This window comes from Molossus molossus, unplaced genomic scaffold, assembly GCF_014108415.1.
Source record: "Molossus molossus isolate mMolMol1 unplaced genomic scaffold, mMolMol1.p scaffold_m16_p_10, whole genome shotgun sequence".
Taxonomy (NCBI): Eukaryota; Metazoa; Chordata; class Mammalia; order Chiroptera; family Molossidae; genus Molossus; species Molossus molossus.
In genome coordinates this window covers 5,726,804-5,844,503 of record NW_023425345.1, presented here as the reverse complement: position 1 = coordinate 5,844,503, position 117,700 = coordinate 5,726,804, and the positions used below count along the sequence as shown (strand labels likewise).

General features: G+C 54.9%; 5 protein-coding genes and 1 non-coding gene across 9 annotated transcripts; 4 read left to right on the top strand and 2 right to left on the bottom strand.

Moving 5' to 3' along the window:
• Nucleotides 1-33,918: 33,918 nt before the first annotated feature.
• Nucleotides 33,919-41,065, top strand: CDC42EP1 (CDC42 effector protein 1). The gene is made up of 3 exons (XM_036252347.1): nucleotides 33,919-33,962; nucleotides 38,125-38,877; nucleotides 39,944-41,065. Exons 2-3 carry the CDS (start codon nucleotides 38,415-38,417, stop codon nucleotides 40,567-40,569), a joined length of 1,089 nt encoding a protein of 362 aa, XP_036108240.1. The 5' UTR covers nucleotides 33,919-33,962; nucleotides 38,125-38,414; the 3' UTR covers nucleotides 40,570-41,065.
• A 635-nt stretch (nucleotides 41,066-41,700) lies between these two features.
• Nucleotides 41,701-45,877, bottom strand: LGALS2 (galectin 2). The gene is given in 6 exon segments (XM_036250786.1): nucleotides 41,701-41,825; nucleotides 41,828-41,843; nucleotides 41,902-41,957; nucleotides 41,960-42,057; nucleotides 43,454-43,536; nucleotides 45,821-45,877. Coding segments are annotated over 6 exon segments (435 nt in total).
• A 15,648-nt stretch (nucleotides 45,878-61,525) lies between these two features.
• GGA1 (golgi associated, gamma adaptin ear containing, ARF binding protein 1) lies at nucleotides 61,526-81,465 on the top strand. 3 transcript variants are annotated; one of them, XM_036251831.1, is made up of 17 exons: nucleotides 61,526-61,940; nucleotides 65,522-65,606; nucleotides 67,007-67,082; nucleotides 68,081-68,179; nucleotides 69,152-69,275; nucleotides 69,702-69,802; nucleotides 70,708-70,788; nucleotides 72,677-72,817; nucleotides 72,893-72,974; nucleotides 74,079-74,186; nucleotides 74,857-75,009; nucleotides 77,873-77,937; nucleotides 78,376-78,542; nucleotides 78,975-79,165; nucleotides 79,940-80,109; nucleotides 80,304-80,414; nucleotides 80,501-81,465. In XM_036251831.1, the coding sequence occupies exons 1-17, from the start codon at nucleotides 61,898-61,900 to the stop codon at nucleotides 80,609-80,611; spliced, it is 1,908 nt and encodes a 635-aa protein (XP_036107724.1). In that variant the 5' UTR covers nucleotides 61,526-61,897; the 3' UTR covers nucleotides 80,612-81,465. The 3 variants fall into 3 exon arrangements, with proteins under 3 accessions (XP_036107724.1, XP_036107725.1, XP_036107726.1); XM_036251832.1 differs by having other exon boundaries at nucleotides 61,872-61,940; nucleotides 74,908-75,009; XM_036251833.1 differs by lacking the exons at nucleotides 61,526-61,940; nucleotides 65,522-65,606; nucleotides 67,007-67,082 and adding an exon at nucleotides 67,113-67,192.
• Nucleotides 81,466-87,170: 5,705 nt separating this feature from the next.
• SH3BP1 (SH3 domain binding protein 1) lies at nucleotides 87,171-101,668 on the top strand. 2 transcript variants are annotated; one of them, XM_036252976.1, is made up of 18 exons: nucleotides 87,171-87,343; nucleotides 88,479-88,521; nucleotides 88,724-88,828; nucleotides 89,936-90,012; nucleotides 90,299-90,410; nucleotides 90,497-90,573; nucleotides 91,062-91,206; nucleotides 91,617-91,685; nucleotides 91,849-91,939; nucleotides 92,902-93,047; nucleotides 93,775-93,886; nucleotides 94,232-94,313; nucleotides 94,401-94,481; nucleotides 96,602-96,718; nucleotides 97,440-97,537; nucleotides 97,858-98,053; nucleotides 99,534-99,628; nucleotides 101,493-101,668. In XM_036252976.1, the coding sequence occupies exons 1-18, from the start codon at nucleotides 87,285-87,287 to the stop codon at nucleotides 101,627-101,629; spliced, it is 1,842 nt and encodes a 613-aa protein (XP_036108869.1). In that variant the 5' UTR covers nucleotides 87,171-87,284; the 3' UTR covers nucleotides 101,630-101,668. The 2 variants fall into 2 exon arrangements, with proteins under 2 accessions (XP_036108869.1, XP_036108868.1); XM_036252975.1 differs by having other exon boundaries at nucleotides 100,837-101,605.
• LOC118624819 lies at nucleotides 94,893-94,996 on the bottom strand. Its single transcript, XR_004958486.1, has one exon. It is a non-coding gene; the product is annotated as a U6 spliceosomal RNA (small nuclear RNA).
• A 1,309-nt stretch (nucleotides 101,669-102,977) lies between the features above and the next one.
• On the top strand, nucleotides 102,978-109,083 carry LOC118624131 (pyridoxal phosphatase). Its single transcript, XM_036252141.1, has 2 exons — nucleotides 102,978-103,566; nucleotides 108,458-109,083. The coding sequence occupies exons 1-2, from the start codon at nucleotides 102,993-102,995 to the stop codon at nucleotides 108,772-108,774; spliced, it is 891 nt and encodes a 296-aa protein (XP_036108034.1). The 5' UTR covers nucleotides 102,978-102,992; the 3' UTR covers nucleotides 108,775-109,083.
• Nucleotides 109,084-117,700: the final 8,617 nt, after the last annotated feature.

Genomic DNA, 117,700 nt, shown 5'->3' with positions numbered 1-117,700 from the left:
TCCCGCGCGCCGCGGCGCACCTTCCCGGGCACACGGCGCCGGCTCCCCACGCCCACAGCACGCCACTCCCCCAACACACACACACACTCACACACACACACACACACGCACACGCACACGCGCGCGCACGACCCCCACCCCACCCCCACCAGAGAGGGTTCTGCTCGCACCTGGCGCGGACCTCCGCACGGAGGCGCACAGGTCGCTCCAGCACCGTGTCCCACCAGCACATGGGGACACACCAGCGCGCAGCGTCACACCCAGAGCTCCCGCAGCACAGTTGTCCCACACAACCTACACATCACACTCACCCTGTACATGTGCCACACACTCACTCACTATTCCGTTTCTTCATTTCCCAGGAAATGACCCTGAAGTGTGTGGTGAGGGTTCCCAGGCTTCAAAGAACTCCCACAAGTCTCTCCCCTCTGGGCACTTCTGTGGCCCCGCTCTGCTGGGGGGCCACTGGGGCCCTCCGTGTGGGAGCACTGCCCCCGAGCGTTGTCCTGATCCTAGCTGGCCCTCTAACGGGCTCCTGACCTGGGCAAGGACTTGCCCTCTTGGGCCTCAGTGTCCCCAAATAGACTCCAGCTCTGGAACCTTCCCTCAAGCTTCAGCACGGCCCACAGCAACGGACAGAGGACAGAAGTCACTGCCACCTTCTCAGGAAAGGGAGTCTGAACTCAGAACTCTGCTAACTCCCTGCCTACACAAAATCTCATTAGAGAGCATAAGGACCAGGGACCCTACATTTCCCAAAGAATATTCCTCCAGAAGCTGGACCCACAGATGCTTGGGAGTGGGTGTGTGGTCAAAGTCAAGTAAGCTTGAGAAATGCTGCATGGGTACTCCTCCCTGCCCCCTTGGGAAACTCGTGGTCCCTTACCATGATGAAGTCCACATCCATATCTGCTGGCGGCGGTGATACCATCTCCCGGGCCCTGGAGACTGCCCGTGGTGCCTGTGAGAGCCAGGGAGGGTCAGAGGGGCCGGAGCTGGTACAGGAGGAGCTGTGAGCTCCCCAAACTCTCCATACCGCCAGACTGAAATGCCACATGCAAGCATGTCTGTTTTGTTTTTAAGTTTTCAGTGAATAAAGGCTCTGAAAAGTCTGCACTAAAGAAATTGGTTTGACTTTGTATATCCTGGTATTGTTTTCCCAAACTTAATTACCCACAGAAGTTTGTGGGTAATTATTTTATTTATTTCAATTTTTTTTTCCTTTATTGATTTTAGAGAGAGAGGAAGTGAGAGGGAGAGAGAGGAAGTGAGAGGGAGAGCGAGATAGAAACATCCATGAGAGAGAACATTGATTGGCCGCCTCCTGCATGCCCCCTCACTGGGGATCGGGCCCACAACCTGGGCATGTGCCCTGACTGGGAATCAAACTGGGATCTCTTGGTGCATGGGTCGATGCTCGACCACTAAGCCACACTGGCTGGGCTTTATTTATTTTTAAAAGGATTATTGTTAATTTTATTTTATTTTTTCTTTATTGATTTTTAGAGGGAGAGACAGATGGAAACAGGGAACATGGATTGGTTGCCTCCTGAATACCACCCCCGCCCCGCCCCAGGGATCGGGCCCACAACCTAGGCATGTGCCCTGACTGGGGATCGCACTGGCAACCTCAGTGCATGGATCAACACTCAACCACTGAGCCACACTGGCCGGACTGTGGGTAATTATTTTTTGTTTGTTTTTGTTTTGGGAATCACCTATGTACAACCAGGCGAAATGCTTTGGAAGTATCTCAGTCTAGTGCAAATTCCTTAATTCACAGAGGGAGAAGCAAAGGCACAGAGGCGCAGCTGGCAAGAACACTGTCCAGATTCACACAGAGACCGCAGTGGGAGGAGGCCAGGGCCTGGGCCCAGCCCCTCTCTCCTCTCCCAAGCTCTGTGCTGGGGCACACACCAGTCCTCCCTCAACACACCCCTTCCTCTCTGTGGCCCGGGTGCCCTCAGCCTCTTGAACTCCTCCCACCCAAAGCCCTGCTCATTGTGAATATTTTTAACTTGGCCAGGAGAATAGGGTGGAAGCCTTGGAAAATGAGCCTGTGGTTAATTATTTTCTCATCAAGAAGCCTAAGTAGGGCCTGGAAAGAAAGCACAGAAACCGAGGGGCCTGCAGATAAGTGGACAAAGAAGTGAGAGGACACGGAGTCCTGGCGGGGGGCAGCTACGTGCCTCTGGGTGCCAGACACTCCTGAAGAAGCCGCAGTTCCCACAGGCACCATGCTGACATGTTTGTTCACATGCACAGCTACATACACTCAAAGACACACACACTCCCCCACAGTGGGCACTGAGCCACACAGGAGGCAGGTGAGGACGTGCCCACTTCCCCACGAAGCAGAGCGTCCTCATCTGCATCCGGTCCCTGGGCATCCACAGCACCGAGGGTGGAAATGTGCAATCAAGCGTCACCTCCATGGTTGTCCTCTTGTGGGTTCTGCTCCAGCCACACCAGGAAGCAGGGACTGTGGCAGGGAGACCAGCGGTCTAGACCTGCACCAGCCCTGGGTCCGATCCCGGACTCACTGCCCGGAGTGCTGTTCTTAGGAGCCTGAACTTCCTTCTGCAAAAGCCAGGTGCTGAGTAATCCCAGCCGCACCTAGAGAGAGAGCCGGCCTAGAAGCAGAGAAAGTGCCCTAGGGACCTACATTTGACCTTTGTTGTCTCCTTGGACAAAGGCCTTCCCTCTCAGTTTCTATGGGCGTAAGAGTCTCCCTAGGCAGGGACTGCCTCTGAGCTGCAGTTTCTTCATCTGTGAAATGGGCCCAGGGACATCAGTCCTCTTCCTCCTTCATAGCAAAGCATGGCCCCAGGTCTTAAACCAGTCCACGTCCCATCACCTCTCACGCGGCTGGTCCAAGCCACACACCACCCAGGGCTCTGGTTTCAGTGCACACTGCAGACAGAGGGATCGCTTTAAAAACATAACAGTTTTGCCCTGGCCGGTTTGGCTCAGCGGTTAGAGCGTCCGCCTGCGGTCCGGAGAGACCCAGGTTCGGTTCCCGCTAAGGGCACGTACTTCGGTTGCAGTTTGTCCCCGGCCCTGGTTGGTCGTGCGGGTGGCAGCCACTCGATGTGTCCCTTTCACATCGATGTTTCCCTCTCTCTCTCTTCCTCTCTCTCCCTCCCACTCTGTCTGTACAAAAAATGGAAAAATGTCCTCGAATGAGGATAAAAAATAAAAATAAAAAAAAATAAAAAATAAAAAAACATAACAGTTTTCTCTCCTGCTGCAAACCCTCCAAAGGCCTCCTACCAAACTGGAACAAAATGCAAATGCTGCCCCGCCCCTCTTCTCCCACCCCTTCCCTTGGGGACCTCATTCTGCTCCTGGAACTGATGGACTTTTCCACCTCAGAGCCTTTGCCCAGCCTGTGCCCTCTGCCTGAAATGCTTGTCCCTCAGTTCCTGGCAAGGAGGGCTCCTTCTAGCTCTTCAGGTCTCACGTTAAGTGTCACCTCCATTGGGTCAGGAGAGCACCCCTGCACGGTTCCCAGGAACCTGCTCAAACCCTTCCATGCTATTTCCTTCCTAGCGCTTGTCTCCAGCAGACATTTCACTTTCTTTACCTGCCCCTTGCTGCTCCCACTCCGTGAGTGGAACGTTCTGTGTCAGCAGGAGTAGGCGGGCGGGCATGTTCCAAGAACAATGAGGATGAGGAATGGAGTAGGGCAGAAGAGGAAGTCAGACTAGGGAGTGGGGGACCGAGCAGAAGGCCCTGCAGGTCACTGTCAAGGTTTTGATTTCCCCTTTTATCAGCCATCATACTGTCACTGCTGTCTTCCTCACATCGACCACAGAGCCACAGAGGCAGGGATCTACTTTTCCATTCCCTCCTTCAAGAGGCCCCTGGCCCCAGCACCTTCTCTCTTCCTCTGTCAGCCTCTGATCACATCCCAGGGACTGGGGCCTTGAATTAGCTCTCCTGCTGGACTGTGAATGTGCATGCGTGGTGAAACTGGGCTCCCCCACCCCAGCCCACAGGCTGACCACACCTTTTCTGGCCAGCTCTTCACCAAGAGCAGGGCCTGGGTCCCACCCATTGAGACGTGGCAGAGCCCAGCACAGGACCTGGCACATAGTAGGTGTTCAACAGAAGACTGGTAAACAGACCCAGAATGGGGAGAATTCCTTTCGATGGGCAGCATACTAAAGCCAGGCGGCCCAGGGTTCAGATCCCAGTACAACGTGTGTTTTGTGATCTTGGGAAAATTCCTAAACTTTCTCACATAGCCTGAGCACAGGCTACAGTCTAAATGAACACATTCAATTGAATTCATCATGTGATGTCTCTTCCCCTCCCCTCTGCTCAGTGTTCCCCTAGGGCACCTGTGTGCAGTAGGTCTCCTCCCTGGGACCTATTCCACGGGGCTGGGGAGGGAGGGGGGCAGGCTGGGGAGTGTGTTGTAACCAATCACAGGAGTGATTGGTCTGGGCTGGAAGGGTCTTCAAGACTACCCATATACATCAGCCAGAGAAGAAGGAAACCCTGCGTTTGTGGCAACATGGATGGACCTTGAGGGCATTATGCTAAGTGAAATAAGTCAGACAGAGAAAAGCAAATACTGTGTGATCTCACTTATGCGTGGAAACTTAAAAAAAAAAAAAAAAGAAAATGAACTCAGAAACAGGTAACAGACTGGTGGCTGCCAGGGGTGGGGAAAATGGGTGAAGGGCATCAAAGGCACAGACTTCCAGCTACAAGAGGAATAAGTTGGGGAACGTAATGTACAGCATGGTGACTGTAGTTAACGAAACTGTGTTGTATATCTGAAAGATACTAAGAGAGTAAATCCTAAAAGTTCTCATCACAAGAAAAAACAATTTGTAACTATGCGAGGTGATAGATGTTAACTAAATTTATTGCCTCCCGTTTTCCCAGATATGCATAAATCAAATCACTATGTTGTACAACTGAAACACACAAAGTTATATATCACTATGTCTCAATAAGATAGTGGGGGAAATACTGCCATTTTATAGAGATTGGAGAGACCGAGGCCCGAGGCTGCAGTAGTCTGAGGGAGCCCTGGGCTCCCCACGGCAGACAGCAGGTCACCACGAAGCAGAGGAAGAAATGGCCAGCAGGAGCTGCCCCCCAGAATCACGTGATGCTGGGGACTCTGCCGGGGCCAGAGGAAGGGAGGGGGTGGCCCTGGTCCCACCTTCCCTTTCCCCCATGGCTACCCACAGCAGCCTTGATATGGGGGAAGGGGCGGGGAGTAGAAATGTTGACTCATCCTCATCCCTGTTGGGATCAGAGAGATTTGTGTCTGCCTGTCCTTGGGCTCCTAGGGGGCTGGGAGCTGAGCTGGACAGGGGGTTGTCCCTGGCTGGTAGGGTCCAGGCTGAGCTGGGGAAAGACTGAGAAAGGAGCCAGAATTGAAGCTGGGCTTCTCTGCCCGGCTTTCTCAGTGTGGCTGTGCCGCCTGGTTACGTCACTGGTCCTGCCTGTGCCTCAGTTTCCCCCTCTGCACCACTCCATCATCAGAGGGAGATGCCCATCCTGGCAAGCTGATGCTCCTCCCGAGAGAAGGTGGTGACTCCAAAGGAAAAGAAAGACACCACCGAGGAATTCCAGAGAAAGGCCCGAGGAATCATCCGGCTGAGTCAGTAGACAAGGGCCGACTGGGGGACCTGCCTGCTGTGAGTCACTGGCCCCACTGGCTTGTGGGCTTGTGTGCCTTCCTCTGCTGCTTGCTGGGACCAATTGTGGAACTGTGCAGACCGTGGTTCAAATCCCCGCCCTGCCCGAGATCGTGACCCTGGGTGGAACTGAGAAGCGGACACAATAGCGGTTGTGTGTGGTTAAATGAACGACTTGATGTGAAGGGCTTGGCACAAAGTTGGTGTTGAGTGACAACAGCAAACAGAGGGCTCATCGTATACAGGACATATTTTGCACAAGTGTTATCTAGAATTAGCTCCTTAAATCTTCTCAGCAAAAATCAGTTAGAGCAGTAAGGAGAGGGAACCTCACGTCTGCCCAGGGACATCAAAAACTGAAGCGGAGGAGGCACGAGAGGGCAGGGTGGGCAGGAAGCAGGAACAGCCCGTGCAAAGGCCCAGGGTTGGCACAGCTCATGTCTGTTCCCAAAGGGCCCCTCATTCCTCTCACTTGCTGGGACTTGCACCGTTCCCAGCCATCTGTCCTGCTCACCATAGTCCCCATGACTCAGACCCCTCCCCAGTGGAGGTGATGAGGTGAGTGGGTGTGTCCTGCCCCAAGGCAAGTGAATAATCATCCCACCTGCTTCACTGAGGGAACTCCAACCCCACGATGAGGGCTGGACTCATTGCATCTCACGCAACCCCAGCAGGCAGGCCTGTCACTACCCCAGGTGCGAGAGCTGCCCAGTCCCGACCAGCAACCTGGAGACATCGACATGCTCTTGAGAGAATAAGCAGCCTCCTGTAGACAAGGAAACTGGGCTTAAATCTCCCCTTTGTTACTGCACTTTGGGGAGCTGGAACCTCCTTTCTGGGCCTCATTTTCCCTACATGTAGTTGGGGGTGGCCTAAATAAAATGAACCTGCAGCCTGGCACAGGCTCTGGAGCCAAACTGCCTGCATGTAAATCCCCCTCTCTTTGGGAGCCTCAGTCTTCTTACCTGTAAAATGGGGAGGCTACTACTACCTATCGGATAGGGCAGTTGTAAGGATGACATGAGACCATCCGCATAAAGGCCCTGCACGTGGTAGGTGTCCAGTGCAGCGTTGGCTGTTGCAATTTATGAGGGCTCTGTCTCCTGGGGAGACCCAGGACTCTAGCAGATTCTGTGCCCGACCTGCCTCCCCCATCTGCCCTCATCCTGCCTAAGTCCCAGCACACCTGGGCCCCACAGGAACCTCAGCACCGGCCCTGCCCCCTCTGTCCGAAAGCTTTCCCCTCCCGGTTCCTCTCCAATGGCTCCTCCATCACCTTTGAATCTCTGCCTAGAGAGGAACCCTGCCCAGAGAGGTTTCCCTGTCTTCCAATGATTTTTCTGCCTCCACTTCCTATTTTTGCCCTTTGAAGCTCTCATGAAGATTCATCAACTCTGATGTACTTGTCTACTTCCATCCCCCAAGAGAATGTAAGCCCCCTCAGGCAAAGATGGTGCCTCCCTCCCTCCCTGCTGCACCACCGGAGCCTAGCCAGTGCCCACTCCAGAGATCTGGGTAAGACAGATAAATGAATGAATAATACGTATTAGGTTTCCAATGTATCTCGCACACTGAGTAAGCTCCCAGAACTCAGAGATGACAGGTCGGGGAATGATAGTCATGGCCGACATTGCAGAGGGCTACTGCATGCAGATGTCATTCGAGTGCTTTCCACGGCACTCAGAATGACCCTTAACCCCCACAACAGACCTGGGAAGTAGCCACTATTATGACCCCATTTTATGGATGAGGAAACTGAGGCTCCGAGTTAACTAACTTGCCAAAGGGAATCCAGCTGGGAAGTGGGAGATCTGGGATTTGAACCCAGACTCTGGTTTTGGAGTCAGCTCGCTTTTTTTTCTTAATAGACGTTTTATTTTAGCCCTGCCTGGGTTGGCTCAGCGGTAGAGTGTCAGCCAGCGGACCAATGAGTCGTGGGTTCAATTCCGGCCAAGGGCACATACCTCGATTTTGGTTCATCCCGGGCCCTGGTCAGGTCATGCGGGAGGCAGCCAGTCAATATCTCTCTCACATTGATGTTTCTCTCTCCTTTTCTCTCCCTCTCTCCCTCCCACTCTATCTGAAGATAAATAGAAAAATATCCTCAGGTGAGGATTCAAAGATAGATGATAGATAGATAGATAGATAGATAGGCAGACAGACAGACAGACAGACGTTTTTATTTTGGAGCAGTTTTAGGTTGAAAGCAAAACTGAACAGAAGGTACAGAGATTCCCCATCTGCATCCTGCCCCCGCACGTGCCCAGCCTTCCTCATTCTCACCATCCCCCACCACTGACTTACTCTTAAATACTGCCTGACACAGCAGATAGGAAGGCTTCCTGGAGGAGGTGGGGAGAAACTGGGCCTGGCAGGGTGAGGCAGGTTCTCACACCACAGACAGGGGAGCCCATTCCCACCTCAGGGAACAGAGTGGACCCGGTACAGCTGGCATGACTGGAGTCGAGGGCCTGGAGCCAGCCCTGGGGAAGTCACCAGGTGTTCTGGTTACCTGCTGGGTGTGTCAATCCGTCCCAGAAAGCATCAAACCACCACCACCATGGATGGAGCCCGTGAATCTGCAGTAGGAGAGCCGGGCTCTGCTCACGTGGCATCAGTTGGCACAGCTCAAAGGGCAGCGAGCAGCCGGAGGGCTGGGACCCCTCGGGCAACTGTCTTTGGTGATCTCACCGTGTGTGATCTCACTGAGGTCTCTACAGCGTCGGCATCAGGACAGCCAGCTTCCTACGTGGTGGTTTCAAAGATGCATGTCACCAGGGAGCTGGAGGAGGCCACCCCCTTCATGAGCTGGCCTTGGAAGTCAGCCCATGTCACCTCTGCCACACTCTGTTAGTCAAAGCAGTCACAAGCTCACCCAGGTGAAGGGGAGGACGACGGCGTATACTGTACCTCTTTGTTGTTTGTTTTTTGTTAATGCTCAACTGAGGATATTTTTTCCATTGATTTTTTATTTTATTTTATTTTATTTTTTTAGGGAGGTTAGAGAGAGAGAGCACGAAACATCGATGTGAGAGACACATCGATTGGCTGCCTCGTGCACCCACAACCAGGGCCGGGGATCGAACATGCAACCCAGGTCCATGCCCTTGCATGAGAATCAAACCCATGACCTTTCTATGGGAGGGCCGACACTCTGACCCCTGAGCCACACCGCCAGAGCTGTGCTGTACCTCTTGGTGGAGGACTGGCCCAGTTCTGGACGAGCATGTGTGGAGTGAAAAATACTGTGCTGATCAAGGTGTCAGCCAGGGAGCCTGCTCTGCCTGTGAATGGCAGATTCAATCTCCAGGTCCTGGGTGGAGGTGACCTTATGCCTCAAACCTTTTTTGAAAGCTTTTAAAACCGTTAAGGTCTGCCCTGGCTGGTTTGGCTCAGCGGTTAGAGCGTCAGCCTGCGGTCCAGAAAGTCCTGGGTTCGGTTCCCGCTAAGGGCACGTGCCTCGGTTGCAGTTTGTCCCCAGCCCTGGTTGGGTCATGCGGTGGCAGCCACTTGATGTGTCCCTTTCATGTCGATGTTTCTCTCTCTCTCCCTCTCTCTCTCTCCCACTGACTCTGAACAAAAAATGGAAATATGTCCTCAACTGAGGATTAAAAAAAAAACTGTTAAGGTCTAAAACACAGTAGGATGCACAGATCGTAAGTGCAAGCTCAGTGGAGTTTCACCCACATAGACACCCAGATGACCACCACCCGGGCCAGCATGATGAATGTGTCTGGCACCCAGTAGGACCACCCAGATGACCACTGCCTGGGTCAGCATGATGAATGTGTCTGGCACCCAGTAGGACCACCCGATGACCACCGCCCGGGTCAGCATGATGAATGTGTCTGGCACCCAGTAGGACCACCCGAAGACCACCGCCCGGGTCAGCATGATGAATGTGTCTGGCACCCAGTAGGACCACCCGAAGACCACCGCCCGGGTCAGCATGATGAATGTGTCTGGCACCCAGTAGGACCACCCGATGACCACCGCCCGGGTCAGCATGATGAATGTGTCTGGCACCCAGTAGGACCTCGTCCAGAGGAACTGCTCTGCTGTCCCCACTGTCCGCGTGGCCGTGGACTGGCTTCACCCGTCTTTGTTCCTCACAAACATGGAAGCACGCAGCGTGCGCTCTTTCATTCGCCACGTGTCAGTGAGCGGCTGCCACGTGGGCACGTGTCCATCCTCATTACTGAATAGTGTCTGCTGTGTGACTACGCTGCTTAATGAGCAGCTGGGCAGTTCCTGGGGTGGGGGGAGCTACGAGTTCCTGTTGGATTCATACCCGGAAGTGAGCCCGCTTGGTCGTAGGGTGCGCATTCGTTCAGCCTCGGTGGTCTGCCGAGCTGGTGTCACCCTCCACCCGAGTTCCACGTGCTCACCAGCGCCTCAGGCGGCCGGTTTAATTTTAGCTGATCTATTGGAGGTGGAGTGGAAACCACGTTTATAAATGAAATCTCACTAAGAGCTACTGTTTCTTTTTTTTTTTTAATTAATTAATTAATTTTTTTTTTATTTTTTTTTTATCCTCACCCGAGGACATTTTTCCATTTTTTGTTCAGGTAGAGTGGGAGGGAAAGAGAGGAACAGAGAGAGAGAGAAACATCAACGTGAAGGGACACATCGAGTGGCTGCCACCCGCACGACCAACCAGGGCCGGGGACAAACTGCAACCGAGGTATGCGCCCTTAGCGGGAACTGAACCCGGGTCTCAGGACCGCAGGCCGACACTCTAACCGTTGAACCAAACCGGCCAGGGCTAAGAGCCACTGTTTCTAAGACAGATCGAAGGAGACATGAAAGGAAAGCAAACGTGACGTCCAAGGGGGAGCCCAGAGGAGTATCTTGCTATTGTCTTGTTTGATTCTGCTTTATTTTATGTTTATGTCTTCATTGAAGTGATTTCATATTGTTAAGTTAAAAGCAATAACATAAAGCATAGGTGAGCCCTTCCTGAAAAACAGCTTGATAATGACAGGTACCCAACGAAGAGACGACTCTGAAATGAACTCGTGGAGCAGCTGTGGGAAAAGGACTGAGGTGAGCATCAAACCCACCTCAACAGAGATTCAAAACTAGCCTTGGGCCCTGGCCGGTTTGGCTCAGCGGTTAGAGCGTCCGCCTGCGGTCCTGAGAGACCCGGGTTCGGTTCCCGCTAAGGGCATGTACCTCGGTTGCAGTTTGTCCCCAGCCCTGGTTGGTCGTGCGGGTGGCAGCCACTCGATGTGTCCCTTTCACATCGATGTTTCCCTCTCTCTCTCTTCCTCTCTCTTCCTCCCACTCTGTCTGTACAAAAAATGGAAAAATGTCCTCGGATGAGGATTAAAAACAAAGAAAAACAAACAAACAAACAAAAAAAACTAGCCTTGGCCCAAAGACCAAAGGGTCTCAGGTTCGGTTCGAGTCCCAGTCAAGGACACGTACCTGGGTTGCAGGTTCGATCCCTGGCTCTAGTCAGGGTCACCCAAGAGGCAATCAATCAATGTGTCTCTCTTTTTTCTTTACTTTTTTTTCCTTTATTAATTTGAGAGAGAGAGAGAGAAACATTGATGAGAGAGAACATCGATTGGCCGCCTCCTGCATGCCCCCCACTGGGGATCAGGCCCACAACCTGGGTATGTGCCCTGACCGGGAATCGAACCAGCGACCTCTTGGAGCATGGTCGGCACTCAACCACTGAGCCACACAGGCCAGACTCAATGTGTCTCTCCTACATAGAGATTTCTCTCTCTCTCTCTCCCTCCCTCCCTCCCACTCTCTAAAAATCAATAGAAAAATATCCTCGGGTGACGGTTAACAAAAAACAAAACGAAACAAGCGAAGCCTCCCAGGACAACATACCTGTCACGAAGGACCTCCTCCCTCCCTCTCCAGAGGAGGAAACGCGAGGGGGGCGCCTGGCAGAGCCCAGCTCCTGCTTCACGGACGCGAGTGCTCAGGATGCAGTCAAACCGCCCAGTCTGGGGCCTGCGCCGCGGGGAGGTCTGTGGAGGCGGCCCTGCGGTCCCCAAGAGCCTGCGCAGGACCAGAAGCAAGCCGCGCAGAAAGCGCCGAATCAAGGTGCGTGGGGAAACATCCCAATGAACACATTTTGGATTTTTTAAAAAAATTAACAAGTGAAGAAGTTATGGTGAAAAAAAAAACAGAATTTAAATATTATAAACTTCAGCCTGGTCAGTATGGCTCAGTGGTTGAGCATTGACCCATGCACCAAGAGGTCACTGGTTCAATTCCCGGTCAGGGCACATGCCCAGGTTGTGGGCCCGATCCCCAGTGAGGGGCATGCAGGAGGCGGCCAATCGATGTTCTCTCTCATTGATATTTCTCTCTCTCTCTCCCTCTCCTTTCCTCTCTCTCTAAAGTCAGTAAAGAAAAAAAATTAATGTTATAAACTTCAACAAAACAAAAATAATATAAGTGGGTCAGGAGGAAGTGGGGGAAAATGGAAACCAGCTAACTCATCATCTATTTCAAAGAGTTGATTCATACTGATTAAATGGAAACATTTGGTTTGTTTTTTTTTTAATTACTCCATCCCTGGCCAGTGTGGCTCAGTTGGGTGGGGGTTGTCTCATGCAATGAAAGGTTGCCAGTTCAATTTTCGGTCAGGGTGCATCCCTGGGTTGTGGACTTGATCCCAGGTAGGGAGCATGCAGGAGGCAGCCAATCGATGTTTCCCTCATATTCTCTCTCCTTCTCCCTTCCTCTCTCTCCAAAAATCAACAAAAATATATTTTTAAAACATTACTCTACCGGCTAGTATGGCTCAGTGGTTGAGCATCAATCCGTGCACCAAGAGTTCACTGGTTCAATTTCTGGTCAGGGCACATGCCCAGGTTGTGGGCCCGATCCCCAGTGGGGAGCATGCAGGAGGCGGCCAATTGATAGTCTCCCTCATCGATGTTTCTTTCTCTCTTTCCCTCTCCCTTCCTCTCTCTAAAATCAATAAAGAAAAAAAAAAAGTATAAAAAGACATATACTTCTTCCTAAAAATAAATAAATAAATTACTCCAAATATTTCAAGTAAAAGATAAGATCATCAGGCTCATCTTAGCAAACCCAACTATATGCTACTTGCAAGAGACATGACCTAATACAAGAAGACAGAAAGGTTGAAAACAGAAGGACACAGAGAGACATACCATACAAACAACTCGCTGTCGCTGTCCCAATGCTACCAAAAGACCAAGAAGCACTACTAGAGTCCTGGCTGGTTTGGCTCAGCGGTTAGAACGTCGGCCTGTGGACCAGAGAGTCCCGGGTTTGGTTCCTGCTAAAGGCACGTACCTCGGTTGCAGTTTGTCCTCGGCCCGGTTGGAGTCATGTGGATGGCAGCCACTCAATGTGTCTCTCTCACGTTGATGTTTCTCTCTCTTTCTTCCTCCCGCTCTATCTGACAATAAATGCAAAAAAAAAATGTCCTCGGGTGAGGATAAAAAAATAAAAATAAGAAAGCACTACTAGAAATAAAAGGGACATTTCAAACAAGAACATCATAATCCCAAATCTGTACACACCCAATCGCAGCTTGTCAAAATATAAACAAAACTTCGTGACACAAACAGGAGGAGCAGACGAACCTGTGGTCGGGGACTGCACCGCACGTCTCTCAACTAATTTATGTGAACTTGGCAAAGTCTCTAGAGCTGGGGGTCAATGTACAAAATCAACTACATTCCATCCACTGGCCACAAAAACAAAACATGTAAAAACTGAAACCATGAAACTAGAAGATAACATAGGAGAAAATCTAGATGACCTTGCATTTGGTGATGGCTTTTTAGATATAACACCCAAGGCCTAATCCATGAAAGAAGAGCTGATGACTGGACTTCACTGACATTTAAAACATATGTTCTGCAAACACTGTCGAGAGAATGAGAAGACAAGCCACAGGCTCGGAAGAAATATTCCAAAAGACATATCTGATAAACAACTATTATCTAAAATACACAAAACTTCAGCCCTGGCCAGGTAGCTCCATTGCTTGGAGTGTCAACCCAATGCGCCAGGGTTTCGGGTTCAATTCCTGGTCAGGGCACATACAAGAGCCAACCAATGACTCTATAAATAGGTGGAACGGCACATTGGTGGTTCTCTCGCTCCTCCCCTTCCTCTCTGAAATCAATGTCTTTTTTATTTTTAAATAATATACAGCCCAGCTGGGGTGGCTCAGTGGATTGAGTGTCGTCCCATGGACTGAGAGGTCCTGCTTGGATTTCCCGTCAGGGCACATGCCCGGGGTTGCAGGCTCGATCCCCAGTAGGAGGCAGCCAGTAAACGTTTCTCTCTCACATCAATGTTCCTCTCTCTTTCTTCCTTCCTCTCTCTCTAAAACAATCAACAAAAACATAATAAATAAATAAATACGCAAAACTTTAAAACTCAACAGATGGCAAATAAACATATAAAAAGATGCTCAACACCATATGTCATTAGAGAATTGCAAATTAAAACAATGAGACATGACTCGTGCCTATTAAAATGGTCAAAATCCAAAAACACTGACAACACCAAATGCTGGCGAGGATGTGGCCACAGGAACACTCATTCACTGCTGGTGGGAAGGCAACATGGAGCAGCCACTTTGGAAGACAGTTTGGCAGTTTCTTGCAGAATTAAACATAATCTCACCATACGATCCAGCAATCACACTCCTTGGTATTTACCCAAATGTGTTGAAAACTTAAGTCCACACAAAAACCTGCACAGGGCTGTTTATAGCAGCTTTATTCATAACCGCCAAAACATGGAAGCAACCGAGATGGTGAATGGATAAATAAACTGTGGTGTATCCAGACGATGAGAAGAAATGAGTTATCAAGCCATGAAAAGACATGGAAGAATCTCAAATGGATATTACTAAGTGAAAGAAGCCAATATGAAAAGGCTACTACTGTATGATTCCAACTATATGACATTCGGAAGAGGCAAAACTATGAGCCAGTAACAAGATCAGTGGTTGCCAAGAGGTTGGGGGGAGGGAGGGATGAATGGATGGAGCACAGAGGATTTTTAGGGCAGTGACAACTATTTTGTATGGTGCCATAATGGTGGATACATGTTATTATCCATTTTCTAAACACAGAGAATGTACAACACCAAAAGGAACCCTAGGTAAACTATGGACTTTGGGCAACTATGTGTCCAGGTAGTTTTAGCGACTGAAGCAATGGCATGTTGATAGTGGGGGACACTGTGCGTGTGTGGCAGCAGGGGACATATGGAAACGCTGTATTTTCCACTCAGTTTTGTTTTAAACCTAATACTACAAACAAAAACAAAAAAAAACCACAATCTATTATTTTTTAATGAAACTATCTATAAGAGTAACAAAAACATCAACTTCCTAGGAATAAACTGAACCAAATGTGGGCAAGTCCCCTACACTGAAAACTATCAAACATTATGTGTAGTAATCATTAGGAAAGTCCAAATAAAAACCACCGTGAGATCCCATTTCACACCCACTAGGATGGCAATAATCAAAATGACAAACAGTAAGTGCTGGCCAGGATGTGGAGAAATTAGAACCTCCTCACCGTAGCTCGTAGGGATGTAAAATGGGGCGGCTGTTTTGGAGAACAGTTTAGCAGTTTCTCACAAAAGATAGCTATAGCCTGACCAGGTGGCTCTGTTGGCTGAGCGTCATCCCCTGTACCAAAAAAGTTACGAGTCTGATTTCCCGTCAGTGCACATACCTAGGTTGCAGTTTCGGTCCCCCGTGGGGGGCATACAGGAGATAACTGATCAATGCTTCTCTCTCATCTCTATCTCTCTCTCTCTCTCCCTCCCTCCCTCCCTTCCTCTCTCTCTCAAATCAATAAACATATCTTTGGGTGAGGATTAAAACAAGTTAACTACAGAGTTACCATATGAACCAGCAATTTCACTCCCAGGTGTAAAATACCCAAGATAGTTAAAAATATATGCCCACACAAGAACTCACACATAATGCTCATAGCAATATTATTCATGCAAGCCCAAAAGTAGAAACAACCCAAATGTCCATCAACTGATGCATAGATGAACAAAATATGTGTTAGGGAACATTATTCAGCCATGAAAAGGAATGCAGTTCGGATACAGGTTACACCATGGGTGAACCTGGAAAGCATTATGCTGAATGCAAGAAGCCAGACACAAAAGGCCATATGTTGTATGATTCCATGTATATGAACTATCTAGAATAGGTAAACATAGAAACAGAAAGTAGATTGTGGGCAGGGGCTGGGGGCCGGGGACTGGGAAATGGCTGCTAAAGACCATGAGGTTTCTTTTGTTTTTGTTTTTTATTTTTAATTTTATTTTTGTTGCAGATGTTTCTCCTTTTTTTCCCCATTGACACTCTCCTCCCATGAAGTTTCTTTTGGGAGTGGCAGAATATTCTGGAATTAGGCAGTGGTGATGATTACACAGCTTTGTAAATATACTAAAACCCACTAAATCGTACACTTTAAACAAGTGAAATTTAGGTATGTGAATTATATCTCAATTAAAAAATTTTAATAACATTATTGTGTGAAATTAAATAAGATCCGAATAAATTGAGGGATGCATCATTTTCATGGACTACAAGACAATATTATAAGCATATTAATTCTCCACAAAGTACTCTACAGATTCAGTGCAGTCCCAATCAAAATCCCAGAAGTGTTTTTTTCCCCTGAAATTGACCAGCTGATTCTAAAATATATATGACAATGTAATGAAAAAATCATTTATATAAAAGACAATAATAAGGAACAAAGCTAGAGAACTCCCTGTACCAGATACAAGACCGACTAAGTACAGGCATGGAGACAGTGTGGTGTTTGTTGGTGAAGGGACAAACGGACTAATGAAGCGGGAGAGAGTCCAGAAACAGGCCCACACCTGACTGTGACCAAGTGTCAGTGCTGGGCAGTGGGAGCCGGACGAGCTTTTCAGTAAATGCTGTTAGCTCAACTGGATAGGTAGTATATTGGTCAACCGGATAGTATATTGTTTCTTGACCCCTGTCATAGCTTCCTGTGCTGCTGTCAAAAAAAAAATCACCACAAATTTGTGGCTGAAAACAGTAGAACTTGATGCCTTTTCAGTTCAGGAGGCCGGACTCCCCAAATCCGTGTCACCAGGCCAAAATCAAGGCGTGAGCAAGGCCAAGCTCCTTCTGGCGGCTGCCGGGGAGAATTGTCGCTTCCCTCTTCCAGCTTCTGGAGCGGCTGGCGTTCCTTGATTAATGGCTGTATCAGTCCAATAGAAAGGCCGCAACTTCCAATCATTCCACCTCTCTCTGCTCCATCTTCATGTGGGCGTGGGCGTGTGGGCGTGTGTGCGTGCGTGTGTGTGTGAAATCTTCCTCCGCCTCCCCTCTCTTAAGGATACAGCTCATTGTATTTAAGGCCCAATCCAGGATAACTACCCCATCTCAAGACCCTTGACTTCATCACAACTGCAAACACTTCGCCACATTGGGTAACATCCACAGGCTGCAGGGATTGGGATGAGCCCGTCTCTGGGAACCGTTTTTCAGCCTACCACGACTCCTGACTCACACCATAAACGGAAATCAATTTCAGACCTAAATGTGAAAGACGAAAACAGTAAAGCCTTAGAAGAAAACACAGAAAAACATCTTCATGATTTTGTAACAGGCAAAGGTTTCTTAAACCAAAACCAAAGCAACAACCTTTTTTTTTTTTAAGAGATGCATTGGGCTATAGTAACATTAAGAACTATGTTTTTAAAAAAACACAACCCACAATGTGGGGAGGATATTTGCAACACAGATATACAGCAGAAAACTTCCACTGGGAATATGTGGAAAACTACTGATCAACACGAAAAGGCAGCACCTCAATAGACAAACAGACAAAACACGTGAACAGATAAAAGAGAATACCCAAAATGAACAATACACATGAAAAATGCCTGCCCGGCCTGTGTGGCTCAGTGACTGAGCATCGACCCATGCACCAAGAGGTCATCGGTTCGATTCCCAGTCAGGACACATCCCAGTAGTGGGCCCAGTCCCCAGTGGGGGCAGGCAGAAGGCGGCCAATCTATGTTCTCTCTCATCAATGTTTCTCTCTCTCTCTCTTCCTCTCCCTTCCTCTCTCTCTAAAAGGAATAAAGAAAAAAAAATTTTTTAAAGAAAAATGCCTTGCTGGGTATGCAGTAGGTTAGAGCATTGTCCTGTTATGCCAAGGTTTCGGGTTCCATGCCCAGTCAGGGCACATACAAGAAACAATAAAAGCATAAATAAATGGAACAACAAATTCTCCCCTCCTCCTTCCTCTTCTCTCTCTCTCTCCCCCCTTCCCCTCTCCTCTCTTTCTCTCAAATCAATCAATCAATAAAGAAAAACACATGAAAAGTTGCTTAGCTTTATTAGTAATCAGGCAAATTAAAATCACATGCAATAATCACGCTCTACACCTGCCAGAATGGCTAAAGTGAAAAAGTCAGACCATACCACGTGTGGATGAGATGTGGCGCATGTAATCAGAACCTGCTACTGGGAATGTCGACTGTTGCCATCCCTTTGGAAGACTTTTTGGCAGCTTCTGCTGCAACAGAACACAGGAAGACCTTTGACCCAGCAATTCTATTTCTAGGTACGTACCCAACAGAAATGTGTGCACGTGTTCACCAAAAGATACATGCCACACTCAAATGTTTGTAGCAACACTATTTGTAATAAGCAAAACCTGGAAGTTACCCAAATGTCTGTTAATAGTAAAAGGGATAGTCCGGTTGGTGTGGTTCAGTGGTTGAGCATCGACCCCTGCACCAAGAGGTCGCCGGTTCGATTCCCAGTCAGAGCACATGCCCAGGTTGTGGGCCTGATCCCCAGTGGGGGGCACGCAGGAGGCGGCTAATCAATGTTCAATGTTGAGAGAAGCTGCATAGAGAAAAGGACCTGAGTCCACAGAGAGCGAAACCAGATCCAAGTCAGAGAGGTCCGGACAGAGGTTTGCTGTGCCCCGAGTTAGAAGGGGGTGCACGGGGAGCTGGCTGTGTTCTGTGTCTTTATCCGCGTGCTAGCTGCATGTTGTGGTCACTCTGTATACACTTAGGTTTTTTGTGTGTAAACATGTTGTGTTTCAATAGAAAATTGTAACCCCCAAAGTACATTACATGTAATCATGTGGAGTCAATGCAAAAACATCATTGACAAAAGCAAGCGCAGAAAGGTGTGTCGCATGCCATCTTTAGTCGTTAGAAACGCAGGGGGGTGTGCGCCTGTGTGGGTGTGCATGCCCACATCCGAGCTCATGCCCACACCCCCCACCCCTGCAAGAGCGCGGAAGAACTGCCATCGCTTGCTGCCTTCCGGAGGGGAACCGGAGGGCTGCGTCAAGTTCTTGCCCAGTAACAATATGTTTTAAATTATCAAATAGTTCACACATATGAAAACGTTTAGGAAAAAAAAAAACAATGAAAACCTAAAAAATTCAGGGGTGGGGGAGCCAATGTTCGAAAGTAATCGAAGCAGTGAGGTCCACAGGGCACCTCAGCAAAAGGCTGAGTTCTGGGTTCTTTGAGTTTCTCTTGGGGTCTAAGAACTGTAAGGGGCCTGGTGGGGGGTTCACGTGCACCCCGCCCCTTCACAGATGGGGAAACCGAGGCCCTGAGCAGCGGCGCGGTGCGGTCCCGCCCCAACGCGGTGCACGCGTTTGGGTTTCGCTGGTGGGTAGTGCGGTGATGTTTGGGGGTCAAATGGGCATGGAAGGTTGTGTGATCTTTGCGTGTCACAGTCTCGCTGAGTGGGGCCTCCTCGTTTGAAAAAATGGAGGTAATAACCCCTTTTCATGCCGAGGCCGTGAGGAGCAGAACCCGACGTGCGTGGAGCGTCCTCGGGCAGCAGGAGCTCTCTAAGTGGCCGGCACCTGCCTCCAGGCGACCAGCCTGGAACCCCCGTCCGCACTGCTCCAACACAGACGCACGGTGGCGCTCGTTCCCCGCACGTCCCGCGAGGTCCCAGTCTCCCAGGGCTTAGTTACTGGAGAGCGGCAGGGAGGAGAGGGAGGGACCTCCTCTGTACACAGGACACGCAGGGGGTGGGCGGAGGGTGGAAGGGTGAACTCGGGGTCCCTGCTCAAGGAGGCAATGATGGAGGGGCTGGGAGGCCCAGAAGGAGGAGAAAGGGGAAGTGCTCTCCATCTGGGATTAGAATTTCAGATCTTGTAGTGTGTTGAATGGTGGCCCAGAAAAAAGAGGTCCACTTGGAACCTTTCTATGTGACCTTATTTGGAAAAAGAGTCTTTGCAGATGTAATTAAGACAAGGCTCTCAAGATAACCCATTCCTGGATTATCCTGGTGGGCCCTAAATCCAATGACAAGTATCTTTATCACTGGCACGGAGAAGGGCAGGGGGAAACGGGGGCAGAGATTGGAGTGATGTGGCCACAGCCACGGAACCGCCGAGCCTCCAGAAGCTGGAACAGACAAGAAAGGCCCCTCCCTCAGAGCCTCCCAAGGGAGCGTGGCCCTGCGACGCACCTTCATGCCTATAGAATGCGACACAGACTTCTGCCTGCAGAATGGAGGAGTAGAAATCTGTTGTGTTCAACCACCCAGTTTGTAGCAATTTGTTATAGCAGCCCCAGGAAACTAACACATGCTCACATTCTCTTCCTGCTGCTCAGCCTGCTGACCCCCCCCCCCCCCGCTAGGAGCCTACAGGATGGCCCCCAAGGCCCCCAATTCCAGACCCCGCCATTTCCTCCCAGCCCCAAACTCTACCACACCCGTTGCTTTTCAAGCACAGACTCTTCCACCCCTCTCAACTTTAGCTTTTGGTGGCCCTCTGTCTGGGCTGCTGTGCCCTCACAGGTCCCCTGGACAACTCCTGTACATTCTTCAAGGCCCTCCTGAAACATCCTCTTCTAGCCCTGGCCGGTTTGGCTCAGCGGTTAGAGCGTCGGCCTGCGGTCCAGAGAGACCCGGGTTCGGTTCCTGCTAAGGGCACGTACCTCGGTTGCAGTTTGTCCCCGGCCCTAGTTGGTCGTGCAGGTGGCAGCCATTCAATGTGTCCCTTTCACGTCGATGTTTCTCTCTCTCTCTTCCTCTCTCTCGCTCCCACTCTACCTGAACAAAAAATGGAAAAATGTCCTTGGGTGAGGATAAAAAATAATAATAATAAACATCCTCTTCTAAGTATATTAGTATATTTTGAATCAGTGGGTCCCAGCACCCCTGGACCCCTCCATCCACTTCAGGCGCTATCTACTCAATCACTGAACCATCACTGTCAGTTCCGCTACGTATCCCCCCACTAGTCCTCATCTCCTGGTGCCCAGTTCAGGCCTCCCGATCTCTCACCAGGACCCTGGTGCTACCTCCTCACCACCGGTCTCCCTGCCCCAGCCTTGCCCCTCCTGCCCCCACACTCAGTAGCCTTGGTGCTCGGACCTCCCGCCTCACTTCTCTGCTCACGAGCCTTCCCCAGCTCCCTGCCGCCCTGAGGAGGGTGCCCAAAAGGAGTGCGTGCTTCAAGTGCCCCCCACCTCTCACCCCACCCCACCCAGGGGCTGCCACTGTGGGCCTTTCGTAGGCAGTGCCCTTCACGGGGATGCCCTCTCCCTTCTGCCAGGCACGCTCCTCCCGGTGTCTCAGGCAGCCCCTCTGCGGTACCCGCCACTCAGCAGTGACAGCAGCTAAAGCACCAGCAGGCTGACAGCCACCGGGTGCTGTTCTAAGTGCTTTACACACGCTGACCCTTTGAATTCTCTCCAGAGTCCCAGGAGAAAGGCACCATCACTGTGTCCAATTCACAGGTGGGAAAACTATGCCCCGGTAGGAGAAGAACCGTCCAGAAGAATCTCGCCAGGCCTCCACTGTCATTCCTCCCGGTGGGGCCTCAGAACTGGGGAACCCAACTGTCGAAGCCTCCCCGTATCCAGGCCACAACCACCCAACCCCAAATTAATCACTGGCTCCTGTGGATGCTGAATTTTGTAAACATGGTTCCATGGTGGTCTCCCCACCAGGAAGCCCCTGGAACACTGTACTTTACTTCCGCAGGCCCATGGAAACGGGCACAACGGAAGGGGTTCAATAAACTAGAACGAATGGGTGGATGGTTTCCAGGGCTCAGTCCCGGGGACTTCTCATCCCCCTCAAAGAAAAGAATAAATTATGACAGTGTTCTCCAGCCAGAACTTTTGCCTTCTCTCTTCCACTCTCCCTCCCCGCCCCTCCCCCAGGTTTCTGGGAGGGCACTGGGCTCTCCAGAAAATGCCCCAGGCTCTCCAGTGGCACATTTCCTGAGTGTAGCTGAAACTAGGGCTTAAAGCTGGTGAATCACTGGCAGCCCAGCCAAGGTGTGTTAGGGTGTCAGGTGGAAAGGGAGAAGCCAGCTTCCGGTCCACCTCCCCTGCTCCTGCCACGCCCAACTTGACCAGCCCTGTGTGACCTCCCCAGCCTCTGGAGTCTCCCTGACACTAGCTGGGAAAGGGCTTAGCCCTGGGCTCAGGTGAGTTGAGCAACAACTAGACTGTCCCCCCTCCCCACGCCCAGGTCCCGAAGAACCCGCCACCTGAACAGTTCCCAGACTCGGGTCTGAGCAACTCATTGATGCCGCTCGGGGAGGTGCTGCATCCCCACTGTAGACTCCGGGAAACCAGCGTAGGAAGCAGGAAGTACCTGAGACGACCTGTGGTTAGTAGGACACAGGAAGTTGAATTTCATTTTTCTGCCTCCCGGGGCTGGGGGAGTGGGGGTTAAAGCAAGACCAGTCATTTTTTGATTCAAGGGTCACAGCCTTAGAGGACAAAGGAGTGGTATGTATGGATTCCCAGCTCCTATCCCCAAGCCACCTGGAGGCATCTGATCAAGCGTCCTTGGGGCTCGAGGAGGTGGAAGCTACACCCCAATGATGAAGGGCCCAAGTCCAGGTTCAAATCCCAAGTTGACTCCTTACAAGTCAGTCACAGCAGTCTTTCGACTTTGGGCGAGTTTCTTAGCTTCCGTAGGCCTCAGTTTCCCCATCAGGAGGATGGGAGCAACTCCAAGTAGCTGCACATCCTAAGACTGCTGTAGGGGTCCTGGGAGCTAACCCAGAAAGGCCTTAGAGCGGCGGCTCAGTAAAGGGCAGTTTTTTCCAAGGGTATTGAAGGAATCGGTTCCCCAGGAGGAAGCATTCGGAGTGAATCCTTGTTGTCATCGGAGAGGAATGTTCCCCACACCTGTGTCTAGATGGCTGGGGCTTCCGTGTAAGTCCCAAGGCCTGTCCCACCCAGACCTGCCAGGACAGAGTGTGGGGGTGGGAAGCTGACAGTTTTAACAGGAGCCCTGGGGGTCCCTTGGATCAGGCAAGTCTGGGAATCCCAGGAGCTGAGTATCAAGCCTTTTTTTTTTTAATACTCTTGTCATAACACACCTTCTACCCACCTGTCAGCATGTCCTTGGAAGAAAACCAACTCTCTCTTTCCCCAATTAGTAATAATGCTTGTTAAGTGGAAGACGCACTCAGGAGCGCCAGGTGCTTTGCTGAATTAACTCCATCCCCCCACAGCCTTGGAGGCAGGTCCTGTCTTTAGCCCCACTTTAAGGTGGAAACAGGCCAGGGAAGCTAATCACTTGCCCAAGGTCACAGAGCTGGGACCTGGCAGAGCCAGGACTCCACCGCCACAGCCCGGCCCTGCCAGCGGCCCCAGCGCCTGGGGAGGTGCCTGGATGCTCCATCCCAGAGCGGGCCCCTCGAGAGCTGGAAAGCCTGCTGCTTGGGAGGCCTCCCATCTCCAGCCCCTTCCCCTCAAGTCCACACAACCACACCAGTCACGTGGTTCCTTTACCTACTCCCCTCCGCCTCCTGGCCCGGGGCAAAAGAGGGCGCTCCAGAGCCACAGAAAGCCCAGGCTCTGAGGACAAATGCGCTTGTCCCCCACTCTCACTCCACCCCATCCCTGCACGCCAATCTCTTCTTGCTTTCTCACCTGCCCCTTTCTCCAGCCCCATCCTGTCACTAGCATTTCCAATTCTAGGCTTCCACGTTGAGGGTGCCCTCCACCAGGAAGCCCTCCCTGACCACCTCCTCTGTGAGCTGACTCCTCACCACCACCGCCCCCTAGGGGATGACTGCCTCAAGCACTGACGTGGGGACCTAAGGGTCTGTCTCCAGGTCCTCTGGGGCGTGGGGTGAGGAGGGGAGACAGCAGACAGGGTCTGCTCGCCTCCTGGGTTAGGTCGGGGAGGAGACCAGGCAGGTCCCCCTCATCCTGGCCTCCTCCAGCGGCCTTGACCCTCGGGCCCTTGGTCAATACCTGTTAGGCAACCATGGGACAGAGTGGCCAGGGCTGCCTGGAGGGCTGTTTGCTTCCTCAGGGGCACCTTTGGCCAGCCCCACCCTCCATCTGCCCCTTTCCCTGCCTGGATCCGGGTTTGAACAGAGGGATTCTTCGAGGTATGAAGGGGCAGCTTGGTCGGAGTGAGGCATGGAGACGAGGGAAACTCAGAACCAAGCGGCCCAGCTCGCTGCAGACCTATCGCCTCTTCCCGCAGATGGGAGACCAAGGCGGCCAGAGCCTGCTGGAGCCAGAGACGAAGCCTGTGGCCCCAGCGGCGGGATGGGATCTGGCCTCCCCCTTCCCGCGGCCTCGGCCTCAGCCCCTCCCCCACCAAGCAGGGCAGGGCGCCCAGACTTGGGGGGGCTGGGCCCTGGAGCCTGGATGCTTCCTGCGGACATTCTGGACATTCGACTCCCACATTCCTGGCCGCTCCGGAGACTCCTCAGTCCTCCCTTCTGCAGGGGGAGGGCAGTGGCCTGGGTCTGAGCTGGCTCTTGGGGCCTGTAGGGCTATATGGGGGCCTCTCTGGGAGGGACTGAGGTCTAGACTACAGGGGGCCTGTCCAAGGCACGGCCCCAGGGGTCCTTGTGATTTTCATAAACAGGAAGTTCCCCCCCCAGGCCCCTGTGTGTGCAGATGCTGGGCTCTGGAGGCCCAGCGGCCCTTGACCTCTCCGGCTGCTTCCTGTTAGCTGGGCCAGAGGAGAGAGAGGGGGACAGGAACAGCCCGAGCTGGGGAGAGGCCCGAGGGGGTGTGAGCGCACAGAGGCCAGGCTTGCCTGGCGCACAGTAGGCACTCAGTGATAATCTGCCCTGAGGCTGGGTAAGGAGAGGGCCCTCTCTGGGGATAGCAGCACCGTGGGGAAAAGAGAGGCTGGAGGTTCCCACCCTGGGATCCTAGGGCCTAGCACACAGTAGGTGCTCAGTAAATATGCGAGGCCTTTGTTAGGCGATGTGGGAGAGCCACACTGTTCCAGGGCGGAGGAGACCAGGGCTCCCCTAGCCTGGCTGCTCCCTGTGGGTAGACAGCCTCCAAGCCGCAGCATCCCATTGTCCCTGTCTGGCCCCTACCCTGCCCCATGGCTGGCTAGGCCAGGCCACTGTCTCAAGGCCCTTTATTTTTAAAATCCCTGCGGTGTTCCCACCCCAAACCCAAGGAGCAATGCCAGCCACAGATCCGCCTTCGGCCTGGGCTCAGAGCCCAGAGGCGCCGGGGGTGGGGCATCCGGCCACCCGGCAGCTGCCGATGCAATTCTGGGAGGGCTACTGGGCCGGCCAGCCTGCCTGAGCAGGGCAAGGAGGCTCCAGGACGCCCCGACGCTGGCCCAAGGTGTTAGCCCAGAGGCCTGCTAGGGTAGCAACCAGACTTTGTGTGTTGGATCCGGGGGCTTATTCTTCTGGAAAGGGAATTTTTGTCTCCTCTCATTCCGACAAACAGATATGGTACGAACACGGCACCTCCGTGTGTAAGGAAGGAGGCAGAGGCTCAACCTTGTGGTGATGACAGGTGGCCCTGCAGAGGACAGGCAGTGCAGTTGTGGGGCAGTCCTGGAAAGAGCACCCAAATGGTTCCATTCCTTCCTGGCTGTGTGGCCTTGGGCAGGTCATTTGCCCTCTTTAAGCCCCAGACTCCTCCCTGTAAGATGGGACGATCATAGCTACCATGGAAGGCTGTGGTCCATCTCCAGACACAGCAGTGAACAGGGCAGTCATGGTCCCTCATGGTTCTGCCATATAAATAAGGTCATGGCAGCTGGCACGGAAGGGAGGGTGCTGGTGGGGTGAAGGGTGGGAGAAGAAGTTAATTTAAGTGGGTGGTCTAGTAGCTTCTCAGAAGGTGACACTTGAACTGATAAGGAGGTAGCCTTTCACTCATCTGGAGGAAAAATGTGCTGGGCAGAAGGAATAGCAGTGCAAAGGCCCTGAGGCAGGAGGTGGTAGACCTGAGATAGTAGGTATAGGAGGTCTTTGTAAACTGTCAAACTTTGTGCACCTGGAAGGTGGTGTTTTCATTGTTATCATTACTGTGTCAAGCCTGGGGAGGAGGCAGTGGTGTCGGCAGGCTCATGCCCCAGCTGAGAGCTGTCCCTGCACCCCTGTCCCTTCACTTGCTCCACCGAGAGAATGCCAGGCTAGCTGGCCAGCCAATGTGTGTGGGCTCGAACTACAAAGTGTGTTCACTCCTACCCAACTCGTTTTTCTCCTTTGATCCTCCCAAAAGCTATGAAGTAGGATGGGACAGGGAAACTGAGGCAGGGAGGGGGCGGACACAAGTTGTAGTGGTAGCTTACGGACATCACTGAGCTCATTAATGGAAAAGCTGAGCCACATGTTTAAGTAGCCTAGTTCCCAGGCTAATCCCTTCGCCCTGCAGTGTCCCCATGGGTAACCCATGTTAATACACCAAAAACATTTCCTAGCCTCACCCCAGCATCTGTCCCAGTACCCACAAACCAGCACATGCACCCCATCAGAAGGTGCCAGCCACCCCAAGGCTTCAGCCAGAGAAGAATGTGGCCTGACCCTCCCATGGGAGCTCTGGGCAGGCAAACCTTGGCAGAAGAGAGGCCGGCTGGGTTCCCCAGAGGCTGGCAGGGGCCCAAGCAGCCCACTGAGGTGGAGTCAGAGACCTGGAGGGGGCTGCCCACCCCCACCCCTCAGTCACCACGAGACCCTCCCTCCTGCTTGTCTGGGCACCAGCCAGCCAGTTAACCCCTGCAGGTCTGAGAGAACAGCCTGGGAAGAGTCGATGGGTCAGTCACCCTGCAGGATGCTGGAGTAGGTCACTCCACCTCTCTGGGATGCTCTCCTCACCTGTGAGGTCTACTTGCCCACGAGGATGTGGTCGGAGTCCTTACGAATAAAGGTTACTCTGCACGTGAAAGGGTACGAGCCACTGCATCCCCCTCTGGGAGCTGGGACTCAAATTCCTGACCCCAGAGGCAATGGCTGTGCTGTGGCCAGCGGCCGAGGAGGTGCTTAGTGAGTGTCTGCTGTGATGTGACAGCTAAGTTCATGCAACAACTTAGAAAAGGATGAGGAGTCCGAACACCCGACCCCCAGCCGGGGTCTGCGGAGCTCCTTCCCAAGCTGTCTTCTTTGATCACAGGCATTATTCCCATGTTACCAGTTTACAGGTGAGGCACTGGGAGGCTGAGAAACTGCCCGAGAACACAGCTGGAACTAGTAGGAGTCAGGGCTTCTGACTCCTGGACAGAAGTTGGGAAAGGGGGGACCGCTGGGGCATCTGTGTGCAGCCCCGGCAGGCGGGAGGTGCAGCCGTGGGCAGAGCTTATGAGTTGATCTCTGCTCCATTTCAGAGAGAAATTCTTGACGGGCAGGGCTGTCCTCTTGGGGTGAGCGCCCCATCACCAAGGAGGTGTAAATCGAGGCAACACCCACCAATCAGGGACGCTTCTGAGCAATTCAGGCCGCAGGAGGATGTTCGCGTAACAGGTGAAGTCCTGCCCATATCCTGACATGGAGATCATGGCCCTTCCTGGCCTCTGAGCCTTTGCCCTCGGGGCAGCAGGACACTGCGGACACCACAGGCCTGGGCTGGAATCCAGGAGGACCACTCCGAGCTGGGAGGAGCTGAGGAACGACTGTAACTTGACCTCCTGGGCCTCGGTTTCCCCATCTGCACGATGCTGTTGGGAAGATTAGAGCAAAAGCAGGTGAGCCCAAGTCCTCGGCTCAAGCCCCGTCGGCCACTTAGGAAATGCTGAATGTTCAAGCATTAGCTCCCCTCGCTTCTGATCGTCTTCCTCTTATCATCGTCCAGGAAGCGGGGGGGGGGGATAGCGGGAGCTGAGAAGTGGTGGGGTGGACCCAGGACTCAGCCAGGAGCACCAAGAACCGACCCAGCCCTGTAAGGAGCGGGCAGGTCGTCACCGCACAGAGATCGTGTATGTGAAAACCCTCACCCACCCACCCAAGTGGGCGGCTTTTGTGAGAGGAAAGCAATCAGATGGACCCTTGGGTCCAGGAATGAGCCCGTGGTCACGGGGGAGAGGGAGGAGCCCCCGCCCCACCCTGGGAGGACCACGTGAAGCCCCAAGGGCCGGGGTGGCTGGAAGAGGCCACGCTGGAGATGGTCAGGGCAAGGCGGGGCTGGCCTCCAGCCCACAGGCCTATCTCTGGAGCCAGGCTGGAAGGCAGAGAATAGGCCATTGTTTCTGCTCCTCAAACACTTTTCCTGTCCCCCCGCCCCTCCCCTCTCCACCCCACTCCCCCTCACGTTCAGAACAAAGATCTGAGGACCCTCCCCACTGCCCTTCCATCCAGGCTCCTGGATGCCAGGCCCAGCCCTGGACAACCCAGCCCCATCACCCCTGGGATGACAGGGTCACCTGGCCTGACCCTTCTGCTATCCCTCTCCTCCCCCTGCAGCTACAGGCACCTCAAACCCCGTGCCCCCCTCCATCCATCCATCTGACTGTCCTCAGAGTGGGCTGGAGGAACTCAGCCCGCGTCCTTCCTCAGGCCAGTCCAACTTCTTGTCCCGTGCTCCAGGAGAACGAGATCCCGGCAGGGGTGGGGGCCCTCTCCTACCCCCTTTCCCTGCGGAGCAATGAGGGGACCAGAGCCCCGACGGCCTGGAAGGCTCCAGCTGAGAAAACTCTTCCACAGGCCGGCCCTTGTCCCAGAGCCTGGAATTCCAGAGGCAATTCAGCCGGACGGCGGCCTCCGGAGCCACGCTCTCCCTGTGGGCCTCTGGCCACGCCTCAAAATACCCTTGGGATTAACTCCCATCCTGACCCCACAGCTCCCAAGAACCGTCTCACACCCAGGCAGCACCCGAGAAACAGCCGGGCTGGACAGCCAGGGGCCATCTGCCATCACCTGGCCTCCAGGCCACCAGCCAGCCCCAGGCAGGGCCCTGACTCCCAGCACGTCCGTCATCACTCTGGCTGACTCGCCATGACACACACTTGTGCCAGACGCACACACTCAGAGTGCCCAGCCTGGCTCTCAAGCTTCTGGTCTGCGCAGTCTGTGCAGCCTCGCCCCACCTCCTGCAGGCAGCCTTCCTGGAGGCCATGCCCTGTCTGAGCCCTAACTGCCCGTGAGCCGTCTGTTTCGCCCCGTCAGGCTGGGAGCTGGTACACAGTAAGCACTCGGCAAATGTTCACCTACCCTGAAGGCAACCGTGGGGCAGTGGCAGGCAGCTGAGGACTCCCGGCTCCGTGGCAGACTTGCTGCCCTGGCCAGTGTTACCCGCTCTGGGCCCCAGTGCCCCTGAAGTCCGCTGCAGCCCTGAAACTGCCCACCAGTGTTGCCTGTAGGGCTCTGGGGGAAGGAAGGAACTAGAAAGAAGGTCGAGGTTCCTTCCAGGAGGCCTTCCTTACCTGGCTCCCTCAGAGCGCATTCCTGTTCTCAACGTCAGCTGAGGAAACTTTGGGCCGGATTGCTGCCTGGCCTCTGCTAATGAGGACCCCGAGGCACCCCAGGGTCTGTGACCCCTAGGGGCAGCCATCCCTGGGGGCAGGGCAGTGATCCAGCCTGGCCCGGTCACAAAGGGCACTCCCATGCCCCACCTCCAAAAGCCCTGTGTCCAGGGCCTCTCTGCCCTCCTCCACAGCAGACCCGTCCCAGATTATCTTCTACCTATGGGCAAACTTACCCCAAGACACAAGACCCAACTCAAATGCCCCCTCCTCCAGGAAGCCTCCCTAGACCTCCTCAGTCAGTCCCTTACCTCCCTGCCCCTTCTCCTACTAGTCTGGCCCTTCATCCCCACGCACATCCTGGCTTCTGTCTTGAGAGCAGGGACTGCATTTCTTACTCACCGCTGCCTCCTCACGAGGTACCCAGCCCAGCCCCGGCCCACAGCAGGCACTTAATGTGAGTTAAATGAAATCACCTCCTGGGGAAAGGAAAGTGATAACAACAGTAATAATAATAGCTGCCCTTCCATGATCATTAACCACAGGTCAGGCAGTGAACTTCATGGCGCATCACAGACGATGCAAATGAGGCCCAGGTGAGGAAGCAACTTGTCCAGGGCCCCTGCGCCAGTGAAAGGCAGAGCCAGGGTTTGCGCTTGGGTTTGTCTGCCTGGAGATGCACGCTGGGTCACGGAGCTGGAAGCATGCGGGGCCGCCTCCTCAGCCGACTGCCTGTCTCCCGTGGCTGGGGAACTCATCCACAGCACGATCCCCTTGGAGAAGCCAACACTGCCCCCTCCCCCTGCAATGCCCGGGCATGTCTGAGCCCCTGCCAAGAATCTAGCCCATGCAGAGTGTCCCTGGAGTGGTCCCAGGAGGAAGGCACCTGCCCTTATGGTGGTTGCAGTCCAGTTTAGGGGACAAGGACCCCCTTTCTATGCTGGCCATGACCATTCATTCCCCAGACATGCAAGAGCACAGACATCCCTGTCTTGTTGAAGATTTCACAGGGCAACAGATGCCAATATAGACAATGGACCAGGTGCTGGGGAGAGGCTCGCGCTGAAGGAGGACCTCCAGGAGGAGGTGACATTTCAAAGCAGCCTTCAAGGCTGTTTTGCCCAAGGGTGACCCATCAGTGAAGATGAGCGAGGTTTCTGCATGTGAGAAGATGAGGGTACCCTCAAAGACTCATGTTGGTCCTCAGAGGCCAAGTGTGAGTCGATGTAAGACCATTACAGGATGGACAGGGAAATGAGTGGGTGAAGCATGGTGGGTGGGTAGGTGGGCAGGGTGGGCAGTGCATCAAGGGATGCTGGATGGATAGAGTGGGTGGGTGGATATATAGGCAGGTAGGATGGATGGAGGTGGAAGGATGCATAGTGTAGGTGGATGGATGGTGGGAGTGAATGGATGAACAGGGGTGTAAGCAGTGGGTACACTGAGGGATGGGTAAGTGGTTAGGTGATTGAATAGCTGGGTAGTAGGTCAATAAACAGATGGGTAAGGAGGTGAGTAAAGGGATGGGTGGAGGGGTGGGTAAATAGATAAATAGATGTGTGGGCAATGAGTAGATGAATGGATTGGCAATTGTATCTGGGGATGGATGGGCCAATGGATGCTCATGAGATAGAGGACTGGGCAGACCAATCAATGGACAGATGCATAAACAGACCAAAAGCCCCGGCAGACTTTGGGATGGAAAGGATGCACGCTCCCTAGGGCTGGTGGATGTGGCCAAGACAACTCACTTAGCTCAAGGCCCCTCTCCAAAACTCACTGGAGCCTTGTGGGCAGCCACTGGCATTTCTGGGTCCCCAAGAGGAAAGTTCCCCTGTTGAGCTGTGCCCTGCCCCCTTCACCCTAGCTCCACAGAGGACCCCCTGCCGCCCAGAAACTGCCTTCTTCCCATAAGCCCGATGCCTCGGCCTACCCAGCCTGCAAGGGTGAGTTGAGCAGACAGCTGAGCTCTGTGACTATGGCCCAAAGGGCCTCATTCCTCCAGGACAGGGCAGGAGATGGGGACTCCTGAGCTCCAGGCAGCCAGTCCCATCTGGCAGCTCCCAGTCCCCAGCTGGCAGGCATTTGTTCTGCATTCTGCACGCTGATTACAGCCCTGCCAGTGTTAACCCCTGCGCTCCTGCTCCTGCGCACAGCCTCTCCGCAGGGCAGGAAGGGGACCACAGGAAACTGGGGAGGAGGAACCATGGAAAATGGGGACTGGCCATCCCTGCATCCTTTACAGGGATGCCCAGACCCTCCCTTTGTCCCATTTTCCAGAGGGGAAAACTGAGTTGGATCCTTAAGTCAGGAGTGGCACCAGGAACAGGAATGCAGCCTACGTGGGGAGGTACTCCGACCTGGAAATGGGAAGAGAGCTCCTCTCCGCCTCAGTTTACCCATATGTACAAGGGGGCAAAGAATTCCTGACTCACAGGTTGCCTCACAGAGAGCTGTCTCTCTGGGGCCCACAAGAAGTAGTATATACCCACAATAGCCAATATCCGCACTGGAATGATACCCATTATATAGACAAGAAACTTGAGGCCCAGAGAGGCCAAGGGCCTTGCCCACGGTCACACAATGGCTGGGAAGCCGATGGCCAGGATCTGGGTTCCAGGCCTCTGACATCACACCAAACTCCTTCCTTTGCTGCTCTGAGGACCCCCTGACTAAAGTGACATGTAATGTATTGTCTAACCAGATTACCTTTGAGAGTGAAAGGAAGTACTATTAATAATTTCACTGGGATAGTAGGCATCATCTGGGACTGTCCTGGACGGACAGGAAGTATGGACATCCTGCCACAGTAGGCGACTCTGGGCAAGTCACTTCATTTCTCTGCAAAAGGGACATAATGGCAGGCAGTACAGTTCCAGTGAGGCTGTCATAAGGGTGAAATGTGGTGATGCATATAAGAGGCTGTAGAGCCAGGTATGCACTAGGTGCTCAATAAATGCTGGTATTACTACTGCTATCAGCAGTCCCCGCCTCTGTCACTGTCCTTCCAGTCCATTCTGGGTTCACACAAGAGCTTCCGAATGCACAGCTGATCATGCTGCCTGCTGGCCCCCATCCCTGCCTCCATGAGGCTGGGCACCTGGCCCAAGGTTAAGCCTTCAAGACCTGACCCAGTGCCCTCTCCGCCCTTGAATGTGCCCACCACCCGCTGGTCCCTGCCTCTCAGGTGCAGCGCTTCTTCCCCTCACCCATGCTCTTCAGCGCCTCTGCGACTATGCCCAGTTCTCCTTGCCACAAAGCCTGACCCCAGGAAAAGAGCTCTGGCGGACCAGAGTCTCAATTGTACCCCTGTGCCACTTGAGCAAGTGCTGGAATTCTCTGTGCCTCAGTTTCCCCATTTGCCAGCTGTGCAAATAACCCCCTCCCTCAGTGGCCAGCATGAGGATTCAGGAGGCAATGAAAAAAGCCCAGCCCTCTGTGAACAAACCCTTGGCTCCTCCACCTGTGTATGCATGGCCCTCGTCCCCAGCCCGTCAGTGCTCAGACCGTTCCCTCCAGCCACGCCTGCCTCCTTCATGGGGATCCTTAGCTCCCCCTTTGCTGGTGCTGTCTCCTGCCCGCTGTGTGGGCACTTCCATCCCCCTTCCCTCTGCCTGTGTACCCTTTACAACTTAATTCGGGTATCACCTCCTTGAGGAAACCTTGGTGAGCCCCTCCCCTCCCCTGCTAGCCGGCTCTGTGCAAGGACAGCCCCCAGGACTTCCTGCCTGTCCTCAGGGGGCTCACCGTTCCAGGAGAACAAAAGAACAGGAAGCAGGAATCAGAGATCTATCTCCCTCCTTGAGGATTCCCTGACCCCCAGGGGCGGGGTTGAGGGTGCTCCATAAAGATTTCTGAACCCATCCATCTGAGATGTGATCTCATTTACCTGTTCAGCAGGCTTCTCAGGTGCTGACAGAGCAGAGAGCACTTAGTAACATAACATCTGATGTCTGCTTTTATCATCCCATTTTACAGGTAGGGAAACTAAGGCTCAAGCCTGTGTGTCCTGGCACCTGCGGGGCCTGTATAGGCTTCAAAGGAATGGGTGGTTGGGAGGAAGGGAGTAGTCACCCCAGCTGGTAGAACTCAAGGTCTGAGCGGGTCTCTGGCATTCAAGGCCTCCGAGGCCAGGTTTCCCGGTTCCCCAGACTCTCGCAGGAAGTGGCTGGAGAGCCCAGGGGCCAGTTATCAGGTCGGAGCCCCCTAAACCACGCAGAGGGGTGGGGAAGGGCTTGGCTGCAGGCTGGCCCGAGTCGCCTAGCCCGGCAATCCGCACATTCCCTGGCTCCTCCGGCCCGGACGGCTGGCCTGGCGCCCCCGCCACTCCCCCCTCTAGCTCTGGCCGCTGCTCAGGGCGGCGTGCTGGGTGCCCGGGAGGGGCCCCGGAGGGGGCCGGGCCGGCTTGCGGGCGGGAGGAGGGAGGCGGGAGGAGGGCGCGCGCCCACACCCCGCCCCCGCCCCGGAGCCAGCCTGCGGAGCCCGCGGCCAGGGCGGCGCAGACCGGCCCAGCGACTCTCCCCGGCTGCGCGCCGGGACGCGCTGCCGCTGCCACCGCCACCGCCACCGCCACCGCCACCGCCACCGCGTCCGCGCTCAGCCCCGGCCCCAGGGCTCGCGGAGAGAAGGTAACAGCGAGCTGGCCCGCAGGTCCCCAGCCCGGGTGGGCGTGGACGCGGCGGGGGGACGCGGCGCCTACGGGGACTCTGCACCCTCCTAGGCTCCCGGGGCTGGGCTGGGCGAGGGGCCCGTCGGCGAAGGCGCCCGGGTGCCAAACGAAGGCCTGGAGCGCTGCGCGCGGGGCAGCGCGGGGCCGCTCCAACTTGCGGGTGATTTTGTCATGTTCCCAGCTGGCGGAGGGGGGCAGAGAATTGGGGTGAGCAGTAAACCGGGTGGCAGGAGGAGGGGGCGAGCAGAGGGCCGTCTAGGCTCCTTCCTGCCCTGGGAAGGGAAGGAACGGGGAGGGGGCAACGTGTCGGAATGTCGGGCTTCTTGGCGAGGCCGGCGCGGCGAGCGGGAAGTTGGGGGGGGGGGGGGGACGCTGGGGAGATGGACCAAGCACCCTGCCCCCTCCCCAACCGCTGCATTCCAGGCCGGAGCAGCGGATGAGGTCATCCCGTCCGGTTCCCCTCAGGCCAAGCAGCCGCTGTCCCCTTCCCCACGGAGCGACCCTCCACACTGCAACCCGCTGCCCCCAGAGGGAATGTTGTATGTCTCAAGTCTGTCCCAGACTCCCAGTCCCGACTGCCCTCGAGGTATTCAGTTCTTGCCCCAACCACGCAAGACCCGCGAAGTTTGAAGCCCACGTTCAAGGCCGGGAAACTGGCTCAGAGAGGCGAAGGGACGGACCTGGGCCACCGCGGCACAGAACGCGGCGCGGGGACCGAACCCGGGTCTGTGGGAGACTCGGCCCGCAGCCGCTCGGCCTCGCCGGGGAGGACAGACTGGGCTGACTTAGGGCGGTGGGGCTAGAAGCGACACCCCGCTCACATGCACACCCACACCCACGCTTCCTCCCACCTCCCCTGTAGCCCACGGCGCCCCCTCTTCCCAGCCCGCTCCTAGTCCGGGTCCCTGCTGAGACTTCAGACAGCTTGCTACTCTTCTGGTCACAGTTTCCACGCCTCTCTACCTTGAACCGGCTGGCCTCTGAGAGGCGTGAGAAGCCAGCCCCCACGGAGTTAACCACCATTCCAGGGACCCTAACCAAGATAGGGTCCCGCTGTCCCTCGGTTGGGGTGGTGTCACCCAGCTGATGCTCGAGGGGAAGGGGCCATGTGCACGCGACTGGCCTCCGGGATGAGAGGTGGCGCCGCTGGCAGCCACCGCAATCTGCGGGTGACTCCTAGGTGAGTGCCAGAGGGTGGCCGCCCCCGCCTGCGCCTCTGCCACCCCCGCAGTCAGACCCGCGTCTGGCCTCCCGCCAACCACGTGTCTCCACAGCGGCCCCTGTTGGCCTCTCCTAATACAGTCCCTGCCTGGGGCCTCAGCCCTTGTCTTAGCGGTCATTACCACCCTTGAGTAAACCCCTACCGTGTACGGGGCCTGATTATTCCCTGTAGGGTAAATATAAGCATTTCTGGGACCCCCGAGGCTGCATGGTGATCAGTCGTGCTCAGGACACAGGCACAATGAATCTGCAGAGCTGTCTCCTGTCTCCGGACCTGCCCTTCCTATGCTTGGGGCCTGGCCGCCGCCTCCTCCAACTCTCCCTCAAACCCCTGGAGTTTTCACCCGTCCTGGCATTCACTGCTGATGTTGGTAGAATCCTGGGAGGTTCCCAGGCGCTTTTTCGTCTCTGTGGTCTGGGGCAAGTTAATCCCCTTCTGTGCCTTGTTTTTTCATCTGTAAAATGGGTGTTGTGAGCATTAGCAGGTAGTATTCCAAGGGCTAGTGAGGGGAGAGAGGACTTGTACCAGGACACCCAGAGCACTGCTTACTCCAGGGCCAGGTGGGGCACACCTGATTGGCAGCAATACCCTGTGGTCAGCATCAAGTGCCAAGTAGCTGCCACCAAGAGTCCCCAGAATGAGAAATGTTAGTATAAGGATGCTGGATTTGAACCTAGAGCTACCCTGCTCCAGCGTCTGGGGGTGTAGTTACAGCACCTCCCAGCCTTACAATGCTCCAGGGAAGGGACAAGCCTTCGACGCTATTCTTGTTTTCCACGTGGGAAAGACAGGTCCCCAGTATTAGTGTCCTGCCCTCGGCCCCACAACATGGAAGGGTCTCTCTACTGCAGTGGTCAGGTAGAGACCTTTGAGAGGTGGGATCATCAAGCCTGGAGCAGAAGCTGCTCTCCCAAGTCATAGTGGCCATGGAGGTTCAGTGGGAGCCGCTTTTGCTGAGCGAGGAGGGGCTGCTTCAAGAAGCCAGGAAGTTGGGGGGGCTAGGAGAGAAGTGGGTGTGGCCACATGGCAGACACAAGGACCCCTCCACCTGACACTTCAGAATGATCCACTACCCCAGTTTCTTCTTCCAAACATTCATCCCTCGGCTGCAGAGCAGGGAAATCTGGCCGGTGCCATGTACCTGCCATGTGACCTTGGCCAAGTCCTCTCCCTGAACCTTGGCTCTCCCTGTGCAATGGGCTAACCGTGCAGCTCTGCGGGGCTGTTGGAGAATCAGATGACATCATGTAATGGTTGACCAACTGCAGCGTGCCTCATAGCTACAGCAAACATTCCACGAGGACTTCTCCGTGCCAGGGGTGCCAGGGGAAGGGATGATTCAGAACACCCCCCCCCCCGGGGGAGGAGTTATGGTTGGGGGAGGATCAGATGGTGGGAAGGAAAGAGAATGTAGTCAGAGCACAAAGCAAGCTTTGTTGTATTGCCTTCTTTGTTTTTTATCTTGTTATTTAACCTATTCTGAATTTCAAATAACACTCAAAGGGCAGTCATTGAGATTTTTATGCTTGGAGGTGGCAGCAAAGTTGTTGTTTTTTTAAGTTGAGACTCAGATCCGGGTGTTCTTGTTAAGGGTTGGTATCAGCTTTTAGAAGCTGAGGTCCCAGACCTGAGGAGGTAAGTGACTTGCCCAAGGTCACGTGGTAAGGCCACCGCGTCCCTCACCTACCTTCGCTCGGAAGGTAGCAAGGGTGATCTTTCAGCATGCAGGTTGTCCTGTGGAAGGAGGATCTCCTGATTAAACCGGTATTGACTTGGCACTTGCCATGTGCAGAGACCGAGCTGGGTGCTGGGAAGGAGGAGGCGGGACATCCAGACAGGTGCTCCACCCTCAGAGTGTGTTGCCAATGTGGGGAGACAAGACTGGGCTCCAGGAGCCACTCAAAGACTGTGAGTCAGACGCTCTGAGTTCAAGTTTCAACTAGCTCCCCATGTGACCTTGAGCAAGCTTGGGCCTCCTCGGCCACAGGAAATCCGGAGGTCGGACCGTAGGCCCATAGGCGTCCTTCAGCCCGCACTGTCCGCGATACTGGAAGGGACGGGGTCAACCAAGAGGAGCTCAGAGAAGGCCGTGGGGAGATCAGGAGGGAGTGGGGAAGGAACAGCTCTTGACACCAGCCGAGCTTTTTCTAAGACTCATTCCCTAATGACAAGGCTCCTACATCACTGTGACAAACCATGACAACAGTTCTTTCCTGCAGGCCTTCTCGGAGGCTCGGCGTGCAGGCGACATCTGGAAAAAGCCACTTTTGACCACAGGATCCTTTTTTCAGGAAGCACCTTGAAGGCGGAGGGTCCTGAGGAACCTCTGCTAGGCTGTTTACACAGCCATTCACAAAGGCTTTGATGGGCACCTCCTCCCTCCTGCCACTCTGAGTGGAAGACAATTGATCCCACAGAGAAGGGAGGTGACTGGTAGCTGGAGGCAGTGTAGCTTGGGGTTCAAGGGAGCTGAGTTTAGGGGCCCTGCTTCACCAGTTCGTCCTGTGTAGCCTCAGGCAAGTTAGTTCACTTCTTTGCCTCAGTTTCTCCCCTGTAATACAATGCCTCCCTCAGGTTTGTGGTGCGGTTAAATGAGTGATGCCAGAAGTCATTGGCACTCGGTAGGTGTTTCACGATGGACCCTGTGTAAGGACCACACACACTTAAGTGTGCAGCAGTCAGTACCCGCTCAAAGGCAACCCCAGTTCTGATTTCTATCTCAGTGGTTCAGTTTTGTCTGTTCTTAAACTTACTCGACGTGGCCTCGCAGCGTCCTCCTCCGTGCGTGTCAGCCTCGTGGGCGCCCCGCAGCCCGCGGTCGCTGCCATCGGGTATTCCTCCCGCTCTTACTTGGCCCCAGGAGCCTCAGGCCCTCCATCACCTTTCTGTCTTTCATCAGGTCTCTTCCTGGGTACGAGGCGGCTGTCCACGTTGGAGGCACGTCTTGTGCTTACTCCGTTCTCGGACAGAAGATCCACAGCGGACTCCACGGGGCCGGGAGCCGGGCCTCCAGGAGAGACCCGCCATGGGCCCCCCACAGCCTCAGCACTTGGGGGCAGCACCTTAGGAGAACGAGGAGCTGCCTCCGTCCACCCCTTACCCTGAGAAGGCGGAGACTGCACAGTGGACCCGCAGCCTGCCCCTGGCCCCAGCTGGGCATGGACCAGCACCTGTGACCTGCCGGAGCTGATGCCGGGCCCACAGGGGGCCGGAGGAGCCCCCATCATGAGCCTGGGCAAGCTCTCACCCGTGGGCTGGGTGTCCAGCTCTCACGGGAAGAGGCGGCTCACTGCAGACATGATCAGCCCCCCACTCGGGGACTTCCGACACACCATGCACGTGGGCCGCGGCGGGGATGTCTTTGGAGACACCTCCTTCCTCAGCAACCACGGCGGCAGCTCCGGGGGCACCCACCGCTCACCCCGCAGCTTCCTGGCCAAGAAGCTGCAGCAGGTGCGCAGAGTCGGGGCGCCGACCCGGCGGCTAGCTTCCCCGCCGTCAGCCTCGCCTGCTCCCCCCGCCGTCTCCCCCATCATCAAGAACGCCATCTCCCTGCCACAGCTCAACCAGGCCGCCTACGACAGCCTGGTGGTGAGCAAGCTCAGCTTCAGCAGCAGCCCTGCCCGCTCCACGGACGACCACTCCAGTTATGGTGAGGGCCTGGTTATTTGCCCATTTTTCAGATGCTGAGACCCAGAGGGTTCAAAGTGAATTCTTTTCCCCATAGTAGTTTGGTAGGTATCACCATGGAGGTCAGGCCCAAACCCCAGACCGCGGATGGGGAGGGGTCCGGGGATAGGAGTCAGCCCACTCACCCAAAATACACTGATAAATTTGGAAAACCACTCACATGGACAGAAGCCAGACGCCCTTCCTGCCCTGGTCGGGAGAGGCGGGCTCTGCCTTGGCTCCTCTGGACAGCTCATTTGGGAACCAGGGTTTCTGCTGCCACCTGGTGGCCATTCTCTGCCCTGCAGCCTTGGCCCACCACCAGGGCTGCCTCTAGTGCTCTCCCTGCGGGTCACTGCTCAGAACCCCACTGAGAGCTGGTCCACCGAAACGCCGACAGCCAGGCCGATAGGGCTCAGTAGCTGAGCGTTGACCCATGCACCAAGAGGTCGCCAGTTCGATTCCTGGTCAGGCACATGCCCAGGTTGTGGGCTGAATCCCCAGTGGGGGGCATGCAGGAGGTGGCCAATCGATGTTCTCTCTCATCGATGTTTCTATCTCTCTCTCCCTCTCTCTCTCCCTCTCTCTCTAAAAAAAAAAAAAAACAATTAAGGGGAAAAAAAAATCTGGCTATGCCTCAGGCCTCGTAACCCTGGGGCCAGGGGCTGGACTTTGGAGGGCATCCTTTCAGTCTGACTTCTATGCAGTCAGATCCTGGCAGCCTGGCAGGAGACCAGGGGCCATGCCAGGTTCACAGTGGGAACTGAGACAGGAAATCTGAGCTCCAGGCTGGTTTCCACCACCTCAGACTGTGGCCCTGGGCAAGACCTTCCCCTCTGAGCCTCACTTTCTTCATCTGCAAAATGGGAATGAGGATTATGTCAATCGTCAGCTTCCAGGGTCACATGAGAGAGTACAGGGCTCCCTGTATTGGAAAGATGGGAGTGACTTGCTAGAGAGGACACATAGCAAGCTAGGGTTGGTCTTGGCTCTCCCCAGTTGCTGATCAGGGACCCCAACTCTGACCTTGCTTCCCGTTTCTCTTCTAGGCCTGGACTCTGGGTTCTGCACCATCTCCCGCGTGCCTCGCCCAGAAAAGCCTTGTGATCGAGATCGAGACCGTGACCGTGACCGTGACCGTGACAGTTCCTTCCCCTCTGAACCTGAGCTTCGCCGCTCTGACTCCCTTCTGTCCTTCCGCCTGGACCTCGACCTTGGGCCCTCTCTCCTCAGTGAGTTGCTGGGGGTCATGAGCCTCTCAGAAGCCTCTGCAGCTGAGACCCCAGCCCCAGCCCCTGCTACAAACCCCCCAATCCCTGCCTCAAGCCCTCCACCCCGTGGACGCTGCCCCAATGGGGTAACCGCTGGGTTGGGCCCAGTGGCTGAAGCAAGGGGCAGCCTGGTGGGAGAGTGTCCCCGTGCACCTGCTGACATGGCTCCCGGCAGGCACTGGGGAGCAGGCTGGAGTGGCAGCCGGGGCAGCCGCCACTACACTGAGATGGATGCTCGGCACGAGCTGGTGAAGGTGCTGCCCCAGGGTCGGGCCTCGTGGGAGAGCCTGGATGAAGAGTGGGGGGCACCCCAGGCAGGCAATAGGGCCCCTGTGCCCACCACGGTGCAAGCAAACACCTTCGAGTTTGCCGATGCTGAGGAGGATGACGAGGTCAAGGTGTGAACCCTGCCCAGCCTCAGGCCACTGCCCATGAAGAGCCCCGGTGCAGACCCAGCCCCTCACCTGACAGCTGGGTCCTGCTGCCGATAGTGGGAGAACCGAAGTTGCCCCCAAACCCTCCTCGCCTCTGCCGGACAGACATGGGAGGAAGGCCAGGCTTGTTCTGGGACCTGGGTGTTTCTGAGGGCCCTGCTGGGCTGACCCGCTTCCCCCTACTGCCACTCTGGGCCCACTGGTTGGAGGGCCCAGCCTTACAGTGCCTCCTTTGTGCTGGGGAAGCTGTCCTTGCCGGGTGGGGGAGGGAGCATACAAGGCCTTTGTCTCCTCCCAAAGGGACCGCCTGCCCCAGCTCATCCTGGAGCTGCCCCCAGCAGGGTCCTGCTGCGTCCCTGAGCCCCAGCCCTCGCTAAGGCTGTTTCCCCAACATTCCCACCCCAGCCCCCACTTGTCCCAGAAGCCTCAAGGTAAAATCAGGTGTGACCTCCCACCTTCCTGTGCACCCCAGACCTGCCTCTGGGTCCTGATTAAAAAAAGGCTTTTTTGATAAGAGGTGTCCTGCAAGATGTTTGGGGACCTGGGAGTAGAGTGTCAGCTCCACCTGCTTAAATACCCTCAGCATTGGGTTTGGAGGCCAAGGACCCCTTCCGGGCCCCCAGTGAACGAGGGGCCAAGATGGGTAATGAGTAACCAGGCTGGAATGAATGTTCCTGAGATAAGAGGCCCAGGTGGGAGCCCTTATCTGCAGTTCCGGGAACAGCCCCTGGCCCAGGTGCCTGGAGCCAGTACCTGCCTCTAATCCCACGAGGCAGCTTGGCACTTGCCATGGTGATAACAAGGGTCAGGCAGGCAGGAGTGGGTGCCTAGAGGTGTTTGGAAGTGTGTCCCAACCCTGACTTGGCAGTCCTAAGACCTGCTGCCTGTTTCCTCTGTATCGTGAAGGTGCTGGGAGCATTCAAATGCATGGGGAACACTAGCCACAGTGTCTGCCACACCGGGTAAAGGTGGCTTCTCAAGTTTAGCCTTAGACTTGGGGGAGGAAATGGGGCAGAGGGTGGGGAGCCAGGACCCAGGGGGTGCTGATCCCACATGACTGGGAAGCTCAGGATGGGGAGTTGGTGCTAGGGGTCTGTCCGCTCAGCCAAGCTCGGAGGAGATGTGGAACCCGCCCGGCACACTCGGGGAGCTCTGGTGGCTGTGGCCCAGCCTGCTGGGAAAGGTCAACTGGTGCCCATCTGGCAGCTTCACCTTGGATTTGTCCTCTCGAAGGCCACCGTGAACTGCAGGGGAGGAAGGGTGTCAGGGAGGCAGGAGGCAGCCTTTCCCCTTTGACTTCACCTTGACCTCTGGCCCAGGGCTGAGGCCCGTGTGATCTGCCCGCTGCTCCTGCCCCTGCTGCAGTCCAGCGAGTTGCAGACAATGGTGGATTCACCAAAGCGTGGGTTGAAATGCAGGTCCCGCTTATCTGTCCCCTGGCCCAGATTACCCACCAAGCTGCAGGGGAAGGGGAAAAGGTGAGGATTAGGGGCCAGGCCTGGGTAAAACAGCTTGGGTCACAGGATCCCAGTGAACCACAGCTGGAAGGCTCACCAAGGAAAGGTTGTGTTTATTGAGGTCTGTGCATTAAAGTAAGGGAGGTGAGCCCTGGCCGGCTTGGCTCAGCAGCTGGAGTGTCGGCCCACGGACCAAAGAGTTGCGGGTTCGATTCTGGTCAAGGGCACCTACCTCGGTTGCAGTTTGATGCCTGAGGGTCGTTCAGGAGGCAAACAATTTATGTGTCTCTCTCATGGGCGTTTCACACGCGCGCGTGCTCTCTCTCTCTCCCCCCACCCTTCCTTCCTCCCTCCCACTCTATCTAAAAATCAATGGAAAATATCCTCAGGTGAGGATTAAAAAAAGAATAAGAAATTAAATTAAATAAAATAAGGGAGGTGACAACATGGTCAGATGGCCCTGGACTATCACATTGGAAGCACAGAACCAAGCTCTGCAGGAGGGTAACCTGACAGTGACCTTTCAGAAGGTGGGGGTGTCTACCCCGGGGGGAGAGCCGCTGTCCTGAGCTCTCTGAAGACCTATCAACTGTTTATACAGTTGTCAACCTAAGCGGGGGACTCCCTGTCATTAAAAGTATGAGATCGGGGGTCATGTGACTTCTTGGTAGGATCACTACTGGAGCTGGGTTCGACCTTCGGGGTTCCCTGAGAGTGAGACGCTCTGGGTCCTGGGGTGCCTTCACTGGGAGGCCTCGGACCCGAGGTATCCCACTTTTCTGCAACCTGGAGGGACCCAAGAAGAAGAAAGGGGTGAGTTTTCTCTTGGCTCCTATTCCATGTATCTGCCCGTCCCCTCCCCAACCAAAAGCTGATGGAGATCAGTTCCGAGAAATGCTGACCTCGTCCTACGCACGTGGGAGCCCGGTGCGGAGCTGTAGCCCACCCCACCCCCACCACAGAAACATGTGTGTGCTTCTAATTGAGAGGATGCAAACGAAACCCCTTGGCGCCCCTGGTGGCTGCCTCTGGTGTAACGTTTGTGACCGGCTGGCCTCCTGCCCCTCCGCTGGGTGGAGAGGGTGGTGTCCCTGAGGGTTTGGGCTTTCAGTAGAGGCCCCTGACCCACAGGGGGCCGGGCAAAGCCCCAGGGGCTTCTCCACATGTCCCTGCAGGGTCTGTTGAAGCCAAGGGACAGAGCATGTGGTGTCAGCTGAGAGATTCTCAGGGCCCTCACATCTGGCCCCAGATATGAAGGCAGGCCCTACAGGGGCAGGGGTGAGCAAGGATGTCACTCTCCTCTCCGACCATGTCACTGGGCTGCCTGCCTGCCCCCACCTTTCCAGGTCTGCGGACCGTCCTCCCTCTCCCCACGCCCCACCCTCCCCCTTGCTCACCCATCAGCATCATCGGCCATCTGGCCCTTGATCTTCAGGCCTGTCCCCACCTACATGTCCATGTTCACAATCTCAAATTTCCCCTGCGCCAGTCGAGACCCAGTTCACCAGATATCAACCACACAGGTGCCCAGATGCTTCTCCTGCGTGTTACCACACCTTGACCTGGCCACAGGTCTCACTCTCCCCCGCCCGCGTGAGGGTGCAGAGCTGGGAAGGGTAAGACCCAGGGTACTCTGCTCAAAGCTCCCCAGAGCCCCGGTCACCTGTTTTGCATTGCTCTCATCCATCCCAGCCGAATTTGGACATACAGGGCCCACACGAGGGGACCTCAGTTTGCCCGTCTATGAAATGGGTAGAGTGGTCCCTGGAGACCTCAGAGTTCCCAACGTGTTCCAGTGATGAGGCATAGTGCCCTCAGCAGACGTCCCCAAACAACGACATGTTTAGTTCCCGCACAGACTTGGAGTCAATCTATTGACAGAAAACGAATCTATCAGAGGCCTGCAGTCCTTGGTCCATCCAAAATTAGGAGTCTAGAAAACTCCAGAAGCCACATGTCAGGAACGGCCATCAAAGGCCCTCTCCAAACCACTTTCCTCTCCTACAAAATGGGCCAATTTGCTTTTTCCATTGAAAACCAGTTGCTGAGGTGACTGGTGGCCCTGAGGTCACCAGCACCCACCCTCCCGCTGGTTGGGAGAAGTGGAGAGCGTGTTCGTGAAGCCCCACACGTAGGGAGGGCCTGGCACAGACTGAGGCACGCTGAGGGGCAACATCATTCGGGCTGCTTATTGTTATCCAGGGCCAGGGGTGCAGCTGGACAAATAGGGATGCCGGGCCCAGCATCCCTGTCCCCCCTCAACAAAGTCTGAGGCCCAGAGAGAGACAAAGGCAAAGCTGGGGTGGGGGCCAGTGTCAGTGGTCCGGGTCTAGTGCCTACTTCACCCCTTACTGGCTGAGTGACCTGGGGCGAGCTGTGCCCTTTCTGGTCCTCGTTCCCCATCATTAATATGAGAGATTTGGCTTAGGTTTCTCTGGAGAAGGAGGGCAGAAAGGGGGTGGGTGGGACAACCAGGAGAAGAAAGTCTGGAAGGTGTCTGGGCCCCAGAGGTCCTCCCCGAGCCAGACAGCATCGCCCCTTCCACCCGGGACCCCTCCACTCGCTCACGCTCTGCAACCCGCCTGTACTGGCTCGAGCAGCGTCTCCCAAAACATCAGGGCCAGCTGGAACCTGTGATGTAACCTACTTGGACATGGGGTCTTTGCAGATGTAATCAAGTTAGGATCAAGTCCTGTTCGTTTAGGGGGGGCCCTAAATCCAATATGACTGGTGTCCTTGTAAGAGGAGGGACATGTGGACCCAGAAACACAGACACAGGGGAGAAAGCCACGTGAAGACGGAGGCAGAGACAGAACTGCAGCGACAAGCCAAGGAACGCCACAGAGTGCCGGCCACCAGAAGCTGGAAGAGACCAGAAAGGATCCTCCCCTAGAGTCTTCAGAGAGAGTGTAGCCCTGCCAACACCTCAATTTCAGACCTCTGGCCTCCAAAACTAAGAGAATAAATGTTATGGCAGCCACAGGAAACTAATACACCATCTAATGCTCAGAAGAGGTGATCTGTGATCCCATTCCCCAAATGCTCAATGCTTAGGCTCAGAGAGGGGCAGTGACTCATCCAAGGCCACACAGCAAGCTATGGCAGAGCCAGGTTCGGAGTCAAAGAACCAGGGACCTCAAAGAGTATCCATCCTCTCAACCCCCATAATATAGATTATGACCTTGAACAATTTCATTTCTGAGCCTGTTTCTTTATCTTTATAAAGCTCAATGGATGTTAGCAGTTATTGTTATTACTGCTATGAATACTACTGAGGAGCAGCCCTAGCCAGGTAACTCAGGTGGTTAGAGCATTGTCCTGGTACAATAAGGTTGCGGGTTCGATCCCTGGTCAGGGCACATACAAGAGGCAACCAACGAATGCATAGATAAGTGGAACAACAAATCGATGTTTCTCTCTCTCCCTTCCTCTCACTCTCTCAAATCAATAAATAAAAAAAAATTTTTAAGAAAAATTAAAAAATATATTACTGATGAGCAAACTAAGGCGAAAGAGGGGAAGAGACAGGCGCAGCACAGTGGTGGAGGAAGCAGAGGACTTGGATGCTAAAGGGCTGTGGGGGCCACCTGTCCAACCTCCTCACTATACAGATGGGGAAACTGAGGCCTGGAGAGGGGCAGTGACCCTCTTCCCCGCGAAACCCCATCCGCATTCAGGCAAAGATGTGGATGGCGGAGAAGCCAGCCTAAGGTGGTGGCAGCTCCCGGAGGCAGCTCTCGGTGACTGCGGGCTCGGGGTCTCACCTCCCAGTCCAGCTTATATCCTAGAACACTACACATGAACTCCCCAAGGCCATTCATGGGGACTCTGGTCACTTCTTCCCAGGTACCCAGAACAAACAGACAGAAGGCTCTCACCCGGCCCACCCCACCCAGCCCCGAGCATCCTCCAGGGACTCTGCAGCCCGGATTCCTGCCTCCTCCCGGGGACGGAGGGTGCGGGGCAGAGCCGGACTGGGCATCAGGAGCCCGGCACAAACGCTGTGAGCTTGGCGGGCCACCCAGCGTCCCTGAGCCCTGCCTCCTCATCCTGAGACAACTACTCACTTTGTAAAACACCTCTACACTTTCGTGTGTTATGACGTGGAGATTCACTTTAAAGTCTTTTGTTCTGTTTTCTCCCTTCCTCCCATGACTTTTCTGATTGTACATGTAAGTTTTTTTTAATCCTCACCTGAGGACATTTTTCTATTTTTTTGTTCAGATAGAGTGGGAGGGAAAGAGAGGAAGAGAGGGAAAGAAACAGACGTGAAAGGGACACAATGAGTGGCCGCCACCCACATGACCCAACCAGGGCTGGGGGCAAACCGCAACCAAGGTACGTGCCCTTTGCGGGAACCAAACCCGGGTCTCTCTGGACCGCAGGCCGATGCTCTAACCGCTGAGCCAAACCAGCCAGGGCTGTACATGTAAGTTTTTTAAAATACGTTTTTATTGATTTTTATTAGAGAGAGAAAATGAGAGGGAGAGAGAAACATTGATCGGCTGCCTCCTGCACGCCCCCTCCTGTGAATGGAGCCCAAAACCCGGCACGAGCCCTGACCGGGAATGGACCAGCGACCTCTCAGTCCACGGGACGTGCTCCACCACTGAGCCACACCGGCCAGGGTTGTACATGTAAGTGTTAAATGCAATACATGCCCCGGCCAGTGTGGCTCAGCAGTTAGAGCATTGGCCCACGAACCAGAGAGTCCCGGGTTCGGTTCCCACTAAGGGCATGTACCTTGGTGGCAGTTTGTCCCCGGCCCCGGTTGGGGTCGTGTGGGTGGCGGCCACTTGATGTGTCTCTCTCACGTCGATGTTTCTCTCTCTCTCTCTCTTCCTCCCTCTCTCCCTCCCACTCTATCTGAAGATAAATGCAAACAGTGTGCTCGGGTGAGGATAATAAATACATAAATAATGCAATGCATGGTGGATTCAAAGAAAACGTCTAGAAGTACCTACAGCAAAGTGGTAAACGTGGAGAAGGGGGTGAGAGAGCTGAGGTCGGGTGGCTGGGGATTTAAGTGCTTCGCTCTTTCCTTCTGTTACTTATGGAGTCGACATGCTGGCCACAGGCAATTAGAGCTATTAATTAAGAAGGAACACATCACTCATTGCCTGGCCACCAGGAGGAAACCCGCTCACTTTATTGGCAGAGTCCCTTCCATCAGCGGTTCTCTGCGGATTTATATCCTGGAGTCCCCTCTGTCTCTGCAACGGTGGATCCCACTTCATTCCGTGAACACTGAGGCCCAGATCTGTGTCTCAGAGCTATACTCTGATAGTGGTGAGCTCTCCCCCCTTTCAACTGCATTACTCCACCGCTCTCCTTCTGCGGACGCTCACATCCATTCTAAACGTTGGCTATTAAATCACTGCCTCGTGAAATCGATCTGCACATAAAGGTTGACTGCATCATGACAACTTATTCAGGGCGGATTCCCAGAAGCAGAATTTTTCTAAGCCCTGGTTTGGCAAGCCCTGGTTTTTCCATCCGAGTTGGCGCCGGCCTCTGGGCGGGTGCTGGGAGCTTGGCCCAGCCGAGGACCCTCCTGTGCCAGGAACCCACGGGTGGCTCGAGGCCCAGTGCTTACACAGGACGCCACCTGCCGTCCCCTGCCTGCCCCGAGAGAAGAGTGGTTTCCTCGTTTTATCCACAAGGAAATTAATTCCTTCTCGGCCTTTCTCCCAGGGCCATGGTAAAGCCCAAGCCGGATAAGGAGTTCAAATGTTTACACATGGAAACTCGCCAAACAGCAGAAACGACACCTTGTGAAATGGTACTTTTCTGATTATGAAGGTAATTCTAGCTCACTGGAGAAGGTTTTGGAAAGTGCACAAGGTGAAAAGAACTTAAAAGTTCACTTGTTTCAGAAAATATGTTTAAAGACAAGGGACACACACTTCTGATTTGTGTACTTGGCTGTGTGTGTGTGTGTGTGTGTGTGTGTGTTTGGTTAATCCGCACCTAAGGATATTTTTTCACAGATATATATATATATATATATAGGCACGGAGGAAAAGAGAGCGAGAGAAATCATCGAAACCATCTGCCCGCACATCTCCAACCTTATTCTCTTAATAATGCCTACCTCCTGAACTTTACAAAACACTTTCTCCAGCCCTCATCGCAAGAAGCTCAATAAATTCTCCAGGTGACCTTTATTATTACTGTTTCTCAGATAGGGAACAAGGGTTCCCGGGATGTATACGACTAGTAAGTAGCAGAACTTGCCTTGTCCCCCAACCCACTGCTCAGATGACCGGCAAGCATCTGACAGCGCCCTCACTTCGTGAAAGGAACGTTTGACCCTTTGGGTAGTGGCAGCCTCTGTGATGGCCCCTGGTATCCGCGCCCTTGTATAACTGGCTCCGCTGGAGTGTGGCTGAACCCAGTGACTATTCTAATAGAATACTAGGATACGGCGAAAGTGATGGGGTGTCACTTCCAAGATTAGGCTCTCTCTCCCCGCACCATCATATTCATATTTTTCTTCTCTCCATTCCTCCCCCCTCTCTGTCCTAGCTCTGCAGGAAGCAAGCAAACCACGTCATGAGTAGTCCTATAGAGGTCCATGTGCCAAGGAACTGATGTCTCCAGCCAATTGCCAATGAAGACCAGAGGTCTGCTGACAGCCATGTGAGTGAACTTGGCAGTAGATCTACATTTAAGCCTTGGGATGGTTGGTGTAGATAACACCATGGCAGCAGCCTTATGGAGACCCTGAACCAGAAGGCACCTAGCTTAGTCCCATCTGGATTCCTAATCCACAGAAACTATGAGAAACATGTTTCTTATTTTAAGTACCTAAGTTCTGGTTAACTTGTTACACAGCAACAGATAAATAATACACTTTGCCAAGCAACTGTTATCAGAAGCTTGGTGAAAGAAATTATATTCATAAAGGCCTCTTTTTTAAAATTATTTTTATTAATTTGTTTTTGTTACAGATGTTTCTCCTTTTTCCCCATTGACACCCTCCTCCCCAACCCCCGCTTTGTTGTCTATGTCCATTGGTTATGCATACATGAAGGCCTCTTGACTAAAGAATTTGCAGTCCATGCCTGTCCCTAGACATTCTACTACATTGATCTTTTTAAAGAACCAGGTATTGGTTTTATTTCCTTTCTTAATGCTCATTAACGTTGTGTGTGTGTGTGTGTGTGTGTGTGTGTATCATTTATTTTATTGATCTTTTTCTAGCTTCTCAAGTTGAATGTTTTATTCATTCATTTTTCATATTTCTTTTTTACTAATAAATGCATTTAAAGCTATAAATTTTCCTCTGACTACCACTTTGGCCAGCTCTGATAGGTTTTGGGATGTTCTACTTAGTATTCCAAATGTTACCCTTGAATCAAGCCAGATGATCAGAAAGTTGTTCTCAGCACATAGTAAATGCTTAATATATAAATACTGAATAGCAAAAATAATAATAATGTTAATAATCTTTGGGGAAGAGTTGGAAAATAAAACATTAATAATATATAGGACTGGCTAAGCTAATGATGCTATGGAAATATAAATGAACTATTAAGCAGCAAAAAAAAAATCACATTTTGGGGGCCCTGGCTGGGTAGTTCAATTGGTTGGAGTGTTTCCCGATGCGCCAAGGCGGTAGGTTTGATCTCCAGTCAGGGCACAAGCAGGAGACAACTGATGAATGCTTAGGTAAGTGGAACAACAAATCAGTGTTTTTCTCTTTCTCTCTCTTCCTTCCTCTCTCTCTCTAAAAAAAATTAATAAATAATAATTCTTTTTAAATCACATTTTTTGAAGACCCTCTACGGCCATGTGCCTTGCTTGCCCAGAAGCAGGTTCCCAGGCCTTCGCGATGGGCCCTCACTGACTGTACACCAGGCCACCAGGCTGCACTAAGAGGCAACGGCGAGGAGCAGCCGTCACGCAGCTGTTGGTGTGAACGCCTCTGGGTGCCAGGAAGGACATTGCCTCGCTGGCCACGAGGGTCTCCCTCGTGTAACAGCAACACAGGTGACTTTATTCAAACGCATGGGATTGACGGCTGCCATGTAAGAAAAGTATAAAATACAGGCAGGCCTTGAGGACACCAAGGCTTAGGGGAGACAAGCTCGGGCACAGGAAACAACTAGAAAACAGCTCCCTGCACTCCAGTGGAAGGCTTCAGAAAACCGCAGACTCCTGGGCAGGGGGATTCCTGACACCGCCACTTACCATCTGTGTGCCCTCAGGCTCTTAACCTCTCTGAGTTCAGTCTCCTCCTCCGTAAACTGAGAACAATAAGTGTTGTGAGGATTAAGGGAGATAAACCTGGCATTTTGTTACTAGTTAACAGATAATATTTATTATCATTATCAGGAGCCTGTGACCCCCCTCTGTTGGCTGTGAGGGGGGCAGTTCACGCCTACCTGGTGCTGCACCTGAGCCCTCAGGCCTGTGGGAGGTTCTCCCAGCCCCCAGAGCCCCATTATGACTTTCCTGTGCCCAAGGTACTTCTGCTGTTTGGGGGTTCCCCCTACATTAAAAAAACATTTATGCCCTGGCAGGTTTGGCTCAGCGGTAGAACATCGGCCTGCGGTCCAGAGAGACCCGGGTTCCGTTCCCGCTAAGGGCACGTACCTCAGTTGCAGTTTGTCCCCGGCCCTGGTTGGGTTGTGCGGGTGGCAACCACTCGATGTGTCCCTTTCACGTCGATGTTTCTCTCTCTCTCTCTCCCTCCCCACTCTATCTGAACAAAAAATGGAAAAATGTCCTCGGGTGAGGATAAAAAACAAAACAAAACAAAGAAAAACATTTATATATTATATATACGCATACATACACACATATATAATTATACTTTACAATAGCATCGAAGAAATATGTCAATGTTACATAGTAAGACATTTTCTTCAACCTAAAAGTTCAGTTCATTTTCTTCTTCTGATTTCACGAGATATTAAAACATTCCAATGGTCCCTAAAGTGTCCTGGGCCCGAGGTATTGTGCCCGCCCACTGTGCCCAATGGAGGCCTCAGCCTGTGGCTTCCCGTGTCGGCTGCCCACTGGCCTCCTGCCGTTGGGGAACTTTGGTCCCGAAGTCTCCGAGTCCCGGCCCCTCTCCTCTCCTGTCCTTTTCCTTCCAAAGAACAAACAGATCAACACATCAGTCACGTCCGCCCTGCTCCGCTCCCTGCTCACCCCTCCCCGACATCCTCTTTCCGAGAGGACAGGGAGCAGGGAGGCCAGGGCAGGTGGCATGGGAAGCACTGAGTTTGGGGCATCAGAAGAGTAACTGTCAAGTCCTGGCTTTGTCGCCTAGAAGCTGAGCAGCCATGAAAGTCACTCTGAACCTCAGTTTCTTCATCTTTGAAAGGGAATTAAGAGTACCTTCCTCTTGGGGGAGTGTGAGAACATTTTTAAAATTTTTAATTTGTGTCCGGCCAGTGTGGCTCAGTGGTTGAGTGTCGACCCATGCACCAAAAGGTCAACGGTTCGATTCCTAGTCTGGACACATGCCCAGGTTGTGGGCCAAATCCCCAGTGGGGGGCATGCAGGAGGCGGCCAATCGATGTTCTCTCTCATTGATGTTTCTCTCTCTCTCTCCCTCTCATGTCCTCTCCCTAAAATCAATAAAGGAAAGAAAAATAAAATTTTTAATTTGTGCCCTGACCGTTTTGGCTCAGCGGCTAGAGCGTCGGCCTGTGGACCAAAGAGTCGCGGGTTCAATTCTGGTTAAGGGCACGCACCTCGGTTGTTCTTCAGTCCCCGACCCTGGTCAGGTCTTGTGGGAGGCAACCAGTCAATGTGTCTCTCTCACCTCTCTCTCTCTCTCTCTCTCTCTCTCTCTCTCTCTCCCTCCCACTCTATCTGAAGATAAATGGAAAAAGTGTCCTCAGGTTAAGATTAAAATTTTTTTTTAATTTTTAATTTAAAAAGTTAACCTGTGTAGGATATGGGGCACATAATAGATGCTCAAAAAATAAATAAAGTTGATCATTCCTTGCTTCCTTCTTTTGGGAGAGGATTTCTAAATGGGTAAAGGTTTCACTTGAGATGACGAAGGCAGGGGTCAAGCAGACACTCGGTGAATTTGCAGCGAGCAGCAGATGGGACCAGCACCCAGTGGCCTGGACTCTAGCTGGTGACACACTCCTTCCCCTGCTCCTGCAGGACAAGTCTCCTCGGGAAGCTGGTGTTCCTCCTCCCAGAGCCCGGGGTGCCGGGGGCCAGATCAGGGGGCAGTGTGAAGAAAGCTGCTGTGACAGGTACCAGCTCAAGGAGGCCAGATACTCACACCAGCAAGTGAGGGGCCCTGTCTCCTCTGGACAGCGGGGGCTCATGGGCTGCGCCTTCCTGTCTCCACGCAGGTCAAAGTTCCTCCTCAACCCAGCTTTTCTTCATGTTAGCCTCAGGCCCAGGGAGGCCTTTCTCTAGGACACCTCTCTGGGTCGCCCACCTGTGAAATGGGAACTGGAACGTCACCTGCAGGGTAGACGCGAGCCTGAAGGGAGAACGTACGAGGAGCGCTGAGCACGCTGCCAGCCCACGGTCAGCGCTGGAGCAGCGTGGTTTTTGAGCCTGCCTTGATGTCCAGCCTGCTTCTCAGCTCTGCCCGGGTGGCAGTCTGTCCCGGGCACTTCCACAGAGCCCAGGGACCTTCCTCGTTTAACCTGATCGCCAGGTTCTGTGGCCCCAGCGTGAACCCCGGCTGCTGGCCGTACTCCCAGCTGGCGTCCCTCCGGGATCGAGTGGGTCCCCTGGAGCTCTCAGGTCATCCTCACCTTCCCCAGAACTGGGGAGGGGCCCTGAGGGAGGAAGGAAACTGGAGAGGTAGGAGGAGGGGGTGGGCCACAGCCACTTAGCTGTCCCCCTTCTCCACTCCTGCCCCCACAGTCCTTCCACACCTGTTGGGGTCTTTGTAAAATGGAAATGACAACACCCTGCTCTCCTGCTCTAAACCCTCCAGTGCTTCCTCCTGCCCTTAGAACAAAATCCAAACTCCCCTCTCGGCTCACAAGGCCCACCTATCCGGTCGTGTCCACCTGCAGCCTCATCTAACCCCACAAGTCCCCTTGTCCACTCTGACCTCCCTGTGCCTTGAGTTCACCATTCCACAGCGCTTGGCTGGACCTCATCGTGTTGGTCTTAACGCAGAGGTGGGGGGGGGGGGGTGGACGGTGGATGGATGGCGGGTCAGCAGCAGGAAGCACTCATCATAGAGCCCAGCAGGGGGCGTATTTTCAGAGGCTCCCATCTACCGACACAAAGCCCATCCCTGCCTCCTCTCGCCTCCGGCATGTTGTCCGGGCCCCTTGGCCCAGGCAGCCTCCTTCTCAGGGTCACACGACCTGCACACACGCTCGGTGCTGGGTGCCTGACAGAAGAGACGTCCATCTTCCCTGAGGAGGATATGATCCTGCCCTTGGCTTGCAATCCAGATGTTGGATTCACCTCCATAGATTCGCCCCATCAGCCGTGGCCAGGCCATCAAGGTGTACCAGACTTTGCTGTCCACAAGAAGACTGGGTGGCCTGCGCTGGGAGGAGGAACCAGGCTCAAGGCCGGGGTCTGCTCCCGAGAAAGAGCGCTCTAGGGCCACCAGGTAACAGAAAGAGCTTGTTTTACTTGTTTAGTTTTTAGAGAGATGTTCTCTATGAAAAATATTCCTCTTACCACTTATAAGAAGAAGAAGGAAAAAAAGAACATTATGGTCTCTCCTGGGCTTGGCATACAGAATCTGACACATGTAGCTGCTCAAGTATTGGGCCACTGCGAGGTCCCTCACTTCTGGACACATGACAGCCCCAACTCTTGGTCTCCCCCGCTGCAGTAGGAGGGGCTGGGAGCAATGACCTTCCAGCCCGAAATCTGGTGATCTCTGGGTCTCGGTCACGCCCTCTGTCTCCACCACCACCTCACAGGCTGGCGATTCACTGGCCTGCTCACAGACTTGTGAGCCTTTCCCCGGCAGAACTGTAGAGGCTCCCTGGCCCTCCCTCCCTGTTCTTCAGACCCTACGTCCCCAGCCAGCCTACAAGAACAAGAGATCTCACCATCAGTCCACCGAGTGTGTCCATCCCGGCAAGCAGCTGACACCTGTTTGATTTTCAACCGTCATACATTGCTGATGGGGATGTAAAATGGTGCAGCCATTATGGAAAATAATTCAACAGTTCCTCAAAAAGCTAAACTCAGAATTACTATATGACTCAGCACTTTCCTCCTAAAGGGAGTTAAAAGGAATCAAGAAAAGGGACTCAGACAAATACCTGTATACCAGTGTTCACAGCAATGTCATTCACAATAGACAGAAGATAGAAAAAGCCAAGTGTCTGTCAACTGATGCATCCATAAACACAATGTGGTATATACACTCAACGGAATAGTATGCAGCCCTGAAAAGGAATGGAATGCTGATGCATGCCACAACAGAGGTGAACCTTGAAAACATTATGCTCGGTGAAAGAAGGAAGACACAAAAAGTCACATATCATATGATTCTACTTTAGTGAAACATCTACAATAGATATTTTCATAGAGACAGACAGTAAATCCGAGGTTTCCAGGGGCTGGGGGAGGTGGAATGGGGAGCCATTGTCTCATGAGCACAGAAGTTCTGTATGGGATGTTGAAAAACTTTTGGAAATAGATGGTGATAGTTGCACAACATTGTGAATGTAATTAATGTCACTATTGTGCACTTAAAATGGTTAAAACAGAACATTTTATGCTATAGATATTTTTTGCTACAATTTTAAAAAATTAATAGTGTAATGTACCTATTCCTAATTACCATGCATGGAGACCATGACAGTGAAGAAGGCTGCTAGAAAAAAGTGGTTCATTTGAAATATGGCATTGGAGGAGGGCTCTTCTGATACCCTGGACTGCCAGAACGAGAGACAAGTGCGTCCCGGAGCAAATTAAGCCTGAAACATCGTGGAAACAAAAATGACAAAACTGGAGCTGCTCTCCTTCGGGCACATGGTGAGAAGGCGGGTTCTTAGGAAACACAACAATGCTGGGAAAACAGGAGGCAGCAGGAAAAGAGGAAGACCAGCCCTGGCTGGTTTGGCTCAGCAGTTAGATCGTCGGCCCACAGACCGGAGAGTCCCAGGTTCGGTTCCCACTAAGGGCATGTACCTCGGTTGCAGTTTGTCCCCAGCCCCAGTTGGGGTCGTGTGGGTGGCAGCCACTCAATGTGTCTCTCTCACATTGATGTTTCTCTCTCTTCCTCCCTCTCTCCTTCCAGCTCTATCTGAAGATAAATGCAAAAGTGTCCTTGGGTGAGGATTAAAAAAAAAAAAAGAGGAAGACCAGATGTGAGATGGGTTGACTCCATAAAAGAAGCCATAGACATGAGTCCACAGGAGCTGAGCAGGGCTGTTGAGGACAGAGCACAGGACATGGTGGACATCACTCATTCACAGAGTAGTCAGGACTCAGAGGTGATTCAAGGGCACATAACACACACACATACCAAAAATCATTGAATTGTATGCTTTAAAAAAATTTTTTTTCTTTATTGATTTTCAAGAGAGAGGAAGGAAGAGGGAGAGAGATAGAAACATCGATGAGAGAGAACATCGACTGGTCGCCTCCTGCATGCCCCCCACTGGGGATCGGGCCCACAACCCGGGCATGTGCCCTCACTGGGAATCAAACTGGGACCTCTTGGTGCATGGGTTGACACTCAACCACTGAGCCACACCAGCTGGGAAAGAATTGTACAGTTTGTTTTTTTTCATTTTTTTGTTCAGATAGAGTGGGAGGGAGAGAAAGAAACATCGACGTGAAAGGGACACATTGAGGAGCTGCCACCCGCACAACGCAACCAGGGCTGGGGACAAATCACAACCGAGGTACACGCCCTTAGCAGGAACCGAACCCAGGTCTCTCTGGACCGCAGACTGACGCTCTAACCGCTGAGCCAAACCGGCCAGGGTAAGAATTGTACATTTTTAATGGGTGAATCCTATGATAGGTGAACTGTATCTCAATAAAGCTATTTTAAAAATCAGAGCTTCCCTGGAGTTCATAATGCCAATTTATCTCGCTTCTTTTCTTTTCTTTTTTTTCTTTATTGACTTGAGAGAAGAGAGAGGAAGGGAGAGGAAGAGAGAGCTAGAAACATCGATGATAGAGAACTCGACTGGCCGCCTCCTGATGCCCCCCACTGGGGATCAGGCCCACAACCTGGGCATGTGCCCTGAGTGGGAATCGAACCGGCAACCTCTTGGTGCATGGGTTGACGCTCAACCACTGAGCCACACCGGGCTGGCCATCATTTATTTTCCTTTTAAGTCCCCTGCTGGAGCGAGGTTCCAGCCACAGGGTGCGGCCACGTGTTTTTTAGGAGGTTGTGGAAGGAGTAACCTCTCTCTGGGAGAGAGAAAGCATTTGCCTCCTCCTGCTGGCCAGCAAGAGAACAATCTAAATCAGGAAGGAAAATAGCTTGTCAAGGGCTAGGCATCTACCTCAAAAAAATAAAAAACTAAGACACATGTGTGATTAAGAAAACACTTGACAAAAGTCAAAAGGCTTTTCCAGAAAGAGCAAGTCTCCCTCCGACCCCAACCGCCAGGCCACCCAGAGGCCAGCACCCTCCTCACGCCCCTTTCCAGGTATTCCAAGTGCCACCCAGGCCAGGGCGCGCCGTGCACACGCTCTGCACCTTGGTTTCATTCTTGGAGCAATGTATCTTGGAGGTTGTTCCATCTCAGGAACACACTTTTCTCTTTCTGAAGCCTGGGTCCGACCAATCTGAGATCCGACTAGTGGGAAGTTGAGTTGGACATACGTTTAGTTTGAGTTTAGCAGGGTGTGGTTAGGTTTCCACTTACTCCTGGGAATAGTTTGGTGGTTGCTAGCCCCAGTCCTAATGTGAAGAATGGTTTCCAGAGATACTCTTATCACTCACACCCCCTCTGCTGACTCACCTGGTGTTCTGACATAAAGGCGCAGGGACAGAGGTCCCATCAGAATGTCAGCAGAACACATGTCCCAGGCGCCCGACGGGGAGAATGTGACCGGGGCGGAGAACCAAGGACTGCAGTGCGTGGAGCCAGAAGCTAGTCTCAGACCTGGAAGATTACGAGCGGAGGTCCCAGTTCCCACTGGTACCAGGAACAGCGGAACTCCGCGCCGCTGGGAAGAGGACCCGTGACACAGCAAGTGTCGTAAATGCACCACACACTAGGCTCTTTTTGTTGGGAATCACGTGCAACAACTGAGCAGAATGCCTCTACTGTAGGACGCAGACCTGGAGCAGAACCGCCGACAGCAGGTCCACCTGTGAGTGACACCGAAGGGGTTCCAGGTCACGACACCTGGTTGTCATGTCTCAGCACATTCTTGTCCTGAAACATCAGCAGCTCCTGAGGAAACCGTATGGAAAATCTGGCTTTTCCAAATTTGACAATATAAAAAATGTAAGAGTTACGTGACATTAGCAATAACAGATTATGAAGCTGAGAGAAACCTTTCTAAAATAAAAAACATTTTTGGTCAAACATGCTAGAAGTCTGGCTTTTCTTACTTCTTATAGAAAAGATAATAAAACCACTGCTCTATGAAGAGTATGCAGCCCAGAAGTGTAGGGGAAAAAAATGTATTCAAGTGGCATGTCAAGTAGTTAGGTAAAAATGTCTCATTGTTCTGATTTTATGATTAAGGTATTTGTCAGCTTTTAAAAGTCTGTCATTTATAGGAATTTATTTTCTCACTCTAAATCAATATGTTATTTGGTATGTATTATTTTATATATGTTTTTTAACAGGTCTCCACATTGTTACAAACTCCAGCCTCCTGGAAACCGGAATTTCCCTGGTGGTGATGTAAAGCACATTTCTTACACTGGCTGTCCAGACATGGAAGAGCTCTGGACTAGATAAGTGATCGCAAAGATTTCTTCCAGCGCCAGAATTCTGTAACTGTAGGAAACACGCCCTGTCCCCTTCCTCCCAAGGAAGTCCTTTCTTGGAACTTATCCAAGTGTTTCCTGCTGTACTTGGAGTCTTGTCCCTTGGGAAGACAGGAAGGCAAAGTTTGCCAGTGTGCAGAGTTCCCAGGGGAGAAGCGAAGCTAGGAACCCCAAAGGTATAAGCTTTCCCCAATATAATGTAGCAGTCACCATTTGGAGCTTCCTTTATTTAACATGTATTGAGTGTTTACTGTATACTAGGTATTCTACATGTTAAATCTAATCCTCCGCCTACTGAGACTCAAGAGGTAAAGTGACTTGCCCAAGCTCACATAGCTCTGCTCTCTCCAGCCATGTCTTACTTCCTGGGTTCCTAAAGATCTGCCTTCCCATGCACTGTCCCCCTCATCTTACAGAGGAATTTCTCCTCCTTCTTTACTTCCCTGCTCAAGGGCATCTCCTCTCTCTCACCCGCCCCTACACACACCCAAGGGGTTCAATACATACATTCCATGCACTCTCCCATCTTTCTGTTGCCTGCTTTCTCCTGGTTAGCAAGTGGCACCTGGAATTGTGGTTTCTGGGACTAACACGGACTTTGGATGCAGAGACTCAAGCTTGAGTTCAGATTCTGGCTCTGGTCTTCTTGGCTGACATTTGTATTTGCTGTTCTCTCTGCCTGGACACCCTTCCTACAGCTGGCTCCTTCTCAGCTAAAATGTCACATGGCCTCCACTCTCCTCACACCAGCCGGTTTGGGTTCCTTTGTCATTATCTTGGTGTGTTTTGTTTACTTTTGTGTTTTCTGTCCTTTAAAGGCAAGGATTTGTGTCCGGCCGGTGTGGCTCAGTGATTGAGCATCGACCCATGCACCAGGAGATCTCTGGTTCGATTCCCCATCAGGGCACATGCCCAGGTTGTGGGCCAAATCCCCAGTGCGGGGCATGCAGGGGACGGGCCAATCGATATTCTCTCTCATCGATGTTTCTATCTCTCTCTCCCTTTCCCTTCCTCTCTGTCTCAAATCAAGAAAGAAAAAAAAATGTGTTTTAATAAGTAAATAAAGGCAAAGACTTGGTCTCATGTGGGCTCTTGTGATGGAGGCTGTGTGGGGACATTGGCCAACCACATTCTTACACAGGGCCTCAGAATTCTCATCTCTGAAACAGAGAGAATAATACCCAACTCTGAGATCTGTGTGAGGGTCATAGGAGACAGTGCCAGCCATGGCCTCTGTGCCCTCTCCCTGGAAGGGGGAGGTGAGCCAGGGTCGGACTGTGGTCACAGGGCTTAGAGTTGAGACCGTGTCTCAGCTTGCTCCCTGGACCTTCTACAGTTCCCCCGAGGACTGTGTGCCTTCCCGCAGAGCACTGCTCCAAGCTCTTTCGCCATCTCCTCTTCCTCCTCCTCCACCCATCCTTACCAGCAGCGGAGGGGTTTTCCTGGCAAAGTCCAGGCGTTACACCACTGGAGGTCAGCATGGGTCAGCTGATGACAGCTGCTCAAGGACAGCTCAGCTTTACTCGCCCCTCTCTTCCCAGGGGTTCCCAAGTCACTCAGAGCAATACATTGGCCAGTGGTGGAGATGGGAACAGGGGCCACAAGCCAAATTCCTGTACTTCCTTTTTCCTGTGTTGGTCCTCCTTCCTTTCACCATCCTCGGGTTCCTCCTTCCACACCTTCTACCGACTCCCAGTCTGGGCCAGGCCCTACCTGTGGCTGTGCCGGGGAGTCTCCTTCACCACTCCCTGTTCTCTAGGTTTCCCTGAGGCACAGCCTAGAGCCTGGGTTAAGAGCACAACCTAGAGTGTGTGTGCACACACATGCACACACACTGTGCACTGTTGGGCACATTCCTGCACCTCTCTACCCATAAAACTTATGAATAATTGTTTCTACCTCATTCATTTATTCAGTGCATGTTTATTAAACACCTACTATATGCCAGGTACTCTTTCAAGCTTTGGGGATGCACCAGTGAACCAAACAGATGAAATGCCTTGACCTCGTGGAGCTTACATTCTGGTGGGGAACAAAGACAAAATACCCAAAGAGGAAAGGTGAAGATAAATGCCAAGGAGAGAGCCCTGGCCGGTTTGGCCCAGTGTTTAGAGCATCGGCCCATGGACCAAAGAGTCTTGGGTTCGATTCCGGCCAAGGGTACATACCTTGGTTGCAGTTTGTCCCCGGCCCTGGTTGGGTCGTGCAGGAGGCAACCAGTCGATGTGGCTCTATCACATCAATGTTTCTCTCTGTCTCTCTCTCTCTTTCTCTCTCCCTCTCAATCTGATGATAAACAGAAAAGTATCTTCGGGTGAGGAATTAAAAAATAAATAAATAAAAAATGCCAAGGAGAAAAGTTCAGCAGACAGAGTGAGCAGGGATTGTGTGTTGGGGGCTTCACTTTGCAGACACCCCCTCATTGAATTCTCACAGCCAAGTTTCAGATGAGAAGCCTGAGAAACAGGGCAGAGTGACTTGCCCTGGGCCATATAATTTAGAAAGCAGTGAAGGCAGAATTTGAACCCAGGTGAAATCAAATCTATGCTATCTTCAAAAAGTGACTCCTGACGGCGTGTTTATGCCCCAATCCAATGTGGTATATGTGGTGGTTTTATTTCTCTAATAATTCACTTCAATGATAAAATAAACAAAATAAAAGAACTCTAAGTTCGTATTATGCTGCAACTTGTATTGAGAAATGCAATAAACACACATGTCACTTTCCTGTCTAACTTCAGTGGCCTGAGGAGGAGAATTGAGAAAACCGTCCCAGTCAGCTGAACGGGTAGAGTTTAGGGAAAAAACTGACCCAACACAACCCTCCCATCTCCCAGACGAGGTCACTGCCGTTCTGCAGGGTGACTGGAGGTCGTTGGAAAGGCCACAGCCTAGCAGAACAGGATTCGCCAGTCTCTCTGGTCTCCCTCGCGCTTAACCCTCCCCAGCACAGGGAGGCTGAAGAGGGCGCCACGGGCCGGTCCCCGGGTGGGCCGCCAGGGACCGACCGATTGCAGTCGAGCCAGGTGAGCCAGGCACCGGATTCCCCCTGGGCGTGACGTCACTGGCGACCCCGGCCGCGGGTGGGCTCGTCGACGGAGGGAGAAAAGGCCCCGCGGCTGGGCAGTCTGTCATTCCGCCCTTCCTGATTCCAGACCGGTCCCCACCAGCCTCGTCCGCCCACTGTGGCCGTCCGGACCTCTCTAAACAAAAGCCTGACTTTGTCACCACCTGTGACGCCTCCTACGTAGCTTACACAAGAAAAAAGAAAAGGCACATTGCAGTAGATGATCGCAGGCTGAACGCAGGAGGCAGCAGGGCTCCGGCTCCGCCACCGTGCGACTCGGGCGCCTGTCTGCTCCACGGGTTTGTCGGGGAAAGCAGATGCATGAAGGTGCAAAAGTGCTGAACAACGCCCGGACCGTTGTAAGCAGCCGACGAGCTTGGACTCGGCGGCGCTCACGGAAACCCACGAACGTCATTGCCCTTGTCAGGGACCCGCCCACTTCGGCAACTAAACGGAAGTACACGCTCGGGGCGCCGGGCGTGACTTCAGACCCCGGAAGTGACCTCGGAGCCCCTCAGAAATATGGCGGCGGAGCGTTCTTTGGGACGCGGTCACTGGCGTCTCCGTGACGCAGAACGAGTTAGAGCGTCCCGTGGGGTTTCCATGGTGCCGCCCTCGGCCCCCACTTTCTCCGCTTTCTCTCCCGCCTGAGCACCGCGTACGAGAAGGCCGGCGGCGGGCCCCGCCCGCGACGTACACGCCGCTCGGGGGAGGGGTTAGGAGCGCAGGCGACGCTCTGGGCGAGCCCGTGCGCCTCTCTATGCTACCGAGCGCTCGCGTGCGCCGCTCCCGCGCGTCGCCCCTTTAATCGGCGGAGGGCGGTGCCGAGGAGGTCCCGCGAGAACGGAGGGGGCGGGGGGCGGTGCCGAGGCTGGGGGCCCGTGGCAGATGGAGCCCGAGATGGAGCCGGAGACTCTGGAGGCGCGAATCAGTGAGTGTCCGGGAGGGGCGCGGGCCGGGCCGGAACCGGAACCGGGGGCACGAGGCGGGCCCCTTCCCAGCGGGGGCGGGGTACGGGACGCCCCCTCCTCACGCCCCGCCCCGGGCCCGGGAGGGGCGGTGCCCCGAGCCGGCTTTTCCGACCCTGGAGTGAAGTAAGACCCCACCAGCTGGGTGGACCTCCCGTCCGACCCCTGGGCGGCGACCCTCGGGGGAGAGTGAGCTGCGCCCGACTCTGTGCCCAGAAGCCCCGGGACGAAGAGAGCAGCCTCTGACCCCCTCAGGCCCAGACTGCTCCACCGAGGAGCGGACCCCCGCCCAAGTCATCCCCTTGGGCCCCGGAAGGGAGCAGGCGGGCGCAGGGCTGCCTCAGGCCCGGGAGGGAGGGACCCTGCTGCCTTTGGGATCCGAATCCTCCGCTCTCCGGCCCTGCATGTCCTTACCCCCTCCTGTCCCTTGCTTGAGCTTGCAACTTCTCTCGGGCTTGCTCCTTCCCCCGCCCAGGAAGGGAGGACGCACTGATTCATCTGATCCCCCAAGCTCGGGCCCCAGTAAGAAACCCCCAAAGCCTACAGGCTTGAAAGGACCCAACTGGAATTCCAGAAGTAATCTCACGTTTGCCATCACTAGCCTCAGCCCAGCCCCTCAGACTCCCAAGTCGTCTTTCCCAGCCCTTGTTGAACTTCCTCCAAAGGTCCCTGCACCCCTTTCTCAGAACAGTGAATCTTCTGACACTGCTTCCTACTACTCAAGCGTCTGAGCCCTCACACGCCACCCGAGCTCTCTACCCTACATTGCTGCATTCTTGGCTCTCACAACCCCTCTCACAACCCCTCTCCTGGACTCTGCCCCAGAACGCTGTGGCTTGCTTCTCCCCGGGCTAGTGTTGGTCCCATGTCCAGCAGGGAGCTACTCGGGTTCGGAGTGAACAGAGTTGAACCCTGAGGTTAGCCCCAGAACCACACCATCTCCAGGGGTGTTTCAGTGTCCGGGGGGGGGGGGCACTCAGCAACCATTGAGACTGTTTCACAACGCCACAAGTGTCCAGGTCTCAGCAGCAACTTGGGGGGATGGGCAGGGCCCTGGCTGACAGATGTGACAGGCTGAAGGACTGGAGGTCTGGATGATACAAAACAGTGTCAGGTTTAGCAACAATGGGGATTTGCTGGGAGGCCAAAGAGTGATCTGAGAAACAGAGGAGTCAGGACACCTGGGTTTGGCAATGGGCTGGACCCCAGTAAATTGGAACTGACACCATTTTTCTCTTTTCCTTCACCTTTGTGTCCTAGCAAAATTGTAAGCTCTTCTTTTGGGGTGATTAGAGGTAAAAAGTAGCTTCTGATGGGTAAATGATGACATTTATCACCACTGTGGAGTGACAGGATAAAGTCATGCCCTGTTGTCAAACACCTCCCTGGAGGTGTGTCCTCTGCTGCCTGCCAGGGAAGGTGCCCCCCGCCCCAAGAGGCCTGGGGGCTGGAGCCAGGACCAGAGAAGTTGGTCAGCTCTCCTTGAACCCAGAGGCCCTCACTCAGAAAGCTGCAGGGGAGGAAGCTGGTTTCTCATGATTGCATCGTTTCCTCACTGGCTTCTGACTCAGGAGCCATCTCTAGGACCAGCCTTTCTGTCCACACTCACACTCACATGTCTTTGACACTTGAAGGGACTTCCTGTTTTAGGGTCCCCCAGCCGGGTATTAATGAGAAGGTAATGTTCAGCCCCATTCTTTCTAACCTCAGACTGGTGTTCCCCAGCCTCTGACCGTGTTGGGGGGCTAGGAGGCAGAAGAGACGACCACACTTAGGGGGGGTGCCTCTTCCTGGTACCCTGGATTGTCAGCCAGGCTTTATTTCTCTGCGGGACTGAAGGGCTCGGCAGGGCTCCTGGAACAGAGATTTGTACCCAGGCTAGTGTTGGTCCCGTGTCCAGCAGGGAACTACTCGGGTTCAGGGTGAACAGAGTTAAACCCTGAAATTAGCCCCAGAACCACACCATCCAGCGAAAAAATGCTTTATTCAGTTTTCTGCTCAGCTGTACCAGAGGGTAGCTTTCCCCCACCCCCAACACTTTCTATGTCTTCTCCTTGCTCTGTGTTTCTTTATAGCACGTCACAACAGTATATAGTATTCCGTGTGAGTTTGTTTATGTGAGTAGTCAGTGTGTCTCTGGCTGGACTGTGAGCTCCAGGAAAGCAGGGATTTTCTCATGTTCACTGCCAGGGCTCCAGCATTCAGAATATTTATTGAATAAATATGAATTGAATGAATGGCGCCCAGGCACTAGGCTCCCAGGGCTCCAGGCCACCCGCCACAGCATAGGACCCCAACTGGGCAGCTGCCGTGTGCTGGGTCTCCAGCCTGTCTACAGATCCTTCTCTGTCCCACCTCCTGGGCCGTGTTCCCTCCGCAGCTCTGGCCCAGTGCTTAGGCTTGGGCAGAACTGGTCAGGACAGGGTGAAGCTTGGAAACAGACTCTGGGAAAGGAGTGAAGATCTGTCTCTGGCTGCCCCACAACTTCATTCTGTGTAGAGTATCTTGGCATCCCAGATCAGTCCATGTTTCGATTCAACTTTACAAGTGGGGAAACAGAGGTTTGGGGAACTTCTGTGACCCACTTGGTTGTTGTTTAACCAGTGCTGGAGGTAAGGGAGGTGACTGTGGCCTTGTTTACCACCCCCTCCTTACCATTCCTGCCTGCCCACGGCTGAGTCCTCATTCATTCATTCGTTTACCGGGGAGATGGGCATGTAGCTGGATGCAGTGCAGCAGCAGGCTTGAGCCCACGGTGAAGGTCAGGTCTGAGGGACACAGAAGAAAGAGCCGATGCAGCAGTACCAACTTGGGCATGAATGGAAGTTAGCCAAGACTTCCTGGAGGAGGTGATACCTAAGCCATACTCCTTACAAGGCCCTCCATGCTCTGCCTTGTGCTCAGTTATCTACATCTCTTCTCACACCGCCCTTGAGCTGTTCAGAGGCTTGCATACCCAACCTGGGTAACTCCCTCCACTCCCTGCTTGTGTTGCCTCTTCCAGGCAGCCTCTCCTGACCCTGGGCTCAACTGAGTCCCCTCCTCTGTGTCCTGTAGCTCCTTTGCCTCCTTCTGTGCCATTGTATTGAGAACGTAATTCCCTTGGCCCACTTGCCAGCCAGGCAGACCCTTGAGGGAGGAACTATGGGTTTGTTTCCCCTACCTCTGGATCTTCTCTAGCATAAATTTCATGAGAATCGTGGGGACGCTGTTTCCAGGAACAGAATCAGCGGTGTGGCCGGGCATGGCAGACATGCAGCTGTAGGGGTGGGGCAATAGGAAGTAGGGGATGACCCCAGAGCACAGTCTCTAAAAGTGGGGCCCTTCGGGGAGAAACTGAAAGGGGAAGCCAGTGGACAGGCTTCCTTCTGTCCTTGGAAGGGACGGAAACATCAGCACTCAGGTCCTGAGGCTGTGGCAGCCGGCCTTGTTGTGTGCTCAGTCATACACCCTGCCCCTACTGACCAGTCCCTGCTGCTGGGGTGGGAAGTGAGAGAGGCAGGGATCCCTTCCCTAGGCCACACTGGCCCCTCTCCTCCTACAGACAGAGCCACAAACCCCCTGAACAAGGAGCTGGACTGGGCCAGCATCAACAGCTTCTGCGAGCAACTCAACGAGGACTTTGAGGGGTAGGTGGACTCTCCCTCTTTTGGTCATGCTCAGTAGAATCCACTTTGAACCCGCTGTGCACACCCCACACAGGCCTCGGGCAGAGACGTTTCCAGTCTTAATGTACTCACAAATTTTTTTTTAATTTTCTTATTTATTGATTGATTTAGGGAGAGAGAAAGAGAATCAGCGATTTGTTGTTCCACTTATTTATGCACTCATTGGTTGATTCTTGCGTGTGCCCTAACCGGGAATCGAACATGGAACCTAGCATATCAGACAACGCTCTAACCAACTGAGCTACCCGGCCCGTGCTAATGTGCTCACAAATTAATAACAGTAGTGGGCACTCTGTACTGAGTGCTGCTTATGAGCTACCCTCTGAGGTGGGGCTTGCTGGACCCATTTTACAGGTAAAGAAACTGAGGCTATGGTGATTCAGCAGTTGCCCCAAGATCCCACATTGAGAAAATGGTAGTCCTCAGCTTGTGAAAATGCACATTTTGGAGCTGTCACCAGACTTGGACTAGACTGTCCAGCAGGGGTCTTAGGGTGGATATGTTAGCGGGTTCCCTGGGTGGTGCCAAAGTTTGGGGAGCACAGCTCAATGTGCTATACCTCCCCCAGTGCAGGCTCTCCATTCAGGGAGGCCATGCATGATATGTGTGCTCTGGAGTCGGGCTGCTTGGGTGCGACTCCCATCCCCTCGGTTAGTTGGGCAGGTAACTGAATGCCTCTGAGTTTCCACTCCTTCCACTGTAAAGTGGGGCGATAGTGCCACCCACCTCAGAGGGCTGGTATGCCACCCACCTCAGGAAGGAAAATGCTTGTGAGGCACCTTGCACATCATAAGCATGTTAGTACATGGTAGCACCTTGCATATCATAAGCACTCAGTACATGTTAGCACCTTGCCCATCATAAGCATGTTAGTACATGTTAACTGTTATTGTCACTAGTGACAGGTCTTTTATGATCCGGTGGACAGTATCACTTCCTCTGCCATGAAGCTGCTCTGATTTCCTGCAGCAGAATGTCCTGGAGTTCCCAGGGAGTTATGTCTGCCCATCTCTCCTGGTACATTGTCATGTTCTGCTCTCAGACTGGGCCCTTGAAGGCTGTGGTCATCTCTCTGTATTTGTCTCCAAGCTGAGCCAAGGACACGGCAGGTCATAGTTCTTAGTAAAGCTGGCCAAGGAGCTGAGCTCACGCCTTTTGAAGGTCCCAGACTGCCCACCCTGGCCCTATCCGGTCATGTCACAATCTCTAGCCCTGTCCTCGGTCCAGAGAGGGAGCTGGGCCTTTGCATCGGCCCTGCAGAAGCCACTGAGGGCTACAGCCCTAGCGGGGTAGTGAGGCAGCCCTCCCCTGGGTACCTGAGCTCTGGGGCTATTCTGGCTCTGTCTCTTCCTCTCCCCCAGGCCTCCACTTGCCACCCGCCTATTGGCCCACAAGATCCAGTCCCCGCAGGAGTGGGAGGCGATCCAGGCCCTGACGGTGAGGAGAAGGGGAGAGAGGGTACTTGCCATCCGCCAACCACATGGACAGCACCAGGGGAGGCCAAGACTGAGGTGTTTGGGGTCCCATCAGACTCTTCAGAGCCCAAGGTAGTGTGCCGAGATGGCCTAGAATGGGTGTCTGGGCCAGTCCCTGAGGGTCCCATGGCAACCAGTGGGCTGGCCTCCCACCCCAGACCCTGTGCAGGTAGGTCTCTTGTGGGGAGGAAATCCCCCAGGGCCATCTGGTCCAGAGGTTCCCCACCCCAAGTGTGCCTCAGATCTCCAAGAGGCTGATCAAACATACTGAATCGGGGCCCCACCCCAAAGCTGCTGAATCAGAGCTACCTGCAACCAGGTATCTGCGTGTTTACCAAGCTCCCAGGTGCACTGCAGAGCCAGGTCAGCCCGTCAGGGGTCTCCCGACACCGGGCAGTGCTGTGCTTCCCACGGGAGCACAAGGAGTGATGCCTGGGCTCAGGCCAGATGTTCCCAAGCTGTGCCAGTAGCAGAAGAGTCGGGGTCCACTGAGAGCCTGAGCACGGGTCAGATAGCGACCGACTCTATAGCCACGCTGATTTTAGGGGATGGTAGTACACAGTTTTTCTTTTAATAGTTATGTATTTATTTTAACATGTTAAGTATTTTGTTTTTCACAAATACACAGTAGTCCTGTGACTTCACAGACATATAGCTTAGGATAAGGCTAAGGTAGATGGTGCCAATTCAAGTTTTAAAAAACACTGAAAGGAATATAGTAAGAAAGTAATTTCCAGGTGTATTCAGATGTGGCCGGGCCACGGAGGCGCTGCGGTGGTGCTGCACATTGGGCCTTGCCCGGCTGCATCCTCGGGCGTGGTCAGTCTCGGAGGCCTCTGAACCTCAGAATCCCTGTGTCCTCACTGGTTACTTTCTCCCTTATCAGTACCTGTCCCCGGGCTTATGGGAGGCAGGCTGCCTCCTCTGATCCTCCCCGGGGGCCCACCCCTGCCTCCCCAGGTGCTGGAGACATGTATGAAGAGCTGCGGCAAGAGGTTCCACGACGAGGTGGGCAAGTTCCGCTTTCTCAACGAGCTCATCAAGGTTGTTTCCCCCAAGGTGGGTGCTCCCAGCCCAGGCTCAGACCTGCACAGTCAGATGGGGTGACAGACTGTACCTCATCCTGGGACCTCCTACTGGGGCTCTCACTCCTACTACTGCCTCAGCCCCCCTTCACACTGCTGCATCTGGGACAGCGGATCTCTAGGAAGAGCGCTTCCATTGACAGGTGGCATCCGGCCCTGGCGGCCCTGGAGGGAGGGGCAGTTGCAGAGAGTGCACACAGCTGCCCCAGCACCGGCTGCTCTGGCTCATCTCCCTGCACACCCGGCTGATGCCCCACCTGGGCCTCTGGGTCTGTAGTGGAGGGTCTCCCTGACCCCACCTCACAAGAGTAGCTCCCTTGAGGCCTTGGATGCTGAGACCCCAAACTAGAGTGATGGAGCCTGCTGGGCTCCAGATGGGCCACGCCCTCAGCTCGGCCTGAGGAGTCCTCCCATAGGTCATGACCATGTTCGGTGCCCCTTGGGTCGCCCTTCCTCACTCAGACCTGACCTGACCACCTGGCCCCCCATTCTCCCAGAGGTGGCTGTTGTGAGAGCCAGTCTGCTCAGCCTAGATTACTGCTGGGGTTGAAGGGGGCCCAGGGCCAAACATTGCCATGACTGCCCCTGCCCTGGTCAGCCCGGTGGCTCCTCCTTCCTGAGGTCACGGAGTTAAGCCTTACACGAGCAGGCACTGGGCTCTGTGCCTTAGTGTGTCAGCTCTGCATCCTCACTGTGGTTCCATGTTATCATCCACGCTTCACAGTGGGAAGCTGAGGCACACAGTGTTGGCACAGCTAGTGAGTGGTGGAGCTAGGAGGTGAGCTCCATCTGTATCAGGCTGGTTGGGTGGGATGTGGGGGCCGTAGAGGCCAGGGTTCCGAGGGCGATCTGGGGAGACAGCCAGATTGGGGCGGGGTTGGGGTTACAGTGAGGTGAGTGGGGCCAGCCAATGTCAAGGGCCTTCCCTCCCCTTTGGTCCTTGAAGTACCTGGGCTCTCGGACATCAGAGAAGGTGAAGAACAAGATCTTAGAGCTCCTCTACAGCTGGACGGTCGGCCTGCCCGAGGAAGTGAAGATCACCGAGGCCTACCAGATGCTCAAGAAGCAGGGTGAGGTGCCAGAGCCAGGTGGCCAGGCTCGTCCCCTCCCTGAGCTGGGCTTCGGCAACTTGGGCTCTCGCAGCAAGGTCATGGGTCTGCCCTTTAACATCCCAGGAACATCTGGCCAGTGAGGGCTTTTTGTTGCTCTGCCTAAGGCTAGCTTGGGTGGAGAGAAGGTGGGTTTGGGTCAGGCTTCCCCTCAGAGAGTGGCTCCCATGCTATGGAATGGCCTCAAAATATAGGGGCCCAAACTCCCCCACGCAGCTCCAACATGATAGGTCAGGAGCAGGCCCTGGCCCCCCAAAGTCCAGAGCCAGCATGCTGGAGAAAGACTGCCCGCCACCTTCCTTTCTGCGCTTACCTGGCCATGTCCCCATCTCACCCCTGCCCCTGGCCTGGCCTTTTGACAGCCTTCTCACCACCCATCCACTCTAGGGATAGTGAAGTCCGACCCCAAGCTTCCAGATGATGCCGTCTTTCCCCATCCTCCTCCACGGCCCAAGAATGTGATCTTTGAAGATGAGGAGAAATCCAAGGTGAGGCTCCAAGAAGAGGTAGATGAGGGCCCCAGAGCCCACTTGGGAGTCAGTGAACTCCAGCCCCTGGCTGCCCTGCCTTTGGAGCAGAGGCTCAAGGTGAGCATGGCCACTGTAGTGAGTGACAGGCACTGGTTGTTGAGCGCTTCTGCGTGCCGAGTCCTCTGCATACAGTGCCCCTGCGTTTCATAAACACAGGACAGTGTCTGGTGTCCCTGGGGTTGGTTTGAGGACATTTCATAGGTTGCCCAGGAATTTGCATAGCTTTATGTCTTTGAACGGTAAGGTGTCTTTGTAAAAGAAGTATGTGTTCATGATCAAGAAATTAAACAACACAGAAAGAGATAAGATAAACAGTAAAGGCTGCCATGGCCGGTTTGGCTCAGCCCTCAGACCAGAGAGTCTTGGTTCTGTTCCTGGTCAAGGGCACCTACTTCGGTTGTAGGTTCAGTCCCTGGCTCCAGTCAGGGACATGTGGGAGGCAGCCAATCCATGTGTTTTTCTCTCTCCCCCTCTCCCACTCTATCTGAAAAAATCAATGGAAAAATATCCTCAAGTGAGGATTAAAAAATAACAAAAATAAAAAGTAAAAGCTCCTGTCTACCCGGTTCAGTCCCAGAGGGTAACCACTGTTACATTTCTTGTACATCCTTCCAGAGAGGGTCTCTGACGGTAGTAATAGAATGTTTTGCACCATTTGTTAGAACTTATTTCTGCCTGGCGCTGCGGGGGACCATTTATGTGCAGTGTCTCCGTTGTCCCGTGGCCACCTTTCAGGTGTTGGCAGATTCTCGCCATTTCACAGAGAGCTTAGATAACATATCCCACAGCCAGGAAGTGGGGAGCCAGCACGTGACCGCAGGTCCAGGTTCTGGCATCATGGTCATGCCCCTGTGTCTTCACAGATGCTGGCCCGCCTACTGAAGAGCTCCCATCCCGAAGACCTCCGAGCGGCCAACAAGCTCATCAAGGAGATGGTGCAAGAGGTGATGACCGAGCCCAGAGCACAGGGAGGAGGTGGGATGGGGACGTTGAGCTGGGCTGCCAGCATGGTGTTGTACGTGTGCAGACAAAGAATTCTCTAGTGAGCCAGGACCATCGTGTAGAGGGAAGAATTTCCCAGCAGGCAAGTTCATCTGCTCTGGACGGATGGGCTTCTGCTACACTATCTTTTCCATAAAAATTAGAAATAAATTAGGCTTTACTATATTTAGAGAGAGAGAGCGCCAGTGTGTATGTGTGTGCATGTGCGCATGAATGTGTGTGCATGAGAGAATAATGTATATTTAATTTATAAATAAATACAGATGCTCTTTGATGTACAATGGGTTACATCCCAATAAATTCATTGTAAGTTGAAAAAATTTTTTCTTTATTAATTTTAGAGAGAGAGGAAGGGAGAGGGAGAGAGAAAGAAATGGAAACATCAATGAGAGAGAACATCGATTGGCCACCTCCTGCATGTCCCCCACTGGGGATCGGGCCCACAACCTGGGCATGTGCCCTGACCAGGAATTGAACCAGCGACATCTTGGTGCATGGGTTGATGCTCAGCCACTGAGCCATACTGGATGGGCATGAAACTTTTTTATTGATGAAAGTAAGTCATCAAAAATGTTGTAGTCTAGAGACCCAGGGGGCAGAAGTTCTGAGTTGTCTCTTTTTTTTGTTTGTTTAATCCTCACCTGAGGATATCTTTTTGTTTTGTTTTGTTAATCCTCACCCGAGGACATTTTCCATTGATTTTTTTTTTTTTTAGATAGAATGGAAGAGGGGGGAGAGAGAGAGAGAGATCTCAGTGTGAGAGAGACACATCGATTGGTTGCTTCCTGTAGGACCCCACTGGGGCCAGGGATCAAACCTGCAACCCAGGCATGTGCCCTTGACCGAGAATCAAACCTACGACCCTTTGATCTGCAGGCCAACGCTCTAACTGTTGAGCCAAACCGGCCAGGGCCTGAGGATATCTTCCATCAAGTTTTAGAGAGAGTGGAAGGGAGGGAGACGGGGGAAAAGAGAGAGAGAGACATCAATATGAGAAAGACACATCAATTGGTTGCTTCCCACACGCACCCTGACCCAGGCCAGGGATTGAACCTGTAATCCAGGTACGTACCCTTAGCCAGAAATTGAACCCACGCCTCTTCGTACATGGGCCATTGCTCTAACCACTGACCAACACTGGCCAGGGCTGGGTTGTCTCTTCAAGACAAGCTGCGTGCTCTGCCAGCCAAGAGGAAGTCAGGGGTGGCCCCTTGCAAGTAGGGTGATGTAGCAGACGGCACACCACAAGCCCACCTTTCACTCCACGAGGGAGAAACGTATAGTAAGAAAAGTTGGCCTGGGTAGCAGGGGCACTTCCTGCAGTGGCCTTTCAAGGCCATGAGTGCCCCACTGTTTGCCAGGCACTAACAACATTGAGAGGGGTCACTGCACTAGTTTCTAGGTTGCACTTGGTGACCACCAAGGTCTTTCATTCTCAAGTACGGGAATCTCCTTTCAAGGGACAAACACGAGGACGGCAAGGCTCATGTAGACTGCAGGTGTGGGTCTGGGCCCTGGTCCTCCAGAATCACCTGGCAAGTGTGTGAGAAACCCCGATTCCTGGGCCGTCCCTGGAGACTCTGACTGAGGGCCCAGGAAGTTCTTACGGTCCCGTGCAGAGGCCTGGGTCCAGGGAACGTTAGCAGGAGGAGAGGAAATGGGCAGGGTTGGCCGAGGGCTTCTTGGACCAGAGTGCCCTACCTTGGACATGAGGGGCTCTTAGCAGTGTCTGCCAGCCAGCCAGCAGACACAGAACAGAGTGGTGTGGGCAGTGCTTGGCTGGGCCTGGGCCTCACCCAGGCTTTCAGGGGCATTCCAATCCCTCCCTAGGACCAGAAGCGGATGGAGAAGATCTCGAAGCGGGTGAGTGCCATTGAGGAGGTGAACAACAATGTGAAACTGCTGACGGAGATGGTGATGAGCCACAGCCAGGGTGGCGCTGCGGCCCACAGCAGCGAGGACCTCATGAAGGTGCGCCCGTCTCCACCCTGCCCCAGTCCACTCCGGGCCCTGCTGGCCCTGACCTGCCCGCCCTGCTGCCCCCAGGAACTGTACCAGCGCTGTGAGCGGATGCGGCCCACACTTTTCCGACTGGCCAGTGACACAGAGGACAATGACGAGGCCTTAGGTGAGCCCCAGGCGGGGCTGTCTGGTCCCCCCACCTTTCCCCACCTCTCCCAGGCCCTGCTGAGTACCCACAGTTGTCAGGAGCCACCACCAGGGGGCCCCTTTCCCCAGCACCAACCTTAGGTTTCTCAGACTTGAAAAGGAAGCAGAGTAGGTCTGACGTGGTTGAGAGACCCTCTGGGCCAAGCCCCTTCACAGATACCTCATTTACTGCCCACAGCTGCGCAGGAGGGAAGTTGTTCCCATTTCACAGCTGGTGCTAAGGGAGGGGAGTGATTTGTCAGGATCGCAGAGCAGAACAGTGGCAGAACCAGGGTGGAGCAGGGCTCCCTGCAGACACTGCCTCCCTGGTAGGGGCTACAAACTAAGAGCGTGTCCCACAGGCCAGGGCAGTTCCAGAGCTGGGCCCTGTGGCTTCTGCTAGGGCCACACCTCAGGTTCTTGTCCTGCTCTCTGCTACCACATCGACAGGGCCTCTTGGGCAGTGGTCTGGGTACCATCTCAGCTCCTCATTCAACAGGAGCTCACTTAGCAACCTCCCGCGGACCAGGGTCCTGGTCCCTACCCAAGAGATGACATCAATGAGGGCCTAGTGTGTGCCGGACCCTGTTCTAGGCCCTCAGGGATATGGCAGTGATTACAGTTGACAAAAGCCATAACCTTCTGGAACTTGTAGCCTAATGCGAGGAGATAGAATGTAAACCCGGGACGTGAACAGTGGCAGTTTGTCGGGTAGTGCTAAGTGTCATGAAAAAGCAAGCAGGGAGGGGACCGCATAGTGCAGGCTTGGGATTAGAGAAGGCCTCCCCAAAGTGCCCTGTGGATGAAGACCTGAAGGCGGAAGGGATGAAGCCATGCAGAGATCTGGGGCGTATCTGCACAGCAGAGCCACGTGGAGACCTGGAGCATGCGCTGTGTTCAGGGGCTGACACGGGGCAGTGTGGTGGAAACAGTGGACAAGGGGGAACCGAGAGCCTAAGTCTGAGTAGATGGCATGCCCACTGCCCCACCCCCTCTCGGGGGCTGGGATGGATGTGAGGTGCTCATCTCCCACAGAGGCCCCCACATTCCTTCACACTGGCCTCTCCCCTCCTGCCCATTCCAGCGGAGATCCTGCAGGCCAACGACAACCTCACCCAGGTGATCAACCTGTACAAGCAGCTGGTGCGGGGTGAGGAGGTCAACGGTGATGCCGCAGCCGCCTCCATCCCTGGTAAGCAGGTGGCAGGAGAGCTGGGGTGGGGCCCACCAGGCAAGAGGGGTGCAGAGAGTCCAGGGTGGTGCACTGATCCCAGAGCTGATAGCAGTGACTGCCAGGGTGACCCTGGCCCCTTAAGACGGGGATGGCCCCCAGGGAGAATGTGCCAAGCCTGCCCCCTTTAGGGGGCGAAAGTCTAGATGTGGAACAAAGGAGGAGGGAGCCGAGGGTTTGACACATCGGGCACCTATTGTGCAGGGCTGGTTGGCACCCCCAAGGCGTAGTGTGACTATCAGGTGGTAGGGAGGGTTCAACACATGCATTCAGGCTTCTTCAGGGGGATAAATGACAGCTCCGGGAACCACAGATGAGGTTAGAATTGGCTCTTTTGGGGAGAGGTGGGGTTGGGGCACTGCGCAGAAGCAGCAGAGTTTAAGCAGGGCCTTGAAGGGTAGGGGGCAGTTCACCAAGGGGAAGTAGCAGAGCCGTCCAGACAGGAGGAACAGCATGTGTTAAAGAGAGCTCGGTGGGCAGATTTTAGGGGCAAGGGCCATGTGGCCAAGGAGGGGGAAGCAGGAGAGTTGTGACAGGTGGGGGGACAGTTTGCTGCCCCTTCACCCCCATGGACTCTGAGAATCTGAGTGTCCTTTCCCAGGACTTGCCTGACTCTCCTTTCCCACCCCAGGGAGCACCTCAGCCCTGTTGGACCTCTCAGGCCTTGATCTCCCTCCTTCAGGCACCACCTACCCAGCCATGCCCACCTGCCCTGGCGACCGGGCCAGTGCTGAGCAGCCCAGCACCTCTGTTTCTCTGCTTGATGATGAGCTCATGTCTCTGGGTGAGGACGGGGCCAGGCCCAGAGGAGGGCGGGCTCAGTTGCAGGCAGGGTGGTGCCCACAGCTCACCTGCTGCTCGCAGAGCCTGGTCAGGTCAGCGTGTTACTCTTCCTCCCTCGAGTGCTGTGGAGCATGGGGGATGGGCTTGGATCCATTTCACAGACAGGAAGCAGAGGCTCCGGGAAATCAAGGAGCTTGTGCAAGGCCAAATAGAGGGTGAGACTGGCCAGACCTGAACCTGATAAGCCAGCAGCACCCAGTCTCCGAGGGCAAACAGATTTCCCTGCAGCCGGTTAGAGCTAGAACTGGAGGCTGCCCAGGCAGAAGTTCAGCGGGCTCCCCACGCTCCGCGGAAGCAGGGAGAGCCCCCTCCGCGGCGCCCAGAAGCTCCACGGTGCTTGCACCAGAGCACACCACGCTCCGTGACCCAGGCTGGTCCCGGGCCAGCCCTGAGTCAACACGAGGCGGGGTCAGGGCTCCGGAGCCTGACGGAACTGGGCTCACCCCTGGGCCAGGTGGTTTGGAGGTCTCCAGCTTTCAGAGCATAGAAGCAGGAGAATATAGTGGCAGCCTCCTCGTGGTGCCCTGAAGTCACACAAACAGACGTGCTCGGGCTCTGTCAAAGGAACCTCGAAGGGTCTCTTGGAAACTAACTTGGAAGCAAGAGTCAGACTGTTCTGAGCCGAAAACCAAACCTGGCCGACTCGAAGCGATGGTGCCGGGCTTCAGTGCGCTGCCTGACCACGCCGCGGCGGTTGCACCCCAGACCGCCTCCCTGCCCAGCAAGGCCGCGCTGTCAGCACCCTGGTGCCCAGAGTGCCGGGTTCGGACAGGTTCAGACGAGGCACTCCGATTCGGAAGCCTCGCTCGGCCTCCTGCGGCCCTGACCCAGTGCCCAGCCAGGAAAGGGAGGAGTGCGATGGGGACAGTGGGCCGGGTCAGTGCTCCTCCGGGCATGGCAGCCGCACCCTTCCTAGGGGTCTGCCCACAGGGTGGCTACACATCCACCTGCCCGCACCGAGCCAGGGCCAGCAGGCAGGGGCCCGGCACACAGGGCAGTGACGGGGCAGTGACAGAGCGCACGCAGCTCCTCTCCCCCAGAGCAGGACTGGGCAGCAGCTACCTGACTGGCGTTCGCCCTGCCCCCCAGGGAGTGGCTGTGGCAAAGCCACCTCCTCCCAAGAAGCGAGGTGTGCTGTGCACTTCCTGTCCCCGTGTCACTTCAGAGAGCCTCCAGCTTCCTCTGGTTTCTTCTCCAACGCAAAGAAAATGTGGGAGCAGGACCCAGCAGTGCCAGGGCAGCGCCGGCCCAGCACGGGGGAGTAGAGGAAGCCTGAGGACCACAGAGGGGGCCTTCCTAACCCGTCCTCTGCGGCAGGAGGGGTGAGGGGTGGGGCGGGGTGGGCAGTGAGGACTTTATGTCAGAGCGGGGCCCTGCTCAGACACCATCTGGTCTGTCTCCTTTATTCTAACATCCTCTGATGTGGGTGCTGCTACTGTCTTTGTCATAGATGGGGCACAGAGAGGTTGTCACCAGCCGGGGGCCACACAGCTAAGTGGCAGAGCTGTATTCAGAGTCCACCAATTAGGCCACACTCTGTCCAAGTCCAGACTCTGCCACTTTTCAGCTCTGTGACCGTGGACAGGTTAACCCTTCTGAGCATCTGTTTTCTCATCCCTGTAAGAGGGATGGGGCTCTGGCCGGTTTGGCTCAGTGGTTAGAATGTCGGCCTGTGGTCCAAAGAGACCCGGGTTCGGTTCCCCTAAGGGCATGTACCTCAGTTGCAGTTTGTCCCCAGCCCCGGGTGGTAGCCACTCGATGTGTCCCTTTCACGTCGATTTTTCTCTCTCCCTCTCTCTTTCTCTCTCCCCCTCCCACTCTATCTGAACAAAAAATGGAAAATGTCCTTGGGTGAGGATAAAAAGAAGGATGGGGACTACATTCCTGCCTTGTAAGGTCTCTTGAGGATTAAGTGGGACCCACGTCTGAAGTGCCTGGCACATCAGGGGCTGTAAGAAATGTCGGCAGTAACTGCTGTGCTATCCATGGTATCAGAGAAGTGTGTCCCGAGGTAGAGACCCGATGGCAGCGTCCTGTGGCCTGCCTTGGCCTGTCTCGTGGCACTGCCGGCCGGCACCCCCTTGCTTGGGATTTGCTGGAAACAGGATGCCCTGTCTTCTCTCGGTAAAACCTGGGGGACGTGGCTGGGGTGTGCTTCAGGGCAGGCAGAGGTCAAACTGGTCCTCACTGGCTGCCCTCTGCCGATCAGCAGCCTTCCTAGGGGCCCGCCGCCTCTGGCATCAGCCAGCCAGCCTTGCTGGCACATGCCAGGGCAGGTAAGTCAGTCGGCCCCAGCCCACCTGCACTGTGCACAGGGGCCACTGCTGCCCAGCCAGCACCTTGCCGTGGCCACTCCGATTCTGGGGCAGGCCTGGGCCAAGGGCCCCGCTCACTGCACCCCAGCCTCGGACACTCAGACTGCATCCATCCAGTCGGTCGTTGGCAGGATGCTAACCCTGCCCATCTGGATCTGCGAGCTGAGGAACCTCACGTGGTGCCTCACACCCTGCACACGCCCTCCATCGGCTGCTGCCAGCTGGCGGATGAAGCAAAAGTCCTGACACTGGTCGCGTTGGCTCCTGAGGAGCAGCAGAGGAAGCACGTGTGGACAGGGAGAGGCTATCGGGGTTTCTGCTTCCTATTTCTGCTCTGCTGTTCCCTCTGAAAGTGCCGAGCGGGACTTTTCCCCGTGAGCCAGCCTCAGGAAGGGCTTCAGGGAGAGGGCAGGAGCAGGGACCCAGCATAGCACACAGCAGCCTCGTTCTCCGGCCCAGCTCGCTGATCTCTGCCTTGCTTCCCCACAGGCCTGAGTGACCCCACACCCCCTTCAGGCCCAAGCTTGGATGGTGCTGGATGGAACAGCTTCCAGGTAGGAGGGGCCAGGCCTAGCCTGCCCGTCCTGGCAGCAGAGCGACTGGGACAGGCAGCCCAAGGGAGCAGTGCGAGGGGCGGGAGGAGCAGGGCAGGGAGGGCAGAGGGGCAGCAGGGCCTCGCCTCCAGGTGCCCCTGCCAGGCTCAGCCTTGGGCCTCCCTAGGGTTGAGATGGGGGTTCCTTATTCCTTTACCCTTCAGGGTGATTTTGAGGTCCCTGGAATGTAATGGATTCTAGAGTAGAACCCAGACCAGGCCTGACCCACTAATGGCCCTGGGGTGAGGGGTCGGGCCTGGCAGGAATGTGGTCCCCATCCCTGCTGCTTCTTCCCCAGATGTCACCTGCAGGGAGGGGAAGGGGCCTCCTTTTCAGCACAGGACAGAGGACGTCTTTTCAGCACAGCCTCACCCACCTGCATCTTTGTATGCCCAACAGTCATCTGATGGCACCGAGCCCCCAGCCCCCACTCCGGCACCCAGCATGGACAGCTGGCCCCCTACACAGACCTCCCTGCCAGCGAGCAGTGGTCTGGATGACCTGGACCTCCTGGGGAAGACCCTGCTGCAGCAGTCGCTGCCCCCGGAGTCCCAGCAAGTGCGGTGGTGAGGGCACGTCCGAGCTGGCATGGGGGGAGCCCTCCCTGTCCCCACAAACGTAGGTTTCCCTGGCCCAGACCTAGCAGGGAACGGTCATTCGTGGGAGCACTACCGTGTGCCAAGCACTGCACTGGGCTCGAGGGAGGTGCCGGACCATCCCACAGAGCATGGCGTTAGGAGAGAAGGGGGCTGCCCCACTCCCGCGCCCTCCCCCAGGCATCCCGGCACCTGAGAAACAGGGAAGGCCAACACTGAGGACGACGCTGAGCCCAGGGGGCAGGGGCAGGGGGAAAGGAGAGAAAGAGCTACCCATTTCAAGGTGAGGAAACGGGCCAGAGACAGGAAGGTGTCAGGGGCAGTCAGGAAATTCAGCCTTTCTTTTGCCCCTGATCTCTGGTCACCAAAGAGTCACCTCTCAATACATCGTCCCCCAATAAGGGAGAAGCAGCAGCCAGCCCCCCGGCTCACACTCCGGGACCTGCAGAATAAAAGCAGCTGCAGCTCACCCCGCTCCGGTGCCGCCAGCCTCCACACCGTGTCCCCCGAGCCCCCCGGGCCTCCGCAGCAGCCCACACAGACTGAGCTCTCCCTGGCCAGCATCACTGTGCCCCTGGAGTCCATCAAACCCAGTGAGTAGGGCTGGGGCACGAGCGGGTACAGGCCGGGCCAGGTTAGCTCGCTGCCCAGCAGCAGCACCTCGTCGTCCCCCCGGGAGCTCTGCCGCTGCTGATCCAGTGAGGACTCTGGGTTAAGACCCTCCGCAGCCTGTTTCCTCGTCTGCCCGGAGTGGTTGCGAGACTGCCACTGTAAATTCCAGGGTTACAGACAAAAGGACTGTTAGGGATGGCCCCAGGCACCTCCCTCCTCGGGAAGGCAAAGCCCGGACACAGGCTTGGGGCCTCCCCAAGACCACAGAACCAACCAGGATAAAGATCCTGGCCTAGGTCAGGGCTTCTGCCCAGAAGCAATCGGGGGGCACTGGCGGCACCAGGCCCTGCACAGGCCGATGAGGATGGGCCAGTCTACTCATCCATCCAGTGAGCTCGTGACCAAGGGCGTCACATCTGTGTCCCTGGGAGGTAGGTAGTGGTGCCCCTTCTTACCAATAGGGAGGACCCTGAGAAGCAGCGTTTGCCACATGCACAGCACTGGCAAAGCCCCTCACGGGCTCGGTTCCCAGCTGGGTGTTGCCTCCGCCGTCACACTACAAGTTCACCTGCCCCTTCCGGGCGCCATTCTGTACCCCTGGCTACACTGCTGCCCAAGGACCTGAGTTTGTGGGTCCATTCATTTGTTCTCAGCTGAGCAGCAAGCACCTGATGGGAGCGGGAGCGGGAGCTGGTCAGATGTGCGTGGGCTCGAGCCCAGCTCCGCCCAGCACCCTCTCCCCTTCTCCCCCTCAGGCAGCATCTTGCCAGTGACTGTGTACGACCAACATGGTTTCCGGGTCCTTTTCCACTTCGCCCGAGACCCGCTGCCTGGGCGCTCCGACGTGCTGGTGGTGGTGGTTTCCATGCTGAGCACTGCCCCCCAGCCCATCCGCAATATCGTGTTCCAGTCAGCTGTCCCCAAGGTGACATGGCCATGCCTCTCGGGGCTAGACAGGGGCCAGCTGGGAGTGGGGTCTCTCTCCCTGGAGGATTCAAGGGGTAAAAGGGAGCCAAAGGACAGAGCCCCAGAAGAGGGGCTGGCAGGCAGGCTGGGCCTGTTTCCTCGGGATGGGGAGGGAAGCCGGGGCCCATGCCCGTCCTGCCCTCGTGTCCACAGGTCATGAAAGTGAAGCTGCAGCCACCCTCGGGCACGGAGCTGCCAGCCTTCAACCCCATCGTCCACCCCTCAGCTATCACCCAGGTCCTGCTCCTCGCCAACCCCCAGAAGGTGAGGGGCCCAGCTGTGATGGCACTGCTGGGGTGGGGGCGCCTCTTCTCCACCTCTGACCCTCTGCCTTGCTGTCTCTGCCGCAGGAGAAGGTTCGCCTCCGCTACAAGCTCCTCTTCACCATGGGCGACCAGGCCTACAACGAGATGGGGGACGTGGACCAGTTCCCCCCACCGGAGACCTGGGGGAGCCTCTAGAACAGAGAGGGGAGTGGAGGGGAGGAGGAGGCAATGGGATCGGCCACTGGCTAGCCTGGGTAGGAGGCTGTGGTGGCCTAGGATGCCCTTTGTCCCCATGGCCATATCTGTGCCTGGTGCTTCTCCCCTCACCCCTGTGGCCCCCTCCTTCCTTCACCCCTTCCCTGCTGGGCCAAACCCAGCAGGAGGCTGGGCCTGGGTTTGCGCTGCTGGGGCTTCACCACGGGTGGGAGCCCGGAGCAGAGAAGGGCTGCGTGGCCTTGGAAGGACTTGGGGTCTTTGGAAGAAGCATGGCTGCCGGGCAGGGGCCAGGACCTCAGGCCCAGCCCTGATCTCAGCCTGGAGTGGGGTCATCCCCGCCTGTCTCTCTTGCCTTATGGGAAGGCCCAGCCATAATCTGGGTCATGCTGGAGCCATGGACCAGCTCAGGCCTCCTCCATAGGAACTGGGTAACTGTGGGGAGTGACATCTGCACCCCCGGCTGTTTGCACTCTCTGGTGTGTGATTTGACTCTCAACTTATATTTCTGAGTGGCCTGTGGTCACCATCTCAGGGGGCCCAGTTGGGGGAGCCCCACCTGGCTCCTTTGCTGTCAGGCCTCCTGAGGAGCCATGGGGACTATGTGACTGCTGACCTGAGGGTAATGCCAGAGGCAGGTGGCCCCAGCTGGGCTCTGGAGCTTCTGGCCAAGGGAGGACCTGCACTGGAGTTCTGTCTCCTTCATTAACTGGCCCCTGCTGGGCCTCCTGTGGGCGTCTCACCTCTGTCCATTCATTTATTTATGGGCAGAAGCGGGGTCGGTGTGTGAGTGGGAGCAGGAGTATTTATGAAAATAAAACGTCCTTTTTCCTGGACCAGCTGCTCTTGTGGTCCTTCTGAGGTGAAGAGAGACAGGAGGGCCCAAGAGTGGGAGGCCCGGGGCTCCCCTGCAGACTGCTCTGCCTGTGGGGAGAACAGACCATGGTTCCTCTCCCCACCACCCGAGCCTGCACCGGAAGAGGCCCTGCTTGGGGTCCCGGGTCCGGTGCTGAGTCACCAGAGGGCTCAGGGCTGTGGCGGGCCCAGAGCTGTCCCAGCTGGAAATGAGCAGCTGCTTGCTCCAGGCCTGCCAGGAGCCCGGCTGCTCACAACTTCCTCCTGCTCCGCTCAGCCCTCAAAACACAACTGCAATGCAGCACCGCCGGGAGAGCCGAGCCTCAGCTTCTCCCTTTCCCCGAGCTGCTCCCAGGAAGCAGGGCGCCAGTTGCAGCTTGTTTCTGCAGGGGCCCCTGCCACTCCCAGCGCAGCCACTTCTTCCTGGTGTTAGTGTTTTCTCTTAACTGGGAGGCTGGGGTCCGGCCGGGAGTGGCTTAGAGGCTTTGCAGCTGAGAGCCAACCAGTGCGGAGCCAGCCGAGCCGAGTGAGAGGGAGTGAGTCCCGGAACTGCCCGGTGGTGTGGAGCCAGCCCTCCACCGCTCTGCAGGAGAGGGCTCCTGCTCAGCCCAGCCTGGGGAGGGCTGCCCGCCATTTCTGCTCCCTAGCAGATGGTGGGAAGTCCTGCACTTAAGAAACCAGTTTCACTTTGTCTAACCTAGTGTTCCCCGTCTGCACTTGCCCACCAAGCCCTTTCCTTAGATTCTGTTGAGAGGTGCTGGAGGACAGCCCAGCCCCTGGTTCTCCCGGAGCCCAGCACATCTAACTCCCCAGCTTCCATTCAGCAAGCCCGGGGTGCCTCTCTGCCAGGTGATGCCGAAGGGCAGGGGAGAGCTCACATCTGCCAAGGGGACAAGAGGGCACTTCCAGCTCCTACCTGCTGGAGGCTTCTAGGGTCCCCTGGACACAGCCCTCCCAGCTCGCTTCCCTCCCCCAGGCAGAACTCTTGAACACTTGTGATGGTCTCCAAAAGGCAGTCTGGTTGGAAGGTCTTCCTTCTGCATAAACAGCCCTATTCCATGTAAGGTCCCTGGGGTCCCAGAAGCACCATCTGGAGCACGATCTCATGCTGGCCAGTGAGGGGCTGCAGGTTGTTGCGGGGGCTGCCGGTAGGAGTCTGGGACTGCTTCTGGTGGGTCCTGGCTTGCTGCGCGACTTTGAGCAAGGTCCTTGCTGGCCTTTTGGTTCTGTGCTTTAAACGGTGGAAGGGACCCTGTGAGCTAGAAGGCCCTCTGGAGAGTCTGGGCAAAAGGGTACCCCAGACTCAGTATGGAATGGCCCAGATGTTACAGGGACAGCGAGATCCCTTCGGCCTTTCAGACCTCCCACCTTCCCTCGTTCGTAGTCTGTCCATCCAACTGTCTGTCCTGCAAGTGCCTCTTGAGCAGCCCCCATGCCAGGCACGGCCCTGTCCTCAGAGCCCAGCCTGGCATAGAACCTGTGAGCCAGCAGCTCAGCATGCCATGCTGGGGTGGGGGGGCATGAGGTACCCAACAAGGCCTGTGTCTGTGAGGGGCTGGGGTCTATCCAGGCTTCTCCTCCCTGGAGAAATCATTGCCCATAGACCGTGTGTCAACTCAGACGGGTTAGGAGACCCAGAGCCTCCGGGGTCCATGGACGGGAATGGCGGCACGGGGACGGTGTGTGTTCTGCCTGTTGACGGGTGACCCCCACCACCACCCCAGGAGCAGTGGGACTTCCCAGACCTTGAAGACACACTTCCACTTCTATTTGTGTGGCTGAAGGCAGCAGCTCTTTTTTTTTTTAGCAGCCGTAGCACACTGCTTATCTATTCATGGCAGCCAAGAGAATCGGGCTGCTGCTCATCTGGGGAACCTGGCCGGCTGTTCTCTGCGCCCCGTCCCGGCAGGCCTCCTGGCCGGGCACAGGCACAGCCAGGCAGGCGACAGGGGCCAGCCCTAGGCCTGGCCCTGTGCTAGACCTGCCACTGCAGCCTCCCCCTCCTCAAGCTGCCTGTGAAATGGGAAACAGGCTCGGACTGTGTAGAGGCCACTTATGGTCGTGTACTTCAGCATATCCTCCGGCGACATTGTATTGTCTCCATTTTAGGGCCCAGACCATTGCCACCTACCTCCTGAGCCTACACACACAGCCCTCTGTCAGCTGCCGCCTTCTGCGGCTAGTGGTTAAGGGCACAGGCTCTCTGGGGCCATCAAGCTTGTGCTGTGGTCCTCACTCCTCAGCCCCACCCGGGGCTCCAAGGAAGTACTTTGACTTGAAGCAAGGAAGTTTTTAGAGCCCCAGAAATCATACCACATGCCTCACTGCTCTGGGTGGAAGCTTCCATGCAGAGAGCAGCACTGATATGACCACAAACAAGCAATATGTCCAAAGTGTAGAAATGGATATTCTTGCTCAGTCCTGCAGCCCCACAGCTGACCCCCGCTGCCACCACTTCACCCCGCCACTGGCCTCCCTACCCACATCCTGCTCTAGCTTCACCAGCAGACACTTCCCAGACTGTCACGCTTTCTCAACCTGCACTGAGGCCTCCTGCTCCTCCAAGCAGCCACGGGGACTAAGGCGGGAGCAGGGACCAGCATTTCTGGGTCTCCAGGCCTGTCCTCTGGCACAGCAGGAGGGCACAGCCTCCAGCTAGGAACCTCCATCTGCTCACCCGTGAAATGGGGACAATGCCAGCCTCACTGGGGGATGTGCTAAACCACATGCCAAGTGCCACTGTCCCAAAGCAGCAGGACACAAGAGACAACTGAGGCAGGAATGAAGGTAAAGGGTCTGTGCGTTCCTGACTGCAGGCTGAATAAGAAACAGGGTCAGCATTTTACATATTCACTCGATCCTCTCAACAGGTAGACGCTATTATTAGTCCCACGTTACCCTTTACCAAGGAGGACACTGATGCTCAGAGAGGTAAACTACCTCACCCAAGGTCACCCAGCTAATGAGAGGCTGAGCCCAGCTGGCTGGCTCCATCCACACCCTTAAGCTCTGTTCTTGCTATCTTTGGGGTTGGAAATAAGTGTCCATTAAGGCAGTTATCACTTGTGATTCAAGTCAGCTGTGTTTTTTGAGCTCCTGTGACAATGGCACATTGCTAGGACCCAGGCCCTCCTGGAGGGGAGACACAGCAGGTCAACAAACCCTTGCAGTGACGTGTGAAAGGTCTTGTGATTGGAATAGGGGTTGGCTGGTGACCTCTGAGGTCTCCCTTCTGCATCTGCAGTTCTAAAACTACAATCTCGGCATCCACTGATTGAAACTTCTGAGTCCAAAAATCTCCAGTTACAACGTCTTTTGAAGGAATAGCCTATGGTCCAACCTTTGGGGCTTCCAACCTTTTAATGATTGAACATCCAAGTGTGTTTGAACTTAAATATACCCTAAAATGGACCCCTCACCTAGCCAAAGGCACAGCAACGCCACCCAGGCCGGACAGAGAAGAGCGAGTGCCTTTCCTGCGGAGACTCAAGTCTGACTGGAGGGGAGCCTGCAGCTCACGTGGCCTGATTATACGGCTCAGGGTGTTTCCAACGCAGCTGGGGCTACAGCCCACAGGGACCGACCCTCCCCAGGCTGGGGCTGGGGCTCAGGCCTGGGCAAGTCTAGGAGGGACTGTCAGGGACCTTTAGCACAGCTGGGGAAGTGGACAAGCCCAGACCCAGTGTGGTCCAGGCTGCTGGTGGGGCTGACACAGGGCTGACACCAGGTAGCCTGTAGTTCTCCCAGAAGGCAGGACGGTGGTAACTTGGTGTCAAGCTGCTGGCTTGGGAATCTTCAGTTTCCGAAGGTTGTGCCCATTTCAGAAACAGGGGAAACAGCCACCACAAAGTTCTAGGTTCTGCCCAGTGAGGAAGATGGACAGGACAGGGGTAGAACCCAGACATTGCAATCCCAGTCCCACATTTTAAGAAGCCAGGTCTAGGCCTGGACGGCACGGCTCAGTAGTTAGAGTGTCGGCCCCCAGGTCACAGGTTTGGTGTCCGGTCAAGGACACATACCTACTTGGGTTGCAAGCTCAATCCCCGGCCTGGGTCAGGGCCCATGCAGGAGGCAACCAATTAATGTGTCTCTCTCACATAGATGTTCTCTCCTCTCTCTCTCAATAAATAAGTAAATAGAAAAAAAATCCTCCAGTGAGGATTAACAACAAAAAAAGAAGCCAGGTCTACACTGGACTCGTGTCTCCTTCCATGCAAGCATTCTTCACGCCCTGTCCCCTTTCTAGAAGGGTCCAGTGAACTTTCAGTTGGGGGAAGGGAAGTGGGCAAGAGAATCTTGCCTGGCATCTCCTCATCCTGGCCTGAGCCTTTGATCCAGGAGCCTCCAGCTTCTGGCCAGGACTCCACTCAGGTGGGAGCCTCTGATTCAAGCAGCAATCACAGGGGGTTCCCTTCTCCCCCTGGGGCCTTCTCAATCCCTCTGGGGACTGGAGAAGCAGCCAGAGTCCAGCAAGTGCCCGCTGTGAGCCAGGTCCCGTGCTGGGCACTGGAACACTGAGATGCCTGAAGTGCCCTAGAGAAGCGCCCAGACTACCCACTCCCACAAGTAGGTGCTCAGGTAATCCTCAAACTGAACTGAAACTCCAGCAAAGCGCAGTGCCTGCGGCAAGAGTAGCCGGACTCTGCCCTATGCCCCTCCCCCCAGCTCCTGATACCTAAGGGGTGCAGCGGCTCAGAGTCAGGAGAGCCTACTGTTTCCCATAGACTCGTCTTGTATTAACAAGCCATTTCGGAGCACCTACTGTATGCGGAGCTCTGTTTTGTGTGCAGAACCAGAGGTGACTACTATTGAGTTTGGAGGGGCAGAGCGGCACCCACATCACTGTCTTCCAAGAAAGAAGGGCAGGGACCGAGGTTGGCCAAGGGAAGGGGCTTTACCGATGGAGGAAAAGGGCTGGGGCTGGGGCTGGGGCTGGGGCTGGGGCTGGGGCTGGGGCTGGGTGAGAGCTGTCAGGGAACCGCTCCGGGAGTGCTCTGGGACTGGAGGGTGGTGGATATCCTCCTTGAGGGGGATGGGAGCGGGAGCACAGATCTAGAGGAGCAAGCAGAGGTATCTTGTCGACCCAGTGGGCCAGACGAGGCTAGGACAGCTGGCCCATCAGGCCATCAGAGACAGCAAGCCCAGAGTTCCAGCGACTTGTCCAAGGGCACACAGCAGCAGGTGGCCCCAGAAAGCCAAAGCCCCCAGCCAATCGTCCAGCAGAGAAGTAAGCCAGGTTGTCCTTTGGGGAGGGAGCCCCGGGCAGCATCCTCTGGCAGGCCCGGACGCGCCAGCACGGGTCAGAGAGGCCTGTCCCTGGCCTCTGTCTCCTAAGCATGGAACCCCCTTTCCCCTCTGAGAGGTGCAAAGGCTATTTATACCAGGGCGGCCAGGCGGTGGGTGGGGCAGGAACCTGGGGCAGGCGCGGTGGCAGGAGTGGGCTTACCTGCTTCCCGCCACCGGAGCCGGGCGCGGCGGTGGGGAGGAGCCGCGCACACCTGTGGACGGCCGGGCGGCCGGCTGACCGACGCTCTCCGGGACGGCCAGGGGCCGTGGGGAGCCCGGAAAACGGGGCGAGCGGGAACCCAAACTTGGAGAGAGGAGTGACCTGGGGGCCGGGGGCGGAGCCGGAGCGGGGAGGCGGGAGCGAGCGCGAGCGAGCGGGAGCGCGCTGGCCCAGGAAGCGGAGAGCGCCGCCCACCCAACCCCAGCGAGAGCGCTGCGGGCACAGGCAGCTGGGCCGGGGGCTGCGGGCCCTCGACCCCCACCGTGACCCCGCAGCCGCCAGCCTGCCCCCAAGATGATGAAGAGGCAACTGCATCGCATGCGGCAGCTGGCCCACACGGGCAGCTTGGGACGGTGAGTGTCCACCCGGTCCCTTCCAGCCCCACGCTCACCCCCGCATGACCCGAGGGAAGGTGGAGGAGTGGGGGAGGCCGGGAACAGCTGGACAGCCACCCTCCGACTAACCAGAGTTCTGCACTCCTCCTTCCCTCTGAATGTCAACCCGCCTCCCGGACAGAGCAAGAGGGAAAAGCGCTGGCTTTGGGGGGAGGAGGCACCCCCACCCCCGATAGAGGGGGTGCAGGGAGGATCAAGGATGCTGAGTCTTCTCTGCCTCCATGGGCCTCAGAGTGAACGTTCCTCCCTGGCCTCACTTGTCCCCTCTGTACAATGGGGACAGTTATCCATCTCTGGTTGTCTGGTGGGGGAAGGGCAGCCAGGGCCCCAGACCTTGGGGGAGGGGAAAAGACTGGGTCCTGGCCTGGTGTTCCTGTCCCACTGTGTGCCCCCCTCCCACCAGCCCAGAGGCCTGCTTCTCTGTCTTGCTTCTGCTTTCCCAGCCTCAGGTGGAAACATCCCCAGGCCTCTCTGTTCCCACCCCCAGCCCCTGAGCTGGTGGAGTGCAGGCCGGAAGTTTGGGGAGCTCCCCCAGCCAGTCTTCTCTTCTCCTTCCCCTGCGTTGGGTGTTTCCCATCTCTGGGCCCAGGGGAGGAGACAGAGTGTCAGAGACCTGGTTCTGGTCTTACACTGGCACAGATGCCTGTGTAGGCCTGGGCCGTCGGGCCACCTTGTGTCCCCGGGCAGGGGCCCAGGGCCTGCCCACCACTACAGTCCAGAGTCCTATGTGACTGACAGCCCAAGAGTCTGAGCTCACTCACTTCCCGTTCTTGGGGCCAACCCAGCCTCCTCTCCTCAGGTCAGCAGAAGAGAGAGGCTGGGCCCTGGGTGGCTCCCCCAGTCTCCCCTTTGGTTTCATCCCACCTCTCTGGGGACTCAACCCTGGGTGGAGGAGGAAAAGCCATGTATCCTATTGCCATCCCCATGGAATGTGCTCTGACTGGGATGAGGCAGGCGGGCCACCCAGGGCGGGCCCCAGCTGGGAGGGGTACTGGAAGCACCTGGAGTCCAGGTGCCCTGTTGGGGGCGGGGCAGGGGTTTCCTAACCTGGGCCAACTCAGCAGAAGCTCTCTCCCTTCATCTCCCCCCCCAGCACCCCGGAGACTGCCGAGTTCCTGGGTGAGGACCTCCAGCAGGTACATGCCTGGGCCAGCCACGGGTGGCAAGGCAGGTCCATGCAGGCTGTCAGCAGAGGGACGGGCGGGGACGCCAGTTGGGGGCCTTGGTTGAGTCATTCCCCAAGCTGTTGGCCATAGGGTCCTGCTCTGGGAAAGAACAGGGCGGTGGGGAGGGGGGACAACAACCTCCCAGGGTCCGTAACCCGATGCCCTTGGCCAGGTGGAGCAGCGGCTGGAGCCAGCCAAGCGAGCAGCCCACAATGTCCACAAGCGGCTGCAGGCCTGTCTGCAGGGCCAGAGCGGGTCGGATATGGACAAGCGGGTGGTGAGTGGGGGTCCCAGGGTGGATGGGGCCTGGCTAGGACACCTCTGTCCAATGGGGGAGTGAGGTTGGGGCTGGGGTCTCCCTGCCAGTCTGAGCCTCTGGCCCCAAGAGGATGAAGACTGCTCTTTCCCAAGGCCCCTGGGCACCCCACTCATGAAGCCCTATGTCTTCCCCTCCCCTTCTTGACCCCACCCCCCTCTGTACCAATAGTCCCCTGAGCCGAGGCCAGACCTCTGGCTGCTCCTGAACTTCCTTGTTCAGTTAGCCCTTAGAATGGAGCAGGTCCTCTCCACTGGAGCATTCTGTGAGGGCTTCCTGAAGGAAGTGGGATTGGAGCTGGGTTTTGAGTGATGCTCACTGGTAGTAATCAACAGCCGGGCACGTACGGATTGATTACTGTTAGTCTGTTGCTAAGATGTGTCAGTGCGGGAGAGGGGCCGCCTTTTAGCACTTGGAAATGGAGACTTGCAGAGGTAAACGGCTCACTCAAGGTCACACAAGCTAGCAAGTGGCAAAACTGAGATTTGAACCCTGACCTATCTGACCCAAGCTAGTGCTTCGTATAGCTCTAGGTGGGAATGAGTCAGGCATGTTTTGGAATCAGTCAACATCCCAGTGTGGTCAGAGCTCTGGAGCAAGGGGGAGCAATAGGTGGCAGAGGGTTTGAGCTTCCCAGTGGCTGTGTCCCCTACATGTGCCCTGGGGCAGGGGGGAGCCCACTTTGAGGCCTATTTCCAGCTCTTTCATCCTCCCTCCAACTGTGTGACCTTGGCAAACTCCATGCCCTCTGTTTTTAGTTTCTAGTCTGTAATTGGATTTGGCCCTTCCTTCCACCCCAATCACATGGCTTCTGGGAGCGGGAAAGGGGACCCCAGAGGGACAGGAACTCTTTACCTGGTTCCAAGGAGAGGTTACCCCCACCATGCCTCGTCATCATCCTGCCTCCACTCACCTGTGACTGGGCCCTCCTGGGTGTCCTCCTCCTCTATACAAGCCCAGTGCCTTGGTGGGGTTCTGCCCCCAAGGGACACTGTGAGCAGGTGAAGGGAGGCCCAGCAGATGGGCACAGGCCCTCATGCTCACAGCTGGCCCTGCCCCTCCCTGCAGAAGAAGCTTCCCCTCATGGCTCTGTCCACCACAATGGCTGAGAGCTTCAAGGAGCTGGACCCTGATTCCAGCATGGGGTGAGCATGGACAGGCCTCGGCCTTCACCTGGAGAGGCCAAACTGGGATCTGAGCTGGGAGGGAGTCCCAGGCAGGGAGGGCAGCCACAGTGGAAGGATGACCAGGCTGGGGAGAGAGTCCGGGTCAGTGGGGGCAACCAGGCCTGGGAGAGTGCGGGGCTCAGCGAGGATGAAGGAGAGATAGAAGGAGCAGGAGGTGATGGGAAGGAAGGGAGCCCCACCTAGTCTTTCCAGATTGGGGTGAGGAGCTATGCCAGCCTGGGCCTCGTGGGTGCTGCTTCCACAGGAAGGCCCTGGAGATGAGCTGTGCCATTCAGAACCAGCTGGCTCGCATCCTGGCTGAGTTTGAGATGACCTTGGAGAGGGATGTCCTGCAGCCACTCAGCAGGCTGAGTGAGGTGACCCTATCCCCTGCCCCCACCTTCCCCAGTCTCTAGTTCCAACCTCCTCCCCAGCGCACTCACCCCCCCACGCCTGCCCCTAGGAGGAGCTGCCAGCCATCCTCAAGCAAAGGAAAAGCCTGCAGAAGCTGGTATCCGACTGGAATACCCTCAAGAGCAGGTGAGAGCCACAGCATCTGGTGGGGTTCATGCCTAGGCCAGCCAACAGGTGGCCACAGAGCTTCAAGGCACTTCCCACAATAGGAGGACACTGCAGGGCCCCCTGAGTACAGAGTGTGTACTTGTGCACACGTCTGGTCCTTAGGAACACATAGGGTGAGGGTACATGTGAGGGTGCCTTTGTGCATGTGTGTGTGCTCATGCTTATGCTAGCTGGGGGAACCCCAAAGCCCAAGATAGCCATAAACAATCCTCTAAGATCCCTGGGTGGCGGGAAGGCCCCCACCCCCTACTCTGGAGTTGGGTGGTTGTGACTACCAAGCCTACCACCAGGTGGCGCCCCCCAGCACTCATGGCCCAGGCCCAGTGACGTTCTGGGATTTGCGTCTATAAATCCCAGATTCCTGTGTGGTCAGGCATATGGAGGGGACACTTGGCTCTGGACTTGCAATGGAGACAGTGACCACTCCACCTTGGGATCATCCCCAGGCTCAGCCAGGCAGCTAAGAACTCGGGCAGTGGTCCGGGCCTGGGCGGGGGCCCAGGCAGTTACAGCCACACCACCACAGCCAACAAGGTGGAGACGCTGAAGGAGGAGGAGGAGGAGCTGAAGAGGAAGGTGGAGCAGTGCAAGGTGAGGGGCGCTTGGGGTTCCTGGATGTGTGGGGGTGGCAAGGGTGGGCAGGACACTGACACTCAAAGGTGATGTGACTTGCCCAAGGCCACATAAGTAGGAAGCAGCAGAGCCGGGATTCACCCGGATCTTGTGTATTTGCTAAGTGAGTGAATGAATGAGAGGAGTCTAACACGAGGCACTGTGCTGAGGGTGTGGGGACATGGAGGTGAGGACTAGGAGCTGTAAAAGCCTCTCGAGAGTTCAAGGGGTTTCCTGAGGGCTGTCCCCAAGTGCAGACCTTGGCAGAGAGAGGAGAGCTGACTGGGACCCTCTGCATTTGGCTTGGGCAAGTCACTAACCCCTCAGCCTCAGCTTACCCTCTGGGCCCCAGCCTCACTGATATAAGCCCTCCCCTCTATGTCCCCAAGGATGAGTATTTGGCTGATCTGTACCACTTTGCCACCAAGGAGGACACATATGCCAACTACTTCATAAACGTGAGTCCAAGACTGGGTTCCAGCCACCCAGAGCTCAGGGGTAGACGCCAGAGCCAGAGGCCACTGAGACCCCGGGTGAGATGGTGGGAGGGAGGGGACTGCTCTCGTGGACCCCGAGGGAGGCTCAGCGCCCTCACTCCCCCTTGTCCCCTTGTCCCCACAGCTCATGGAGATTCAGGCTGACTATCATCGCAAGTCTCTGAGCTCACTGGACACAGCCCTGGCTGAGCTGAAGGAGAACCACAGCCAAGCAGGTGGGGACACAGATGGGCCCTGACCCCACACTCCTGACCCCCGCCTCGTGTGGCTCAGTTGGTTAGAGTGTAGTCCCGTACACCAAAAGGTGGCAGGCTTGATCCCCAGTCAGGATACATGCAGGAGGCAATCGATCAGTGTGTCTCTCTCACATTGATGTCTCTCTCTCTCTTTATCTGTCCTCTTCCTCTCTCTAAAAATCCATTTAAAAAAGAACCTTGTACCCTGGCCAGTTTTGCTCAACAGTTGAACGTCGGTCTGCAGACCAGAGAGTCCCAGGTTCGGTTCCCTCTAGGGGCACGTACCACAAAAAAATTAAAAAATAAAAATAAAAAAGAAGCTTGTGCCCTGGCTGGTTTGGCTCAGTGGTTAGAGTGTCGGCCTGCAGTCCAGAGAGACCCAGGTTCGGTTCCTGCTAACGGCACGTACCTCGGTTGCAGTTTGTCCCTGGCCCTGGTTGGGTCATGTGGGTGGCAGCCCCTTGATGTGTCCCTTTCATATCGATATTTCTCTCTCTCTCTTTCTCTCCCACTCTGTCTGATCAAAAAGTGGAAAAATGTCCTCTGGTGAGGATAAAAAAAAAAAGAAGCTTGCACTCCATCCTGAAAGGCAATAGGGAGCCACAGATGAGTTCTGAGCAGGGGAGGGCTCAACCAGATGTGTGGTAGAGACTGCTCTGGCTGCTGTGTGGAGACTGGAACGGGGCAGGCAGGCCTGGAGTCAGGAGACCTTCTAGGAGGCAGAGGGAAGTGGTGGCCTGGACCGGGGTGAAGGGGTAAAAGCAGTGAAAGTGAGCAGATTCGAGGGGTGTGTGGATGAGTTCAGGATGTGTGGGTGGATGGTCGGGTGGGAGGTGGCCCCATTAGCCAAAGCAGTAGTCCCTTGAGGATGTCCAGGGGGTGCCCCTGACTGTCCGTGGGTGGGAGGACCCTGGGGCCGCTCATCTGTCTTGTCCCTGCAGACCCCTCCCCTTCGATGATGGCCGCCCCCTTCTCCAGGGTGTATGGGGTGTCACTGGGAGTTCACCTGCAGGAGCTGGGCCGGGACATCGCTCTGCCCATCGAGGCCTGCGTCCTGATGCTGCTTTCCGAGGGCGTGAAGGAGGAGGTGGGACCCACTGCGGCACGTGGGGAGGGAGCATTGGGCCCCCGGTCTGTCCCAAACTCCCCTGTGCTGCGCACGCCGTGCCCGCAAGCCCACCCTTAGAGCACAGGTCCCGGGAGAAGGCCTGGCCTGTGCTGAGGTCATGCCACCTCCCACTTGGTGAAGCTCCCGTGGGCCTGGCTGTAAGCCCTTCCGTTGAGGAATTGAATTGTCCCAGCGGCCCTTTGAGGAGCCCTCAGTGGCTCCGTTTTACAAGGGGAGATGGAGGTCAAGAGGTAAGCGTGCCCAGTGGCACACGAGAAGGTGGCGGTGCCACCAGAGACTCAGGTACAGTCCAGCTGCTGCACCTGCCCTCATTCGTCCTTTGCACCTCAGTGTCGCTTGCCCATCGGCTCCTCTCCTGGGGACAGACCCTGAAGAGGCAGAACCGCTCAGAGACGGAGGCTCCCCGCATCCTGCAGGGCCTCCTTCCTCCCTTCCGCTCCTAACCAGCCGCCGCTCCCACGACGTTGCCCAGCCCCTCCCAGACCTCCCCTTTGCTCAGAATCCAAGACGTTGCCAGCGGAGAGGGTCAGTGGATACTGGTGTCCTTGCTGCCTGCGAGGCTGTGGGGACACAGGCCAGTGAGGGCCAGCCACCTGCCTCCAGCCACGAGTGAGGCAGGGTGTTCCAGCCAGGGTGTCCTGCCCCACACCCCTCCGTGACCCCACCTGGTCCCTCTCGCACCCAGGGCCTTTTCCGTCTCGCCGCTGGGGCATCAGTGCTGAAGCGCCTCAAGCAGACGATGGCCTCGGACCCCCGCAGCCTGCAGGAGTTCTGCTCTGACCCCCACGCCGTGGCAGGTGCCTGCTCCGGGGAGCCCTGGGCAGGGGCCGTCCCCCAGATCTCCACCACAGCTGCCTGAAATGATCCCATGGTAGTTCGGCTTAAAGCCTGATCATCTGCTGAAGAGACATAGGGGTCCTTAAAGTGGGGTTTGTGCTGAGCCCCTAAAATGGATGGATGCTTTTCTGAGAACAAGATCACTAGCCTTCATCATTTTGTCTAAAGGACCCATGGCTCAAGCAGTGATAGACCTCAACATGTTAGTGTGAACGAGGGTCTGAGGCTCCTAGCAGGCGGAGAGGGCTGGGTGCTGGGGGAAGGTGGAGGCCTGGGCTATGTCTGAGCTCACACCGCCACTTCAGGTGCCCTCAAGTCCTATCTGCGGGAGCTGCCGGAGCCCCTGATGACCTTTGACCTCTATGACGATTGGATGAGGGCAGCCAGGTGAGGTTGAGGGTAGGGGTCCTGGGGAAGAGGAGGCTATGGAGGTGCCACCCTGGGCCAGCTTACCAGGTCTGTCCCCTTCCCCAGCCTGAAGGAGCCTGGAGCCCGGCTAGAGGCCCTCCAGGAGGTGTGCGGCCGCCTGCCTCAGGAGAACTTCAGTAACCTCAGGTGAGTGCCAGGCCGGCCCGGGCCTCCTCACAGCCAGGCCCTGCTGGGACTCCAGCCTGGTCTGAGTCCTGCCTCGTTGTCCTGAGCAGTATTTCTGGAAACACAGCTAAGAGGTACTAGTCACATTTTGCTTGTTAATTCTCACCTGATGATATTTTTTTCCAATGATTTTCTTAGAGTGGGAAGGAGGGAGGGAAAGAGACGGAGAGAAACATCAACGTGAGAGAGACACATCAATTTGTTGCCTCCTGCACAACCCCGACCAGGGCCGGGGATCGAACCTGCAACTGAGGTACGTGCCCTTGACCAAGATTCAAACCCACGACTCTCTGGTCTGAGGGCTGATGCTCTAACAGCTGAACAAACCGGCCAAGGCAATGTACTAGTCATATTTTTATTATTTTTTTTGTTTTAAATATGGAACACTTCACAGATTTGCATGTCACCCTTGCACGGGGCCCATGCTAATCTCTGTGTCGTTCCAATTTTAGTATGTGTGCTGCCGAAGTGAGCGCTGTGCTAGTTTTTTTTTTAAGTTAGAAACTTTTTTTTTTTCCCCTCACCAGAGGACATTTTTGCATTTATCTTCAGACAGAGCTGGAGAGAGAGAGAGAGAAACATCAGTGTGAGAGAGACACATTGAGTGGTTGCCACCCACATGACCCCTAACCAGGACCGGGGACAAACTGCAACCAAGGCATGTGCCCTTAGCGGAAACCGAACCCGGGACTCTCTGGTCCACGGGCCAGTGCTCCAACCGCTGAGCAAAACTGGCCAGGGCAGGTTCGAAACTTTAAAAAAAATTTTTTTCTTTATTGATTTTAGAAAGAGAGGAAGGGAGAGGAAGAAAGAGATAGAAACATCGATGAGAGAGAACACTGACTGGCCACCTCCTGCATGCCCCCCACTGGGGATCAGGCCCACAACCTGGGCATGTGTCCTGACCGGGAATCGAACCGGCGACCTCTTGGTGCATGGGTCGATGCTCAACCACTGAGCCACACTGGTTGGGCACTAGTCATATTTTTTATTTTTATTTTTTTTATTTTTTTTTTTTTTATCCTCACCCGAGGATATTTTTCCATTTTTTGTACTGATAGAGTGGGAGGGAGAGAGAGGAAGGGAGAGAGAGACAGAAACATCGATGTGAAGGGACACATCGAGTGGCTGCCACCCGCACGACCAACCAGGGCCGGGGATAAACTGCAACCGAAGTACATGCCCTTAGCGGGAACTGAACCCGGGTCTCTCCGGACCGCAGGCCGACGCTCTAACCGCTGAGCCAAACCGGCCAGGGCTAGTCATATTTTTTAATACTAGACATTGAACTAAATATACCTTGAACCTGTGAAGCCACATCTCCTGGCTTCAAATGCCCCCTCTGCCACTGTGTGGCCCTGAGCAGGTGAACTGGCCTCCCTGTGCCTACACTAGAAAATGCAGAGCGTGGCAGTCCAGATCCTCAACTTAGCTCAGTGCCTGGCACATAAGTGGCACTCAGTAGGCCAGCTAATTTAACTATTAAAAAAATTTAGCCCGACCAGTGTGGCTCAGTGGACTGAGCATTGTCCCATGGACTGAGAGGTCCCAGTTCAATTCCCGGTCAGGGCACATGCCTGGGTTGTGGGCTCCATCCTCAGTGGGAGGCGTGCAGGAGGCAGCTTCTCTCTCACATCAATGTTTCTATCTCTCCCTTCCTCTCTCTAAAAAATCAATAAAAACATATTTAAAAAAATTTTTTAACCAGCCTGTGTGCACTCTTGGCCACGCTTTAGAAACCCCAGGGTCACCGTAGCCGGTTTTGCTCAGTGGTTAGAGTGTCAGCCTGTGGACCAAAGAGTCATAGGTTCGAGTCTGGCCAAGGGCACGTACCTTGGTTGCGGTCTGGCCCTGGCCGGGGTTGTGCGGGAGGCAACCAGTTGATGTGTCTCTCTCATGTAGACGTTTCTTTCTCTCTTTTACCCTCCTTCTCTCCCTCCCTCCACTCTATCTAAAGATGATGGGGAAAAATGTCCTCTGGTGAGGATTAAAAAAGAGAAATCCCAGGGTCTCGGGGTTACCGATGGGTGTTTGAGGCTGATGTCCTGTCCCTAACCCAAGCTCACCCCTTGCCTCCCCAGGTACCTGATGAAGTTCCTGGCACGTCTGGCTGAAGAGCAGGAGGTGAACAAGATGACACCCAGCAACATCGCCATCGTCCTGGGGCCCAACCTGCTGTGGCCCCCTGAGAAAGAAGGGTGAGGCTCCATGGGAGGGGAAGGTGGTAGTCCCCACCCCAACCATCTGCTGTTGGCCTTTTCCTGGGCCTTGGTTTCCTCATCCTGGGAATGGGTCGAGCGGCTCCCATTCTCAAGGCCACCATGAGGGGCAGCCCAGAGGGATCACGGGCCCACGGGGCTTTGGAGATAGCATTCTGGGTAGTGGCGGCAATGGGGTGCTTGGAAGGCGGGGAGCTCGAGATCTGGTTCCAGCCCCTCCTCTGGCCCACCCTTCCAGAGACAGGCCTTAGGGAGACACTCTCTCAACCTCCACTTCCTCATCTGTAAATTAGAAATTATACAGTCTGAGGGCGTTTGCCTTGGGGCTTACCTGAGACAATGAATGGGGGATGCTTCATGTATGTAAAGTGCTGTCGGATGCGAGGGCTCGTCATTCCCTTGCGTGGAAGGCGCAACGACGCCACTCGTTTGCTGAATGCAGTGACTTGGTAGAGGCTGCCTCGACCCAAGAACTGAGGAGGCTGCTGTGACCGACGGGTGACGCCTGTCGTGGGTCAGGGAGGGACCAGTGGAGTGTGTGAGCCACGTGTTTGCCGTTCGTGGTGGCTGTGAGCTTCTGAGCACAGGGACTGGATGTGATGGTTGGCTGCGTGTGTTCCCAGGGCCAGCATAAGGCCAGGCAGAGTTGGGACCGCAGGACTTTGCTAAGCGGTGACTCGTTTCACTCCCTTCATCCCAGGGACCAGGCCCAGCTGGATGCAGCCTCAGTGTCGTCCATCCAGGTGGTGGGCGTGGTGGAGGCTCTGATACAGAATGCAGACACCCTCTTCCCTGGAGGTGAAGCTCCTGCCTGTGTGACATGCCCTTCGTGCCCTCTGTGCCCAACTCAGTGCCCTCCAGATCCGCGCCAGTCCCTGGCAGCCCCATGCGCTCCCCACGAGGCCTAGGGGAGATTGCTTCTGCACTGTGAGCCTGTGTCTCTGTAAAACGGGGACGATCCTGCCTGCTTTGTGGGATTGTCGTGAGGCTCCTGTGGGAGTGGGATGGCCAACTGTGGTCCAGACAATGTCAGAGAAGTGGGGAGGGGTCCTGGCACTGGGGGAGCAGGGGAGCCTGGTGGAGACGGAAAGCTAAGGCCTGCTCCTTTCTGTCTGCAGACATCAACTTCAGCGTGTCAGGCCTGTTCTCAGTCCCCACCCCCCAGGACAAGGTCAGCGACAGGCCGGCCTCTGAGGAGCTTCCAACCACTGCCGTGGCCCCCCTAGCCGCGGCCGCGGCCCCGGCCCCGGCCCCAGCCCCCACCTCTGTCCCGGCCTCGGCCCCTACCCCAGCCTCAGTGGCCACCAAGGAAAGGTAAGGACTCACAGACATGAATGACCTGACCTGACCCCAAGATGCCCAGCCTGAGGCACCCTCTCTCAGGGCTCCCAAGGACATTTTAGGAAATGTAATTATTGTGTCTGCATCCCAAATACCAGGTTTCCCAGTTTGGAGTGGGTGGGGCGGAGGCTCCGAGGTAACAGTCCTCTCTGACCAGTTTCCTCGTTCATTGTATGGCTACTTACTGAGCACCGCTATGTGCCAGGCACTGTTTCAGGCGCTGAGGATGTAGCGACTAGAGAGCTGGTCATTTTGGGATTTGTAAGCACCTTCCAGTCTTCTCTTTGACCCCCTGAAGTTTGGAAAGGTTCATGGACCATGTTGCCCAGACCCAGCAGGTGCTCGACTGTCAGATGCTGGGGCCCAAACCATGAACTTCCGCAGATGAGCAAGACAGACAAATGCTGCCCTTGTGTTTGTGTTCTGGGGGTGGAGAGAGAATCAGCAAGTACACCTGAAAAGGTCAATGTGGCGTCAGGCAGGGTGCGTGCTGCAGAGGAAAACGGAGCAAGGTGGGGCCGAGGGGGAACTGCTTTAGCCCTGGGGTCAGGAACGGCCTCTTGAGGAGAAGCCAGCTGAGCAGAGACCTGAGGGAAGCCAGGAGGCCTTCCCCTCTGCTTCTTGGCCACTCTCTGGCTTCTAGTGGCCGGAGCATCTCATAAAGATCACAAAGAGAGCCCTGGCCAGTTTGGCTCAGCGGTTAGAGCGTCGGCCCGTGGTCCAGAGAGACCCGGGTTCAATTTCCGCTAAGGGCACGTACCTCGGTTGCAGTTTGTCCCCGGCCCTGATTGGCCCTGTGGGAGGCAGCCACTCGATGTGTCCCTTTCACATCGATGTTTCTCTCTCTCTTTCTCTCTTTCCCGCTCTATCTGAACAAAAAATGGAAAAATGTCCTCGGGTGAGGATAAAAAAAAAAAAAAAGATCACAAAGAGGTCCAGCCGGTGTGGCTCACTGGTTGAGCGTCGACCCATGTACCGGGAGGTCGCTGGTTCTATTCCCAGTCAGGGCACATGCCCAAGTTGTGGGCCCGATCCCCAGTGGGGGACATGCAAGAGGCGGTCAGTCGATGTTCTCTCTCATCAATGTTTCTATCTCGCTCTCTGTCTCTCTCTCTCCTTTCCTCTCTCACTAAAATCAATAAAGAAAAAAATATTTAAAAAAAAAAAAAAGATCACAAGGAGGCTGAGATCTGAGGCAGAAGGGAGACCCTGCTTCCTATCTTCAATCCTGGCCCCTTAGGGGACCACAGACATTGTCGCAGTCACTCAGCAGCAGGGACTCTGGATCTAAATCCTGACCAATGCCAGAAGTGTTTTGGGGGCAGAGGCAACCTGGAGACAGAGCCCACAAAGTGGAAGACCCCAACTCAACCTGTTGGCTGGGAGTCTCCCCAAAATTCCAGATGTCTGAGAGATGGCCAGCCTTGAACCTGACCCTCTTCTTCCCTCACAGGTCAGAGTCCGAGGCGCCCCCCAGACCGGCCTCCCCCAAAGTCAGCAGGAGCCCCCCAGAGGCAGCTGCCCCAGCGGAGGACATGGCTCGGAGAAGTAAGTTGGCCATGGGAGGAGAAGGGGGACAGAGGGTGGGCAGGGTTGGCAGTTCAGACCACCCCATGTGTTCAGGCAGCCAGGGGAAGCTAGGAGTCCAGGTGACTAGGAGCCAACTCTGTTGCCTAAAACTCTGGGTCCAGAGTCCAGCTCTGTGACCTGCGTAGGTGACTTTGCCTCTCTGCGCCTCAGCTTCCTCCCCTGTGGAATATAACTGCACCTACCTTGTAGGACTGTTTGGAGAATTAAATGCTGCTGCTTGGCTTATGCAGTAAATGCTTGATAAATCTCGGCCATCGTGAGCATGGGGGGCAGTGGGGTCCTCAAAAAGCGGAGAGGGAGGACCGAGTCTCTAGAGCAGTGAGGGAGATAGGGAGGTGGTGGTGCTGGTGGCAGGAGGAGACCTGGGCCCTCCGAACCCTTTGCTACATGCACTTGTTGAGTTGGCTGAAAGCCAGGCTTGTGAGAAGACCTAGGGTTCAGGTGCAGAGTCTGCCCAGATGACTAGGACCCTTGGGAGGCCCCACCCAGCTCCAGAGGCTCTAGCGCTTTCCACCTGGGTGTACAGCATAGAGCCAGACCAGCAGGAGCTGGCGGCTGGCACAGGAGTCTTCCTGCAAGAGGCAGGCGTCTGGCCACCTTTTCTGGCTAGGTCAAGTGAGGCATTTGCTCCTTTAAGCACAAGTTAAAGGACTGTCACAGCCATCACCTGATAGTCCTCACATCAGCCCTAGGAGGCTGAGGCGATCATCCCATCTTCCTGATGAGGAAACTGCAGCCCCAGGGGCAAGTGATTTTTGCAAATGACCCAGTGGGCGGAGACAGAGCTAGGACCAGAGTTCAGACCTCCTGGCCCCACCCAGCCCTTCAGCTGCCTCTGGACATCAGAAGTGTGCAGTGGGATCTGGGCGCTGGGGTGGGGTAGTTCTGGTGGGCTTCTGAGAGGAAGTGAGCAAGACCCAATGCCAGGGGGACAGGCAGCATTTCTTTATTTGGCATAAAGTCCTGGAAAACGTGACAGGGTGGGGGAGTACTCCAGCTGAGGGGGAGAAGAGACACTAAGAGAGGCTTCAGTGATGAGGGGCCAGCCATGGAAGCAGTGTTCCTGCAAAGGAACAGCAGGTGCAAAGGTCCTGAGGTGGACTTGAGCTTGGTAGGTTTGCCACAGGCAATATGGACACCTTACTGCCCCTTTCCTTCCTCTACAGCCAAACGCCAAGCACCAGCCCGGCCCACCATGCTACCCCCCCAGGTCTCCGGCACCCGCTCCTCCCCTCCAGCCCCCTCCCTGCCCCCTGGCTCTGGCAGTCCTGTGACCCCCCGGGCTCTGCCTCGACGTCTAGTTGGCAACACCCTCCGGGCCCCCACAGTGCCACCCCCTTTGCCCCCCATTCCCCCCCAGCCTGCTCGGCGCCAGAGCCGGCGTTCACCAGCCTCCCCCAGCCAGACCTCCCCAGGTCCAGCCTCCCCCAGCCCAGTCTCTCTGAGCATGCCTGCGCAGGTGGACCTGGGGGTAGCCACAGAGGATGGGGGGGCCTCTGAGGCTGTACGCAGCACCCCCACTCCTGCAGCTATGCCCCCTCAGCCTCGGCCCAGGAGCCTTGCCTCAGAGACCGACTGAACTGGTGGCTCCTACCCAACAGCCATCGGTGTCCCCTCCCTCCCACCTTGTCCCCCTAAAACACAGCCCTCACCCCTCCCAAGGGATGGGGGCCTACAGCCTTTGCCTACAAGTGCCTCGGTGCCCGCTGGGTCGGCCCCCACGGCAAGGAGGACTCAGAACAGTCCTCGACTTCCAGTCCTTTTCCTCCTGGATCCACCCTGGGCTTGGGGGGGCTCAGCTGACTCCCCACTCCCTGGCAAGGTCCCAGGGGAGCCACCAGAAGGAAGGAGAGCTTGCCTGCTCCTATAGGACTTATTTTTCTCTTGCCAACATATTTTTTTGTAAGGCAGGTAAATAAATTATTTTGGACAAAACTGGAGCAGCTGTCCAAAAGATAGCTTTATTTTCTGTACTCAAAATAAAGTAGCCACTGTGATAAAGGGGGAAATTACCTGTCGTTTGCCTCCTTTCCTTCTTCCTGTCTGAAATGATAACAGCCGAAGTTTTTAAGCACTTTGTCTATGCTACACGTTGCTTTTCTGTGCATGATTTCCATGTAATCCTCTCCCTGGAAAGTAAATCCCGTGACCGCTTCCAGGTGAGGAGACAGGCTGAGAACATGACCTGCCAAGGTCACGTGGTGAGTGAGGCATGGACCTGGGATTAGGACCCAGGTTTGACCGATTCCAGAGCCTGGGTCTGTCCCTCACATCCTGGGTGATCTACTTAATTTCTCAGTGTTCTGGTTTCTTCGCCTAGGAAACCAGGTAACAACTTCAACCGCAGAAGTGTTGTTCTGGTGATTAAATAAGATACTCCCATAAAGATCTAAGCACCAGCTTGGGGCTGGTTTGGCTCAGCGGTTAGAGCTTTGGCCTGCAGTCCAGAGAGACCTGGGTTCGATTCCTGCTAGGGGTGTGTACCTCAGTTGCAGTTGGTCCCCAGCCCCTTTTGGGGTCATGTGAGTGGCAACCCGTGGATGTGTGTATGTCGATGTTTCTCTCTCTCTTTTCCTCCCCCCCTCCCTGCTCTATCTGAAAATAAATGCAAAAGTGTCCTCGGATGAGGATTAAAAAAAAAAAAAAAGATCTACACATCATACTGTATGTAAATTATATCTAAAAATAACAAGTGCTCCAGGGGACTCCACAGTACAGCCAGCCTAGAGAAACACTCGTGTAGGCCAAGGGCCCCTACACTCGAGAAGACACCATGCGCCTTTCTCCCCATCATACCCATCCACTTCTCAGGACTTATCTCAGACCTAGAGTGTCCACAGTTCAGAGGGCAAGGATATTTGACCCAAAGACATCTTTCCTCTTAGCAACCTCCTCTCCTAAGCTTCTGATTAGCTAAGGAGCGCAGGCAGCTATTCGCGCCACATTTTCTACTTCTAACTCGTTATTGGCCAAGAAGAACGTCAGTCTAACATGTAAGAGGCTAATCGGCATTAAAACTCAGCAGCGACTGGCCCAGCAGATCCGGGAGGCGGGGCGAAGGGCCAACCAAGGTCTTCATTGGTCCTGTCCTCTTGAGGCCGCTCGCGATTCCGCCCTTTTCTCCAAGCTCCATTTGCTCGCGGCTTTGCTCCTTTCAGAGATTTTCATGCCCATTGGCCGTGGGCCAGGCCGTAACCCCGCCCCCTGGCATTTCCGGCGCGCCGATTGGCAGGTACCCGGGACCAGCGGGATGCGGGAGAGCGCACCGTGCGCGCGGAGAGAGCGCGGCACGGCGCTGGTGTGCGGGTAGCCAGCTGGCTGCATGGCGCGCTGCGAGCGGCTGTGCGGCGCGGCCCTGCGCGACGTGCTGGGCCGGGCCCAGGGGGTTCTGTTCGACTGCGACGGGGTGCTTTGGAACGGCGAGCGCGTCGTGCCGGGCGCCCCGGAGCTGGTGGAGCGGCTGGCGCAGGCCGGCAAGAAGGCGTTGTTCGTGAGCAACAACAGCCGGCGCGCGCGGCCGGAGCTGGCCCTCCGCTTCGCGCGCCTCGGCTTTGGGGGTCTGCACACCGAGCAGCTCTTCAGCTCCGCGCTGTGCGCCGCGCGCTTGCTGCGCCAGCGCCTACCCAGGCCGCCGGACGCACCGGGTGCCGTGTTCGTGCTGGGTGGCGAGGGGCTGCGCGCCGAGCTGCGCGCCGCGGGGCTACGCTTAGCCGGGGACCCCGGCGAGGACCCGGGCGCGGCCCCGCGTGTACGTGCCGTGCTCGTGGGCTACGACGAACACTTTTCCTTCGCCAAGCTGAGCGAGGCGTGCGCGCACCTGCGTGACCCCGACTGCCTGCTGGTGGCCACCGACCGAGACCCGTGGCACCCGCTCAGTGACGGCAGCCGGACCCCTGGTGAGCGCGAGGGTGGCGTGGGCGACCTGGGCTTTTGCTTCTATGCCTGGAGGGTGATGGTCGGGGAAGGAACATCTCCAGGTGACAGATAGGGAACAAGAGGGTTGCTAGCGCGGTTGCCACCCGGAAAGAGCCCAAAGTTGCTGTCATGTCAAGGTCTGGTAATTGTTGCAGCTGCCAGACTGTGAGGAGCAACAGTGGTGTTCCTGTTTGACAGATGAGGAAACTGAGGCCCACCGTGGCTCTTGGGATTGCAGTTGGAGTCCAGGTACCCTGACTCCCAGCCCTAACCTTCCTGAACTAGCCTCAAGGAGTCTTGTCATTTTGTCTCACCCGCTATTAGAGTGAGGTCAGAGATTTGAGGACAAAACCTAGAAAGATCGTCTCCCTGTTGGAGAGTTGGCACGCCATGTCCAGCGGCAGGTTCTAGGCAGGTGCGCAGGAGCACAGGAGTGGTTGGAGTTTGCCCTGAGTCCAGTTTAGCTCCAGGACTCTGTAATCTTGTTATGTTACATAACCTCAGAGCATCTCTATCCTGGCTGTTAATGGGATGCTGACCATACCAGTTTCATCAGAGTGAAGAATGATCTGTGCGCATAGGTGCTCAGATGATGTAAGTTGTATCCAGAGCCCTGTCCAGTTACAGCACCTTGGTATGATGCTGAGAGGGGGAGTGAACTGCTCAAGCCTTCAGGAACCGGAATTGGATTTTCTGGCTACCCAACCCCCACCCCCTCCATCCAAGGCATTCTCCACTGCTGTCTTCTGGGTATTCAGACCTACAGAGGAGGCAGCAGCAGGTGGAGGTTCCTACATCTTGCAGGTTTGAGTTAGATAAGAGCAGATGGTAGCAGAGGCTAACTGACAGTCATGAGTATGTGGACAAGTCAGGACACCAGTCAGTAGGCTGAGGGCAGGGACAGCTCTCCTGTCACTCCCTCCTTGCTGGTGACTGACCCAGACAGTCATTGATACCAAATCCTGGCAGGGCAGCGTGGCATTCATTGATGAGACACAGTATTATGATGGGGTAGCACGGAGGGCCTAGAGCTTAGGGGATCTGGGAAGGCTTCCTAGAGGAGACATCTTACAGAACTGGGCGCTAGGGGAAAAAACATGGAATAGGACTTGGGCCATGGCTGAACCAGTTCCAGGCTGACACTCTGTAGTTCTTGACCTGTCCTACTGTTGCATACCTACTTGCTGCATGGCCACTTCAGCCTTAGTTTTCCCATAAACCCAAGCTGAGCCCTCACCCCCACCACCAATTCAACAGCTCCTGCCTGTACTAGGCCATGCTATGAAAAGTGTGTTTCTCCCTGGAGGCCTCAAAGCTCAGGTAATGGCTGGGTTAAGAGGTAATGGCTGGGTTAAGAGGCCCCCAGGACTCGGGAAGGGTGGTATGGAAGAGCTGGGGAGAGACCAGGCCCTGCCCACGCCCTGCCCCTTCCATCTCAGCACCCACTTGGCTATGCCCTGCTGGTCATTCCCACAGCCTAGAGGGGGAGGCAGAGGTTTAACAAATACAGAAAGACAGCGCTGATGTCATGTTTGTACACTGACTGATGCAGCTTTGAGACAGTGGTAAATAAATATTAGTAAAGGACTCCGTTATGCATAAAATCTGAAATAATGCTGATCTTTCACCTCAGTTCCCCCTTCCCCTGCAGGTCTCCTAAATTGCGTGTTTACCTTGTAACCATATGCCAGCCACTTGAGCTGGCAAGTAGAAATGCCTGCTGTTTTAGCACTACGTCACCACCGAAACATGTGACAGTCTTGGATTATAGGATGTTGAGAGAAGGGGATGGGGGTGGTCTGAGGACAGAATTAAGTTCATAGACACCCCAACTAGGAAGCTCACTCCTCCAGGGTAGGGTTTTGCTGTGTTCCCTGCTCTGTCCTGGTGCCTAGCACAGTGCCTGGTGTGTAGTTGGGCCTCAGTAATTATTAGGTAAGTGGAAGAAATGGACACGGGGGCCAAGGGTGATCAGCTCTTTCTTGGTGGGAAAGGAAGAAGCTGACAGCTGAGAACTTTCTTGAGCCGAGAGAAACACTCTGGGGTAACTCAGCTGAGCGCTTCCCATCCTAGAAAGAATCTGTCACCAAAGAGGCAAATGGCCTTTCTTCCCCTACCCACTTCTTATGAAAACAAGTGGGCGAGTTCTAAGTCAGATGTCAGGGAGCACCTCCCAGTGGTGATGCTCTGGGCCAGCTCTACCCGAGTCCTGTGACACAGGGGACGTTCTTCCTCCTTGTCTAGGGCCACTTGACCCTTCTGAGCTTTGGCTGAACTACACTGTGAGAAGGGAGATAGGAGGCCGGAGCTCTTGGGGTCAGACCAGTGGTGTACTATTGATAAATGTGTAGTAACTTGGGGAGCCCTGATTTATAGCATTTGCCACTGTCCATTGTGCAAATATTCCCACCATGGTGGATTTTCATGCTACCAACGTGAAGTCACTGAACACGGAATTGGGAAGATGTATGAACAGATATATAGTATTTCCATTGGTACAGATATACGTCATCATAAGAGTAAGGATAATAGTAAAATCATTAGGAAGTGAGGAGTTTTGAGAATTTATTACCTTTGTTTCAAACATAATTCATTTGATTGTAAGTTTATATAAGTGGACTTGAAACAGCAGCTTTGTTTAGCCACCAGCAGCTCACAGTATTCCTGAAAATTAAATGCTCAGCACTCCCAAATGAGAAGAAGCTTGACTAGCATATGAGTGGGTTATATCCACCTGAATTTATCTGCCTTTTTTTTTAATCCTCACACAAGGACATTTTTCTATTTATCTTCAGATAGAGAGGGAGGAAGAGAGAAGGAGAGAGAGAGAGAAACATTGACGTGAGAGAGACACATCGAGTGGTTGCCTCCTGCACGACCCTGACCAGGGCCGAGGACAAACCACAACTGAGGTATGTGCCCTTGACCGGAATCGAACCCGTGACTCTGGTTCGCAGGCCAATGCTCTAACCAGTTAGACAAACCAACCAGGGCTGCCACTTCTTTTTCCCCAGAGAGAGAGAGATACAGAGACATTGATTTGAGAGAAACACATTGATTGGTTGCCTTCCAGGCAACTCTGACCAGGGCTTGGGATTGAACCTGCAACCCAGGTATATGCCCTTGACCTGGGAATTGAACCTGCGACCCTTGAGTCTGCGGGCCGACACTCTAACCCCTGAGCCAAACTGACTAGGGCTATCTGCCACTTTTTAAGCTGTGCAACCCTGAACAAGTTACTTAACATCACTGAGCGTCAGCTTTCTCATCTATAAAATGGGCTTCTGTGAGCACCCAGCACAGCCCCTGGCATTTTAAAATGTGCTTAGTGCCTGGTCGGTATGGCTCAGTAGATTGAGCATGGACTGAGAGGTCCTGGTTCAATTCCTGGTCAGGGCACATGCCCAGGTTGTGGGCTTGATCCCCAGTAGGGGGCGTGCAGGAGGCAGCCGACACATATTTCTCTCTTACATCCCTGTTTCTATCTCTCTCCCTTCCTCTCTCTAAAAACAAAAATCAATAAAAGCATGTAAGTAAATAAAGAAAATGTGCTTAGTAAATTGTGATTATCATCATCATCATCATCATTTGTTCAGGGATATTAGTGTGAAGGCAGAACATTCTGCACAAAGATGTGCCTGTGGGATGGGCACAGTGGACTCATTGTGTGGGGCCGATGGCCAGGAGTCAGGACTGTCCTTTTCTAGACAGTCCTGCCATTGTAAAATACTTGGGCGTGGTCCACAATTTTGGGAATTATAGTTACTGTGGCCACAGACATCTTCAAGCATGTAGCTTTTTGTCTCCAGTCTGAATCCTCTTCTTGTGACCACTGTGCCGGCGGAGGCTGACTGGGTCAGAGGTGCGAACGTTTCTGTGCCCTGCTGAGTTCCAGAAGGGCTGTGCCAGTTTCCGATGCCAGGAGCGCACATTCTTGTATCCCTAACCACAACTGCTGTTTGGGAAGTGCTTTTCCATTTCCAAAGCACTTGCCCTGTGATGCCTACAGCGCCTCTTTGGAAGTAGACATTACTTGGATCTTCCTTTTTTTTTATTTGTATGTTTATTGATTTTTCAGAGAGAGGGGAAGGGAGAGGGAGGGAGGGATAGAAACATCAATGAGAGAGAACATAGATTGGCCGCCTCCTGCATGTGCCCCACTGGGGATTGGGCCCACAACCTGGGCATGTGCCCTGACCAGGAATTGAACCAGTGACCTCTTGGTGCGTGGGTTGATGCTCAGCCACTGAGCCACACCAGCCAGGCTGGATCTTCCTTTTCCAGCAACTCCAAGGAAACACAGAGGTGGAGTGGCTTGCACGAAGGCACACGGCTACCAGGGTAAAAGTGAACCTCAGACAGGACTGACTGAGCCAGGGCCAGTTACATGCGGTGGCTCATTCAATCCGGACAGTATCCTCATGAGATAAGTGCTGTATTGGGATGGGGAAACTGAGGCACAGAGAGATTAAACAGTCTGCCTGAGAGAGTGGAGATGGAGCCTGAATGCGGGCATCCAGTTGCAGTCTGGACTCCGCCGTGGCAGTAAGATTTGGAAGCAGGCCTTTTGACTCCAGTGCCTAATTTTTTTAAATTGATTTTAGAGAGAGGGGGAGAGAGCAACATCGATTTTGTATTGCACCTATTGATGCATTCATTGGTTGATTCTTGTATGTGCCCTGACCAAGGACCCAACCCCAAACCTTGGCGTACCGGAACAATGCTCTAACCAACTGAGCTACCTGGCCAGGGCTGCAGTGCCTAATTCTATCCCCATGCCAGGCTGCCTCCCCGAGGATTCCAGTTTCAGGGCCTGGATTCTCTTCCTCCCCTGCTGCCTGGCCGCACTGACCAGTCTCCATCTCCCTGCAGGCACTGGGAGCCTGGCCGCTGCCGTGGAGACAGCCTCGGGACGCCAGGCCCTGGTGGTGGGCAAACCCAGCCCTTACATGTTCGAGTGCATCACAGAGCACTTCAACGTGGACCCTGCCCGCATGCTCATGGTGGGCGACCGCCTGGAGACCGACATCCTCTTCGGCCACCGCTGCGGCATGACCACCGTGCTCACGCTCACAGGCGTCTCTCGCCTGGAGGAGGCCCAGGCCTACCTGGCGGCCAGCCAGCATGACCTGGTGCCCCATTACTACGTGGAGAGCGTCGCAGACTTCATGGAAGGGCTGGAGGAATGAGCCCACCTGGCCTGCAACCGCAGCCACACCCCTCCCCCACCCTGATCCCCTCCATGGAGTGATGGGCCGGGAGCTGCATTAAGTGCCACTGGCTCTTCCGCCCCAGTTTCTACACCCTGATGGGTCTGGGGCCCAGGGAAGGTGTTAGGGCCCTTGGACCCCCTCCCAGGGGTGGCTGAGCACTCTTTGCTGCCCCCCTTGCCCCACTGGTTTGCCCTGGCGTGACCCAGCCAAGGTGGCCTTATTTCCTGCCTTGTGACCTCCCCTCGTTGAAATCTGGGCCCTGATGCCCACTAGAGATTTACCCCAACCCTGAACACTTAATTCCGTCACTCCTCCCTGGGGCCTCTAGAGGTCTACCTGCTCCCCAGGTCCTGGCCTTGGGTTCCTGTTGACCAATCAGAGGTCTAGGTTACCACAAACCATATTGTTCTGAGCCCTGAGTGGACCAATCAGAAGGTGAAGTGATAGTGATTCATTGATGTTGGGTCCCAAGTGGACCAGTCGGGAGCCCAAGTAACTAACCCTTTGATATCCTGGAGCCTGCCTGGACCAATCATAAGGCTAAGTGACAGTGACCCTTCCATGTCCTAGATCCTGGATAGACCAATCAGGACAGGTAATAATGACCCATTGGTCTTTTAGCTCCTGAATAGAACAGAAGTCAGAGATAGTGGCCTCTTGACAATCTGGTCTGACTGGATGACCCAGGGGTCCAGATTTTTGTCAGTAAGTAAGGTCCATGTACTAAAGACCCCATCCACCAAGACTGCTGCCCAGGGGCCACTCCGTGGCTCTGGGGGCCTCTGTAGCAGAGAGCCCCACCCCCTCCTGATCGTGGTACCGGTCCAGTGTTGGTGGCCACAGCTCGAACAGGGGCGTTTGTGCCCCTCCCCGTGCCGTCAGTGTTTGCTGTGCCACTTCTCCCCCACGCCCGCCCCAGCTATTTATTTATTATTGTGTGCCAGTGATGGTGTGGGTGGGGGCTGGGCCTTCCCTACCGCCTCCGCCCCTTGTAACCAGTCCTCGTACTGAATAAAGTGCGAGCGGGAGTGCCTGTGTGGGTTCCAGTCTGTCAGAGGCGGGGCGGGGACAGAGCCCTGGCTGAGCCCCGACTCCCCAGAACTGGCCCGGGACCACTGCCCGCACGTGAAGCTTCCATCCCAGTTCAGGGCATTCTCTGCCCTAGTGCCTAACTCAGCATGCCACCCTCACGGAGTGTGCAGCAATATTTCAGTCCCTCAGGAAACCCAGCAGGCTTGTGTCACTCACCCTGTGTGAGCGAGGTATTCAGGGGAAAGACAGAGCGAGCCTCACCTTCACTAGGGCACATCCAGAGAGCGGATCACCCGGGGCAGGACTTGGCTTTGTTGGCTGACGCCGAGAGGCTGCAGCCCCCTCAGTAGGGATGGGGGGGCAGGTCCCCCACCTTCTGGAAGCTCAGGTGAGATGCAGCACCCCCACTTTGGGCATCCTTCACACTGGGGGTGCTGCTTGACTGCCCTGCTGGCCCTGAGCTCCTCCAGGCTGGGCGCCTCCTGTAGAGAGGGCACTCAGCTGTGAGCTGGCCACGGGGCAGCCCGGACAGCCCGCAGATGCCATGACTGTTCCAGGCCTGGCTGTCGCCAGCTTACTGGTCACTTGAGCTTGCACAGGCCCCTTTCTGCTCAGCCTGCTTGTCATTCGTGAAGTGCCGGTGGGCCTCAGAGTTGAATTCTCTTCAGGGTGATTCTTGATAAGAGAGTACTAGGCTGAGCCTGGCTGCATCATGAAGTCAGCAAATCACACTTGTGGAGGCTTCGGGCCATGCAAGAAACTCAGCTGACCCTGCCCAAGGCATGAGGGAGCTTACGGCTGCCCGGTGAGGCAACACAGCTGTCCAGGTGTCTGCCCATCGACGGTGCGGTGTCCCGGACCGTGGGTACCTCTCAGCTGACCCACGTCCCAGGGCAGGCTCATCAGCCTGGCTTGGGTGCTGTGCCCATCTCAGAACCTGTACCCAAGAGGATGGAGCACAGCTGTCAGCCAGCCTGAATCATGTGCCCCACAAAGGAGGCCAGTACTTGCCTCCCTGGCCCCACTCCACCTAGCAGCCAGTCCCTGCCTTCCTTGCTGACAGAGTCCTGATTTCCCTCAGGGGAGCACGTGGTGGCCTGTGAGTCAGACGGGGTGGACATCCCAGTCTCGGGTAGTAAGTCTTGGTCGTTTAAAGCTTGCCCTGGCCGGGCTGGCTCAGTGATTAGAACATTGGCCCCAGGACCAGAGTCGAGGGTTCGACTCCAGTCAAGGGCACCTACCTTGGTTGCAGTTTGGTCCCCCCGGCCCTGATCAGGTCGTGCGAGAGGCAACAAATCCATATGTCTCTCTCACGTCAGTGTTTCTCCCTCCCCCTCTACCTCCCTCCCTCCCACTCTATAGATGAAAATCAATGGGAAAATATCCTCAGGTGAGGATTTTTAAAAAAAGCTTGAGTCTAAGCCAATCATAGTTACTTGATTCTCCCTAGCCAGTGATTGGTTTAGCCATGGACTTATGATACACTGTTTGTTTGTTTTTGTTTTGTCCTTTGTGTGTGTGTATGATGCACTTCTGACCAATAAGACATGAGGGGAGATTCTAGGAATGTTTGCCTCACTTTAAAGAGGGACATGGAGTAGGAACTTACTCTTCTGGCTTTGAGTATAGAAGCTGTTGCAGCCATTCTGTGATCATGAGGTGTAACCCAACACATTCTGATTTGTGACTCTGCAGAGCAAAAAGATGGGAAAAAACTTGCTGGGGTTGTTTCTCCCTCAACTTTTAATTTAGAAAAGTTCCAAACCAACAGAAAAAGTGCAAGAATGGCACAGTGAGCACCCTTCACGTGGGTTCCCAGTTGTTCATATTTCAGGAAGCGGATACACCAGTCCACAAATGAAACAACCCCTTCACGCTGTACCCCCTGGTTTCAATAGTTTCCTGGTTTTTCTTCCCCCCATGTTGACTACTTTCTTGGTGACCAGAGGCCTTAGAGGTACTTTCTGATGTCCCTGAGTAATTTTTCCCTTTGGGGGTGGCTTTGAGGCTAGTGGCCCAAACTTGGTTATCTAGCATCAGGGTTCCACCCACCTCTCTCTCGGTTAATACTCACCCGAGGATATTTTTCCATTGATTTTTTTTTTTTTTAAGAGTGGAAGGGAAGAAGGGAGAGAGAGGGAGAAACATCTATGTGAGAAAGGCACATTGATTGATTGCCTCCTGCACAACCCAAACTGGGGCTGGGGATCGGGGCTGGGGATTGAACCTGCAGCCCAGGTACATGGCCTTGACTGGGAATCGCACCTGAGACCCTTCAGTCCATGGGCTGACTCTCCAACAACTGAGCCAAACCAGCCAGGGCCCACCACTCTCTTTTGATTTCATATTAGCTGTTACCAGTAACCATAACCAAGAGATTATATATTTTTCTTTTATTTCATTTCCTTATGCATCCAATAAGCCAGCTCTCTGAGAGCTAGAGCCATCCCCAGTTCCCGCTGGTGACTCACACGCTGTGGGGCACAGCTCCTGCTCCACGCGGTGGGTCACTGATGACATGGCGCTCAGGAATCAAAGGTTCCTCCTGCCCACCCTTTCTCCCTTTCCCTTCCCAAACCACATGTTTCCACAAGCCAGGGCCGTTCTAGCAAATCCTACTTCTCTGACACCAACTAAAAGGGAAAACTCTTTCCTCTGCCCACAGAACACTTCTGTCGCTGAATGTGTGGGTTTTCTACACCAAGCAGCTCTCCTGTTTTCTGTGGACGCCAAGGGAGTCCTACCCAGTTAGTGCAGTCCCACAGGGTAGGGGCTTAGTCCCACAGGCCTCTTCCCCCACTTCTGATGCCAGTCAAGTCCCAGGTGGTCACCTGTACTTCTGACCAGCTGGCTATAAATCGGAGGCTCCCACAACCCCCTTCTCAGGTTGGATAGTTTGCAGTGCTGGTTCACAGAACTCAGGGAAACACTTGTTTGCCAGTTTATTGTGTGATAACGGGTATGGTGCAGGATACAGATGAACAGCTAGATGAAGAGATACACAGGGCAAGGTTGGGGAGCATCCCAAATGCGAAAGCTGCCACCCTCCGAGCAGCTCTGCGAACCCTGTGCTCTGGGAATGTGTATGGAGGCCTCCTCATGTAGTCATGATTGTTAAGTCAATCTCCAGCCCTGCTCCCCTTCTCGCGGGCTGGGGGGAGGGGCTAAAAGTCCCAAGCTTCTAATTATGGCTTGGTCTTTCTGGTCACCAGCCCCATCCTGAAACCATCCAGGAGCCCCCCAAGAGCCACCTCATTAGAACAAAAGATATTCCTATCACCCAGGAAATTCCAAGGGATTTAGGGGTTCTGTGGCAGGAACCGGGGTCACAGACCAGATATGAGAACACAAGATGCTTTCAGCATCTCTATTGCTTAGGAAATTATAAGGGTTCATTTAGGAACTGTCACTAACTGGAGTCAGAGATCAAATATACATTTATTATCTCACACTCTCCAACTTTTAGGAAAGTTTCAAAAACTTTTTTATAATTGATCTTCAGAGAGAGAGGAAGGGAGAAGAGAGAAACATCAATGTGAGAGCGAAACATTGATCGGCTGCCTTCCGCATGCCCCCTCCCTGGGATGAAGCCCACAACCCGGGCATGTGCCCTGACCCGGAATCAAACCAGCGACCATCCAGTGCACAGGGATGACGCCCAACCAACTGAGCAGTACGGGTCAGGGCTGGAAAAATTTTAAAACAATAGAAAACATGTAAGAAGGCAGCAAATGAACATCCATATACCCTTCACCCAGATTCCCAGTTGGTGATATTTGCCCAATTTGCTTAATCGTTCTTTATATATATGTACCTTTTTTTTTTTTTTCAATCCTCACCCGAGGACATTTTTTGCATTTATCTTCAAGTAGAGCAGGAGGGAGAGAGGGGGAAGGGAGAGAGAGAAACATCAATGTGAGAGAGACACATCGACTGGTTGCCACCCGCATGACTCCAACCAGAGCCGGGGACAAACTACAACCGAGGTACGTGCCCTTAGCGGGAACCGAACCGGGACTCTCTGGTCCTCGGGCCGACGCTCCAACCGCTGAGCCAAACTGGTCCAGGGCTATATGTACCTTTTAAACAGATTCACTGAGAATACATTGCAAATGTTAAGACAGTTTACCCCAAATCTTTTAGCTTGTCTCTCCTAAGAGCAAGGACTGTCTACACAGCCATAATCCACGATCAGACAAGAACCCAGATCTTGGGTGATTTCACTGAGCCCCTGAATGAACTTGCCATGAAAACCTCCCAGCTCCAGACTTCTTGTTACGTGAACATTTCCCTTCACTTTAAAGAGTAATTACCATCCGGTCGATGTGGCTCAGTGGCTGAGCATCAACCCATGCACCAAAAGGTTGCCAGTTCGATTCCCAGTCAGGGCACATGACCAGGTTGTGGGCCTGATCCCCAGTAGGGGGCATGCAGAGGCGGCCAATAGATATTCTCTCTCATTGATGTTTCGGTCTCTCTCTCCCTTACTTTCTCTCTCTCTAAAATAAATAAAAGGGGGGGGGATTTTTTTAAAATAAAATAAAAAGTAATTACCACTGCCCGGCCGGTGTGGCTCAGTGGTTGAGCGTCAACCCATGCACCAAGAGGTTGCTGGTTCGATTCCCAGTCAGGGCACATGCCCAGGTTGTGGGCCAAATCCGTAGTGGGGGACATGCAGGAGGCGGCCAATCAATGTTCTCTCTCATCAATGTTTCTCTCTCTCTCTCTAAAATCAATAAATAAAATAAAAAGTAATTACCGCTGTTTTGCAGCCAAAAATTCTCCTGATACACAGGCCCCAGGCACATCATAGAAAATGTTAAAAATCACCCACATCCCATGTATGTGTATATATACTGAGCCCATACCCCAGGCATATGTCCTGACCGGAATCAAACCTGCGACCTCCTGGTACATGGGATGACACTCAACCAACTGAGCCACGCTGGCCAGACTTGCTATATTTTTTATGTATTTTTATACTTTTGTTTTAGACATTATTTGGCTATGGGGATCTAGTTCGGGAGCGATGGACCTCTAGGCAGACTTGGGCCCACTTTTGAAGGAAGAAAATGCAACCTACAAAACCGTTTTCCAGTGTAATACAACTTTTATAACTATCACCTTTTCAGTTTGAGCACAGTAAATATTTATTCATTCCAGCTTTGCAGTATTAGGATTCGCCAGTACTTTTGTTTTCATTGTTTTCTTCAGGTCTCAAATATTTCCTAAGCTCTTAAAACGCTCTTAGCTTCCTGTGAGTCTATAGTTATGACAAAATGAAAAACCGAAAAGACCCTGGAAGGCTATCGGATAACAGGGCCTGGGCCCCAGCCAGACCTCATATGAAAAGAGGGGCAGTTCACTAAAGCCAAGTCTGGGCCTGTGATCAGAGCGGGACAGACCTGGACTGTGCTTGGGGAGGAGGCGGGGTGGGAGGGACAGCGCAAGCAAGGGGAAGGAGGGGAGAATGGATGAGCAGGGTAGGTTGGGGGTGGGGGGCAGGCTCCTGCACAAACCGGTTGGAAAAGCGCTTAAAGTGTATGTGGGGTGGGGGGTGGGGGGTGGTATAGGTATTCCCCACCCCCACACCAGTCCTTTCTACCCTTCATGCAGCAGGATCCAAAAGAGATCATCGTTTGAGATTCAGGTATGCCAGGCCCACGGTGTTCATTCCTCAGCTCAGCCGGTAAAAGGGCCAGCCCTAGCTTCCTGTGTGACCTTGGTCAAGTGGCCACCATTGCTGGGTGGCTGCCACATCATCAGATAAGGGAAATGACATCTGAGGTTCCTCTCTGCTCTGACTTCTAGGACTCCTGGATCTGATCACTATACCTTCCCCACCTGGGCCAACCAGGTTGGCAGGGGGTATGGATGGTGTTTCAGGGGGCCCTGCAGCCTTCACCGGAGCAGGGCAGGCTGGGAAGGCCACACGGCTCCGGCTCCCCTGTCTGAGCAAGCAGAGCTCATCTCTCATGCGGCGGCCAAGGCCCGGCCTGTAGGATAGACCTGTGGGAGGGAGGAACCCCGGAGAGCCCACTGCCTCCACTGCAGGGTGGTAAGGGGAGAGCCCCTAGAGGAGGGGCCTTGGCCTGGGGAGCTGCAGGAGAGAAAACTAATGTTGAGTCCCTCACACATCACTCCTGCAACCCTCCAACCAGCTGGTGACGGTGACGTTTGTACTCTCCAGGCCTGGAAGCAGGCTCAGAGAAGCCAACGACTTGGCTATAGTCCCAGCCAGGCAGCCCCCAAACCGGGACTTGCCTTTCTCCTCCTGACCCTAACATCAGCTTCATTTCAAGGCCCGGAGCCGCTTCCCTGTGCAGCTGAGCCCAGCTGGCAGACAAGAAGTAGGTGAAGATGAAATGAGATCACGTAGGAGAGCGAGGCACCAGGCACAGGGCCCGGCAGATAAGTGGGCGCCACCACACAATACACCTCGTCCCTTTCCTCCCCTCGATAAACCACAGTCCCTGTTACAGGAGACACTGGAATCTGGAGAGACTCCCTGCCCCCGCCTAGGCGGGAGCAGCCTGATGGGGATGAGGTAGGGGTAAAGAGACCTCCCAGAGGTATTGACCGCAAGAGGATAAACAGCCTGGGAAACGAAGCTAAGACCTTCTGAGACCATGAAAAAAAAATCATGTATTTAGACAAGAACTCCACTCTATGCTAACCTTTTACAGGAGAGCAGGGTTTCATCTCCCCAGTGTACAGATGGGGAGACTGAGGCAAACAGGGAGAAGGGACTTACCAGGCTGCTTTGGGCAGGGCTATGACCAACACCCAAGTCTCCCAAAGGAACCTTTCCGTGGCTTCTTTGCCGCGCCACGCCATCTCTCTACCAGCCGTGGCCAGCCAGATGCATGCGGAAGAGGAGTGAAGCAGCCCCTCCTCTGGCCACAAGCACTCCCTGGTGCTGTCCCATCCTCCAGGTGGCGGGAAGAATGGAGGAGCAGCTCTCGGGGCCCTGGAGCCTAACTCAGGTCTGGAACAGTCGGCCAGACCCACCTGATAGCGGTTGGGCAAGGACTGTACCTGAAGCACCTCTGTCCTTGGCCTGGGACTCCTGAAATGCCCCGTTCCTCCCTGAATCAGGCAGAGAGGGTGCCTGTGGCCCTTGGAGGGGAAGCACAGAGGAAAGGCAGGGAGCTGCCCGCCCCCCCAGGCTGAGGTTTGGGGAGGGCCCTGTAGGGAAAAGTGCTGCTGCTGCGGTTGATTTCTGAGACAGCCGGCTTGGTCTGGGAGGAGGGGAAGGGGCTCCCAGTGGGTGTGGCCCAGCTTCCTCTCTGTACCTGCCTTGTGATCCCATGTGCTCCCCCATCCTCCCATGCCAGAGTGGGCTTCAGTCATCTGGGGGAAGGTGGCCTGTGGGTCGGGACAGTGGAGGCTGGACTGGGGAGGTAGTGGAGGGCAGGGCAGATCTGCTGACCTGCCCTCCAGGAGTGAGTCACCCCTGGTCCACATCCTCTTTCCTTTTCGGTGCTGCCAGTGTCAGAAGAGGACAGTGATGTGGAGATGAGAGTCCCATTGACAACTTCCCTAGTAAGCGTCCCACCTTGCCCAGTGCTCCCCACACCCCTCTCCACTTGGTTCCTGATTGTGAGGTGAGCACCCCCAACTCTGTTGCTACAGTGATCTTCCCTGAAGCCCAAATCTGACCTCAATACTCACCTTCCCTGTAACATTCTGTGGCTCCCCAGCACCCTCAGATAAAACAATGTGTCCAGGCCCCTCAGTGAGGCCTTTCATGATCCCGGTACTGCTGGCCTCCCAGCCTCATGCTCTGTATTTCTGCAACATACCCTAAATTCCAGCCATGCCCAGATGCTCCCTGATCCCCAAATCTGTGCTTTCTCATTTCAGAGCC

Excerpts from the sequence above, each read along its gene's own strand:
- LOC118624131 (XM_036252141.1), top strand. The coding sequence starts at position 102,993 with ATGGCGCGCTGCGAGCGGCTGTGCGGCGCGGCCCTGCGCGACGTGCTG. Across the intron at positions 103,567-108,457 it reads TGACGGCAGCCGGACCCCTG|GCACTGGGAGCCTGGCCGCT; the intron begins GTGAGCGCGAGG and ends ATCTCCCTGCAG.
- GGA1 (XM_036251831.1), top strand. The coding sequence starts at position 61,898 with ATGGAGCCCGAGATGGAGCCGGAGACTCTGGAGGCGCGAATCA. Across the intron at positions 67,083-68,080 it reads AGGCGATCCAGGCCCTGACG|GTGCTGGAGACATGTATGAA; the intron begins GTGAGGAGAAGG and ends CTGCCTCCCCAG. Across the intron at positions 69,803-70,707 it reads AAGATGAGGAGAAATCCAAG|ATGCTGGCCCGCCTACTGAA; the intron begins GTGAGGCTCCAA and ends GTGTCTTCACAG.
- SH3BP1 (XM_036252975.1), top strand. The coding sequence starts at position 87,285 with ATGATGAAGAGGCAACTGCATCGCATGCGGCAGCTGGCCCACACGGGC. Across the intron at positions 88,829-89,935 it reads CGGATATGGACAAGCGGGTG|AAGAAGCTTCCCCTCATGGC; the intron begins GTGAGTGGGGGT and ends CCCTCCCTGCAG. Across the intron at positions 98,054-99,533 it reads TCAGTGGCCACCAAGGAAAG|GTCAGAGTCCGAGGCGCCCC; the intron begins GTAAGGACTCAC and ends CTTCCCTCACAG.
- CDC42EP1 (XM_036252347.1), top strand. The coding sequence starts at position 38,415 with ATGCCGGGCCCACAGGGGGCCGGAGGAGCCCCCATCATGAGCCTGGGC. Across the intron at positions 38,878-39,943 it reads GGACGACCACTCCAGTTATG|GCCTGGACTCTGGGTTCTGC; the intron begins GTGAGGGCCTGG and ends TTTCTCTTCTAG.